The 142,719-nt window shown below is 42.8% G+C and overlaps 8 protein-coding genes and 1 pseudogene across 10 annotated transcripts; 3 read left to right on the top strand and 6 right to left on the bottom strand.

Moving 5' to 3' along the window:
* Positions 1-7,365: 7,365 nt before the first annotated feature.
* gipr (gastric inhibitory polypeptide receptor) lies at positions 7,366-19,476 on the top strand (the record flags this gene model as incomplete). The annotated part of the gene is made up of 14 exons (XM_030744202.1): positions 7,366-7,380; positions 8,968-9,064; positions 9,492-9,599; positions 12,991-13,112; positions 13,340-13,443; positions 14,286-14,439; positions 14,983-15,142; positions 15,298-15,358; positions 15,791-15,860; positions 17,138-17,226; positions 17,808-17,946; positions 18,068-18,109; positions 18,796-18,888; positions 19,300-19,476. Coding segments are annotated over exons 1-14 (1,431 nt in total), but the record flags the coding sequence as incomplete, so codon positions are not given.
* A 1,727-nt stretch (positions 19,477-21,203) lies between these two features.
* Positions 21,204-27,532, bottom strand: LOC115790636 (THAP domain-containing protein 5-like). The gene is made up of 5 exons (XM_030744494.1): positions 27,328-27,532; positions 23,991-24,174; positions 22,665-23,473; positions 22,389-22,575; positions 21,204-22,259 (listed from the first exon to the last, which is right to left on the bottom strand). The coding sequence occupies exons 1-5, from the start codon at positions 27,399-27,401 to the stop codon at positions 22,140-22,142; spliced, it is 1,374 nt and encodes a 457-aa protein (XP_030600354.1). The 5' UTR covers positions 27,402-27,532; the 3' UTR covers positions 21,204-22,139.
* Positions 27,533-30,513: 2,981 nt separating this feature from the next.
* ppp5c (protein phosphatase 5, catalytic subunit) lies at positions 30,514-38,200 on the bottom strand. Its single transcript, XM_030744037.1, has 13 exons — positions 38,104-38,200; positions 35,640-35,881; positions 34,899-35,046; positions 34,608-34,729; positions 34,449-34,514; positions 34,210-34,308; positions 33,947-34,052; positions 33,322-33,464; positions 32,855-32,942; positions 32,710-32,750; positions 32,418-32,596; positions 32,247-32,328; positions 30,514-31,664 (listed from the first exon to the last, which is right to left on the bottom strand). Exons 1-13 carry the CDS (start codon positions 38,198-38,200, stop codon positions 31,602-31,604), a joined length of 1,476 nt encoding a protein of 491 aa, XP_030599897.1. The 3' UTR covers positions 30,514-31,601.
* A 13,503-nt stretch (positions 38,201-51,703) lies between these two features.
* tgfb1a (transforming growth factor, beta 1a) lies at positions 51,704-61,881 on the bottom strand. Its single transcript, XM_030743830.1, has 6 exons — positions 59,865-61,881; positions 54,793-55,077; positions 54,465-54,693; positions 53,891-54,041; positions 52,817-52,927; positions 51,704-52,729 (listed from the first exon to the last, which is right to left on the bottom strand). Exons 1-6 carry the CDS (start codon positions 60,187-60,189, stop codon positions 52,682-52,684), a joined length of 1,149 nt encoding a protein of 382 aa, XP_030599690.1. The 5' UTR covers positions 60,190-61,881; the 3' UTR covers positions 51,704-52,681.
* A 2,982-nt stretch (positions 61,882-64,863) lies between these two features.
* LOC115790158 (cyclin-dependent kinase-like 1) lies at positions 64,864-69,782 on the top strand. 3 transcript variants are annotated; one of them, XM_030743834.1, is made up of 10 exons: positions 64,864-64,921; positions 65,644-65,833; positions 66,146-66,267; positions 67,150-67,222; positions 67,961-68,051; positions 68,372-68,572; positions 68,969-69,051; positions 69,136-69,192; positions 69,353-69,505; positions 69,657-69,782. In XM_030743834.1, exons 2-10 carry the CDS (start codon positions 65,666-65,668, stop codon positions 69,750-69,752), a joined length of 1,044 nt encoding a protein of 347 aa, XP_030599694.1. In that variant the 5' UTR covers positions 64,864-64,921; positions 65,644-65,665; the 3' UTR covers positions 69,753-69,782. The 3 variants fall into 3 exon arrangements, with proteins under 3 accessions (XP_030599694.1, XP_030599691.1, XP_030599693.1); XM_030743831.1 differs by lacking the exon at positions 64,864-64,921 and adding an exon at positions 65,041-65,185; XM_030743833.1 differs by lacking the exon at positions 64,864-64,921 and adding an exon at positions 65,193-65,366.
* Positions 69,783-72,427: 2,645 nt separating this feature from the next.
* Positions 72,428-76,421, bottom strand: LOC115790360 (cytochrome P450 2F2-like; annotated as a pseudogene).
* Positions 76,422-77,253: 832 nt separating this feature from the next.
* LOC115790539 (cytochrome P450 2G1-like) lies at positions 77,254-88,692 on the bottom strand. The gene is given in 9 exon segments (XM_030744336.1): positions 77,254-77,719; positions 77,849-77,990; positions 78,103-78,290; positions 78,478-78,619; positions 78,809-78,985; positions 79,176-79,336; positions 85,080-85,229; positions 88,178-88,340; positions 88,484-88,692. Coding segments are annotated over 9 exon segments (1,494 nt in total). The 5' UTR covers positions 88,673-88,692; the 3' UTR covers positions 77,254-77,537.
* A 9,859-nt stretch (positions 88,693-98,551) lies between these two features.
* On the bottom strand, positions 98,552-104,138 carry LOC115790527 (cytochrome P450 2F3-like). Its single transcript, XM_030744323.1, has 9 exons — positions 103,814-104,138; positions 103,490-103,652; positions 103,213-103,362; positions 100,804-100,964; positions 100,434-100,610; positions 99,980-100,121; positions 99,668-99,855; positions 99,426-99,567; positions 98,552-99,308 (listed from the first exon to the last, which is right to left on the bottom strand). Exons 1-9 carry the CDS (start codon positions 103,982-103,984, stop codon positions 99,127-99,129), a joined length of 1,476 nt encoding a protein of 491 aa, XP_030600183.1. The 5' UTR covers positions 103,985-104,138; the 3' UTR covers positions 98,552-99,126.
* Positions 104,139-132,177: 28,039 nt separating this feature from the next.
* Positions 132,178-140,751, top strand: LOC115790958 (interferon-inducible GTPase 5-like). The gene is made up of 4 exons (XM_030744997.1): positions 132,178-132,336; positions 138,921-139,038; positions 139,468-140,012; positions 140,119-140,751. The coding sequence occupies exons 3-4, from the start codon at positions 139,475-139,477 to the stop codon at positions 140,745-140,747; spliced, it is 1,167 nt and encodes a 388-aa protein (XP_030600857.1). The 5' UTR covers positions 132,178-132,336; positions 138,921-139,038; positions 139,468-139,474; the 3' UTR covers positions 140,748-140,751.
* Positions 140,752-142,719: the final 1,968 nt, after the last annotated feature.

Raw genomic sequence — 142,719 nt, 5'->3', positions numbered from 1 at the left:
CAGCGGCGGCGGCGACGACGAGGAGGAGTCACTGGAGGCCGACCGCGCTCCCAGCGGCGGCGGCGACGACGAGGAGGAGTCACTGGAGGCCGACCGCGCTCCCAGCGGCGGCGGCGACGACGAGGAGGAGTCACTGGAGGCCGACCGCGCTCCCAGCGGCGGCGGCGACGAGGAGGGGTCACTGGAGGCCGACCGCGCCTCCCAGCGGCGGCGGCGACGAGGAGGGGTCACTGGAGGCCGACCGCGGGGCATGCGGCGGCGGTGACGGGGAGCAGACACTGGAGGCCGACCGCGGGGCATGCGGCGGCGGAGAAGGGCGACCCGGGCTCTGGTGGGGAACCCTCGGGTGACGTGGAGCGCTCGGACTGAGCAGAGACCCCCACCGGCTCGGACTGAGCGGGACCCCCTGGCTCGGAGCGCTCGGACTGAGCGGAGACCCCCATCGGCTCGGACTGAGCGGGACCCTCGTGCGCGGAGCGCTCGGACTGAGCGGGACCCTCTGGCGCGGAGCGCTCGGACTGAGCGGAGACCCCCATCGGCTCGGACTGAGCGGGACCCTCTGGCGCGGAGCGCTCGGACTGAGCGGAGACCCCCATCGGCTCGGACTGAGCGGGACCTCTGGCGCGGAGCGCTCGGACTGAGCGGAGACCCCCATCGGCTCGGACTGAGCGGGACCCTCTGGCGCGGAGCGCTCGACTGAGCGGGACCCCCTGGCGCGGAGCGCTCGGACTGAGCGGGACCCCCTGGCTCGGACTGAGCGGAGACCCCCATCGGCTCGGACTGAGCGGGACCCTCTGGCACGGAGCGCTCGGACTGAGCGGGACCCCCTGGCTCGGACTGAGCGGAGACCCCCATCGGCTCGGACTGAGCTGAGCCCATGGGCTGAACGGGGCCTACATAGTGAGGCACCGGATGCGTAGGCTGGGACCGCGGAACAGGGCACACTGCTGCTTTATTGAGCAGCAGGGGCTGCTCGGGGAATAGCCGAGGTGCAGGGGACTGCGTGGAAGCAGGCCGGGAGACGACTGGCCGCGTGGAAGCAGGCCGGGAGACGACTGGCCGCGTGGAAGCAGGCCGGGAGACGACTGGCCGCGTGGAAGCAGGCCGGGAGACGGACTGGCCGCGTGGAAGCAGGCCGGGAGCGAGAGAGATCTGGCTGCGTGGAAACAGACCGAGAGCTAGGGAGATCTGGCTGCGTGGAAACAGACCGAGAGCTAGGGAGATCTGGCTGCGTGGAAACAGACCGAGAGCTAGGGAGATCTGGCTGCGTGGAAACAGACCGAGAGCTAGGGAGATCTGGCTGCGTGGAAACAGACCGAGAGCTAGGGAGATCTGGCTGCGTGGAAACAGACCGAGAGCTAGGGAGATCTGGCTGCGTGGAAACAGACCGAGAGCTAGGGAGATCTGGCTGCGTGGAAACAGACCGAGAGCTAGGGAGATCTGGCTGCGTGGAAACAGACCGAGAGCTAGGGAGATCTGGCTGCGTGGAAACAGACCGAGAGCTAGCTAACACTGGGGCCTGAGAGGGAGCTGACACAACTGAGCTACAGAAGGAGCAGGAGCTGAGGGAAACTGGGACCAAAACCGAAGGAACTAAGACAGGGGCTGAGGGAACTGACTGAGAGGGCACTGAAACAGCTGACACTGGGGACCGAGGAAGAGTTACTGGAGCTAGAGCTGACTGAGGGCGAGGGGGAGCGACTGGAGCTAGAGCGACTGAGGGCGAGGGAGGAGCGACTGGAGCTAGAGCTGACTGAGGGCGAGGGAGAGCGACTGGAGCTAGAGCTGACTGAGGGCGAGGGAGAGCTGCTGGCTGCGTGGGAGCAGACTGAGGGAGAGCCGACTGCGTGGAGACTGACTGAGAGCTAGAGAGAGCTGACTGCGTGGAGACAGACTGAGAGCTAGGGAGAGCTGAGGCTGAGGGAGCTGATGCGGGAGAGCTGGCTCTGGGGAAGGTGAAGCGGGGAGAGCTACAGAGGCTGACTGAGACTGAGCGGTGGCTGGAGCGACAGCTGACTGAGACTGGGAGGTGGCTGGAGCGACAGCTGACTGAGACTGGGAGGTGGCTGGAGCGACAGCTGACTGAGACTGGGAGGTGGCTGGAGCGACAGCTGACTGAGACTGGGAGGTGGCTGGAGCGACAGCTGACTGAGACTGGGAGGTGGCTGGAGCGACAGCTGACTGAGACTGGGAGGTGGCTGGAGCTACAGCTGACTGAGAGACAGGCTGAAGAGGCACTGTGGACGACACTGAAAACTGCTGTGAAGGCTTGGACCTGGCTGCCCCCACCCGCGGAACAGGAGCGGGCGCAGAGGTCAGCCCGTCCGTGGCTGCCTCCCCCGCGGAACAGGAACGGGCGCAGAGGTCAGCCCGTCCGTGGCTGCCTCCCCCCGCGAAACAGGAACGGGCGCAGAGGTCAGCCCGTCCGTGGCTGCCTCCCCCGCGAAACAGGAACGGGCGCAGAGGTCAGCCCGTCCGTGGTTGCCCCCACCCGCGAAACAGGAACGGGTGCAGAGAGCTTCACAGAGGCTGGCGGAACCTGGGGCTCTGGAGACGAGCTGGCATCACAGCAGACAGGGGCGAGCGCGACCGGGGGGGAGCGTGACGATGCCGGGTGCGCTGCTCTTCCTCCGCTTTCTGTTGGAGTGGGAGGCACGATTCTCTGCATCCAGAATGTCCACTAGCAGAGGAGAATCAATGATTTCTACATCTTGCGGCAGCCAACAGAGGTCGGGCTGCGCGACGGTGGAGTGGGAAAAAGTCTCATCACTTGCCGCAATATTCTCTAGCCCGGTGGTACTCACGGAGGTGGTGGCCTGTGCGTGAAGCGGTGACAATGTCCGCGGCGTTATACCGCTCGGGTCTTGGGGAGAGGTGAGTGGAATGGAAGATGGCAGGGCCGGAGAGCAAGGCAGTGCCGGTGGCGATGAGGGGCCATGGAGAGGAGGAGACGAGGATAAGCCGTCTGGCTGCAGGAGAGGTGCATTAGTGATGGCTTGAAGAAAAAATTCGAGTCCCTGCCCTGGACTGGGCGGCCAATATTGTGCAGTTCATATTGTAGGTTCTTTCGGAGCATGATTATTGAATGGGCAAGTGAAGCGGTGTCAGGATGGGTGAGGAGCCAGGTGGAGGACGAAATAAGTCCACAACAGAAAGCTAATTGTATTAACCGGTGGTGACTGGTGGGGGCCTGAACAATTCTCTCGGAGAAATCCTTGAGCTCCTGGATCTTCTCTTCTTGCTCAGAGAGGGTCCTTATATCTGCGGGGGTCCATAGTTTGGTCGCGTCGTTCTGTCATGGCCGGGGAGGAAACGGACGAGGAAGGACTCACATGAAGGACTCCAGAAGCAAACATAACTAAAAAGGGGATTTATTACAACGGGGAAACACAAAAATACAAAAACCTTGGAAGGGAGGCACAGGGAGACGAAGGGCAGGCGCAGGGAACACGGGAACACAGGAACACAGGAACACACGGACACACAACGTCAACGACGCGACAGAGAACAAATGAAAACTGAGGGCTTAAATACACAATGGGTAATCAGGGCAAGAGGAAACAGCAGGGAACAACAGGTGAGGCAAATGAAACTAATTACACAGGGGAAGCAAAGCTAAACACAAAGCACAAGGAAATCACATTGGCAAAATAAAACAGGAAGTGATAAACCAAGGAACACGCAGACAAGTCACAACACTGGGAACATGACAAACATACAGGGAGGACAAACTCAGGAAATAAACTATTAACACAAAACGCTGGGCCAACGGCCCAGGACATGACAGTTTTGCAGCATTTGAACCTGAGCAGAGAGGACAGCCCTGTGCACTTCAGATTTCATCATCAGTAAACACTAGTGACTTTCCCTCCTCGGCGGGTATACATGCTCATGTCGTGACATTGCCTCTACCATGTTTGACAGATGATGTGGTATGCTTCAGACCATGAGCTGTTTCTCTCCCTGCTCCCTCTCCTTTTTTCCTGGTGAACTCTAATCTGTCCTTCTTGTTCTTGAGTGTAACCAGTGGTTTGCCCCTTATTGTAAACTTTGTATTTCAATTCATGAAGATATCTCTTAATGACAGCATTTGACAAGTCTTAAAGTTGATTTTCTTTTAACCTAATGGTGGCCTCCTTCACTGGTCTTCATAACTCTTCAGACCCGACAATCTTACTATTGCAAATTCTAGTGAAAAGCTCTCAAACATCTGATCTACCTAATTTTTCATGGAATAAAAGAGAACAGAACTCATGTGGCTGTGAATCTGCTCGACAGTCTATTATCCAATGGCTGTAATTCTGAAGCAATTAATCCAACAGTTTTATTACATCCTGTAAATTAAAGCTGCACTTCACTGACATCATGATTGCTTGGTTTGAAATCCAGTGTGATGTTGTCACTTAATTACTTAAAGAAGCTTCTGATGTTTCAGTCTTCAACCCTTGTCTCATACAATCATTTTTCATACTGAGGCGAATGATGATCATTTAGACCTTGTTAAACAAAAGGCTCAGCCCAGTGCAAAAGGCTTTTCATCATTATGAGACCGTTCAGACAAATGGAGACAGAGGCATTAAGGAAGCCTTGAGTGCAGTGTAATCAGTCAGTATGAGATACTTGACTGAGCAAGAGTTTCAGTGAGAGGACGACGAGGGTAAAAGGAGAGAAGCATCCACTGTAGAGATGCAGTGCGGTCAGGGTGAACTGCTGTTTCAGGATATCGTGGTGAGTCCTGCTGTTCTTCATGTTTTACAAATCTAACATGTTATTGAAAAGCTTTTTCTCCATGTCTCTCTTATGAGTGAGCACTGCATTTAAAATATGATTTTTAGTGACTGTGCAGCTGGTGAATGTGTTCATCAAGCAGCTAAACATCCTGTTAATCACACCAAATATGGTTATTGATTAGCACTACATGGTTCATAATATGCAAACAGTTCTCCTTTTCTTTCCTCACTGTCTTAGTTATGTCATCTTGTATCATTTATACTTGTGATTAATTTAAAAATATTCCAAGTGGCTCTTGTAGCGTCAAGATAGTTTAAGCTTTGGGGGGAAAAAAGAGAGAGATGGACGTTTCTCATAATGAAATGGAAATGTCAATGTTTTGTTATATCCTAGTTTGTTTTGGTGTTTATTATTCATCTTAGTTTCCTGTCTTGTTAGTTTTGGTTTAGTTCTTTTTGTTCCTGTCTCCCCTGCATCTGTCCTGTGTCTGTGTGTTTGCTGTGTTACTTTGATAGTCCTGTGTTCCTGATGCCTGATGTGTTTAGTTTTGCTTCTCCTCGTCTCGTCTGGTTAATTACGTTCAGCTTTGCCCCTCACCTGTTACCTGTTCCCTGATTACCTAGTGTGTGTATTTAAGTGCTCAGTCTGTGTCTGTTCCTTGTTGTGTTGTGTGTGTTTCCTCTGCTATGTGTCACTCTGCCCACTTGTTTTTTTTTTTAGTTCTGGCTCCTGTCCACTAGTGATGAGAAAACGAAGCTTTTGTGAAGCGCTGACCAATTGTTTCGAAAATAGGTTCATTACTCGAAGCTTCAATTATAGCGCCCTCTGCTGGAAAAGTGCAATGTTTTCAATTATACACCTGCACGCACACACTCACACACCTCAATGATCTGAAGCATCTTTGCATTGTTTGAGGCGCACACGTTATGACCAAATATCATGATATCAGGTTCTATTTACAGATAAAGATGGATGAATGTGTGTGTTGTGTTATTGAGCAGAGTGCTGGGAAAACATGGCATTAACTGGGTGTGCCTGTGTAACTACCGCCTTAGCGTTAATCTTGATACGACAGCGTCCGTCATCACGTTGAAAGGACTTTAATTCATAACTCAGCAGTAACTGTTGGTCATAACAACGCTAAAACTGTGCGAGTGTGAACCTGACTGACTGTCTCGCTCCTTCTCTCGTAACCAGCGAATCACCTGAACCAGTCACGTGATTCAGTCCGAGCCCGAAGCAGCAACTGCTTATGTCATATGTCACGTGATTTTTTTCGCTCTGAAGCAAGCTTCGAAGCAGTGGTTCTCTGGAGATGTAAGCCCGGGGTTCGAAGCACGTATCGAAGCTTCGGTTTCACACTCTCATCATTAGTGCACAGCTCTATTCAATCATCATCTCTCCATAAACCACCTTTCATTTACATCTACCTGCTCCTGCCATTCAGCACATCATGACAGAAAAAGCACACTGCAGTGTCAGTGTATGAGAACAGAAAGGATCAGTGTTTATTTTAAGAGAGCGGTAAAGAATTTATTTATTTATTAGTTACATTTATTGTGCAGATTTTTGGTAAAGAGCTTCATTTTCATTTTAAGACTCCTGGGAATCTGGAAAGGCCTTACATCATAACTTCGCTGCCACATTTGGAACTTACCGTATTTTTCGGGCTATAAGGCACACTTAAAATCCTTAAATTTCCTCAAAAATCAGCAGTGCGCCTTATGTATGAATTCTTGTTGTGCTTACTGACCTTGAAACAATTTTATGTGGTACACTGTGCTCAAAAATCTGTCAATGTTTTAGTGCGACTTTGGTAAGGGACATTTAATAAATATCGACATTTTCCAGAGCGTACAAAGCGTGCAACAGGGGGGAGGGGGTAACACCCAGCGTACGCTTTTCAAATAGTTGAGCGCTGCCGTCTGACCGCCGATGACCGAAGAATCCACACCGCTGCACCACTGCGTGGTCTGCAGCGATATTTCCTCCAGTCTGTCAGATCAGTTCAAAGGCCTCATTGAATTCTGTAAAATAGTCCATCATCGATTCACAAAATGACTCTACTGACGATATTAGACAGGAACAAGCTGTGAGTGCAGCGCAGCAGGTGTGGAAAGCAGCCAAAGCTGCCGGAGATAAATTCAACAAGAAGCATTGTTCCAAAAACAGAAACTGTACACAGTAAACTGCAGAAAACTATGATGGATTTTATTCTACATGTTCCGGCCTGTTTCCATCTATGCTGGCACAGATATTTGTGCGTAATCTGGCGGCCGGCGCTGTTGCCAACTTTCGTGTAACAAAACTCGCTGTCGGCTGTCTCAAAAGTTGCTAAAGGACGAATCGAGGTCCGGGGGGGTGTGTGTGCTGTCCCCCTCGGTGCCAAAGAGAGGTCCGGGAGATACTACAGCGTATGACGGGACCCAGTACGAGCGCTGTATGTACACAAAACACGGTGACAGCGGAGTTTTCAGGTTTCCGGTGTTGAGTCAAAAAGGGATTTACTTTTTTTTTTTGCTTATATCGATAAATATACAGGTGCGCAGGATTTATGAAGGCCTTATATATAAAATGAAGAAATGACTTGTTCTTATCCTCATTAATAAAGAATATATTGCAGCATCTGTCAAGATGTTGAAGAAGATGGTGAGAGATTGCCAGCAAAAGTTGCCCTTTTATTACCAATTAAATGGTTGCTGTGTGCTGCAACCAAAACAAAACAGTAACAACCAGACTGACTCAGATAATGACAGAGGGAACCCGACATGCTTGATGCTGAAATCGCCCAACTGTTCAACTCAGACACTGAAGATGAGGAATTTGATGGATTTGTGGAAGATGAATGATTTAAAATTATTTTTCTGTATTTGTTACAACTGAACAATATTCTGAGTTATTGTGAATGAGTTGAATAAAGTTCGACTTACCTGATGCTTTTGTTTCGCTCTGCATATGTTTTATCATGCGCATTATAACCCGGTGTACCTTATGGTCCGAAAAATACGGTATATTATGAACAAGTTCACCTCATATCACTAAGTTTGCTCTACATCGTACATAAAGATAAATCTTGGAAACAATCTGAGGCTGTAGCTCTGGAGATCAGATTATTTTAGATACCGAGCATGTTCCTGTTTTCATAGACCAACACTGACAGTGTGTTGTGGACTCCTCAGTTCTCTAATGCAAACACAACCATGACGTTGACCGTTATGAAGGTTGTAACAGGCTACACGATGTGATATTTTCAGAGGAGACATTTAAAGCATCTTTTTTATGTATGAGTTTTTATCAGTGACTTAGTTAAATATGAAATTGTCCACAGCTGGTCTGCACACAGCTTCCATTCATTAGATTTTTGGATGCAAATCAAACATTAAGTCATTTATATTTAAAAATCTTTAATGGAGGAAAAAATGCTGTTTTGTGTATTTTCAGACAGTGTGAATGAACACAGTTCACAGTTGACTTACTGATGACCGCTTGGTGACCTCTTCTGCCACCCTGATGAAGGCTTCTCACGTATTCATCACCCTCTTCCTCCTCTACAGGACTGTGGTACAGTAGAGAATTTTTATTGCAGCAGCAAAGAGCAAATGATACCTGAAAACATTGTTCTGCCAACTTCTTACAGAAGTGCATGAAGAACTGCCTCTTTGCAAAAAAATAAAAAATAACCCAGAAATGTCTTTGAGTATGTGGTCAAATATTTGACATTTATATGGCAAGTATTCACCAAACACCATAATTTTCTTCCTTTTCCATCTCAGCCGATTTAGTTTCTGTGACTGTTTCCTTCTAGGCCGTACCAGTGATTACCAGTGATTACCAGTGATTACCGGTAGCGCCGGCAAAACGGCTGCACGACCTCAGACACCTGTCCCCCCTGTTTGTTTCTGTTTGGATGGGTGTTCTGGAACGCAAATATCGTTATATGTTTACATATAACGACAATAAAGTCTTCTTCTTGAACTAACAAAGATATAAGCACTGGTCTAACAGCAAAATACTGTTAGACATCTTCAATCAACATGTAGTTTAACTGCAGTTTCCTCAAAAGTGTTCACTTATGTAAGGCCAAAATATTATCACGTGTTTACTTTTATATCTTTTTAGAGATTTTGGAAAACCAAGGCCATTTCTGTCAGCCCAGCCTGGTTTAAGGGTTAAAATTGGAATTAAGCTTAACTGGCTGCATCTTACTTTGGGTCATTTGTGTGCATGTGTGTATAGAGTGTGTCAGGGAGGACTGCTCAGGAAATGATGAAGAAATGGAGCCACTACAAAAAAGAATGTCTGCTCAGGATGCATGCAGAGCCCAGTCCCAAAGGTAATCCACATACATGCTCATTCATACTAATTTCATTAATGCTAACATAAATACAGGAATTAGATTTAAATATAGCTCTGTAATTTAGATTAAATCAAGAACCGTGGCTGAAGTTTTATAGAATATTCATCTACTTCAGCGACTGCTTTAAAATATATATATATATGGGCGCCTGGGTGGCTTAGTGGTGAAGCCGGCGACCACATACATATGCCGCGTTGCGGTGCGGGTTCGCGTCCCGGCCTGTCGCCAATTTACCCGCGTGTCTTCCCCTGTATCTTTCCCCCATTTCCTGTCTCTCTCCACTGCTAGCAAAAGCTGCTGTGGCCAAAAATGCAAAAAAAAAAACCAAACAAACAAACAAACAAACAAACAAACAAACAAAATATATATATATATATATATATATTGTGACTCTTCTCTCCAGAATTGGTGTGCAATCGTATGTTTGACGGTTATGCTTGTTGGCCAGATGGACGACCCAACTCAACTGTCAAGGTGCCCTGCCCCTGGTACCTAGCTTGGTACAACCAAGGTGTATACACACACACACACACACACACAGAGTTCAAGTTTTTGTGCAAAGGCACATTTTGCCTCTGTCCACGACCACAGTGAGTCTTAAATCAAACAATCAAGATGTGGCTGAAGTGCAAACATTCAATTTTAATTCAAAGAGTTTAATAAAAGTACTTTAACTGTTTAGGAACTGCAGACATTTTTATACACAGTCCCCATTTTCAGAAGCCTCCACCAAAAAAAGTTCCCTTGTTACTTCACAACAGATAAAAGATCTGGTGTTGATTTTAAGTGCTGGACTTGCATTCAAGGATTCTTTATTGTCATTCGCATCACATTTACATGCAGTGGAACAAAATTTCCATGGAATTCACTACAATTCTCAATATGAGGTCCAAAGAGTTTAGTGAAGGTGGCCATCATTAGTCTGTGTGGCCCAATCCACACAAAACAAAAAGAGTGCGCGTATATAGCAGCTGGACGGCGTAGTAGCATTACTGTCTACTAGGTCCGAATCCTAGCCAAGGCATGCATCCAGTAAGGGTCCCCAGGCTCCTGTTTTCCTCCTCTACTTTCTCAGGTTTCTGCTGCCTGAGGTACTCACTAAGCACATGTTCCTTTGTGGCCATCTTCCTGATGTATTCATGGATCTTTGTTGTTTAGGACAGTGGTTCTGACACTCACTAGTCCTCGGCCTCCTTCCTTCTGCTTAGCGTACAGTCTCAGGGTGCTGGATTTGGGGTGAAACCATCCATGCATGGTAAGGAGCTTTCTCATCTTGGCCAGCTTATTAGCCCAGCAGGGAATCAGACAGCTGGCAGGATGTAGGGGTTGATTGCCCGGATCTTGTCTTTCCCATTCAGCTGACTCTCCGGGACTCGCTTCACTCTCTGCAGGTACTTGGAGGTTGCAGCTTACTAAAGTCGCATTTCCATACGGGACGACTCGGCACGGGTCGACTCGGTCAACACAACTCGGCACGGTCGTGTTGTGTTTCCATTGCAACTGAGGACCACCACAGTGTGGGTGGAGTCGATATAGCAGCGCGGGCAGTACTCTCATGACGTGACTCGTGTGCGGCTCAAAACACAATACAACAATAGATGAGATAGAGGCAAGCTAACAGCTAATGCCAGTTTAATATCATCATCATGCATAAGTCCCCCATACAATGTTTTAATGGATGAAGGTTATCATTGTTAAGTATAACCCTATACCCCCGAACATAATTGGCTCAGTGTACTTCAAAAGAGCCGCCGTTTGTGGACGTATGGCAACAATTACCGTAATAACACCGCAGTAATACTCTATGTTGGCTGCGAAGTGCAGTTTCTCAGCTTTCAGAAACTGAATTTTTCCGATAGGACAAACGGTCACTTGGTAATTCAAAGTTCCTTTGATCAGCCCTCCTGCCGGCTCTGTGCTAACCAGCTGGTAGGGGCAGGTAATGGTGCTTCAGCGGTGATCGCCCGGCAGTATAGGGTTATAATATGTATGCTGTGTGAGCATTTCAGATGGCTCTCATGTTGCAAACCTACTGCTGCAAACTGTCGGTCTGGGGATTCAAACGGTGCTTTGTGCCTCCAGTTTCTTGCTGTCGGGTTTTAAAAATGGCAGGCTTGATTTTGGTGAAGGAGTCGCTCTCATGACTCCGATAGTGACGACACTCCCTGGCCAATCAGTGGCATGCTGTCCTCCACGTATCGCTCAGACCCTCGGGTGAGTGGGTACGAAAAAGGACCGGCAAACTTGTACCAGTTACTAATGGAAACGCCGTCAAACCGCGGCGAGTCGAGGCGACCCGTGCCGAGTCGTCCCGTATGGAAATGCGGCTCTAATGGCCTCTTTATCTTTCACTTTATCTTTGCCTGTGGGATTCTGTCTTCATTGTGTGCAGTGTTGCCTTCAGGTAGTGCAATCCTCTCAGTTCTGACTACATTCCCTCTCTTTGTTACCATCCAACTACACTTCTCCAGTCCGAATGACATTCCAGTGTTATTGCTGTAGATCAGGGGTGGGCAAACTACGGCCCGTGGGCCACACCCAGTCCGTTGGTCTTTTTAATCCGGCCTGCCAAAGATTTCTACAGAATTCCCCAAATCAGTTTATATCATAATTATGACTGATATTGAAGATTCTGAGAATTGCTATAACAAAACTAACACCAGAATTTGATGCACTGGCAAAAACAACACTGTTCCCACTAAAAGTAAACGTAAGTATTAACACTGTAACACAATGTTTGATATGTATGCATCTGGCGCTGGCCCGGCCCATCTGTCAAATTTCAAAAAGTCATTGTGGCCCCAGAGACAAAACGTTTGCCCACCCCAGCTGTAGATCAACCAGGGTGTGCATCCAGCCAGGGTCCCCAGGCTAGACCCCCGTGCTAACCAAGCCTACCTTGGAATATGAGCGAGAGATACATGACTGAAGCCATACCTGCTCAGATATTTCCCAGATTAACAAGGTCCACATCAGGTGTTGATGAACCAGGGCAAGCTGATGATAAGTGGGCTACTGGAACTAGAAGGATACGGCATAAATGGACACGAGATGAGAACCGGGAACTGTTGGAATGCTACTACACATATAATCCCAGTGAAAGTGGTTACATGAAGAAGATGAGGGACCTATGGATTCTCCGACACCCGACATCGAAACTGACATCGAAACGACTTGTAGCTCAGCTCGTAGCTCAGTATATGTAACTGGACAGATGAAGATTAACTTGTAGACAAAGAGAGAAACTGCTCATGATCCAAAGCATATCACATTATTTGTCAAATATGGTGGAGGCATTGTTAGAGCATGAGCATGTATCGGCTCAGATTCAGACAAATGCTGCAAAACTGACTGGACAACCTTCACAGTGCAAAAGGATACTGATTCAAAGCATACTGCAAAAGCAACCCAACAGTTTTCCAAGACAAAGAAATGCAGTATTCTTCAATGGCCAAGTCAGTCACCTGATCTCAACCCAGCAGAACAGGATTCTAATTTATGAACTATAAAACTGAATGCAGCATCTAGAGGTAGGAAACACCATTTGGTGATGTCCATGGGTTCCAGACTTTAGGCATTCATTGATTGCAACAGATTTTTATCCAAGTATTAAAAATAATTATTCAATTTAAAATTATGCTAGTTTGTCCAATTAATTTGAGCCTCTGAAAAATGGGGGATTATGTATAAAAATGTCTGTAATTCCTAACTTTAACGAAAGCTTAAAGTTTGCACTTCAGTCACATGTTGATCGTTTGATTTAAGCTCTGCTGTGGTGGTACACAGAGGACAAAAAAGTGTCATTATCCAAAAACCTATGGATCTAACATTATATACACACAGATAAAGTCATTGATTTGATCACAGGCATGTGTTTCAGCCTCTGCTGTCTTTTCCTGTAGTGCTCGGTGGCTTTGTACTGCGTGAATGTGGCCCTGATGGCAAATGGGCCACCAGAAACTCAAGTCACACCTGGAGGAACCATTATCAGTGTGATGCTGATCACAGCCAACAGGAAGCTCAGGTACACAAGTTTAAAATTAATTGCAAATCAAAAAGTGTTTGTGCTCTCATGTATTTATCCTTTTTCTTACCAAATGCTAGAAAATCGGTAAATCTGAATTATAAATAACTATTTAAAAAAAAAAAAGATTGATTTAGTAAAATGAACTTCACATACATTGCTGATGTTGCCACCAATTTCAGTATTTAGTAGGTTCTCTTGTGTTTTTGGTGTATTTTGTGCAGGAGAAGCAGATGATGATTTTAGCCTGCTTCAGAGTCATGTACACAGTGTGTTACTGTCTTAGTCTGGTCAGCCTCTGTGTGGCTCTGATTATTCTCCTCTTCTTCAGGTGGGTAATCTGTGTCCTACTCTTCCTCTTTGTATCTATCTAAACATACTTTCTTCTCTTTATTAAAAAAACATTCTTTAGCTAGAGCTGTGTAGCTTTTCAGAGAGGAAGAAGTTAAAACAAATGTCCTCTGTGAATCTCCACCTTATTGTGGGGGTGGGATTTGTGTGTCCCAGCGATCTCAGGAGCTATGCAAATACTCTGCTCGGGATAGGGTTACCAGGCCTGGGGAGGGAGCTCGAGGGAGAGCATCTGGTGGCTGGGCATTAGCCCGTGGTGCCCAACTGGGCACAGCCCAAAGAGGAGACATGGGCCCGCCCTCCTGTAGGCCCACCACCGAAGAGTACACAGAAGGCATCGTAGGGTTCGGGCGTAGAATAGAGCTACACATCCACATCGAAAGGAGCCCGTTGAGGCGGTTCGGGCATCTGATTAGGATGCCTCCTGGGCACCTCTTGGGTGAGGTGTTCCGGGCATGTCCTACCAGGAGGAGGCCGCGGGGCAGACCCAGGACACTCTGGAGAGATTATATCTCTCAGCTGGCCTGGGAAGGTCTCGGTGTTCCCCCTGGATGAGCTGGAGGAGGTGACTGGGGAGAGGGAGGTCTAGGCTTCTCTGCTTAGGTTGCGGTCTCCGTGACCCGGCCCCGGATAAGCAGATGGATGGATGGATGGTGTAAAATACCACCTTGATAAGCACCCATGAAACATGGGGTAGATATGAGATTAACTTAGTGTTTAACACAAGGTGAAAAATGTTACCCTCTGTTTGTCACATGTTTAGCAGACTGACTGTGTTGTTTTGATGAGTTTAACATCATTTGTCCTTCGTGATGCTTGCAGTAAGCTCCGCTGTACCAGAAACTACATCCACAGCAACTTGTTTGCATCGTTCATCCTGCGAGCTCTGTCCATCCTGACTAGAGATGCTCTGCTGAGTAAAACCCACCCGGAGTTCAGACACAGCAGAGATGTCTCTGAAGTGCTCAGTGAACAGGTTAGGACTCAAATGCAGAGAGAAGAGGGAAAAAATATAGAAAACTGTCATTTTAAACATATTATTTCAGTGATACTAGCATATACAGTGGGTACAGAAAGTATTCAGACCCCTTTAAATTTTTCATTCTTTGTTTCATTGCAGCCATTTGCTAAAACCAAAAAAGTTCATTTTATTTCTCATTAATGTTCACTCAGCACCCCATCTTCACAGAAAAAAACAGAAATGTAGAAATTTTTGCAAATTTATTAAAAAAGAAAAACTGAAATATCACATGGTCGTAAGTATTCAGACCCTTTTACTTATGCAAGTCAGCTGATAGCAATACTAAGTGATTATTAATTACTAAGTAATTATTAATTTGATTGATTAAAACTTGTGGAAATGTTGCATCATTTAAATCAAAGTGTTTACTGCCCTGGCAGTTTTGTAAAGACTGGAGACTGGCCAGGGACATTAAGTACATTAATAAATATTTAAAGAAAGATGGAAAACTAATGGAAAACTTTTTTATCTCCTCCTGTAAATACACTTACACATTAGGGATTGTCCAGCTGCCGTGTGGCCCAGGTACTAATGCAGTACTGTGTGGGAGCCAACTACTACTGGCTTCTGGTGGAAGGCCTGTATCTGCACAACTTGCTTGCACTCGTGGCGTTCTCTGAAAACCGCTTTTTCTGTGGATATCTACTCATTGGGTGGGGTAAGCATAAGACAACCAACACAAGGTGCCACACACAACACAAAGGAAAGGAAGTAGTTAAAGCCAAATAACAAATGGGTCACATTATGTGTATATTGACTAGATCCATCTGCTGTTGTGAACTTTCTGTACTTAGCTGTGTATCATTGTTTCAGGCACCCCAGTGTTATTTGTTATCCCCTGGACTGTTGTACGTTGCCTGCATGAAAACACAAGGTGAACTTTTAGTTTGACTTCTATAATAATTCTTGTGCTGACAGTGTGTTACTATCATGCAGCTTTTTGTATTTTTTTCTCTTAACTACGCTCTGCATCATAACTTTACTAATATCAGCAAAGCTGGGTCTGTGGTGCCTGTTCGCTTCACTCATGTATTAAAACACAGTTATGTTAATTTATCATGTTATTCTTTTTATCTTTATAACATCACTTTATATAGTCATATGGCAAAAACACTTGCTTATAAACATGTATACAGTATGATCATTGTAGTAAGAAAATGTATTCATCAGATTTAACATAATTTTTGGTTTTAGTGTAATAAAGTCTTGATGTAGCAATTTAACAGTATATATTATTACAGTGCATGAAGTCACTTGAGAAAATAAACTTTGCTTTATATCTTTATGCAACATGTATTTTTTTCAGGTGTTGGGAGATAAATGAAAACATGGCTTACTGGTATATAATCCGCACCCCCATCCTCATGGCCGTAATGGTAATAGACCTCCAACCTTGATTTTAAATGTCATCCATCCATCCATCCATCCATCCATCCATCCATCCATCCATCCTCTTCTGCTTATCTAGGGTGATGTTGAGGGGCAGCAGCCTAAGTAGAGAAAGCCTAGACCTCCCTCTCCCCATCCACCTCCTCCAGCCTATCTGGAGGACACCGAAGTGTTCCCAGGCCAGCCAAGAGATGATCTCTCCAGTATGTCCTGGGTCTGGCTCTTTTTGATGTGGAGGAGCAGTGGCTCTACTCTAAGCCCCTCTCAAACTACTGTACTCTTCACCCTATCTCTAAGGGAGAGGCCAGCCACCCTTCAGACGAAGCTCTGCTGCTTGTATCCGTGATCTTGCTCATTCGTTCACTGCCCAAAGCTCATGACTATAGGTGAGGCAAGGCACATAGTTCAACCAGTAAATTGACAGTTTTGGACCAGTACAACGTTTGCATCACTGCAGTAGCAGCCCCAATCCATCTGTCAATCTCCCACTCCCCCCTTCCTTCACTCGTGAACAAGGCCCTGAGATACTTAAACTCAACTCATCCCAGATCTGAAGTGGGCATTCCAACCTTTGCCAGCTGAGGACCATGTCCTCAGACTTAGAGGTGTTACTTCTCATACCGGTTGCTTCACACTTGGCTGCAAACTGCTCCAGTGCGAGCTGGAGGCCACCACCTGATGAAGCCAACAGGACCGCATCATCTGCAAAAAGCAGAGATGAGACATGTTCCACTTGGCTTTTTGGTGCCCATCAGGCACTGCCAAAGTCCCAATAGGCCTCCTTGTTTAGCTCGATGGCTCCCTTTGTCTCCGGTGTCCACCATTTGGTTCAGGTATTACCACCATGACAGGCACCAACCACATTGCCTCGCTCATCAAACTAGAGACGCCTGGACACAAATGTTTTGTGGGCCCTTGAACTGGGAAGAGTTAATTGGAAGGTCGGGTTGGGTTTCCCAAGGAAAACTGATCCTGGATGAGGGGCCAGAGGAAGAACAATCCAGACAACTCCTATGAGAGAAAGACCAAGGGAACAGTTTACCCTGCCCGGGATAGTTTACTTATCTAAAATAAACTAATAATAATAGTAGACTGGAGCCTGGATGGTCACACCTAATGTAGAGGATAATATTAACAATTTTTATCATAAGCTGCATACATTAATTCAGTGATTAATTAACTTATTCTATACACTTATTTTACTCCCTGTTGGTAACAGTAAAATCATGCTAACTGGTCTCTTTCTCTCACTTTATCTCTTCAGGTGAACTTCTTCATCTTTATTCGCATCATTCTGATCCTCATATCCAAACTGAAAGCCCATCAGATGAGATACACTGACTATAAATTTAGGTATGTCGATAAGAAGAAAGTAATATTCATTGACACTGAAAAGGAGGAAAAAATACAAAAAAAATATTTTTCCTCTCTATTACACCCCCCACTTAAGAAAACTGGTTTTTGCAGTAAGCAATGTGGTAATTAAAAGCAAATCAGCTTTCCAGTGAAGTTACATTAATAGAACGATGGGAAAAGGCCAAAGTAACATGAGTGGAGGTGCCCTCATCTCCTTGATATCTCCACACAGATACAGTGTCTAATGTCTGACCTAAAGTGACAGAGGCAGAGAGACGGCTTACATTAACTCCAAAGTTAACAGCACACGTACAAACAGTACCTCAGTGTGTGACAGTGATTTAAGAATCCAGAGAAGACGTGTAAGGAAACTCTGTTATATCTCCTGATAGAACCTCGGCCAGCATCACACACACTAATTGTTATCAAGCAGAAAGAACCTGGTTTCAGAGACTGCTGCTCAACTGGAAAGTGGTTGTTCAAAAAATAAGCAAAGCATTTGTTCTGCTTAAGCGTCTTCAATGATAAACACATGATAAAACTTCTAAACACCATCAAATCAGTTTCTTTCTCTTCAGACTCACCAAATCCACGTTGACCCTGATCCCTCTGCTGGGGATCCACGAACTGGTGTTTGCTGTGTCGACAAACGTGCAAACCGAGGGAGTCTTCCGCAATGTCAACCTCTTCTTCCAGCTCTTCTTTAACTCTTCTCAGGTATATTCAGGACTCAGAATATCCACCTAGCCTGATAATATTTACGATCATAAGAATATTTCTAGATAAAAACAGCACAAAACACTGTTAAATGTCCTTTTTTTTTTTAAACTCCTCACAGGGTTTCCTGGTAGCCGTCCTGTACTGCTTTGTCAACAAGGAGGTATGTAGCATGCCATTTGATGGACAAAAGGAAAGTCCTCATAATATAAATCATGATATTTTTGGATGGAGAGTCAGTGTAATGTTAGAGCAGGCTTTGCTTCAGGTCAGTGCAAGAGTTATAGTTAGCTGAATTAAACAGTACCAGCCTCCTTCTCCCCCTCCTCCAGCTCATCTGATGGAACACCGAGGTGTTTCCAGGCCATCCGAGAGATTTAATATAAGCGTGTCCTGGGTCTGCCCCGGGACCTCGTCCCGGTAGGATATGCACAGAAAACCTCACCCAAGAGGCGTTCCGGGCATCAACGCCTCTTGGGTGAGGTTTCATCAACTGGCTCCTTTGGATGTGGAGGAGCAGCAGCTCTACTTTGAGCCCTGAATGGCTGCACTCCTCACCTTATCTCTAAGGGAGAGGCCAGCCGCCAAAGTTATTTTATAATTAAAGTTAGTTTAATTAACAGTTTAAGAATTTAAGGCATGTGCCAATTCTAGTAATGTTCTCAGTCTTCAGCAGCAGGTATGGTGTGTTGGTTATTCACTTTGTATCTCCAACACTCTGTTGTCTCTTTGCAGTGTTTAGTCTCTTGATTTTCTTAGTTCATAATCCAGGGTTGCTAAATGCAGTTATCATTATTACCCTATTGCAACCTTCTTTTCCTCCCCCAAGTACTCATCTTTTGCTTGCAGGTGCAAACAGAAATAAAGAAAACATGGCAGAGGTGGAAGCTGGGACTGACTGACTTAGATGAACTGAGGAACACTGGCAGCAACACCCCACAGGTGGGTGTTAGCCCGGCTGGGGCCCTAAGCAAAGACACGTCATTAGGTTTGATTAAACAGAATTAGCAACAGGAGTGAGTGTGGTCAGACGTCCCCTTAGGAAGATAAGGTCTCTCCTACTGTCACTGTACTTTGGCACTGCTGTAGTTTAATTTTAGCAGCTGTTTATCATTGATTGCCTGGACCTTCTTTCTATAAATTTTAATAGGCTGATGTTGCGTCACACTTGGTTATGTGAAATCTGCTAGTATCTGAAAATAATACAAAAGTTTACAAAGTCAAATAAATGCTAAATTATTCTCATATCTGTTTTGCCATAAAAAATGAATATTTGTTCATTTGTTCATTAACATAAATGATAATAAAATAAATGATTTTTATTTTAGTTTTTGTGTTTCTGTTTTTATGCAGGCTCCTGTCAGCATGCCTCCATCTTCCCAGTGTCACCATCTGTCTCTTTACCAGCCACCCGCCCGCTGCCCAGAGGTCAACGACCTTTCTTCCATCCCCCACACCCCTCCTCCTCCTCCTCCTCTTCCTCAGGTTCCCATTCCTCACTCCTACACCCAGCAGCAGGACAAGATGGGAAACAAACAGCTGAAAAGCTACTGGTGACAGAGGAGGAGAGGATGAGGAGAAATCATGTGAAATGTATTGCTGAACAATTCAAAGTGATCTTAAGATTTAAAAAAATATATATATGTGTAAAAATATCAGTGATCAGCATGTCTACTGAAGTCACTCTTGGACAAAGGTAAAGCAGTCACGGTGGTGGTTTTCAGAATCACACAGATGAACTGATGATGTCCTCAGTGGCAGAAGTCGATAAAGTTTCTAAAGAAGCTTTCTCTGTCTCTGAGCCCTTTATTACAGGAAGAGAAAAAAGTGTCACTTTGTGGATAATTAGATTTCCTGCTGCATAAACCAGCCAGGACTAATTTTCTCCTATTTTATTCACACACAGGAAATAATAAAGATTTCTTTTATCACTCCTGAAATTATTTTGTATTCAAGCATGGAGATGTGCCAGTCATTTTTTTAAATGAACAATATCATTTTACTGTAAATTGTGTGTTACCATAGTTGTATCATAATTCTCCACGCAGCCATCTGAGTGAACTTGGTGTGTTGTAAGTTATTATCATTCTAACTCATTCCTCTCCCCACAGAACACGTTTATTCATTTCCAGCTCAAATAAAGAAAAAAACTCATTTTACAAATGAAAGCAATTATGCAAAACGAATATTAAAAACAAGAATAACTGCATAAAAATATTACTCTGGTAATGAAAGTAAAACTTGTCCGCAGAGTCATTAGATTTAAAACCGAATGTCTGAGTCTTACCTGAACTGCTTATTAAATCCATCCATCCGCTTAGAACGTGGAGGTCAGATGGTGGATTCAAACCCACGACCTTCTTGCTGCGAGGCAATAAAATAGAGTAGAATGCCTTTATTTGTCATTCTACAGAACGTACAGTGAGACTGGAATCAGTGCTAACCGCCGCACCACCGTGCTGCCCGTATTAAATCTATACTGTATTCAAACCCTGTTTCAGAAATGCGGTTTAAAGTGACAGACTGAACTGTACAGACGCCCACCTCTCCCCTCAGACACCCTTCTCTCTCTCTCTGTCTCACTTCATCAGCTTTACTTTTACTAAAATGCTTCCTGATAACCTGCTGACTCACATTTTTTCTCACTCATGATCAGGATGCTTCAAACACCCTCTTTTCTCTCCTGAAAGGGAACTTCTAAAACAAAATGGATAATTTTGACAGTTGCCTCTGCTACCATCTAGTGACAGACACAGAAACCACACTATAAGGGGGAAATCCTACACTGTGAAATCAGGCTTTACTCAACAATAGTGCCGATTTTGCTGAGACAGTCGAGAACCATCTCACATCTTGATAATATACAGAACTTATAGCTTTGCTGAATAAAACCTGTAATAAGGCAGTTTCCCTTTTAGTACTGTGTTAATTTCCATGGACAAAACAAAACTACTTAATATTTAAATTATGCTCTTTTTTTAATACCAATAAAACAAATGCAGAAAAAACTACTGGGCCAGCTTACTAACTGCACTCAACAATAAAGTGGTAAACACATGAACTATAAACTTCCCTTTATGAGCCTTCACCTGAAATGTAAGGTGTGGTGAGATCACACCCCCCCCCCCCCCCTTCTCAAATTGAACATCTTAGTCTCCCCCCCCCCAATACAAACACACACACACACAGAAAAGACCTGCAGGTGGAGGAGGCGATGCAATGTGCATTTAAAAGAAAAATGAGCCATTCTTGTCTGAAAGCAACATTTTTAATGATGTCAGTGTTTGTGATTTAAGGCCTGCTTTTAATAAAAGTCACAATATGGCGTAACAAGACATACCTTTTTAAAGGACACACAAACAGTGAAGGGCAGGAAGTGTGAGCACTGGAACTGTAATACCTACCACGACCTGTTTGACTGAGAACCTGCACCAACTAGCTGTAGAGTCCTCACCTCAGTTTGCATATCTCAGCTGTGTATTGAGCCTCTTTTAGACGTTGAAGGAAAAACACTGAGCAAGCATTTTGGGACCTCAGGCATTTTGGGACCTCAGGCATCCTTCAATAAGGTGCAGTGAATTTAACCTCTGGGTCAAAGGTCGGAGGACAGAGGAGACAGTAGATACAAATGAATAAGAAAAGCCTTTTGGATCAAATCACTGTGCGGTGGTTTTCTCAGTGATACTTGGAAATACGAGCAAACTTCCACGAAGCAAACCTGCAGTCCTGAACACAGGGTGTGCCCTCTGTGCTGACTCGTGCTCTGTTCCAGCCTGCCTCTCAGTGATTATGTCACAGTTGTGTCAACACCGCCTCATAAAGCTGCACTTCAGTGGCTGAATAATCTTTGTTTTTCAAATAAATATATAAATTCATAGCAAAGCCGAAGCAGAAGCCTAAAGTTGAATTAAATGCACATTACCACAAACCAAAGCAAGTCAAAACCGGTTGATGGAATAACATGTAAAAACACACTGAGCACTGTCCCAGTATTCATCCATGTTTGTGGAGAGCTTGCAGCAGATGGACTGACCCGCTGTCACATTTCATACACAGATTTTTTTTGGATCAGAGACAAAACTGGAAAGAACTAAATTAGGGAGCATTTTGTTTTCAACAGCTGAAGCCCGTCACTCATTTTTTTGGCACGGTGAGCAGCACAGACACACAAACTGTCCGCGCTCAGTCAGGCCTCACAGCTTTGCCTCTGTATCAATCAGTGGTGTGTACAAGTAAGCAGCATCATCCTCCTCATAGATGATGGTCACAGTCTCACCAGCATCAGACTCGGCTCCACTCGTCTGTATGTAAGCCTGAGAAACAACGAGACAACAAATACAAAGACACAGAGTCATATTTCTAATTAGTGCATAATAATACAGTCAAATGGAAGCTAAATGACCTCAAACAGAAGACAACTACAGCCGACAATCTGAGCTTACCCTCTCCAGCAGCTGCAGCCGCTCTTCATTCAGCAGATTGCTCTGTCTCAGCTGGCTGACCGTGTTCTCCAGTCCGAGAAGCTTCTCCAGGTGTCGGCGATGCCGCTGCTGCAGCACTTTCACCTTTTTCTGTAGCTCAGACACAATCGCCTCCAGCTGCTCCTTACTCAAACTGTTCTTGTGGTAGCTGAGGAAGTAACAAAAACTGTGATACAATCAGGGAGTACAAGAAAAAGCTGAAAAAAAAAGGCATTTCAGACAAGCATCAGAACGCACCAGTGCTCTTCCAGCTGGTGATCTGGCTCTGTTTCATCATCCTCCGACTTGCCTTCATCTCCCTCTCCTCCTTCACAATCCAGTCTTTCCATAGTGAGGACCAGGGATGTGGGGGAAGGTGCTGCGTGTTTGGACACTATAGGCAGAGTGGATGTGATGGGTGTGGAGCTCAGGGCGGATGAAAGTACCGTTTCTGGGGAAAAGGTGAACTGGGTAAAAGTGTCTTTGGGCAAAACATTCGGTATCGTCTCGAAGTAGGCGATGACTTGAGTTTCATGGCTATTGTGATCATCTGAGAACAACTCTGTGGTGCAAATCGCATCTTCAACCCCACTCAAGGCCACGGCTTCATCTGTGCTGCCGAGTGTGGAGTCGTTCACTACCAGCCCGTGTCCCTGAGTTAAAATCGCAGCAGTTATTTCGCTCATAAGCTCATCTTGCCCTTCGCCAGCAGGACATTCAGACATAACCACCACCTCTGTCTGCTCTCCGTTGTCGCTCAGATCATCTATTGTGTGGAAAAGAGTTAAAGGGAAGTTTACCCCCATTTCTAATCTGTCTATTGCTGCCGGTGAGTCCAGTTCTGTCTCGAGAGAGCAGTCAGAGTCTCCAATATCACTCAGTTCCACCAAGCTGGTTTCTTCTTGTTGCGATGGGTTGACAGCAATCTGATACAGATGCACAGCGTGCACTGCGCTCTGCACGTCTGCAGCGTCAAAAACCACGTCACCTGACACCGCCACGCTCCGAGTACAGTTAGCTCGAAGACGCTTCGGTTTCTTCTCCGTGTCGTCTGTGGCTTTCCGTTTCTAAAAAGATTCACCAAGAAGCAACAAAACAGGGTTAAAAGTTTAGTTTATCAAACACAATTCAACCCTTCTTACAGGCTGCTGAGCAACAGACGCACAGGTCTGTTACACAAACACACAGGTCTGTTACACAAACACACAGGGTGAACTTCACGAACTTTAAGATGACGATGGAGAGCTGTAAACGCCTTTTTTCACTGTGGTGAGGCTCTGGCATAAAAAGGAAGCACACGTAACAAAAAACTGCAACTTCCAGGTTACATAAAGGGAACACAAACTTATTTGCTTTGCACCTTTCAACAGTAACACCTGACCTGGCCTCTGACACAAGTGTTAGCCTGATGAACAAAACTAAAATGCTTAGAATAAAATCCACAAAGAGGACTGAAACTTTCCACTGTTTAAAAAAGGAATCTCGTACTCAAACCAGCTCAAGGCCTCAGCGCTCAGCAAAGTAACAGGCAGTACGGTGCAGCACTAAAAACTAATGGTAAGACTTTGTTTCTTTTTGCGTTACCTCAGCCTGTTGGAAGACGGTGGGCACAGCGTCTCGCTCGAGGTAGCGGATCCCCCATCGCACTTTGAAACACGAAGGCGCAAAATGTTCGTGGCAAATATACTGGTGCCGAGAGGGAGTCCAGTTCTCACGCCCCATGTTCCTCAGCCACTGCTGCAGCCTGACCGGGTCCTGGAGAGGGAACCTAGAGAACAACAATTACAGATGTGGAACCCTGATAATACTTCCTTCAAGTTAAATACAGTCAAAATTAATATGGAACGAAATCAGCTTCCTAAAACTCAGTTTACGTTGTGCTCGTTCCAGCGATTTCACAGTACATCTATGAACATAAAGCCGTCCTACTCTGCTGAAAGTCAGTGCATCTGATCTGATCGGGTAACTGACCGACTCTGTGGACTCATCACATTTTGGCTTGCTTTCACTCACTACGTCCTGCAGCAGCAGCTGGTGGTGCAGCTGTATTCATATTTGCAATTATAAACATGATGAACATAGTAGGTTTTAAGTCATTAGTGTTGTTTAATGCTAGGTGTTAAATCTTCAGAGAATTTGCTGGATGGTGTTTTAGGCGTTATCTGGTAAAGTGAGCGATCCTGCTTGGTGCAATCTTTCCTCTAGTTTCTGGAAGGGAGGTGTTTGCAGGATAAAGCCAACATTCCTCGAGCATTCCTGTGAATACTGCATTATTTTATCTTTTTGGTGCTTGTAAGACTGAGCGGTACTGACGTCTTTGACTTCATCTGGTTTAAATGTAGTTATAATTTAGTATGACATGCACACTACACAGTAACCTGAGTGCACTGATCATTGCTTTGGTTCTACATTTGGAACTCCTTTTTCTAACTGACTAACTAAAGCAGAATTACGCCTTTGTAATGCTGATGAAGTGTAACTTCTCTCAGTGTGCAGTAATTATCAGGCTATATAACATTTATAGATTAGTTATCCGACTCTGACAGTGGGCTGTGTCCAGTTAGACTTACACTGAATGGCTGTTTCCAGTATTTTGTGTGAGGTAGAGAAAACTTTACCCACAACCTTTTAAATTATACAGCCAAAAACAGAAAAAGCCAATATTCCTAAAGTACTCTCATTATTACAGGATTTTTTTTAAGTTTATTGAATTTTTTTATCTTTTTAAATAATCTTAAATTAGTTGTATGTTATGCTGATCAGTGGGTGGATCAGTCCAAATATCAACAGTTTGGATACCAGCGCTGGTATTGGTGTTGGATCGATACTAGTGAGATGGGGTCGATACTTTTATTTGTTTCTCTCCTCTAAGTTCACCATGTTGCTCCCGTTTCAAACAGCGGACATGTCTGTGCAAACGCTGCTCTTCTACTGCAAGCACACTTTGCTCCACCCCCTCCTCCACTCTGTTTTGTTATTGCACACTCGTGTACAGCGAGCGCAGTCAGACGTGTGTGAGCTGCAGTGTGTGAGGAAGAGGAGCGCTGAGAGAAGGAAAGTCTCTACTGTGGCAACACAATTCATATGAACTTTCATAAACTGGGAAAAACTGAACTTCATTCCCAGAACAAGCAGCAAAAGGAACTAAATGAGGAAGGACGGAAATCCCTGAGACTGACCCAGACCCCCCAGCACAGAAACAGTGGCCACAGGTAGAGACCTTCCAGTACAGCTGCTCAATAATGGAGAAAAAAAAAATCAGTCATCCCAATTATTTGACACGATTGCTCATTAATTTTGCACTTACTGCACTTAAAGAACAGTGAATACTTTGAAATCTAGTGCACTTCTGCAATCTCTTGAAAATAAATACTAAATTAAAAATAAAATACAACATTATAAATAAAATATAACATAAATACATTATAAATTATAAAACAAATAATAAATGAATAGAAAAATAAAAGCAGTTATCATGACTAATAATACTAAGAAGAAATAGGACTAAGTTATTTAGACCAAATAAATTAGTGCACTGACACAACATACTGAATGAATTCAAAATTTATATTCAATTCATTCCAGTCAGTAACTAAATCCAAGAACATGGAGGCTGACCTATGACGGCAAACAAAAAACATGTTCAGCTTCAGACTAAATCAGAATTATTCAGGCCAACACAGCAGATACTGGTTATACTGGTAGGGCTGCTTAAATAGCCTCTAGGATTTTAGTCAGAAAGACCAGCCTGTTTCCACGATCAGGTTTTAGAGATGAGCACAAACACAACACGCTGTTAGCAAAGCCCGTGGCAGCCTCCTGAGTCCCGTGCTGCCACAGATTCCTTCAGTCCTTGGACGTTTGTCAGAAATCCCTCAGTGCTGCTGACGTCATCTCAGTTGACACTAGTGTTGTCCAAGGGCACAACACAGGGCAGAAGTGTGTGTGTGTGTGTGTGTGTGTGTGTGTGTGTGTGTGTGTGTGTGTGTGTGTGTGTGCACAAAATAAGTGTAATATTAATTTGAGATTTTTTTGTTGATTACACCATTTTTGTGATTGTTTCAAACTAAAACTCGATTAACTGCACAGCCCTACCTTCCAGAGGGGCAAAGAATATCCAGGTAGCTCATATAGTACTGATGATGTTTCAGCCATGACTCGTGATCTTCAGCATTTGTTAATGTTAATTTTCAGAGTTCTTGGTCATCATAGTTTTTACTTTCACAAACTGATGACCTTTTATTTAGACAGCACAGTCCTTTCTAGGTAAGCACATTTACACTTCACTTGAAATCCAGTTTCAAAACAGGTACAAAACAAACTGTGAGGTGTTTTGTTACATGAACAAACAGCGGAAAGCAAAAGTCCTCATTTAGCTGCCACTGAAACCTATTCGGACTGAACATAAATCATGACACGCTGCTCTCTCCACGCATTAAAGGAGTTAAAATATCGGTATCAGTGATACCGGCCGTGTATTTACTTGGTGCCAGATTTCGCAGTATCGGCCTCCGCACGATCATCCTGCGCGCAGCCGTAACGTCCATCAGCTTAAAGATTAGGATGACACATCAGCATTTCTGCCTCCCTGTTATTCGACACACTTCAGCCTCAGTATCACTCACTGGCCTGCTTCAGAGCCCCAAACCAGGCAGTGTTGGTTTGGGGCTCAAGATTAAAATCTTGAACCCGGACTTTTCTGTCTTGACTAACCCGAGGCTGTCTCAAAGTCAAAACTAGAAGACACGAACTTAGCGAACCTTTATAACGCGTCTCCTGCGCGGATATTTCCGACCTGCAGCGGTTAATTCCAGCCAGTAAAAACGGCTCTGGGAAAGCCTGACAGGAAAAAGTTTCTACCTGTACGCCTGAGCAGCGAGCTCAGCTGGCCTGCTAACACCGTTTGAAATCCGCTGCTCACCTGTAGAAGCTCTTCTTGTCGCTGCCGCTCCCGGAGTCATTCCTGCAGTTTGGGGCCGAACAGTATTTTGGCATCTCGCGCCGCTGCGGTGGCTGCTGCTGTCTCCGCGTCCCGCTGGGCTCATAACAAGGTGAAACTGGTCCCTGAAACTCGTGCTGTGTTGTAAACTCGTGGCGCCACGGTGACGAACGATGATCAGCTGTTGGAGACCGTGACGTCAAATGAGTGCGACCGCCACGCCCACAGGAAACAGATGGTTTTGTTTGCGAACAGTTTTGTTTCACGAAATGTGCTCTGGCAACATTTGATTGGGGTCATTTTGTTAGTGTTGTGCCAAAAAGTGATTGACAGTGTTTCTGTGTGTGTGTGTGTTTTTTTATGTGTAATGTCTTTATGGGTAAACAGACTGTAATCAACAGGTTTATGAAGGGCTTCTATATAAAATGAAGAAATGACCTGATATCTTTATGACTGTGTTATTGTATATTAAAATCAATCCAGTCCTTTTTGGCCACTTCGAATATCTTTGTACACGTGATGTCATATTTGTTGTGATTTCTGCTTCCCTCTTTGCCAGAACTCTGAAAAAATGACAGTTTTTACCCTGATGAATAAAGAATATATAAAAGTCACTTTACCAAATGTTTATTGCTGTTCTATCTCGTGGCAGGAGTGTTGCTTCTCGGTCAAAATGACTTGATATCATTCATTACAGATATATATATATATATATATATATATATATACTTTGTTTCTACCCCACTCTGCATTTAATCATTAGTTATTATTAATCTCTGGCTCTCTTCCACAGCGTGTCTTTTGTCCTGTCTCTCTCCCCTCAGCCCCAGCCGGTCACAGCATGACCCCCCCTCCCTGAGCCTGGTTCTGTTTAAAGGGAGTTTTTCCTTCCCACTGTCGCCAGTGCTGCTCATAGGGGGTCGTTTTGACTGTTGGGTTTTCTTTGTATTATTGTAGGGTCTTTATCATCTTGTTGGTGCAAAAATACAGTTTTTAGTCAAGTCAGTTTATTTATGAGCACATTTAAAATAAAAACAGAAACACAAAGCTCAAGATTTAGTCTGGTTTAAATGCAAAGGAATAAAATGAATAAACTGGTTTTGAAGCTGTTGAGTGTTTGTGAAGGTTTAATTTGAAGCTGTTCTAAAGTTTAGGGGCAGCAAAGGCCCGATGTTCTCCATGCTTTAATCTGCTTCTCGGTACAACCAGAAGCATCTTGTCAGCTGACGTCAGCTGGGACTGTGCATAGTTACAAGGTAAGGAGGTGCTAACCCATTTCATGACTTGAAAACAAACAAAAAAATCTTTAAATCAATTTTAAAGCGCACTGACATCCAGAACAATGAAGCCAAAACGAGGGAAACTTGTCAGTCAGGAGTCGAGAGCAGAGCCTGGCTGAGTCCAAAATAGATGCTTTTACAGTAACCAGGTCTGAAGGCACAAAAGGAGAGAAAGGGCTCTGCCTCTGCTGAAGAACCTGGCTCTAACAACAGTATTTATCTGTCAAATTTGAAGCTGTTGTCAAAATTAACCCCCAATTTTTTTTTTTTGCAAAGGGTCACGTGAGGGTCACGGGGTCTGAATACACCACTTCTGTTTTTTGCTTATTTGGGCTCAAGAAGTTTAAAACCATCCACGATTTTATGTCCACGATTTTATGTTGACTAAACATAAAAGATTAGATTTGTGAATCATCTGCACAACAGTGAAATTGGTGGGTGGGGAGCATAGTGGGCTTGACCACTTCAGGTGGACTCAGCGTGGTCAGAAACAGCAGAAGATTCTGGGGGAGCAGAAGGATCACAGGCAAAGTTTTTATTGACCAGATATCAGCAAACTGGTCAACAAAAACTGTATGAAATTTTCACATGTAGCTGGAGTCTGTGGAGGGAAAGTGGAGGGTAAGAGACTGATACCAGTGTTAATGGTGATAAATAAAACGTGAGGTCTGTGACAATTATGTGAAATAATGTCTGATCAGTGCTGAGTTCCTGCTGCTCTAACAGCATCATAATGAAACAGAGCTTCCTGTAACACATCAAAGGAGATCTGGAGTTTATCTTTTATCCTTCTGTGAGCCCGGGTGACATCATTTAACTAGTGATGTCTGTCAAACTGTTATCTTTGGCATTTTTCATAGATTAAACTGAAGAAATGGGAACAAACTGATTTTCAACCAGCTGCTGGTAACAAAGTGTCAAAAGCTAAAATTTAAAATTGGTAATATCTCCAAATTTGTTTTTTGCTGCTCAAGCATTAGATCTGGTTCTTATACTTTCATCAATTGAATGACACTCCCTGCCATATATGTATATATGTATGGAGTCTGTGATGGTGGTGGGTGAGAGGAGGATGTTATCAAAGCTGACCTCCATCATGGACCCCCCCCCCCCCCCATCAGCCTCTGCATGAGAGTGTGGGTGAGCTGAGCAGCTCCTTCAGTCAGACTGAAACATCCTCGCTGCAGGAAGGAGCACTTTCACAGCTGTTAGACTGTACATGATGTCATCATGATGTCATGAATCACTGGACACTTTACCTCCACTGCCATCATTTTATCCTTACATTACATATACACTTTATTTATTACGCTCTCACCCATATAATGCATACCGTGTATGCTGTGTTCCTTACCAGCTACAAATGTATATGTTTTCATATCTGTATATAGTGTTTTGATGTGTGTGTGTATATGTGTATAGTTTTTCTATTTTAGTTCATTTTTTTTTACTCATCCTTTACATTTTTCTCTGTACTGAGCTGCTGTAACGCGCAAATTTCCCCGTCATGGGATCATTAAAGTTTTATCTTATCTTGAATTCAGAAACAAAAGGACCAATTTTATTTTTTATTTTTTGAAGAAAATAGAGAAATGTTTAAAATTTCTTCACTCCAAAACAAAACAGCTGTCAAGACTCTGAACATACGGGAACTGTGGAACATCATGGAGTGAACCTGCTGCTTTCTCCTTTTCCCTTCACTAACACAACACGTTCGACTGCAGGAGCTTCTTTGTTACCTTTGCTGTGTCTACACAATCTGACAGTTTGTTGAAGAAAAAAAAATCTGATAATTGTGAAAAAGAAAGAAAAAAAAAAAAAAAAAGATCCAGGTAAGATTTTTACAGGTAGTCGAAGCTGCGAACATTTAGCCGACATAAATAAAGATATAGGCATGTTTCTAAAATCACTGGACTGGCTTTTTTATTCAATATTTTTCTCCAAACATTACACGGAATCTTTCAATGATACAGTATATATACATACACATCAGTGTATCTCTTTATCTAAAAAGTTGAGGGCCACTGGACAATGCAGCTGTGCGTTTCAAGACAGGATTGCATTCTGGACGTTTGTGTACTGAAGAAATTCACATACGGGGTTAATAGGTCACCGGTAATCGAACACGTATTGGAGACTAGAGTGTCGACAGTGCTTTACAAGCTAGTTTGGAGAGAGCGGACAGTGCGGGAGCCGCTGGGTCAGTGGCACAATGACGACCGAGGAGATGAACACGTGGAGAGCAGCAGCATCTTCCTCACTGGGAAGCAGTGCACATGACTGAACCAGCTAAATACACCACTAATGGCAAACAGCACCTTTCAGAGTGTACCCAGAGAATCAACCTCTTTTTTTTTTTGTCTTTTTAGACTGGAATCATACACGTAATCAGATTTTGGATTTGTGAAAAATAAAACTAAACTGACATACTGTAGAGTGGTATGAGGAACACTGATAAACATGCTGCTTTTCAACCAGTTTACAAAGCTCTAATCTCTGTGTATGCAGGCCAACAGTACACAACGCTGGGTTTCAGAGTCACAAGGTGCGCCTTGCAAAAACTGAACAATCATTTTCATTACAGATCTTTGGTAAATACCAGCTATATGATGCCATCTGATGAGCTCACATATTTAAAAACGAAGCAGCTTGAAGGAAACTCGTCAGAAATTGTCGTGGTTGTTTCTGAACCCACTGACGGAAACATGAGCAGGCAAAGGAACAACAGAAACCATAATTTTTCAGTTTTAGCCGGTAATGTGAAGGAGTATATCCAGGTCTGGTCTAAGTGATCTCTTCCCATCCGAACTACACCTCACACTTTCTGCGTACAACTAGCTGAACTTTGTTGGGGAGAGGGATCCCTTAGGCTAAGCATGAACAACAGCATGTCCGAGCACCGGAGGGAACGAGGTGGCGGGGATGGTTCGGATCCGACGGGAGGTCATCGGTGTCACAGACGGGTCAGACTGGCCTCTACATCATCCCCAACTGCATTAGCGTGTTGGCGTACGCCATGGGCTTGACATTCGGATGAGGCTGTAAAAGAGGAGATGAGAACTGGATTCAGATTTACAAGATTTTTTGAAAGTCTCAAGTTAACTCCCCCCGAACACTCAGACCTGCAGCAGCTTCATGTTTTCATTTTTAGCCCAGCTGGTTAGGATAAAGTTCAACCCCACTGCTTAATAAATAGTCAGATTTGTTTTACTGCTAAATGATGAACAAATGTCACTGTAACATTGTGCACCGAGCTAACCACATATTCAGCATTGTTGATGCACTTGGTTAAAATATCCCAATCTTAACTGATGGAATATCAGTGCTCTTTATTCAATCCCAAAGTACTTTTAAGCTGTTTTTCTACTGCAGTTTTCTACTAAAAGTAACAGTGACTGCTTGTTTTGTGCACGGTGCCGTCTGAAATATGTCTTCCTTCTCTAACACGACACTCGTCTCTGTTAATTAGGGACCCTGAAGTGATTCAACTCACCGACTGAACCTCAACGTGTACTTTAACAGTTTACCCCTCTTCTAGAAGAGATTGCCTTCGCTTCTATATTTATAAAATAACTTACTTTATAAATATGAATATTAAACTCAAGATCACATGACACTGACCACAGCTGTGAACTGGTGAAATTCTGGTTTGAGGTCTGATCCCCTGAGGTGGATATATGCTCCCTTGTTTCCCATCTGATCACTGAGAAAAGGCAGAATACAACAGTTAAAATGAACCACTACTGTGACAGTTCACTCAGTTAGCGTCCGTTAGCTAACACAACTGCTTACCAGTAGTTGGGTGCTGAGAACACGGTGATGCACTTCCCTGAGTGAGTGACCTCGTAACCCTCAGCTTTGACCTCATGACTACGCACGATGAAATCCAGCTTGTTCTGGTCCAGGAAGCGCTCCGTCACATCGGGCCCGAACTGACAGCTCACTCCTCGCTTGCTGATCGACCGGCCGTTCTGTCACAGAGAGAAACAGACAAAATATGAAACTGCTACTGACACAAACACAATCCAGATCTGTGGGAAGCACTTTGTTATGCTTCAGTGTAACCCTGTGAGTAAGGACTGACCTGTGGCTGTGGATCTGACCACAGGAGGTCGCACATGGGACCTGTGAAAGAGTGGGAGAAGGTGTCATATCATACCTGTCGCCCCTTCTAAAGGTTACTTCTTATAGCGGTTTATACTGATAATGAATCAGGAGTCTGGTCCTACCTGAGTCTGGAGGCTGTCTGTTCCTGTCAATTTTCCTTAGGTCATCCAGCGTGACGCCGTCTTCACTGAACAGTCCACCGTGCATGACCTGAGATGCAGAGTTTAATCAGGGATGAGACATGAAAGCCCCGAGCAAAAAGGTTTAAAGATCCTAAATAACAGCAGCAGAAAGTTATCGTATATATTTAAATTTGAAGATCCACACTATTTAAAAATTAATAATTTCTGAAGAAAAACAGAAGCAAAAATGGCTGTGTGTGAACTGTATCATCAATCTGAAGGGTGGAAAAAAAAAATGAAGCACTTAACATAATCTCACTCACTTCTGAATCATTCAAAAACACCCGATCATTTTAAATCAACTTTGAAATGAATGAAAACCAGAAGAATTGAGCTCAGAGCCCGACTTCTACCAAAAACACAACTAAATTCATCTCCGTCATTCAGCTCACACGGCCAGCGCTCACCAGTACTTTATTGTTGATACACTGTGCGAGAGGAAGCCACTGGAAGACCTCGCTGAAAAGCTGAAACATCTGGGCTGTGTACTTGGCTTTGACCTCCCCTTCAAATCCATACATCTGGTTCATGTTGTCTGTCTCATGGTTACCTGCAGATTTAAAAGTGGTTACTGCAGCTTGTACAGGACTCTTATTTTGATAAGTCAGTATGAAGTATGTAACTTAACTGTGGAAGAGAAAATGACCAGTAAATGACTGAGTGTTGCGCTTTACGAGTACTTTTTGCAATTACCCTCTGCAGAATTTAACAAACTTTCACCACCAGGGGGAAGCATTTCACCCCTATTTTTCGCCACACTGCCGTTATAAACGAGAAGATACTCTCAGCGTCTTCCACTCTTAAATAGAGCTTACATCATCTTATGGTGCAAATTTGACAACTTTAGTTGAACATGAAGTTGTTTCTTCATATTTTATTGATGGCTTCAGTTAATTTGGAAAGATTTTAAAAGACTGTTAAATCACATGAGCTTACATTAGATACCTACAGACATGTAGTTAGCATGACCCACAATATGACACGTGACAGCAGCCTGTGATCCATGCACAGGCTCACTCTGAGCGCGCTCACCTCTAAGCAAGTGGAAGCTGCTGGGGTAGAGCAGCTTGAAGCCAAAAAGGGTGAGAATGACCTCAACAGAGAAAGAGCCACGATCCACAAAGTCGCCATTGAACAGCTGAATGATGTGGTTAAGCACTATGACGCACACGTTCTGGATTTGCGGTACCTGACTGCTGCCGTTTTAGACACAGAGAAGTACTGCAATGAACACAAATTTAAAAACTGATGTGTGTGTGTGTGTGTGTGTGTGTGTGGGCAAAAACAAAGGATACATAAGGGTTGGTGTCAGACGGTAAGCCGTTCAAGCTGAAGATGTTGAGGAGATCGTAGTACTGGCCGTGGGTGTCCCCACAAATAGTTATTTTTTCTGTCTGTGACAAAGATAAACACAACACCTTTAACTGAGGTCAAACAACTTTATCAGATGGTTATGAACAATAATCTACCAGCTGCACTCCAAACATGAAGCATAAATAACTTCACTAATGAGGATCTGAAGAAAAATCCTCACCTCTTTTAACGTGATTTCAACAAGACTTGGTAGTTTTGATAGAACATCTTTAACTTGCACCAAAATCTGGAAAAAATAAACCCAACACAGTTTAATTAGAGGCACAGATATGTTTCCATGAGTGAGTTCACTGTGTGTCATATGAACGAACAGGTTTACCTGGTAAGCACACTTTCTGTGCAGTTTCTTCTGATCTTTGAACCAGTCCATCATCTCTTTCATGAACTTCAACGTGACCTTCCCGTCTTCGAGTTTGGGCCCTGCATAGTCGTCCTCAATCGCTGCACAGTCAACAATGATATGGTCACATGATCACGCCCTCCACCGCAGTGCATTTGAATAGCTTGTGTTCTTGTTTTACACGCGAACAGTACGTGTTAATTTAAGCAAAGCACGTTATGGCATTTAACAACCATGCTGTGTATTCTTCTAATGAGAAAGCAAACTTACTCATGTTTTCAATGTCCAGAGAGTCAACAACGGATTTTTTTGTCTCGTCGCTGGCAATGGCTCTCTCAAAGGCCTTCTGCTTCACAATCTTGTTACATTCTTGATACTTCATCCTCGCATCCTTGTCATTCGGTCGAACCCTCACTACCTTTTATCAGGACAGAGGAAAGAAATGAAATAAAGAGCCTGGTTAATCATTAGCTGGCATTAGAGCAGACACAGGTACAGGGTCTGTGTGCAGCAGCAGAGCAGATGATACAAATGAAGCACATAAAGGATCAAACCACTCAATCATCCTAAGTAAGATGGACAATCACGTCAGTCGTATGACGTTCTGCCGCATACTTTTTAAGACTTCTATACATTTAAACCCAGCCCCAACCCTTCTTTGCTTCATAACACTCAAAAATCATGGTTTATGATCTGGTTTGTGCAATAAACCAGAGACTAAATCTGAGCTTTAGAGAGCCAAAGCACTATCACATTATATTACTAATTAAGAGAAAAGCACAAACCACATTAACCTTGGTATGAGAGCCTTCAAACTGGATCTAACTGGCATCATGACTGGATTACAGGATAATCCCCACTTCGTGCTTTTAAGGCAACACAAAGAGCCTAACTCGTGCTGACAGGGCAACAGATGGAAGTGGAGAGCTCCGCCCTTTAAGGAAGTCTGGGTTCTGCCCGGCAGCTGAAACGATGCCTCTCCTAATGATTAAAGACTCCATTACTTCTTACCGTCTCGTAGTCCTTAAGTGCAGCTTTAAATTTGCCCAGTGCCATGTTGGAGGTGGCACGGCGGTAATATCCCTTAATGTAGTTTTTGTCTATCTCCAGGGCCTTTGTGGCATCCGCCAGGGCATAACCGTAGCACTCTGTGCGCAGGTATGCCAGACTTCGGTTGCTGTAGTAGATGGCATTGGATGGATTGAGCTCCAAGGCTTCTGTGTAGTACTTGATGGCATTTTCATAGTCTTTATCTGCAGAACAAACAGTCACACATTTTAGGTTTATTAGCTTTCACTTTTATTAAGTACATACTGTTCCAAAGGATTTTGTAGCAATTTCATTATTATTGAAATTATTAAATTGATTGTTTAATTCAGTATTTATTGTATTAATATTGGGTGTATGATGTGGTTTATAGAAAAGTTATAGGAATGCAGAGATTGTTTATTTCAATCTCCATAATCCAGTCTGTAAATCCACAAACCACGTTTACCTTTATCACAGCATTCAAACAAACAAACAAACAAACAAACAAACAGCATTGGGGCTCATGTTCTCACATTTTCATGAAACAATATTTCAGTTCCAAGCCACAGAAACATTTTCTGTGCACAATTTTGCTCTGAGACAGAGGAATTTATCCTCTGATCCCAAACACCGTAAAGAGATTATTTCACCACCATGATACACGGTGTACTTCTTCCTAGGGCTGTTCAATTATAGCACAAATAATAATCATGTTTCTTTTGGCCAATACTATAATCATGAACAACACAATAACCTCTTTGAACCGCTTACATAACACGTGTTTGGAGAACTTGTTACAAGAATTGTTTTTATTGTGTCGCATCAAACTCCTTGAAACTAAAATGTTTCAAGTGTTTCAGAGACTACATAACACTATTTAACACAATTTAACACTATTTAACAGTATTTAACAGATGATATCCTTTAGGGTTTTCCTGCACACACATAAAAGACAAGGAGACTTTATCTTTTCATTAAGTGAAGCTTCATGTACTAAATGGGCAGAAATCCCATGAAAACACAAAGACTTGTGTAAAGTAAAATAACAGACTCTCAGACACAAACTTTATCCAGACCAGCTGTTTACAGTGAGTAGTCACTTCCTCTTTCTGAGCTACAAAAAAACCGAGATGTAAATATTTACCTCGAGGAAGGTTATGTTTTCTGCTGCGTTTGTCTGTTTGTTAGCACGATAACTCAGAAAATTAGGAACAGATTTTGATGAAATTCCTGGAGCTGCTGGGGGTGGTACCAGGAACAACTCATTAAATCTTGGTGGTGGTTCGGGTCACGATCTGGATCCAGGATTTTGTAAAAGGATTCTTTAGTGGGCTGGGTATGCGCTCTATTGAGTGCACTTCTAGTTTATAAATTAAATACTGTTTATGAACAAATATTGTCGCCTAAACTAATCTGTGTGATAAATGGTGTGATATATACACCAAAGAAAACAACACTGCCAGTTCTACATGACAGCCTGACACCAGGAAGAAATACGTCTCACATTAGGAAGGGTAATGTGACGACTACAACCTCTGGGAGTAAATGTCTCACATCATTTTATAAGTTATCAATCAGAAAACGACCATCCCGCCCATCATATAACAGACAGCCTTCCCTCTGCACCTGCTCTGACTCATCACAGCATCAGCCCACAGATGCCGCTGTAGTTTCCCAATTAGCTGGCGACACACACACACACACACACACACACACACACGCACGCAGGTCGCGGGCCTGAAACATTCTGGGTGATGCATTTAATACAAAATGTGAGTTCATCCGCATGCATCACACTTTACCGCTGTGTCCAAGCTGAATGATAATCATACACATTTATCTGAGCATTTTGAAATCTAATCACAGCGCAGGTTGTGTAACACACACCTTCACTTTCGTTATCTATACGTTTCGAACAGGTCACAACGTGACTACCTCGCAGTCACTTGAACTCTGACTGCATGTCAAATAACCGGATAAGAGTGATGTTATTCTGAGCATTAAGTAACTGCTGTCATGAGTTGGGGAAGCTCTGCGTCGCTGCTCTTTCTGCCTCAGCAGTCGCAGGCTCACAGAAAATTCTAGGAGTTTGAACTGAAGCTCACTTTAAACCACATGGCGACTAAATACTAACAAATCAGCGCCTGATGAACACGCTGCAGGGCCACGAACCCCACGACCCTGACGGAGTGGATAATCTGAGGAAGCCGGAGGTTTAATATACACGGCATGTGTTAGCATCGGCGCTGTCGGTGCCGCGGATCCCAATGAATGGGGCTCACAGTTAGCATGCTCCCTGAGCAACGCTAGCTTAGCTTCATATTCGCGACCGGCTTTGCTTGAGCTGCACGGCGGCACAACCACGCCGCTTCTGATTAACGGTCACAGCGTCAAATAATAAAAAGTGCTGAAAAAAGCCAGTGACTTGACAGGTCGTAGAAATTACCTTTAAAGTACTTATTCGCCTTCTCCTTGAGTAGCTCGGCATCATTACCTCCCTCCGCCATCTTCTTCTCACTGCCGTTTTCCGATATGTGCGCCATTGGCATGAACTGTCGTAAAGGTCGCAAAGTCCGTTTTTTGCCATTAGTCATGTTGGAAGTAAACTTGCTGCCTGACATTACGAAAAATGCTGTTTAATGTAATCAGTGAGTACTGTAAAAAAACGTTTTATTACTGGAAAACACGGGCACGTGTAGAAGGACAACGTCTACAGTATGTGGGGGAAACAATTCTCCATTTACACTTTCAATAAAATACATTTAAATCATTATGGCTCTTATGTTTTTATGTCTTAGGTAAAACAGGACATGAAACTGTGAGATAGATGTTTTTCTCCAAAAAGGAGTGTCGTAAAACCTAAAAATACACTCTCCCTGCTCTCCAAAACGGTAATTAAAGATTTATCCTACATTTATTATAGATTAATGTCAGCCAGGCTATTTCTACGTTCAAAATTGATATGTAGTTCAAAATTTGTTCTAGACACCTATTATGAGGGGATTCTCAGCTCGGACCCGGACCATACTCTGAAGGTATAGAACATGAATAAGAGTTAAAGACAAGAAAGTAAAAAAATAGGTCTTTAAGTTTTCACATCACTGTGGTTAATGAAAGCATGAAGTGTTAAGGTTTCTGCGCCTGAGAGATAAAGTGCATGTTTTGTTAGTCTACAGTTTGTGTTTCAGTGTCTTTTGGTGTCCTGCCACTAAACTGTTAAAGTTTTTGTGTAGTTGAGGTTCAGATGGGCGACAAATTAAAGGAAAAAAAAATCCCTCTTTAATGCTTTTCCTCCTCAGCGGGGCTTAAAGTGGGATTTTACAGGAAGCGTCAGAGAAGAATCACCTGGTAATGGCTTGTTTTGTCACCTCGAGTCGATTTTTGTTTGCGTACAGCCTGTGATCAGCTGACATGTCCTGCTGCTCCAATATTCACTGCCCTTTGTGTACTTAATGAGATAAGCAGATGTATCGTGAGCTGTCACAGCTTCTTTCCATCCCTTAGACACTTATGAAAGGTAGAACCCACTGAGTGACACTGATCATCATCATCATCATCATCTTAAATTTAAATAATAAATAAATAAATGAAAAAACAAGTCCGAAACGAATGAGGACGTTACACTTTAAATATAAAATTTCACTTGCTGAACAGTCCTCATCTCTCCTCTTTCTCTGAGAGTCTTTTTTCTCTCCCTGGGAAATACTCCCTGCGTTTAGCGAGCAGACACGTTTTGTGACAAACTGCACAGACACAGTTTGTGTGATCGTTGAGCTCTTTGAAAAGCTGCATTATAATTTACTTGCCCTTCTGTGAGGGGCATCCATACTGTAGGGGTTACTGTCCACACCTGAACTTAGAAGGGGCTGTCACCGTAGATCAGCTCAAAGTTGCAGTGAGGGATGATGGGAATGGTCTCTTCCACGTGTCGGTGTTGCGTAGTAGTTTGTGTTTGTGTGTTTGTGTATCTAAGCTGTGCATCAGAGTGTGAAACATTATTTAGATTTGAGTTCTCTGAGTTGATCAGCCAACAGGGGTCAGTAAACACCTTCGCACGCATACACATAAAAGCAGTTTGGTTTGTAGGCACTCTTTAAGACTCATGTGAGGTTAACCAGAAAAAAATTTAAGATGGTGAGTAATTTGTTTCAAAAGAATCATTAGTGAAAGACTGGCTTAATGATTCATGCGGGTGGACAATTTTCCCTGGCTTGTCTGGAATAATTGCTTTAAATACCTTGTCTTTAAATCTGTACCTGACTGAGCCACAAAGAAAGCCCCGTTTAGTGAAATGTTGGCTCAGGTCGCCTCGGTCACAGTTGTTTTTGTTGATCTTACAGATGCCTCCAGGCTGGGCGTCACTGCTGGTGAGGAGATACAGGCGCAGGTGTACTGCTCCACAGCTTTATCCAGCACATGGCTTCTGACACACCTCAGCCTCATGTAATTGTTTTGTAAAGTGTGACACACACTTGAACAGAAACAGCTTTCCTTTGCCAGTAGCCCTGTCTGTAGGCCCTCAGTGCTGCAGGTCAGCGCAGTCTGTGACTTCTGACCTTTGTACCAGAGCGTCAGTCCGTTCAGACGCAGGTTTGTGGTTTGCTCTGTTTGGGTTTTGGTTGGTTAGGGTTAGAAGTTCATCAGAACTTGTTGAAGAAAAGCATGTGACACAGAGTATACAACCCAGTCCAGTCTGTTGCCCTGACTCACAAGCGTCATGCGTCCGTGAAAAGTAAGAGGCCAAACACTCGGGTGACTCACGGTCCACGACCTCTGTCATCCACTTACTAACCTCAGAGTGTGAGTTCACTTTCTCTTAGCGAGCTTACCAATGACTCGTCTGCTTTTCTGAGCCATAGCCTGTCTAGGTTGGTGATGGTTTTACTAGTAGCGCTTGAGGGATGGAAAAAATAATATTACAAAAACCACGACGAGATTGACTGAGAACGATGTGACGTTAGAGCCTCAGCCACACATGAGAGTAAACGCAGACAGTGAGTGGGAGAGACGGTGTGGGAGGGAGAAAGGTACAGAAAGTCTGGCTTGGTGGGAGGGGGGGGGAGAGGGAAATTGCTGTCCTCTTGGGTGCATGGGCGTTTTGGGTGGTGTGAGTGTGTGTGTGGGGGGGGGTCCTGAGAAAGTTAAAACAAACACAAACGGAGGAGCACAGAGATATACGAGCAACCGAAGACAGATACCGATGAAGGTCAGCGGGGATGTGAGTGACATTCCTGGGCCACAAGCCAATGAATGATGAGGGCTCAGAGTGTGGAGTATATTGTTACATAGGCTTGTTCCAGACCTTCTTAGTATTTATTGTTTTGTAGCACATAAGACCATTACGTAGTGAGTGTGTGGGAACCCCCCCCCCCCTTTGACTCTTTTACTCCACCCCTTTAACCATCTTATCAGGCCTGGCCAGAATTATGTAGAAGTTAAAGCGTTTCTTCTGCTCCACTCTGTCCAAATAATTCACTAATGAGCGCTCGACTTCAGGGAGGCTGTGGGGGGGGGGGGTCACGTTTATTTGAACCATATGTTTTTCTAGTAGGCAGGACGCAGGACTTTGAGCCAAATTAAAGATAAATTGTGAAAAAAAAAAACCTCATGAGCGTCAGCCACCCTCTCAGTTCTCATTTCCGCCGGTCTTGCATGTGCTTAGTTTAGACATTTGCTTCAACTGTAACCTGCTGTTTTTTTCTGGCAGCGTGTGAGTCATGAATTGCAGGGATTGCCCACATTATACAGCAGCGTTACAAAGTCTCCTGTTGATCGGTGGAGCCATCAGCGAGTGTGTAAACCAGCATCCCAAAATGACATAGTGCACGTTCACTTTGTGCCTCGGGAATGGCGTCGGAAATTTTATGTAAATGGAAAAGAAACGTGATGCATACATGCTTAGAAAAATGGCTGCTGCTTTACCTTTCCACATTAAAACCTCCTCTGTTTCCCTCCTGTGTGTCTTGGACCTGTCACCGGGGTGGTTAGGGTGGAGACTGGAGCAGGGTATAGAAAGCTTCAGTGTTTATGTTTTGTTGAGCGCCTGTTTGCATTTCTTGCAGTGCATAAAATAAGAATCTTACCTTTACTCTTTGCAGTAAAATGAGCTGCAGTCTGAATGCTTAAACGAGCCTCTGAATGCACGCTGATGAGAGTTTGGGGCTTGTTTGGTTTCATAATTTGATTTTTAAGTATGAAGTCATTCAAAAAGCAAAAGCTTCCTGTAAAATAAGTGATATGCAAACACTAAACACAGAGATGTGAAACCACAGCAGCTGAGTTTTCCTCTGTGCTTGATTATAATGTTTAAAATAGCTCGACAGGCTGTTGCAGAAGCTTTTTGTTTGTTTGTTTTTAAGTTTTAATCATTTTCTGATGTTTGAACAAAGAAAAATCAATACTTTATCCCGCAAAATAAAAACTTGGCCACAAAAACAGGAAATTGAAAGCAGAATAAATGGAAACTTTTGGCCGTCATAATTCCGTCTATTTTATCTCCACACTCCCATTAAAAACAGCTGCGTTATAGGTTTAATGTCAGATTCTCCTGCAGAACAAATGACAACATACTTTCCAATAAAACAAGCAGTTTTGACCCATGAAACTAATACACTACGGTCAGGCGCATTAGCCACTGAAACCGCTGCTCCATACCTGAGTGTGAGCCCACACACAGCCTGAGCGCGGTCACTTCTTTATGGTGGAAATGTGCAGCAGAGTCTGGGAAGCCTTGTTTTTAATGGCTCACGCTCAGCGACCCCCCCGTTTGACTGGCACCACAGCCTTGTTAAAGGAAATCTGGCAAATGGCTGACTAAACAGATAATTAGAATAAATAAAAACAAATTGCACGAGGAAGTGAAAGCAGCCCAGATTCCTTGAAAATGAGATAAAGATGAAAAACAATCTCACAGAATGAACTCAGCTTTTGGCACGAGCCGGGCCTCTTTTGGCTATATCTCTGGATATTATGATAATTAACCACTTTGTGTGTTTCCTACTCCTTTTTTTTCCTCTCTTCATTGGTTTTCCATGTCTTTATTTTATTGGTCAGGATTGTTCCTTTCCGTTGTCCTTATGTCTTCATCCCGATTCCCTTCAAACTCACCCGTTCCCCTTCACGTCCGATTTTGCCGTCGTCCCCTCATTTATATGCTCTCTGTGTGCCCTTCTTTCTGTCTCTTTTTCTCATTGTGAGTGTTTGATGTGTGCTGGGCACGAGAACAAGGGATCGGATACACACCCCAAACAGGAAATGAGAAATTCAAGCAAATGGGCCGCTGTCTGTGTCTCAGAGAGAAAGTCAGAAGCTCATCTGGAGGAATCCAGATAGATGGAGCACAGCAGACGGTGTAGGATGTGAAATAGACGCGCTGAATCAACATGCTGTGAATGTTTGAGGTGAAAAGTTCATTACACTCTGTATGTGGCCACGAAGAAAGAGAGAGGAGGAACATCTTCAGCAAAAAAGTATTTATAGATAGTGACCACCCATGACGCTGCTCTGCATCATCCTGTGATATCAGCCAAGTTTTGATGTAGCAACACACAATCTTACCTCATTCTCCACCTTTTTAGAGTCCATTACCAGGTAAAAGGGGCAAAGCAAAGCAGTATCAAAGTCTGTGACGGACCCACAGCTCGCATCTGGACAGCAAACTTGAAGCACTTGAGCTCATAAAACAATAAAGAGCCCGAGGGTTATCTATCAGAGAGAGGGTGACACGTAAGCCGAGCAGCTGTGTGACCCGCTGCAGCCCTCTGAGCCGGCTCTGCGGTCGCTGTTTTCACGCTAGTTAACGGTAGCGACGACATGTTGTGGCGACTAGTTTATTTTATATTGCAGGCTGCGCTCCTACTGTTTATGAGCAATGGATGATTGAACACAGCACACATGGTCAGGCTTTCCCACAGAAAGGAGCCGGCATCACGAGTGACTCAGGATGTCTGGGTACACACATTCTGGCCATTAGATGACTACGGGACTTAAAAGGAAAGGAAGACTTCAACAGGGCTCTGCAGACAAGGTGGAAAGAGAGACGGGGTGTTGAGAAATCCACCCCAGACTTCTTCTAATGTGGCCCGATTGTCTCGAGAGGCGTGAATAACACTAACAAACAAGCAGAGGAGCAGATTCAAAACAAGCTGTAAATATCTGTCAGGAGCAGCATTATAGTGTACACAGAGATGTTTTAAGTCACTAATTAGACACGATAACTTTGCAGTGTCAATACCAGCTGTGAAGCACAAATACAGACTGAGAAACCCTGCACAGTGTCTGAAAATATCCAGTCACACATGAGCAGGCCATCCAGGATGTTGTGGGGGAGAATTTCCTCTTCCTGTTGCTCTTACTGTTGGACTTTCCTGTCAGTTAGTATTGACTACTGACAGCACATTGGGAACCTTCCAGGCTCATCCCTTAACCTTTTCAGTCTCTCTAGGGAGTACGATTTGTTACCGTAAAGTATTAGTTTACATCCTGAGCTCTTGGGTGGCCAGGCAGAGGAGGCAGCATAGATCTGGGTGCTTTTTGGACCAGGTGGCCCCTTGTACCTATTTGCAGTGCAGACCAGCGGGTATATCTGAAAGAAAATGAGGACCACACTCAGCGGTGAAGTCACACGTGTTCATGGTGGTGTGAGCCAAAAATCAACCACAGATACCACCTTCCAACTTCTCACTGGACTTTCGTAGAATGAATCAGAGCTTTCTCTTTACCATCAAAAAGTTTGTCCCAAATACTACTGTGGAAGGTCTGGTGTGTGTGAGCCTTTATGATTCAGCAGTGCCGGAGGGGCTGGACTGTGGTGCTGATGCTAAGATAGACTGGTTTGAATTAGTGCCTTCTTTCCAAGTCTGGGTCCTGTTATACCTGTCTGACACAGTTCTTTGTTTCCTCGTTGTGTGTTGAGCGCATGTGTGTGTGAGAGGCTGTTGGCCAAACTTTTTTTTGTTTGCTGCCTTTAAGAGGAGGAAGCGTGGTTATTACAGGCTTAGAAGAAAAGACTAAACCAAAGGAAGGAGAACACAGTAAAAAGCAATGTTTGAAAAAAACTTCACTTAAAATAAAAGCAGGAAACCCACATTATCAAAAATCTTTTATAAATCTATTTAAAGAAAGAAAATTTATCTGAAAATCTTAGACCAGCTTTCCTGTATTTTTAAGTGGTCTTCAGGAACAGTTCTCCAGGCTTCTTGAAGGACAGTCTTTGGATGTTTCTGCCTTTTGCTCCGTTCTCTGTCAGGATGATCCCACACTGCTTCAGTAATGCTGAGGTCTGGGCTCGGGGAGGCCCATCCATGGCTGATGGTGCTCCATTTTTCTCTCCAGGTATGATTTTATTGCATTGGCAGTGTGTTTGTGTCTGCCAATCAAATGCTTTCCTGATGGTACTGCACGATGGATCAAAATCTTCTCTGCATTCATTCATGTGTCAGTTTTGACCAGCTGAAATGATGGCCTACCACCGTTGTACCCCTGATCTAGTCTGTACATATTGATGACAGTTTGAACCAAAGATTTCTAATTTGGATTCATCTCACTATAAAGTTGCCACTGATTGTCAGTCAGGTTCTTGTGTAATGTGGCAGACCTCGGCCTTTTCTCCCTGTTTCTCTTCCTTAAAAATGGCTTCTTGACTGAGACCATTTCTGATGAGGCTCTAGTGGACAGTAGATGGCTCAACTCAAAGTCGGGTCTTTGCTGGATTTGACTTTCAGATACTGTTTTTCAGGCCTGACACTTCTCCTTTTGCCCTGCACTTGTCTAGTTTCCTAAAATTTAGGGACACACTGTATACCATGCTGAGACATGCTGAGTTTTTCTTTTTTATTAATAGCTTTATGGAAATCCCCCTGTTAGTTGTGTTAGTTGTGTGCTCTGATTGCTAGTGCCTAAAGATACACTTTAAAATGGGTTCTTTGTTAAGTTGTCTGTTGTGTGTAGGAACAACACTGGTTCATCCCTCAATTTAGGTGCCTTTTTTATGCTTGAATGATTCACAGGTCAGTGTTACATGGCTTAACAAACAAAACAGACATTCCTTTGAAAGTGACCAGAAAAATAAAGACCAGCCAAAGTCCAGAGAGAAACTCAGAAAGACTTTCAGACCTTCAGACGACCTGCAGACCAATTAGAAGAAAGCCCGGCTCTTTGACAGCAAAATATAAAGAAATGAGCAGAAATATCTGAGTCAAAATGTTTCCATGAAAGAACGTTAAAGAGCAGTAAAGTTTAAAAGTACTCTGTCTTGTCCTTTTCAGGTGTAGCTTTGACATGTGAGCATATATACATTTTGCAGATCTAGATATGAGCGTGTGCATGAATAAGTCATGGTGAATGAATATTACCATTGCGTGCGAGAGCACATTGATTGGGAGGAAAGTGAGGAAGGTTTGCGTAAACCACAAGTAATTTCTGCTCGCTACTGAAGTGCCCCAATCACAGGAAATGGGTGTTTTTAGAAATGACTCAGCTAGCTTTGACCTCCGCCTCCCCCCGGCTCCCTAACACATCCACCCTCTCCTTTAGGGCTGCTTTAATTAGAAAAGCAACTCGTTTGTTTTTCTTTGTCTCAACACCCAGTTTTCCCCTCTCTCTTTCTCTGCCTTTTAAAAATGAGCGCATCCCAAGTTTGATGATGACTCACAGCTTTTTCCTCCACCCAGTGCTCTCATGCACTCTCCATCTCTGTGTAATTCAGTTGGCCTAGATTCTAGATTTTGCCTTCAGTTCAGGGATGCGAGGGAACAGCTGTCACGCAGATGTGTGCCCTCATCTTACCTGCTCAGGTGTGTTCAATCCGCAGAGCTCAGCGCTTCCTCAAACTCACAGTCCAACTTTGTTAATGTCATACTGGAAACGTTTATGTATTTACCAAGCCTGTGTTGCTCAAGGCTAACACACACACACACACACACACACACACACACACACACACACACACATTTGTGCATCCCATCTACTTACACGTACACAAACACTCACATGTTGCTTCAAAGGATAGCGTGTCATAAACAGTGGTACTGGGAAGGAGGAATGTGTTGTTCATTGGGGAGTTCAGAGCTGGTGGGGAGAGAAAGGAGGGGTGGGAGCATGCTGACCGATGTCCCTCTGAGTAAAGGCAATGGAGGAACAGGCTGCCAAGGTTTTCTCTCTGCTGTCATAACCTTTGCACCCATCAGTACAGCTGAGAGCTCCACTGACACATGAGGCCACAGATCACGGCTGACTAATCTAAAACAGACGCTGTGCAGAGCTAACCTTGAAAACCTCACACCTCCCGAACTGCCCATTTATCCAATAAGAAGAGTCGTGTTACCTTTAACCCAAATTTGTGTGTGCGCATGTTCACGGGATGAGATTTCTTTCTGTCCGCTGTTTAACGCCAGCGTGTGATTTGTGAGTTCAGTCACACCTCACTTAATTGGAGTCAGCAGCCTTGCCCTGGCTTTACTGTGTGTGTGTGTGTGTGTGTGTGTGTGTGTGTGTAATAGTGCATGAATGAACTTAAGTTTACTCCACTGTTTTGGGTCACAGCTTCAGTTCTTGGCTGCTCCAAAATCAATAATGTTTTACTGCGCACAGTTCTGTCTTTATAGTGACTGTTTTGTCCAACCAAACGTTGGTCATAATGCAAAAAGGTAAAAAAAAAAATCACCTGTAATTTTATTTAAAAACCAGATCAGAAGACTTGAGCTATTCAGTGAATGAACTGAGCTAGTGGCTCGTGGGAAAAGTGTCACTCAGAGTGGAAAAACCCTCTGAACACAGTGACCAAAACGGTGCTTTGCTTTCAGTCATCCTTTGTTCCAACAAGTGCAGCCAGCCGTTTTTACCTAAATAAAATGATTGCAGTACATATGCCACTTGACTAGTAAAGCAAACATCTTGCAAAAGAGCTGGATATTTATACAGCAGATGGTGGAGAACAATGCAGAACTAGCAGAAGAGCGAGTGTGAGCGCTGCATAATTGTTGGAAATAAACATTTAGACCATACCAACAACATCTGGTCATCAGCTTGTTTGAGAATTATTCCTTTCCCAAGTAACCAAAACAAAAACAAATCATATACAATTAAAATTACTGCTGTGGTCAGATTTTACGAGCCAGCAGATTATCTCGATCCAGATTAGAAGAGTTCAGTTTTTGTAGACCCAAAGCCCCAGAAAGATGTTCAGAGTTTTTCAATTATAAAACCACTGAATGACAGTAACTCGTCAGGGGAATTAAGCTTCCCTCAAATACCATCCCTCACCAGTTCTTCTCCCCTTCTGCCGTCACCATCATCCACTGGGACGTGTTCCTCAGCGGGGACTGGGAGATTAAACTGTTATTTAGAGCCTGCCTCTCCTCTGGGTGTAGATCCTGCTTGGACATTGTTGTTTTTTCAGAGCCCTGAGCCAGGTCCTCTCTGTTTATTACCCAGGGACATGGTAGCTGTTTATAGCAGCATATCTGTCTCTGTTTGTCCAGGGACACACACACACACACACACACACACACACACATAGAGAAAGAGAGAGGGAGAGAGAGAGAGAAGGAAGGAAGGAAGGAAACGGAGGGGCGGTGCCATGAGAAGGAGCCAGTCCAGCGATGTAATTGGTACCCTTCCTTTTTTAGAAAACATTTCTTACTTACTGAGCTGAGGTCCAGCAAATGAGTCAGGGCCCAGCATGCTTCATTACCACATTCACTGTCATATGGTTTATCAGACTTTCCCTTTGTACACTCCACTTTGAAGAGGTTTTTTTGTTTCTCCTCACTCTTTGATCCTCAGAAGTTAAAGCTATGACACCAGCTCCTGGCTATTTACATGACAAAGGAGCTCAGGAACCATCTGGTGAAGTGGAAATGAACTGCTCTCATTTGAAGATATTTGTCCGACCTCAGTTCCTTTTTACTTTGCTGACATCAGTGTGAAGCCTTTTGGGTAAAAAAGCCAGAGAGAACACGTGTGTGGTATTTTATTCTCTCTCTGTCCCTCATTCGCTCACTCGTCTCTCTTCTTCCCCTATCGCTTGCTTTGTGATTGCAGGTGATAACACAAATTTTTCAGGGACTCTTCAAAGAGCTGGCAGGGGCTAACACAAGGATTAGAAGGAAAAGAAAGAAAAGAAGAAGCGAAGCAAGAGATATGGAGACACGGTCGGCTGCCTCAGACTGTGATAAGCATCTGCTGCAGGTGTGAAGGAGAGGCAGTAAAGGCTTGACAGGTGGAGAGAGAAGAAGCTGTCAGCTCATGTCTAACATTTTCCAGCGAGCATGTCAAAACTCCTGTAGATCTGTACGCACGGGTACGCTTCTGAGGGCTCACGATTCAAAATTAAATTTATATGTATCGGAACCTTTTATTTAATTATAATTTAGGTCCATCAGAAATGTAAAAGTCAATTACAGTTATTTCAAATCCTGTAGACCTAAAGTAGACCTAAAAGGAAGCAAAATCATATGAAGCACAAAAGAAAGAAAGATCACATTTAAGGAGCAGAAAAGAAAAAAGGAGTACAAAGATGTACAAAACAGAAGTCAGTACTCAGGTAAACTTGTTGTATCAGTAGAGATGGTGATGTAATTACCCAGTGACGTCCTAAATTAAATCACCCTTGTCTCAAACTGAGGGGGGGGGGGGAGTCTCGTATCAAACCAAAAAAAAAGATTTTTTTTGAAAACTTCACATTGCAAAACTTTGTCTTTAAGCACTAAAGCATGTTTATTGATGTTTGTGTATTTGTGTGTTTGCACACAGTTTCAGCACCTGGAGCAACAATGGATTTGAGCAGCTGTGTGTGTGTGAGGCAGAGCTGAGCAGCAGCAGGACATCGGGCTCTGTTATTAAGGTCGCAGCGAGCTCCGCCTGAGTCCACGGGAATTATACCAGCCCGCTTCCCTGCTCCACGTTTTAATGAACAGTTGTGGTGGAAGATTGGTGGACGTATAATCGCACATTTCGTACAATAAGACGGAACCCAAAATACCATTTCAAGACCAGCGGCACGATGTATCGGCTCACATGGAGCACGATCGTTTTTTGATTATGAACTTGGATCAGCAGCACACAGACAGATAAAAGAGGGTTAAACAAAGCACATGGATGCAATTAAAGGGGCAGTTGTGTAAAAATTGATGAATAGCAACAACAAAACAATTTTCTTGTTACTCATGCAGTTGTATAAACGCTGCAGTTGTAAAAGAACACCTGCTTGACCCTGAAAAGCTGCAGCCATCTGTCTTACGTCTTCTCTGTTGTGTTGAATCGTGCTTAATTCAAGCCTTTATTTTTCTTCGGATGGACCGTGCTCTGGGATGTGCTTCATTTTTAGCAGGACGTGTCAGCAGTTTAATTCAGTCCCATAAAAAAGGGGCCTGAGAGGAAGCAGCTGCTTAGAAATGAACATCACTTGGAGAGGACGGGGCTACTTAGGTTTAACCTCCCTCTGGGGCCGTTCCATTAACAGCAAAGATTGATTTACTGGATGAGTCTCTTGACATCCATACCCTTTGTTCCATCATCACAGGGGAAAGTGAATAAACAAGACTGAAGTTCAAGCAGTTTTAGAGTGTAGCATTTAATGATCTTGCCTCCTCCTCCGTCAGAACCTGGGTTCTCCTTGTTCAAGTTGGGCAATGATCCTGTTTCCTTGGCGAAAAAACCCCCATTAACATTCCAATTACATTTCCCCTATCACGACAACACGGTACACATTGTACTTTGGCAAGATTAGAACCTGGCAACAGATCACTCAGAATCATTTTGAGAGGTGAGACCAAAGAGGACTCATTTATTTTGATGGTGTTTCATTATACTTTGTTTAGCTGCCTCTCCAAACAGGCGCTTTGTGTGTTCTTTCATTGGGGGAAAATTGCTGGGCCTTCTCTGCGTAACATGACCAGCCTTGGAACAAGATAGCACTGATCGCTGTCACTTTGTGAACAGCACGAGCATCCCCCACACCAGCCACCAGCACAAAGCTTATGTAAGGCATTTGATGTTGGTGTGCTCGAGCTGTGTCTGTGTGTCAGTGGGTTCAGTGTTTTTGTGTGTATGTGCGCAGTATGTGTGTTTAATTTTCCATGTAGTCACTGCCCTTAAGTCTGGGACTTACCAACGGGTCTGGACCTGCTCTCCTCATTCCCAGTTCAGCCTCATGGGCTGACAGTAATCCCTTGAGTACAGAGTGAGAGGGGTGGAGCTGGGAGGGTGGGGGTGGGGGGGGGTGCACAGAGATCATATAAAAACCTGGAATGGCATCCATCCCTTCAGGTAAAGGCAATGCCAATAAGAGGACAGCGTGTCTGGGCAGTCTTTGCTGTCGGTGAAGTCGAGCGGGACTCGCTGCTCTTCTTCGGTCAGCCTGCAGTTGTTCTGAGTAAACGGGCATCCAGCGGTTGACCAGAAATAGTCCACACGCACCTGGCATGCTCCACGCTTTTCCAATGGTCCATCTGTCTCCCGACTCTGGAAAGCCATTGTACGCAATGTGCACAATGTGGGTTTAAAAAAATTCGATAAAAGACATCAAAAAAGAGAAGTGGTCGCATACTGAAGCGTGGGAGGAAAAGGAGGTGCGAGGGGAGTGGTTCCTGCCTGAGAATGTTCAACAACAGCCCTGAACTTCAACCTGCTATGACTATGAACTGCAGTCATAGTTTTATATGAGCCAGAGTTACGTTTTAACCTTATTTTTTACCTCATGCTGCTCTGCACAAGTTTTAACATGTTTATCGAAGGCAGCGCTCTGTGTGTGAAGGATGATGAAATGCTTGCCTACATCACTCTAGGTGTGTTTTAGTTTGTGCTTTCGTAAAAGCATCTCCCAATTAAAACACGCACATACACATACATGCACCGACAAGTACAATACAAACACGCGCGCGCACACCTACACAACACAACTCTGTCAAGTGGAAACATCTCATGTGCTTTATTTTGCTCATAAAGTCTTCCACGAGATAATTTAACATGTTTATTTGATTTTTTTTTGTAATATTTACAAATGGACATTTTAAAAGTAAGTGCACTATAAAAACATAGAAAGCTGATTTAACGTGATGGTTTTATTCCTAATGAAAATCATACAAACCAGATCAACTCTTGAGTTATGGAAAAAAATTATATTTTAGATGAAAGTTAAAATCCTCGTGAAATTAAAATCAATAATTTACCACGATTTAAAAAAAAGAGTCTGAATGGCTTTCATACCAACACTACCACCACTACCATACACAACGTGTATGCTGGTAAATTCCCAGAGCGACAAAAACATGATGTCATCACTGTCACTACTGCTGATATGGCCCTTGGCTTTGACATTCAGTTCTGAACATTATGAACACAAACATACTGATAAAAGACGCTTTAGAAGTCACACGAAGGAACAAAGTAGAATTAATGGAGAGTCCCTGCTGGATGAAAGTCCTGCCGTTCAGTCAACAGGGAATTTCCCCGGTTGGACCGTCCCCGGGTTTTTTTCTGTCCTTCTGCCATCTGAAAAACACCTGCAGCATTATCTTTGAGGAAAACCGCAACAGCCGTGGCTTTCCACATGGAATTTAGCACCTTTCACTGTGACCTCTCTCAGAAGATGATGTGGCCAACTGAAATGTCCCACGTTTAATTCCTCCCTCATGGTTCATTGTGGTCCTCATGCTTTTTTTGTCCAACGTTCTTTCCCCTTACAGCAAACTGACATACTTTTGTATCTGCAGTATTACTGCTTTACAGAACTGTCCATGCAACAAATAAATTAAAGACAGACATTTTATTATTGCAAGGAAATTGTATATATATATATATGTATATAAAAAAACTATGATCTTTAATATCTAAAGAAAAGGAGTCTGTGGGTTGATGTGCAACAGAATTGATAACTGAAGGCTTGCAGGAGAAAGGCTGGCAGTCCTGATGCCTCCAATTTATCTCGAGTTCTCTGTCACATGTTCTTCTCTGTAGCCTCAAACGCAGCTTCTTCCATCCCTCTGTGTTTGAGAGCAGACACAGCGGAGTGTCCTCTTGTAGTTTTAACTACACTTGCAGGACGTCACAATCATATTGGACAGCTGCTCCACCTGAAAGAGGACAATAAGAGCGATGTGAGAAATTATCTCCAAAAATGTTCTGCCAACATTTGGCCTCAGAGGCTGCAGTATAGATACCTTGTGTTTCCTGCCCACGAAGTAGATGATTGGCAGTGGCTCGAGTGTTTGTGGTGTACAGCAGGGCTGGGCAGAAGCTCCTGGATTATGATGTTTATACAGAGCCAAAATCTGTAGGCGACATGGATGAGAATTTCACCACCAAGAACACGTGCGCCAAAATCTTCTTTGCTAAAATCTTCATATAAACCACAAAGTGTTGCTGCAATACTGTTGCCCAGTGTTACACATGTTTGTAAATAAAGAAAAATCCTGACTGATTATGAGGAGTAGTAAATGCTTCAAATGATATTTAGCTTTTTAAACGAGTGAAGATCCAAGACAAACAATGGCTGCATTTTCAGACGTCGCTGAAACAAAATCTTAGTCGTCGCTTCAGCGAGTCGGTGTCTGTCAGCCCTAACCGCATCGGACAGGAATACCAAACAGGAGGCAAAAAGAAGCTGCTCGTCACAGCAGGTAGCCCTGCTGACCTTCCTGATGCAACCCGCAAGGCATTTGTGTCTGCTCCGGGTCTCGAACCAGGGAGCTTTCATGTGTTATGAAAATGTGTAAACCATTACACCATGAATACCAAACATTAGGCATTGTTTTACTGACTTCAGAATCAGAGCTTCATGAAACTAATACAGTTACTTGTGAGGGGGATTCAAATGTCTGCACCAGAATTTTTCATGATCTGTTCACTTCAGATGTTTCAGTCCACATCATGGTGGCCCAACCAACCAACAGACTCTTCCTACACAAGTGTTGCTACTGTAGCAAAATGCTAAATTATTTGAAATAGGCCTGTAAGTATTGAATTAGGAATGAGTATGTCAGCATATGAATATCACATTGTAATTTTTCTCATCGTCAATGAGTCCTGTAGTCTGCATCATGAACTATAATTAGAATTGCCCGCATGCAGTTTTATGCATGCAATTTCCTAATGCTGTGAACCTGTTCACCCATATGGCAATAAAAACCTTCTGATTCTGATTCTGATTCTGATTATGCCTGTGCATTTCTGACCCACGGACTGTAGTTAGAAAATATGATTACTTCATCATTGTTAGCATATGGACACTATACCTGAGAATATTTGTTTTCAGCATCCCAGATATAGGTGCAGGACCCCATGCAGTAGTTGGCGTAGTAGCCAGTTGGCTCATGGATCCACTTCCAGCCTAGATCTTTCCTGAAGTCAATGTACAGTTTCTTCAAACAGCAGTTGTGTGATTGGCTGCATAAGAGGAAACAGTGTTAAGAAGTGAGACGAGGTGGTGCAAAGATGTTTAGTGCATAGATACTGTAGAGGGTTCATGTCACTTTTAAAGCTGTAGCATTGATTTAATATAAAAACACATCCAGCGTCAGCACACAGCGTTACGCTCCATTTCACCCTATGGTGGGACCTCGCATGCATACTCCACCTTGTGCGTAAATGAGGGGGACAGTGTAAAGTGGTTCATCTATCTCTCATAAAGCACTTTAAAACTGCAGTCCATTTATCATCCAGCCTCCTAAAGGACCACAGAATTACAGCGTGGATAAACAGGGATGGCTGATGTTTGTTGTTTCTGTATCTCTGAAACTGCTCGTGGTTTACTGGGTCGCTGCTGCAGCTTTAAAGCTCTGACAAAGTACAGTGGAGTAATGTGCTTACGTGGAGCAGCTGTCTGTCGTGTCAGGGGAGCGTTTCTTGCGCGAGTGGGAGGGGCGGGTGACATTTTGAGGGATAGATGTGGTCAGGATGTAGGGTGGCTGCTGCACCAGCTTCGCCATTTCTCCGATGTCTCCTCTCTTGGTCGAAATCCCAGAGATGGAGAATTTTAATGTATTGTCACTACTGCCGCATTCACAGTACCGCCGAAGTTCAAACTTCTGTTCATTGCCTAATAACAGAAAAAAAAATAAAAATCATGAAATGTTATCAGGAAATGAAATGAAATTGCACATGGGCTGAATTTCATACAAAGAAATGCTTATCTCACTATTTGACTGGAGCCAGCTCTGCAGGGGTTCGGTCACATCAAACGACAGCCATTTGTCCTTCAACTTGTTTGTGATGAAGCGAGAAGCATGGTAATGCATCGCCGTCCCGTTGCTGTAGTAGAGCTCCACTCGCTGCTCTAACTGAATCTTGGGCTCCTTGATGAGCATCCGCAGCTCCGCGCTGGTGAGCAGCTGGGAATCCCCGATGCTGTTCCTGATCTCAGAGATGTCGAAGGACATCGAGATGGCTGTGAGCTCGTAGGCAGAGTCTGTGTCATTGTTTTCTGCGTGATGTAAAAAGGGGCAATTATGATTTACGGACAAACAACCCACGTAAGTGCATCTTATAGTCTTTCAGTGCAACCTTGTCCGTAAAGAAGGGGAATTAATTTGGTGGCAGATGTTCTTTAAAGTTAGTTATTATGTATTTTTTTTTAGTATATTAGAATTTCTTATTTTATTGAAAATTGTAAAGACAGTTATAAAATGTGGGGCAGTCTAAATGTTGGATCGTGTCTCAGCAAAACTTACAACTTCCCAAATATCCCTGCACGTCTGTCTCAGCAACTCTACATCTTTAAAGTTGGCCTGTGTGTGGCTGGAGACCCGAGCAGGTGAACTTGAGGCTGTTCAGATAAGCGGTTCTCTTTATTTTGTTCTCTGCTGTCCATGTTTCCACTACAGCGACTGCTGCTGCTCCACTCTGTGTGCTGGGGAGGGGCACACATACACACACGCAAGAGGCCTGCTTCTTTGGCTATCTTTGTAAGGAAGCCACCACAACTGTGTCAAGCGACGTGATAAAACTCTTGGTCTAAAACTAAACTGGTTCTCACAAATAGAGATGGACTTTATGATTTCATTTTGTGGTGATTATTGTCTGCGGTTTCCTGTGACAGGTAACCTCGTTTTTACTTGAATGTGCAGTTCTCAAGAAAGCCTGGAGCCTATCCCAGCTGCCATAGGGCGAGAGGCAGGGTACACCTGGACAGGTCACCAGCCTGTCGCACGGCCAACACAGAGAGACAGACGGCCATTCACACTCACAATCACACCTATGGGCAATTTCGAATCACCAGTAAACCTAACACCACTAACTGCAGCTCTTTGGACTGTGGGAGGAAGCCAGAGTACCCGGAGAGAACCCACACAGACACGGGGAGAACATGCAAACTCCACACAGAGAGGCCTGATGGTGGATTTGAACCTGTGAGGTAACCACTGTGCTGCCCACTCACTCCTAGAGCTTATTTGGTAAATAGTCTTTAGTGTAATATGTGTAAACACAAGGAAGGAAGTATGATTTTTAAAGGAACGACTGGGCATTGTAAAGGTAGAATTAGTGGACATGTGGCTCAAAAACATCGGGTCTCTAATTCTTAGCTTCATATCACTGTGTTCTTTTTATGAATAACGTGTATGAAAAGCCTCTTTCATGAATGCTTTTACGCATTAATCAAATAGAATTGCTAAGTTCGTCGTGTTACTCAATAATCATGACTGCAGCCAAACACTCATCTGTCCCAGCTGCTGCTAAAGTTGACCACGGTGAGTATTTCTTTCTCTTACGGTTTTGCTACTCATGCGTGCAACTTTAATTCCCGAGTCGGCCCGTACCATGACAGCAAGAAGATACCTACAGAGCCTGATAAAAGACAGAGCCAGGCTACTGGAGGCTTTAACATCGTAAATCTATCCATGTTACATTACAGCAGATTAAGTCGAACAGTGACGTGCAAAGATAAGCACGGGAAGGCCGACGGTCGAGAGTGAAGTGCTGTAGAAAGCAAGTGAGAGGCTCAGAGAGGGGACTGTAACTATAAAAAAAAATGCTAAGAAACGGCAGAGTGAAGAACACACTCGTGTGAATATAACTCACAGTTGTGAGGGGTGAAAGGGTGTGAGTGGGGGTGTGGAGAAACTGGAGATGTGTATCAATGGAGCGCAAGGTCTGGCCCGAGCCCAAACCCTCTACTCTGCCTCAGCCTGCCAAAGCGAGGGTTCTCTGCTCTCAAGTCCGGGAATTACTCTCTGGCAGGAATTGCAATCCAGCCTCGCATACTTGCGCTGCATACTCAGCACAGGCTATACCAGGATACTCCGTGTCACGGCTGCTCGTGTATCATCTACCATCTGCATTGTAGCCGAGGTAGTGTTTCACCTCTCGTAGCGAGGCTGAACTGAAACTGAAAAGAACTGATGTGGAGTGTAACGGGAAATGAGATGACAGTTTACTGGTACCACCCAGAACAGTCAAATATTGGGTTAGAAGCATATGAATGGAAACATAGACCACGACAACAGCAGCAGTATGTGAAGTGGGATTAGTGTGCCAGGCAAAAGCATGCACGGAAACTCACAGTCTTATTCTAGCCTGAGAAAAGTGAGATAAATATGTTAAGGGTTAGAGAAGTGTTTGCAAAACAGGAAATTAAGTCACTTCCCCTCAGAAGCATATTGGCTGCAGTACCATAATTACGTCGAAGCTTTATCTTCACTTCTACTTTCTAATTAACAGAGTTTGCATTGTCTCCATGCTCCGCTCGCTGAAACAGTTATGTGATTTAAATCAATCCACATCTTGAGTATAAAGTGTAAGATATCAACTTCATGCTCAGCTGAAAAAAAAAAGTGCCTCTCTTCTGGATGGGGTAAAGATAGCATCCTGGCCTGCATACTGATGTGGGTGTGGGGGGATTTATGTGTTGAATCAAGGCCTATCCACAGGTAAGCCGGGGACAGCTGTTGTGACAGGTTGAGAGACAGCTCTATAATTACCAGTAGGAGGAACCAGATTCCAGCAACTGGCTAAATATCGGCCTCCTTCCCTCTCAGCCCCACCTTCCCACAGCCCACTCATCGATGTCCTGTTTCCCCACTTCACCCTGTTTCACACTTGCTTTGGTCCCCTGTTGCAACTCCTCTCTCACACAGCTTTAACTTCATTTACTTGTAACTACAATAATTACTGGTGAACTCATTCTGTCCCAGAATAACACAGAGCGGCTGGTTTCCAAATGAGAAGTGTAAATGACATGATCTACATTTGGACCAAAATTCCTTTAAATATGAGAAGTGAGCTTGTGTGGGCTTTAAGGGAGAGATGTGACTGTTACACAGCAAAAGGAATTTAGCCTAATCCACCACACAATTACCATGATGAAGACTAAACCTATTATACTCTAAAACGCTCTGCACACAAATATGCTTCCCCGTAGGCTGTTGTTGGGTACTGGGGAAGTGTGAATTGCCCAGTAAAAATGAAATGAAGGAAAGTTTTGTTAATGGAAATTTTTTTTTTTTTTTTTTTAAAGTTTGTTGATATTCTGTTTTAGTCTTTATCCTCTTACTGGCAACCGAAAAGCAGAAGCTGGAGCCTGAAGTGCAAAACAGTTCTTGATGGGCCTTAATATTTTTCTTTATACATCTGGCATTCTCCTTTTTTAGTGTGCGGAGGCTCAACGTGGCTCCACGGCGTGATGGTTTACTCATTCGCCTAACAAGCGAACCTCCAGGACCGGACCGGCAAGATTGCTAGTTCGATCCCAGGAGGAGACACAAATCCCGTGTGTCTCCTCCAGCATAAAAATCTGCCAAATCAATACCTGGTGTGGTGACCCCTGGTGAGTAAGGCAGCAGCTGAAAGTAGCTGCTGCCTTATTAGAAGCTGACTCAAAGCAGTTCTCTGAAGCTAAGACAGTGGACGGGTGTTTTGTGGCATTCCAGATCTGTAGGAAACACATGCTCCCCATGGGCACCGCTTACACCGGACCTGAGTCACTCAAGATCTCAGTGGCCATCGGCCTGTCTTCCTTCCTGTTAAGCTGCCCTGTCACAAACACACTGCAAACACAGTGATATAATAAGCTCAGGAAACCCTGCAGAGAGAGGAGTGCAAAGGAAAGACGTGAGAGAGAGAGATTTGGATGACTGTGGTTAAACATACATGCTGAAAATAGTGAGGGGGGGGGCAGAAATGATGGAGAACAAGTGACAGGTTAAGCAAGGGAGAAGCCAGTGCTCAAGTTACAGGAAAATCCCAATCCCCGAGGGTCAAAGTGAGAGAGAACGAAGAGAAAACGAAAGAGAAAAACAGCGAGCGAGGGTGAATTCATGCCTCTTCCTATCGCTTTTCTACTTTTCATCCTGCTCTTTGGTTCTTATCTAAGCACAACTCAATTTTGCTCTTCGTTTTGAAAGTTTCTTTGTTCTCTCGTTGGAGCGCGATCCATCCACTAAAGTCTTTTGTTTGAAGTGCTGCATAAAAGGGGCACAGTGTGGATGGCTGCCTGACAGGGTGAAGAGCACAGAGAACAATGGAGCACAGAAACAAAACCAGAAAATATGTTTATCGTAACAGTTTGGGAGTCATTAGACGATTACAGCCAGAAAACATTTGGCTGAACAAACATCATGAGCGGCGTTGCCAAACAGCACTAATAAAGCAGTAAAAATGCCATGGATATCATGTAAGCAACACATGGCATCAGACCAGATGCAGCACACAGCTCTGCTAACTTGTAACGCCTGTGATCTCTGAACCCCTGAAGCTGCCTGAGGATGTTTGGTGTAGATCATAAGGGGTACATGTGTTGAAGGAATTTATGGACAAGATTGGAGCTGACACCAGCCATTAGGCATATAGGGATTACTTGGGGCTGTAACCTCAAACCTCTGGCCAGCACTATGTGTAATATTGGCTTTGATCCACAAAATTCCTCAAACTGTCACTGTTTCTTTGACACTGTATATTTAGTGGTTTCTAATTCAAAGGGAAATTGTTAGTAATGCTGCTGTTAGTCCTCAGTTAGCAGAGGGATTAACAGCAGTGTTTAATGCGAGAGCTGGACATTAACTACTTTTCAAAGTGGGAAAGTATCAGTGCAATGTTAGTGTTCACCTCGAATTATGTGACTCAACTGCTTGTAAATGTAGCGGCATGAATAACAGTCATTACTTGACATTCAGCTATAGTTAAGCCACCAACAATTACCCCCTTTCTTAATACTGGATCAGGGTTCACAAGGATTGATGATTTATGTACTGCTCCTGAGGGCAGTCTCATACTCACTGGTCATGTTGAACTTGTTCAGCACCTTGGCAAAGTACTCCTCCTCCTCTTGTTCTAGGGACATGTCTTTCTGACCCATAACCTGCAGATCGGTCAGCATCTCTCTGGTGCTGTTGTAGAGCGATAGCAAGTTGGCAGGAATGTTTTTCTTCTCCCCGGCTTCAGCTGGCGCCTTTTCCAAACGCAGTTTGCTGAGGATCTGGCTCCTAATGGCCTCGATGCGTTTTTTCTTCACCATCTCGAAGTCCACGGTGTTACATGTAGACAGACTTGTTACATTGTCCACCATGTACACAACCATCAGCATCAAGAGCCACAATTTCATGTTGACAACCTGACTGTGCAGTCGCTTGTGTTCTTTGGAAATTCTCCTCCAACTTTTCTTTCAGTGCCTTCCTCCAACTGGGGATCCTTTGGGAACAGTGAATCACCCTGTGGAGAGGTGTCACTGACGCAAGGTGTTTACACACGACAGAACAATTACAGCAGTGTGGAGAGTCCTGAAAAGTCACAAACACAGCTGTCACTGCTGCTGTGAAAAGTACCTAACACTGGTGCCTTATTTGCATAAAGGCAGGTGGAGAGAATCCCACTGAGCAGACAGACATCCAGCCTCTGACTCAGCCCCACAGGTAAGCAGTGACGTCCCAGACTGTGAAGTGAGCTCAGAACAGAGCTGTCAAATGCTAAAAGAGCCCACGCGCACAGGCAGACGGTCCCTACAACACCTACGGGTCCAAAACAAACCCATCAAGGATTCAGACCAATTTGTGACTGATATAATAATATCTATATATTATATTACTATAGAAACTGAATCCTGCCTCTGTCGGAGCACATATATACCCCTCCACGTGTCGGCTCAGTCTCTCATTACACGACCCCAGAGGCAACCTGAGTGAACGTGGACAGAGCAGCAGGGTGCTCAGCAAAATGAAGACGAATGTTGGCAGAGACCAGCTGACTAGCTCCCGGAGTCTAACCTGGCACCACTTTCTTGTTGGTGTTTGACCATCGGGGTCTCTTCGCAGATTATCCTGGACTTTGGTTTAATGACACGTATTCTGTAATAAAGGGAAAATACCAATAATAGCCTGTGCTTAAGGAGTTTGAAAATAGCCTTCCTATTTTTTTAGTTGGGTTTTTTTTTTTTTTTGGTTTTTCCTTTTTTAGGTTTGGTCAGATGACCTCAGCCTTCCCTTAAAGCTGTCAGAGGCTTCCAGTCAGCCCTGAGCTGATCAGATATCAGTGGTGAAAAGAGAGAAATTGTTGTCAAAACGTACTTTGCCAGCTTATTCAACACCAGTCACAAACCTACGCGTGCCCCTACAGAAAAACATTTGACAGACATGTACTGCTCTCGGCTCTGACTACCTCTTTTTACCAGTAACAGCATGTGATCTGTGTACAGCTGCACTACACCAGAAATTGCTTTCAACGCCTCTGTCTCATGCCCACTTCACAGACAGAGCAGCTGTCTCTCTATCCGTCTCTTCACTCTCAAACATGATAATGGGACCGTGTGCGCTCTCTGGGTTCCACTTGTGAGTTTAAACGACTCAAGCAGGCCTGCTATCGGAAGATTAAAATGTCAGTGTCAATGAAACAGTGTCCTCCGGCAACAGAGTTTAAGTTTGACACACCTTCTTTAAACGATCGTCTCTAAATGATGATGTGCCATCCAGACCCAGCAGCAGTAAGAACAGCAGCAGCAGGAGTAACAGTCCCTCTCAGCGTGTGCTGTTTTGGTAACTGGACTGCAGTCTCGTCTCTGTCCTCTCTTCCCTCTATCCATCCATTGGTATCACCTCGTTATTTCCCTCTACAGTTTCTTCACACCTTCCTCCTTCGATGCTCTGCTGACGAGACTCCCTCTGCTTCACTCTGCCTCTCTGCTCGTGCTCTTTCTCTCTCTCCTCTTGCTTGTCAGAGCTTGCTGGTGACAAAGTGATTTGTGGGAGCTCAGATAACTTCTTTTGCCTCGCTCTGCCTCTTTCTCTCTCCCCCTCTAGCTCTTCTCTTTCTCTTGTTCCTGTTACTCTATTAGAGCGAGGAGCTCTCCGCCCAGGAAATGAGGGTAACGGCCGCAGTGTAAAACATCTGCTGTTTAACTTCTGTCCACATCAGGAAGCCAGTAACTGAACATGCTTAATAACTGACTTTAGAGGCATTAGCTCTGTCACACTGCGATGTCTGCCACTGAGGCACTGATGACATGTCAGCAAGTCTCTCGCTATATGGGCTCCACATTTACCTGGTGGATACAAAGGTGTGTGCCAAAACATGCCAGAGAACTGAGCCACTTGAAACACGCTGGTTTAAAAATAGAAAAGTGAATTTGAGAGGACAGAGGGCCAACCAGGCACTGCCCCGTGTCTGGGTGCTTTTTAGAGGTTAGATTGTGTATTTTCAAAAGAAGGGCTAGACTCAAACAAACCGGTGATGATTTCAAGCTTTTTGTCTTGGTCTGATGGAGGTTCCAACAGAGAAGTAAAGATAGCAAACTGTCATTCCACAGTGTGCATGCCTGGAATTTTTAAAGGTTTTCCCAAATGTGTTTCCTGTCTGTTATGAAGAATAAGCTGTTCATCACAGACTGATAATAAACAGTGACATTCAACATTAGGGAAAGTCAGGGCAAAAATCCCCTTAGATTCCAGCAGTAATGTAACAGGGGCTGTTCTGGTGTCAGCTTCTCTGTGGCTCTGATTACTTTTAATCATAAGAAGGTGAGAAAAACATTTAAAAAAAAAAGGCTTTCAAATGTCAACAACCATTACTGGACGTCAGGCAGCCACAGCATCAGAAGCATATACTGTCTGTGCATGGACACCGGTACCGGCTTCGAACCTTCGTGGGCCGGACTTGTGCCGAATCAGATGGTAGTGTGGAAAATGGGGCCAGAACCTTTGGGTCTTGGCTGTGTTGTTGATCTATTTTTGAGTAAGTCTTTGCAGTGTGGCAGAGTGTGTTGCTCTGCTCGGGGGGGGGGGGGGCTGGGCGTGCCTTTGCCGCTGCATCAGTGTTTAGGTTGGTATACGTCACAGTAAAATTCACGTGAATGCTCGGACCCAAAGTTTCTCTGCACTATAAACAGATTATCCTTTTAATGTTACTGTGTGTGGTTTTAATGTTGTGATCTATGTAATTTGTGTTGTGATGTGTAAGTTTTGATTGGCATGCACTGCCACCCGGTGGACGAAGGTGGTACGCTGGCTGTAGAAGTGACTGTTCTTGGTGATAAGTGTGGGGTTATGGACCCCGAGTCTACTATTTCAAATGAGTATTTTTTGTCCTCTATGAGAACTGTGCATTACAAATGCATACTGCTGTTTGAACAGCGGCGTAGACGAGACAAACAAAGGTCAGTGCATTGTGAAAATTACAAGAGAAAAATAATCTCACACACAGACACAGTCTTGAGAGGCAGACCTAATAAACACTCACAGTCCAGAAGATGTGTGGTTGAAGACAAATGAAGCAGATTAACTGTTTTTAATGGCTGGGAAGTCCTTTTATCCCTTTATTCCCTTAACCGGAAATATATTCTGGAATTAAATTAAGAATCAGCGCGGGCCGAGTGTTCCAGGAAACCCCTGAACGCCGTGCTGAAGTTTGTAGTCAGAAGTCAGTAGCAACGCATTCATCTCTTACTGACGCCGCACAACCAACACGTCTGACCAGTCTGCCATGGGGCATTTCATACCTGTCACCACAGAGCCCGGATGGCAGCACCTCAAGGTGTTTCTGTGTCTCTGAGCACAAGAGTGCAACGCAGACTGTTTTTGCTGAATGATTCTTTGTGTGATGCTGCTAAAGATCCCACACAGCTGTGGCAAACACTGCAGTCTCTGAAGGAGGGGGAAATATTCACAGTCAACAGAGAGAACAGATAGTCTATAAATCATGTTACCACATCAGATGTTGTAGGCTCTTACAACAGTCTTTCCAGCTGCTGACAGTGTTGAGAACTGGCACGAGGCTTGCTCTGGGACTTGGTTTGGATAACAGCTTTTATTCTCAAGGCTGAGGTCCACATTTCCTAACCTGAAAGTTTTAAAATAGATCATGTTGTAGATACTATGCGTGACGGGTCATTCGTTTTAGCAGTTATATCACCGGCCATATTGTAGTACTGGGTTCGATCCTCTTTTACTTTGTCTTATTTCTTCATGGGACACATTCAACAAGGTGCTGGAAACATTCCTCACAGATGCTGGTCCATGACAGCATCACGCAGCTGCTGCACATTTGTCGGCTGCACATCCACGATCTCCCATTCTGTGTCATGGTGGTCATAAATGGATGGACATGGTTTAGGTTCATACCTGAGCTACACTCAGGCAGACTGTGGTGTTTAAATGATGCTCAGTTGGTACTAAGGGGTGTAAAGCATGCCAAGGAAATATCTCCCACACCGTTACATCTCCACCAGCAGCCTGAATCATTGATATAAGGCGGGATGTATCCACGCTTTAATGTTGATCACACCAAATTGTGACCCAACTATCTGAGTATTGCAGCAGAAATCGAGGCTCATGAGACTGGGGCAATGTTTTTCCAAAGTTGTATCATCCATGTGCAGCAAACTGTAGCCTCAGTTTCCTGTTCTTAGCCTACAGGAGTGGCCCTAGGTGTGGTCTTCTGTAGCCCACCTGCTTCACGGTTCGAGGCGTTGTGCATTGGGAGTCGCTCTTCTGCATACCTTGGTTGGAACAAGTGGTTATTTGAGTTACTGTTGCCTTGCCCAGAGAACTGTAGCCCGCTGGATAGTTTCTCTTTTTCAGACCGTTCTCTGTAAACCGGGGATGGCTCTGCGGGATCAATCCAAGAGATTACCAGTTTCTGAAATACTCCGACCAGCTCGTCTGGCACCAACAGCCGTGGCATGTTCACCTTTCTTCCCCATTTTGATGCTCGGTTTGAACTTCAGCAGGTCGTCTCGACCATGTCCACAGTCCTACCATGTGATTGGCTGACATTTACTTTAATCGGGTGTGCCTAATGAAGTGAGCCGTGAGTGGAGTCGTGCCTGAGCTCTGTATAATCAGGCTGAGGTGTTTAGAAGTTGTATTGTTTGTCTTATTTGTTGTGTGTTTCTGTGACGTTGTGTTTTGTATCTTCAGCATGCAGCAAATTTTACTGTAACATAAATTTGAATTGCGCCGCTTCCTCAGCTCCTTCGCTTATTGTCGCCGGTCTCCATGGTTACAGCGAAAGTGCATTGACGTGCGCGTTTTAAGGTGCGCAGGCAGCTTTGTGAATTGGTGCCCTGCGTTTGGACCGCATTTCAGCTTTTTTTTCTGCGCGTTTTGCAGCAGGTAAGGTCAACGGTGCTGTTATAGAGCCGTTATTTCTGTGTCCGAGGCGTCGCTTTAAAATGAAAGCGGATTCAAATGAACTTGCGCTGAGTTACGGGTCTGAGCTGAGAGGAATAATAGCTGCAGGGGGTTACCAAGGTGGTGACGACGCACCGGGCGATGAAATAGTGACAGAGAGAAGGTGCGAGTCCTCCTTGGTGTGACACTAATACATTTAAGAGCAGAAATGACTGAAACAGCTGTGCTGTGTAGCTTTGCGCGCTTTCGGTGGACTCACTGCTGACCCGTTAGAAACGTTTAGGTCTCTGTGAGTTCATCTTCATCTTCATCTTCTGGACTGTGGATTTCATTGAGTGCACCTTTCACAAATATCCTCATCAATGAAAGACTGCAGCAAAGACTGATGACGTAGAGCAGTGATACTTTAAATAAAGTGGGAAACATTTGCTTTTTGACAGGTGAAGCCTGTCAGCTGCCATAATGGAGAAGTATGAAAAGCTGGCCAAAATTGGTGAGGGTTCCTACGGTGTGGTGTTCAAGTGCAGGCACAGAGAGACCGGCCAGATAGTCGCCATCAAAAAGTTTGTGGAGTCTGAAGACGACCCAGTTATTAAGAAGATTGCACTGCGAGAAATACGCATGCTGAAGGTGAGGAGACGTTAGTTAGTTAAGTTTGTCTACATCTCACACACCACAGGAGGACAGCTGAGCACACACACACACACACACACACACACACTGGCTCATGCTGGTTGTATGATCTTGATGTTAAGAATGTGTTGTGCACAAATACCAGTACATAAATACAACATTGGGAGGTGGAAGAAAATATCACTTTTTTAGAGTGTGCCATCAGAGGCAGGTCAGAGCCCCTGTAGGATCAATTTAACAAAAACAAAATGCATTTTTCACAACTGTGATGCTCTCACACAGGGTGTGTGTTGTGTGTTGGTCTTGCAGCAACTCAAACATGTGAATTTGGTCAACCTGCTGGAGGTGTTCAGGAGGAAGAGGCGGCTCCACTTAGTGTTTGAGTTCTGTGAGCAGACAGTCCTGAATGAGCTGGACAAACACCCTCGAGGGTAAGTCAGAGGCAACACAGTAACAACATGCAACAAAGGGACATTCCAAATATCTGTTCACGCTTTTGGATTATTGATTACATTTGTTCTGTAGATACTGAAGGGTCACATGCTGGGAAAATCAAATCATCGTTCACTTCTGCCTTCAGACGTCTCACTTATTAGAATGAATGATGACTGTGCGGTGATGATATGTAATGTTATATGCCTACATTACTTTGGCTTTAAACTTGTTGTTTATAATTCCTTAACTGTGTTCACTGGGCATTTTTCTTATATTTTGATGCTCCAACCTTTACTTTGGTAACGTCACTGCATGAATAAGGAACTGAGATTTAAAGTCAAATAGTTTGCCGTAGCGATGACCGGATCTACATTTATTCATGTTTAGTGTTTCTTAGAAGAGAGTGACAGATAAAAGGAACCAATTAGAAAGAGGGAGCAGGACTGTCGCCAAGAAATTCCACTGATACAAACTGTTCTCAGCAGAACGAGGGTGTCATCAAATAAAGGCTCAAAGTATCTGAGGGAAAAATAACTCTGTCTTTGCTCCACGCTTTGCTTTGCGAGGGATTCGAGCCAAGATTTCGTTTTAGCCTTAGTCGTGTGAAGTCACATAAACCACAGTGGCTCTCTGTCGTCTTACCGTTTTCCTTTTCCCCTCGAGACAGCGTGGCAGAAACTTTAGCTGGTCTTGAAAACAAAGGCACCACTGCTGGTAGAGACGGGCCTAGGGTTACCCGGGTGACAGCGGGGCTGAGAGGAACACCGCTTCTTTCATTGAAATGTCTGGAATGACAGAGGAGGACAGCGTGATTCGTAAATAGGTTGTGTTTTGTTCCTTGTGCAGTCAATATTGCCTTTGTCTCTTGTTCTTTGAAGGGTACCTGAGGCTCAGCTGAAAAGCATAATGTGGCAGACTCTGCAGGCTGTCAACTTCTGCCACAAACACAGCGTCAGTATATTTTTAATCTGGTACTGATCTGTTTTGGTTTGTAAAACAGCAACAAAGATCATCCATCCATCCATTACTCCACTTACAGGATAAGCATAACTAAAATATCTGAATTAGCATATTTCTTTTTTTTACAGCGACATTTTTATCTGTTCTTACCTGTCATGCTGCTTTTAGTCACAGGATTCTGCTTAATTTTGTACCTAAATCTAACTCCTAACTACATAAGCACTTTTTAGATGCATCATTGCAGTAAATATGATATTTCATTTTATCTTTATTAGTCATTTTTAATGGCCCCAACCTGCTTACTACAGCTGTTCACAGCAGTGCTTGAAATGTGTTTGTTACACTTTGTAGTAGGATAATAAGTAACCAGTTAAAGATCCTTTTCAGTACAAAGTGTCAGTCTGTAAAAGCAGGTGGTGCCTGTGGGGAGGGGAGGGGGATTATCGCTCCCTCTCAGATCTACTCTAGCTTGTCTGAAATACAATTATTATACACATATCATGCATGCTCAGTATGTGAAGCAGTCCCAATGGGAAGCATAAATAAAAGCAAACTTTTTTTCTTGTAGTATTAAGTAAAAGAACGGTGGCAGTTTCTGATCTCTTGCTCTCGTTCTTCTCCATTCATTTTTAATTTGCTAGCCTAAACAAAAGCGTGGGCCTGTGTCTGTCACAGAGAGGCTGTATATCATGTTGCCTAAATCCCTGATCCCACCTGTGTGTCTCACAGTGCATTCACCGTGATGTAAAGCCAGAGAACATCCTCCTCACCAAAACCGGAGTCATCAAGCTGTGTGACTTTGGCTTCGCCCGCATTCTGAGTAGGTCATCCAAAGAGCGTTGATGTGTCTCTAATGACTTATTTAACACAGACCCTATATCAGCTCCTGCTGAAAGACTCCTCGCTTTCAGAGTCCCAGTGAGCGCGTTTCACAGTGCCATTTGGCCAGTTAGCGAGTCTCTCTTTACCCGTCCTGCCTAAGGTTTCAGGGTCATGTTGCTATACATTAACATGTAATCTTTCAGCATGTCTTGTAATCTCTTCCTCAACAATGTACATGTTATTTAGTGTAAATTATTCAGTATGTTAATGTTTACGTGTGCAAGCTGTCACCATCTGTATGTGTGTTGGTACGCTCAGCGGGACCGGAGGATGAGTACACAGACTACGTAGCGACCCGCTGGTACCGGGCTCCCGAGCTGCTGGTCGGGGACACTCAGTACGGGCCTCCTGTCGACGTGTGGGCTGTGGGCTGCGTCTTTGCCGAGCTGCTCAACGGGAACCCGCTTTGGCCCGGGAAGTCTGACGTTGACCAGCTCTACCTCATCAGGAAAACTCTGGGTAGAGTGAAGAGCAGCTTAGGACACTGATGACACTGCATGTGTCTTCTGTCAGACAGTCTGGCAGTTTGTTTTCACTGGAGAAACTCCACCAGATCGCTCAATATGAGAAATGTCTCTGCTTTTTTGGTTGCTTGGCATTTTTCACAGCAGTATTATGTTATTACAACCACTGCAAGCAAATTACTGTTTTGTGTGGACTGAAGCAGACAGGTTCAGGTGCGCACACACCCTGAAACAACAAGAAGCGTTAGCAAACGTGCCTGCTGTCCTTCTGCTGCAGCAGCTTTCTGCAGTTTTGTGTGACATGAACTGTTCAGCATTTTCTTAAAGTTTCTTCAGACCTTACATTTACCACAGTTTCCACCATTTTTAATAATCAAATTTCTGACCTTAGGTGACCTGATCCCCCATCACCAGCAGGTCTTCCACTCCAATGTTTTCTTCAGTGGAGTTAGCATTCCTGAGCCTGACACAGTGGTATGGAAACTATTAAAACTGAAGCCATGTCTGTGATGACAGTAAACTGAGTTAAATTCCTTTCTTTTTTTCCCTGTGCCACAGGAACCTTTGGAAAAGCGCTTCCCTGGCGCGTCTCCTCATGCCCTTCAGGTTATGAAGGTATATTTATGGTTACCAAAGTCTGATACACCAACATGATTGATGTTACTGGGAAATTAATCACAGACTCACAATATTTAACAAAATCAGTGTCCAATGTGAAATATATTTATCAAGGGGAAAAAAGCCTTTGCTCCATGCTAAGTCTCTGTGCTAACAGTCATGCCTGGTGATGGACCCTTCGCTGCGCCTGTCCTGTGAAGAGCTGCTGGAGCTGCCTTACTTCCAGGAGGAAGGAGGAGCCAACTGGGGCCGGGAGGGGGAACGCCCAGGAAGACGACATGACAGAGGCTCCCGCCGCAGACAGGCAGGGGTTAGTGTGACACACAGTGGTTTACCAGTGTAAGAACATGATCCAAACCCCAAACAGACCGCACACACTGCTACAGCTACAAACTGGTGAGTGTAACTCCACACAGCCTGACGGGGCATCATCGTAACTCCCTCCTTCTTTCTCTCTCCAGGCTCAGTACCTGCCTCAGTTACCAAACAGTAACATCTCACCTGCGCCAGACGTCAAGAAACAAGTGAAGCAAAAGTATCACCTGCCCAACATTTAATGAATAAATTCATCTAGTGAAATGTGTAAATGATGGAGTGATGCGATGCTTCGTGCTGCCATTTAAAGGAGCTCATTTTGAAGACACATTCTTCTTTTTCATGTTGTTTGTATATATATATATATATATATATATATATACAGAGGTGGCAAAAGTACTGACATTCTGTACTTAAGTAGAAGTACAAGTACTTATGTTAAAAAAATACTTTAGTAAAAGTTGAAGTACTGGTTCAACTTCTCTACTTAAGTAAAAGTAAAAAAGTACAGGCTCTGAAATGTACTCAAAGTAAGAAAGTAAAAGTAGTTCTTTGGAGGATGTTTCTACCTGCTATTTTTGTGTAAAACAAACCGAACCTCATTATATATTATTGTAATAATATAAAATAGTACATGAGAATACAAATGTTATTCCAATCTAAATTTTAATTCTAATGAATGCACTCAGCTTGAATCACAAACTGTTAAAGGGAATTTAAACACAGCTCTGTTCTCTGTGTCCTCCATAGTAGAGGGTGACTGTGCCTCCACCTAAACACCAACATGAGGATACTCAGGGGTTACAGTGGGATTCAGAAGGTGGAGGAACCCTAAGATCAGCTGTAGTGGCTCTGCATGGGGAGAAGAACCACAACTTTCTATTGTAGCTGCAGTAAATGATGTTGGTGTGCAGGCTGTGATCAGCTGACCTGCTGCTGCTGCTCTGAGGTTTACTGCTCTGTGTGGATGAACTGAACTCACAAAGATGTAACCCAGTATTTCACAGCTCTCTGAGCTGATCTCCATCCCCTACACTGACAGCATACAGGCTGTAGAAATGTTGGATTCAGTGAATGAATCTCAGCATCAGCAGCTTTGATTCAGACTCATCTCTGCTGCACTGATGTAACCTGTAACTCTGACCATGAACACAGCCTCTGTGCACCAACACAGAGCTTTACTGTAAATACAGTACAACAAACTAACCTCTTTATTAAACACTAAACTGCAGCATTTTCATAGAATCTTTGAATTACACAAAGTCAGCATACTTCAGTTTATTTTCCAGTCCTTACCTTTAATTCTAGCCTCTCTTCTTCCTCTCCTGTCCTCTTTCTCCATCTCTGAGTGAACCTCTCTCTCTTTGCTCTCCCTGAAATACAGCAGCTCTTCTTTTAGCTAGCAGACACACTGTGTGACAAACTGCACACACTTTGTGTGTTTGCTGATATTTGTTGAGCATTTAGAAACGTTGCATTTACCTGCCACACGTTACTTCCTTCATGCTCGCTCCTCTTCAGTAGTGCTAGCTAAGCTGTTTATGTGCCGCAGCGCAACTTACGGACTCGGTCCGGCCCGCTGTGACCCCTGATTATAGCGCTATAAATGAGACATTAATTATATGGGTTTGTGTATTTAATCCCTTTGTACGAGATAAGCCCCGATGATGGAGGATACACCAGTACGATTGTCTCTTATATGTTATTATTCCTCCATTTAGGCTCAGATCGCTTTATGTTTGAAGGCGCACTGACCGGAAATGCAAACTTCTCTCTGACGTTAAAAAGTAACGAGTCTGTTTGAAATGTAAGAAGTAGAAAGTACAGATACTTGTGTAAAAATGTAGGGAGTAAAAGTAAAAAGTAGTCAGAAAAATAAATACTTAAGTAAAGTACAGATACCTGAAAAATCTACTTAAGTACAGTAATGAAGTATTTGTACTTCGTTACTTCCCACCTCTGTATATATATATTACCATATATAAGATGAATAAATGCACAGATTTGGTAAACATTGTTAATGTTATGAACTAAGAAACCAATATTTAATATTTTACATTAGCCTGACACATGGCTTGACTGATCACCTGACCTCAAACTTACAGATTGAACTGCTGGTGAGAATCACCCACTAAGCCCCTGACAGTGGGTGCTGTGGACTAACAGGCTTACTGTACCCAGCAGCACCACAAGCTTCAAGTTTTTCTGGAGTTTAAAGCTCTTCACACACGATTATTATTCTCATTCATCAATGAATTGATTTAATATGCAGTTCTTGTCATGTTGTATGACAAGAACATATCACACCAAACAAGACTGTAAACAAGCTGACCTAGAATTTACACAGAGAAGTGTAACAGCCAGTATGTATACATTTGAAAATTTGTATTAAAAATAAGCTTTTTAAAATTCTCAAATGTAAATGTCTTATATGGAACCAGTCAGAGGGACAAACTCAGGAAATGTTAGATCACTGATCTGCTGTGTGAAATGATCCAGTCTTTAAAGGTTGGAAGCTTGGAAGCTCTGCCTGGGCTTTAAATCAGCATTGCTACTGAGGTGTTGCAGTAATTATGCATCTGCAAAGCCGCTGCACTCAGGGCCACTGGGGCAAGAATATGTGAAATGCTGCAGAAGTGACACCAGCAAGAGGAAAATCTCTGTGCGAGTGAGATACTCTCCAACACAAGATCTTTTTCTTGAAAACAGGCCAATGAGAAAAAGAATCTGTCTCACAAGGAAAAAATATTGTTTTTTATAACTCTTGTGCTCAAAATTCTTATAAAGAATTAATACCTCAGGAAAGAGCACAAAAAAAATCTGCTACTGAAGTCGATCCAGTGAACAGCACATTTGAAGCACAGAAGGACGTGTGCTTCGTTACCTGCAGAGAAGGGCAGAAACGCAGGGTTTGTCTTTAAGCTCCCACTGTGGACCACGGAGCGGCCCACTGTTTTCCATCTTTTAGCACAGAGTGCAGCAAGGGAATAATTAGTGTATCCTGCTGAGAAAGGACATTCGGTCAGCTGGGATGTTTCGTATCTGGGAACATTCTGCATCAACGGCACTAAAATCAAAACACCTTGGGAATTATGTAACCCCTGAAAGTGCGTAGTGCAGAATACTCAAGGGGATAATATCTGCAAAACGCTGTGAAGGCGAGAGACTTCTTCTCTTCCATACAAGGGCAACGCTGCCCGACCACAGTGTCAGTTTCCTGCTGCAGTCTCTCCAGAATGAGGAAAACATCACCATTTAATTAGTGCAGAAACAACTGGATAATCAGCATCAAATCAGCACAAATATCAGAAGAGTTTGATTTGTTTAGTTTAGTCTCTGGAGTGCATTAGAATTAACATGAATTACCAATCATGATGTAATTCAGTTTGAAGTTTTATTCATCAGAGCACGTGTGCAGAATTTCATCGGTTTCTGATGCCCAACTTGTATTTTGGGGTATTTGATCGTAACACTTAATGCATATCTGATAGCTGAGCTGATGGTTTCAGTTCCTGCCAGCTAAAGATTCAGCACTGTTGACACCAAGTTGTCATAGTGGAACTCATCTGTGGGAAGGTGCTTTTCCTGAAAGGGAAAATATAACAAGACAGCCTGCAGGATTACAGTGAAAGGTTTTACACTTGTAGGGAAACATTAAAACACCAGAATAGTTTTATAAAACATCTGCCTCAGTGTAAACGTGCAGTTATCCACAATAAATGAAAGAAACCAAAGTGAGTTCATTTGCACAGGTTTAGTCTGGTTATAAACTCGAGTTCTGCCACACCTGATTGAGTCTGGTGAGGAAGCAGTCGCTGTGATCTCTGGGTGCGCTCGGGTCCAGCGTGTCCTCATGTTCTTAATAATGTTCATGTTCTCATAATAAACTCTCTCGTCTCTTCAAGTCTGGCAAACGCTTTGTGATGTGGATCTGGCAACCGCTCCATCACCCGTGGGGAGATGCTACAGAGCTGTGATGAGAATTTAAAAAGACAATGTGTGCAACATTTTAGTTACTTAAAAATTCTGTTCATTCAGAAACTGTTGAAACTATTGTGAGCAGCCCTGTTTAATCACGGTTTTACCGAAGCCAAGAGCTCACAGCATGAGCCTAACCCTAACACAGCTCCGTCTCACAATGTGTGTAACAAGAACACATTAACCCGTGTGACAACTACACAAACCTGCATCAGTGCTGAAAGCCAGGCACATCTCTGAGGCAGAGCCAATATCAAATCAGAATCATGCAGTCAAGCCATAAACACAATAAGCTGATTCTCAGCATCACTAATGAAAACTGGGTGAGACTCAGTGCTGAAGAACTTCTATCTCACATCAGTTTGTAACTGACTCATAAAACCGGTCACTTTATGCTGTAATTTCCTGCTGTTGAGTTATATATTGCAGCATTCACCTGTGACACATAGATACATTAATTACTGCTTTAATGCCCACAGAGCAGCTGGTGTGCACAGTCAGCTGTTTTTAAGGACTTGCTCTAAATACTTAAGATCTAAACTGATCACCCACCTGCTGCCAATTTCAAGGTGTCTGAAATTATCTGCAGAACATGCAGGAAGTGTTTATCATCATAACCGAAGTGCTGAACAAACACCGAACTGCAGCTCACGTTGGACTCGGTGCAGCTCAGGAAGAAGGTCGGCTTAAAGGGTTCGGCTAAAAAGAGAGAAATTCCTCAATATGACCCATAAAACATAAAGCAGTCAGTATTCTAGCATCCATTACTCTGACAATTTCTTATTATTATTATCAAACAGAACTTACAATTTACTGATATCAGCTGGGAAATTATGCAAGCACATCACGAGATATGACACTAAAATATTTTGTGTGACAAGTTTTAAGATCATGTAAAAATAAGCAACGTAAGGCAGCATACAGCTGTTTACAACCCCCCATAAATGAGCCAAACACACAAGACAACAGCAGTCGTTTTTGCACAAGCTTCACCAACGATTGATATTTTTATGCAGGCCATCAGGTGACTGCTCTCCTCCTGGATCCACTCTTCCACCCCCTCACGTCCCAGCCCAAAGTCTCTCAGAGCTGTCAGGGTGAACCTTCATAGCTGTTTGCCAGCGCTGTCCATTACTAATTACCAAACCTGTTAAAATGGCATAAATAAAGAATATTTAGAATAAATGTGGCCTTCACAAACAAAAGAAACAGTGTCGGAGCTACGTGAGAATAACACATTAAGGTTTGAGCGATTAAAAATAAAGTCATATTTTTCTGTTTTAATGAGAGCTTCTGTTTACTTAAAAGCTCAATTTTATGACCAATAAGGACCCCCTGATCATTTTAATACAGCATCTCCGTGTTTCAAAGCTGCCATAAAATAAAAGCAAGCAAGGTGATAAATGCTCTTTTGGAATTATGAAATGTGTGATTCATTTAGACAAAAAGAGCTGATTGATTGATTTTTAATTACTTGGAGACTTTTTGGACACAGTGGTCTTGTTAATTCTTGTTTTCTCTCAATTTCTGAGAATCACCTTGTTGTCAAGTGAGTCGTCACTGGATGAGTCATGACAGCGAGTGAAGTTTGAAGCGTTTAAGACTGCAGAAAGCACAGCAAGTACCCTCTCTGCAGCTGAAATGCATCATAAAAAGAGACTACAGCTGTTTGTGCTGCTTGCCAGGCGTGGCCAACCTTTTGCCTCTATTTGCTGTTGAGCAACAAGGACAAAATTAATTCCGTCCCAATGAAAACACTCTCAGCCCTCTGGCGGTATTTGCATCTGTGCCAATCAGCATTTCATAGCTGATTGGCGTGAGGCCATTAACCCCGCCCCCCCCCCGCCCCACCCAAATCAACTCTGCACAGAGTGACATAGATGCAGAAAAACAGCCCCACGCTGCAGGGAAATGTCTCAGTGTCAGAAACATTTAGAAAGTAAGGCTTTGTTTAGCCTCAACTCTGACACATTATCTGCTTTATTATGAAAAGGTTTGACAAAAACAAATGAAAGACTCTGTGGTTTGTGGACTTACAGTTTTTGTTGTTTAATAAAGCAATGTATAAAAAATTAATACAGCACAAACAAAACTGATTAAACTACAGCATTCAACAGTTGGCACATGACAGCAGAGCTCCAGAGGCAGTGATCCCAAAGCTTCTCCTTACATTTGATGCTTTGTGAGCTCTTTGTCAGTCCGTGTGCTTCCAGTCATGTCAGCAAAGATGATTTTGTTGTATTAAATATTCATAAAAATAAGATTTAAATGACACAAGAACAAGAAATGATTAAAAACACCAGTAAAACTGTGAGAGGAAGGAAGGAGTCCAGACTGAGCACAGTCTGCAGCTCGTACCTCAAACCAGCAGGTTTAGTGTTAGGGAATATCTAAGGTTAACTACTGAATGGATCATGAACCATACCTTTAAATGAGAGGAAGTGAGGCCTGCTGATCAAACATACAGTACTCTAACAGAAAGCCTTTAACTGCAGACATGCTGCTGCAGCAGCACGACGATGCAAAATTTCTTCATGGTCAAAACCAGACATGAAGGTTCAAATAGTAAAATAAAGCAGTGTTTGGTTAACTGTGTCTAAAGTGCATTCAGGTACGACCAGCAAAGCTCCACATTAATGACCTTTGAGTCCATTACCTTTGGAAGAAGACAAACATCCTTTCACTCATTTTTTCCCCCTCAATTTCTGCTCACTGTCGAGCTCCTGTCACAGGTATTTGTAAGATTTGTGTCATTTAGAGTATTACTGCAGGATGCTCAGGTACAGGCTGTGAGTACCACGAACACACAGCAAGCTGCAAATCATTTTAACAGCGTGCTGCGATCAGTTTCAAATTGTTATTATTGAGTTCAGTTCTGCCATGTTTTAAAAGCTTTGAGCACTTACAGCATAGATCTGAGCCTTGTGTAACATGTCATAATGTTACCTACAGTGTGTGTTTACTTGGCTGTCTGGCTCAGAGGTTGCTCTGTGGAAACCTTTTTAAAGCCCTTCAATCATTAACGTTGATGTTATAACCATTAAATGTAAAGCATTTTTTTTACTTGAATACACTGATTCACTCTTTTACATTTAACTATTTATTCCAACTAAATCTCCTTTTTGGCACCTATTAGGTTTTAGTGCTTCAGCAGGTTCTGTGGTGTTTCCTTTAAATCCTCAGAAACAGGAGTAAAGAGTCCGGGCACAGACACGAGCTACACAATCCAGCAACCTTTTCACTCTCTCTGCATTAGTTTCATGCTTTTTGTTGTTGTGTTTGTTGTTTTGCTACAAAAACAAAATAAGTCATTAGCTTCAGGATTTTGCTAAACACACTGCAGACTCCCAAAGAGCCTGAATGTGTTATATTCCAGTATGTGATCATATGGGCCTGATTTTTTCATGTTTTACTTCACATAAAAATACCATATTTCACCATATTTTAAATGCAAAAAAAGGCACAAACTGCTGCTGCTGCAAAAAATTCACCACAATGCATGAATTAAAGCTTCCTGGAAAATCCTGCAGACCTCCCACTTAATGTTTCCCCACCGGGGATCAAATGAAACATAAATATACGATTGTGTTCATTTTGCAGGGGTTAATATTAAAAGCAAACAAAGAAACAAATATACAATATTACTCAAAATAATATTTAAATGATTTATGACAACACATTTAATATTTACAACAGATGTTCTGCACACAGGTGTGTGTTTAAAAACTACCATTGCTCTTTCAAGAGGTTTTTCAGAATTATGCCTTTATTTAAAAAAAATTCAAAGAGTTACATATTTGTTCTTCAGGAAAACAACTTGAAAAATTAACACAACAGAAACAAAAACTGTTTATATAAAATAGAGCTAACAAAGACAAAAAGGCAGCCTTACAGGCAGCTCACAATCAGGATTTAAGGTCTTCCATTCTGCACCAGCAATCATTAATTGTACATTGAATCAACCACATTAACGCAACACAGCGTGTTGTAGAGATCCTCGTTAGTCACAGCGATTCAAAGTGACGTCAGACTGGATGAAGCGTGTCCTCTTAGCGTGCCGTGGCGATGATCTGGTAACTTCGAGGCAAATTGGCAAAGCTGCTGAACTCTGGAATCAGGTTTATGCTGTCAGGACCTTCAGCACAGGAAAAGGTGAATTTCTGCAGCAGCGAGACCAAAATGATAAAAAGCTCCATACGAGCCAGAGCCTCACCAACACAGGCCCTCTTCCCTGTAAAGAGACAGTCACTCAGCACGCTATGATAAAACACAATTACTTATTAACACAATGCATGACACAAAATCGTGTCAATGCGCACGATAACTGGTGATTTATGAACTGTGTCAGGACTGCGTTTACCTGCAGCGAATGGCATGAATGCAGGATTTTTCTTAAAGTTGCCGTTATGGTCCAGGAAGTGCTGGGGATTGAAGGAATTGGGGGTGGCCCATTGCTTTTCCTCTTTCAGCACAGAGTGCAAAAAGGGAAGGATCACAGTGTCCTGCTCAGAACAAATCTCCTGTTAGTCTAATATTGTGCAATCCATTCAATATTTCCTGATTTAACCCTCAGTAGTCTTTCTGACACGTATGATATCTTAGAAGTGGGGATACCTTTGGGATCGTATAACCCCTGAAGGATATGTCACTCAGTGCGTAGTGAGGGAGGCTGAAGGGGACAATGTCAAGAAAACGCTGCACCTCATGGATGACAGCATCTGAAAAGGGGAGGGACTTCCTGTCCTCCATGCTGGGATATCGGCCTTTTCCGATCACAGTGTCGATCTCTTGCTGCATTTTCTCTGGAGAAGGGAGAGCCAAAAACTATCATTACCACTCTGATCTGTTTTCTGCTAAGCTGCAGGTCCACCATCAGCCTTATTCCTATTCATAATGTATTTATGGCTTTTAAAGCAAGATGATTATCCCTTGTGTGTGTGTGTGTGTGTGTGTGTGTGTGTGTGTGTGTGTGTGTGTGTGTGTACCTACCCTGTATGCTGGGGTATTAGATCAGCACGTTGAGAGCATATCTCAGGGTGGAGCTGGTGGTCTCTGTTCCAGCGAAAAACAGGTTTATTACTGTAGAGACCAAGTTTTCATAGCTGAACTCACTTGCAGGAAGGTCCTTTTCCTAAGAGGACAAAGTGGGAATGTTACTGTAAGAATTACAACAGAGCCTAAATGTAAAATACTGAATACATTTTCAGGTATCAGTTTATTTATCCAAATATAGTTTGGGTAAATAAACTCTTTTATTCTGGGAGTAACATATATTTATGTTTAAATGTTTAAAGCAGCTGATCCTCAAACACTTCCCAACCTGATTCATTCTGATGAGGAAGCAGTCGATGTAGTCTCGGGGGGAGCTGGGGTCCAATGTCTCTTTGTGCTCCTGGATTTTGGTCTTGATAAACTCTCTGGCCTCATTTATCTGGGCGAAAACGGTGTGGTGGTAGCCGGGAAGACGCTCCACGAGCCAGGGAAAGATGTTGTACATCTGCAGGAGGGAAGCACACAACACACTTTGGCTTTGTCTGTTTGGAGGTAATAATGCAGAACTATGCAATCAGTATGTTTGTGTTGTCTTTTCCTATATGTTAAATTTGTTAAATGCTCTCTTAATATATAAACACAACATATGAAAACCCATTTATATTCAGCCTCTGACTTTCTGACTATCCACGGACCTGGCCAGCAGGACTGCTGTTGAAGCGTACAGTATCAGATATGATGCCCAGGAGGCGCAGGAACTGCTTGTCTTCATAACTGAAGTGTTCCCCAAACACCAGGCAGCAGACCACATTTGACACGGAGCTGCTCAACAAAAACGTGGGGTCGAAGGGCGTACCTGCAGGAAAGACAAAGACAGTTGGACATACATGACAAAGCTGCAAATTAAAAAGACCATTTTATCAAATGTACAAACATTTTGGACAATGACGTTCAAACTTTGCTCGAGTTTGAACATTTTCAGTTTCAAAGCTGTCTCATTATTTCTATATTAAATCTTTATTCAAACAGACCCAACAGATCATTTCGATCATAGTTTCTTTAAGAAGAAAGACTTCAGAACAAGAAAAAGGTTCTAACTGATCGTGACGTGAAGATTCAGCAGGAAGTCATCCATCTGCGTTCCTGGACTTTTGGGCTGCTATTCTTTTCTCTCTGTCATCATCAGTCCGGTTCAGTGATTTTATTTCCCACTGTCTGCGAGGCAATCAGTCTCTGCTCCTCAGTCCTTTCCTGTCTTCCTGCCTTTCAGAGCCCCCCCCCCCAGCCACGTCCTCCCCATCTCCATTTCATCCTGGTTGCTCATCCAAGTGTCCGCCTGCTTCATCATTACCGCCAGCATCTACAGTCACAGGTCTTATGCTACTTCTTGCCATTGTTGAATTTCCATATAATACCTCATTATATTTCAGTGCTGACCATCAAGCCAAATTCATGAGTATTTGTAAGACACAGAGTGTGTGTGTGTGTGTGTGTGTGTGTGTGTGTGTGTGTGTGTGTGTGTGTGTGTCATTTAAAGCACTAATAGCAGGATGGTCAGGCAGAGGTGGAGAATACCATGCACCAGCATGTCCTAATAGCACGTCCTATGTACCCCACGGTGAAGGGCTAAAACAAAGAGTCAGACAAACACACACCTACAGCCAGCTCAGAATGAACAAAGCATGAGTGTTAGTTTATAAATCATTAAACTAAAGTATTGCTTGACATGGATAAATTGAGCCTTTCCAGGTGCAACCATCGTGTCCCAGTGAATCAAGGTTGTGAACGAAGCTTTAGCACGTTTGCACACACAGCTTGAGAGACTCAAGCAGCGACTGAGGGCCCTACAAAGCAACATGAGATATTGTGCAGTAGTACTTTATTACATTCAATTCAATTCAATTCAATTTTATTTATATAGCGCCAAATCACAACAAACTGTCGCCTCAAGGCGCTTTGTATTGTGGGTAAAGACCCTACAATAATACAGAGAAAACCCAACAGTCAAAACGACCCCCTATGAGCAAGCACTTGGCGACAGTGGAAAGGAAAAACTCCCTTTTAACAGGAAGAAACCTCCAGCAGAACCAGGCTCAGGGAGGGGCAGTCATCTGCCGCGACCGGTTGGGCTGAGGGAAGAGAACTGTGGAAGAGAGCCAGAGATTAATATCAATTAATGATTAAATGCAGAGTGGAGTATAAACAAAGTAAATAAGGTGAATGAGAAACAGTGCATTATGTGAACCCCCCCAGCAGACTAGGCCTATAGCAGCATAACTAAGGGATGGTTCAGGGTCACCTGATCCAGCCCTAACTATAAGCTTTATCATAAAGGAAAGTTTTAAGCCTAATCTTAAAAATAGAGAGGGTGTCTGTCTCCCGAATCCAAGCTGGAAGCTGGTTCCACAGAAGAGGGGCCTGAAAGCTGAAAGCTCTGCCTCCCATTCTACTCTTAAGTATCCTAGGAACCACAAGTAAGCCAGCAGTCTGAGAGCGAAGTGCTCTGTTGGGGTGATATGGTACTATGAGGTCTTTGAGATAAGATGGTGCCTGATTATTCAAGACCTTGTATGTGAGGAGAAGAATTTTAAATTCTATTCTAGATTTAACAGGGAGCCAATGAAGAGAAGCCAATATGGGAGAAATATGCTCTCTCTTTCTAGTCCCTGTCAGTACTCTAGCTGCAGCATTTTGGATCAGCTGAAGGCTTTTCAGAAAGCTTTTAGGACAGCCTGATAATAATGAATTACAATAATCCAGCCTAGAAGTAATAAATGCATGAATGAGCTTTTCAGCATCACTCTGAGAAAGGATGTTTCTAATTTTAGAAATATTGCGCAAATGCAAAAAAGCGGTCCTACATATTTGTTTAATATGTGCATTGAAGGACATATCCTGGTCAAAAATGACTCCAAGATTTCTCACAGTGTTACTGGAGGCCAAAGTAATGCCATCCAGAGTAAGTATCTGGTTAGACACCGTGTTTCTAAGATTTGTGGGGCCGAGAACAAGAATTTCAGTTTTATCTGAATTTAGAAGCAGGAAATTAGAGGTCATCCAGGCCTTAATATCTTTAAGACATTCCTGCAGTTTAACTAATTGATGTGTGTCATCTGGCTTCATTGATAGGTAAAGCTGAGTATCATCTGCATAACAATGAAAATTGATGCAGTGCTTTCTAATAATACTGCCTAAGGGAAGCATGTATAATGTAAATAAAATTGGTCCTAGCACAGAACCCTGTGGAACTCCATAATTAACCTTACTGTCTGAAGAAGACTCCCCATTTACATGAACAAATTGGAGTCTATGAGATAAATATGATTCAAACCACTGCAGTGCAGTACCTTTAATACCTATAGCAAGCTCTAATCTCTGTAATAAAATGTTATGGTCAACAGTATCAAAAGCTGCACTGAGGTCCAACAGGACAAGAACAGAGATGAGTCCACTGTCAGAGGCTCTAAGAAGATCATTTGTAACCTTCACTAATGCTGTTTCTGTACTGTGATGAATTCTGAAACCTGACTGAAACTCTTCAAATAAACCGTTCCTCTGCAGATGATCAGTTAGCTGTTTTACAACTACTCTTTCAAGAATCTTTGAGAGAAAAGGAAGGTTGGAGATTGGCCTATAATTAGCTAAGACAGCTGGGTCAAGTGATGGCTTTTTAAGCAGAGGTTTAATTACAGCCACCTTGAAGGTCTGTGGTACATAGCCAACTAATAAAGACTGATTGATCATTTTTAAGATTGAAGCATCAATAATTGGAAAGACTTCTTTGAACAGTCTAGTAGGAATGGGATCTAACAAACATGTTGCTGGTTTGGAGGAAGTAACTATTGAAGTTAACTCTGAAAGATCAACTGGAGCAAAAGAGTCTAAACAAATACCAGCAGTGCTGAAAGCAGCCGAACATGAAGAATAATCTTTGAGATGGTTATGAATAATTTTTTCTCGAATGTCTAAAATTTTATTTGTAAAGAAATCCATGAAGTCACTACTAGTTAACGTGAAAGGAATACTCGGCTCTACAGAGCTCTGACTCTTTGTCAGCCTGGCTACAGTGCTGAAAACAAACCTGGGGTTGTTCTTATTTTCTTCAATTAATGATGAATAGTAAGATGTCCTAGCTTTACGGAGGGCTTTTTTATAGAGCAACAAACTCTTTTTCCAGGCTAAATGAGCATCTTCTAATTTAGTGAGACGCCATTCCCTCTCCAGCTTTCGGGTTATCTGCTTTAAGCTGTGCGTTTGTGAATTATACCACGGAGTCAGGCACTTCTGATTTGAAGCTTTCCTTTTCAGAGGAGCCACAGTATCCAAAGTTATACGCAGTGAGGATGTAAAACTATTGACGAGATAATCAACCTCACTGGGAGCAGAGTTTAGGTAGCTGCTCTGCACTGTGTTGGCACATGGCACTGAAGAGCATAACAATGAAGGAATTAGATCCTTAAACTTAGTTACAGCACTTTCGGAAAGACTTCTACTGTAATTAAACTTATTCCCCACTGCTGTGTAATCCATTAAAGTAAATGTAAATGTTACTAAGAAATGATCAGACAGGAGGGGGCTTTCAGGGAATACTGTTAAGTCTTCAGTTTCTATGCCATATGTTAGGACAAGATCCAGAGTATGATTAAAGTGGTGGGTGGGCTCCTTTACATTTTGAGAGAAGCCAATTGAATCTAACAATAGATTAAATGCAGTGTTGAGGCTGTCATTCTCAGCATCTACATGGATGTTGAAATCACCCACTATAATTATTTTATCTGAACTGAGCACTAAATCAGATAAAAAGTCTGAGAAATCAGACAGAAACTCTGAGTAAGGACCAGGTGGACGATAGATAATAACAAATAAAACATGTTTTTGATTTTCCCAATTAGGATGGACAAGACTAAGAGTCAGGCTTTCAAAAGAATGAAAACTTTGTCTGGGTCTCTGATTAATTAATAAGCTGGAATTGAAGATTGCAGCTAATCCTCCTCCTCGACCTGTACTTCGAGCATTCTGACAGTTACTGTGACTCGGGGGTGTTGATTCATTTAAACTAACATATTCATCCTGCTGTAACCAGGTTTCTGTAAGGCAGAATAAATCAATACGTTGATCAATTATTAAATCATTTACTAATAGGGACTTGGAAGAGAGAGACCTAATGTTTAACAATCCACATTTAATTGTTTTATTCTTTGGTGCAGTTGATGAAGCTGTATTATTTATTGTTTTTGAATTTTTATGCTTAAATAGTTTTTTGCTGATTTTAGCTTTGGTTTTTGGTGGTCTGGGAGCAGGCACCGACTCTATGGGGATGGGGTTTTGGGGGGATGGCAGGAGGAGAGAAGCTGCAGAGAGGCGTGTAAGACTGCAACTCTGCTTCCTGGTCTCAACCCTGGGTAGTCAGTTTTTAGGAGGGTTAATAAATTTGGCCAGATTTCTAGAAATGAGAGCTGCTCCATCCAAAGTGGGATGGATGCCGTCTCTCCTAACAAGACCAGGTTTTCCCCAGAAACTTTGCCAATTATCTATGAAGCCCACGTCGTTTTTTGGACACCACTCAGACAGCCAGCGATTCAAGGAGAACATGCGGCTAAACATGTCGCTCCTGGTCTGATTGGGGAGGGGCCCAGAGAAAACTACAGAGTCCGACATCGTTCTTGCAAAGTTACACACCGAGTCAATATTAATTTTAGTGACCTCCGATTGGCGTAACCGGGTGTCATTACTGCCGACGTGAATAACGATCTTACCAAATCTACGATTAGCCTTAGCCAGCAGTTTCAAATTTCCATGAATGTCGCCTGCTCTGGCCCCTGGAAGACATTTGACTATGGTCGCCGGTGTCTCTAGCTTCACGTTTCTCAAAACAGAGTCACCAATAACCAGAGTTTGTTCCTCGGCGGGTGTGTCGCCGAGTGGAGAAAAACGGTTAGAGACGTGAATAGGTTGGTGGTGTACCCGGGGCTTCTGCTTAGGACTACGCTTCCTCCTCACCGTCACCCAGCTGGCCTGTTTTCCCTGCTGCTCGGGATCTGCTGGGGGGGAGCTAACGGCGGCTAAGCTACCATGGTCCGCACCCGCTACAGGGGCCTGGCTAGATGTAGGATTTTCCAGGGTGCGGAGCCGAGTCTCCAGTTCAGAAAGCCTGGCCCCCAGAGCTACAAACAGACTACATTTATTACAAGTACCGTTACTGCTAAAGGAGGCCGAGGAGTAACTAAGCATGTGACACCCAGAGCAGGAAAGTGCAGGAGAGACAGGAGAAGAAGCCATGCTGGTAGTGAGTCGGCTAAGGGCTAAGCTACTAGCTAAGCTAAGCTAGCGAATTTCTAAAAACAAATAAAGTGAGTAATGTGAATACAGGTGATTCAGCAAAGAGTATGCTATTTAAAGTAGGTGAAGATTACACTAAAATATGTTATTATCCAGATAAATCTAGTTATACAGATATAACAGCTAACAGACAGCAAAACACTGTGCTCCGAAACAGGAACAGGAAGTGATACAATACCGCAGTGAGAGCCTGTGTGAAATACCCTGTGTGAAATCCACCCTGTGTGAAATACACGCCCACACAACAGCTGCAAACACACCTTTGAATGTATGGATCTGAGCCCTCATGTTTCCGCTCACTTCTTGGATCCATTCTTCCATCCCCTTGCGTCCCATCCCAAAGTCTCTGAGGGTTGTCAGCGTGAAACGTCGCAGCTGACGCCAACGCTCCCCATTACTGATGCCTAAACCTGACAAATAGAATAGAATAGAATCGAATGCCTTTATTGTCATTATACAGGATGTACAATGAGATTGGAGGCCCACTCCTGTTCAGTGTCATGCAAAATACAGCCAAACTTTCTAAAATATAAAATAGAACTTCTAAAAATATACAGAAAATAAAATGTATAAAAATATATAGATTCTAAAAAATAAAATAAGTATATACATATAATAATGAAGATAGTGAGTGTTGCACTAAATGGTAAATAGACTAGTTCTTATATAGCGCTTTTCTACTCAGTATGAGCACTCAAAGCGCTTATACAACCTGTTTACATTCACCCATGCACTCCCATTCATACAAGCACTTCCATTTTTACGAAGCTAAGTGCTTTTAATTAACTAACATTCACACGCATACATACTCCGACAGAACGGTCGGAGAGTAACGTGGGGTTAAGTATCTTGCCCAAGGATACATTGGCATGTAGCCTAGAGTAGCCAGGATTCGAACCGCTGACCTTCCGATCAGTAGGTGACCTGCTCTACCTACTGAGCTACAGCCACCCCGAGCCACTAGTGAATGAATACTGGATATTACACAATATAGGAGTGATAGACATTGTTCAGTATGAATAATATAATATTGCACAGTTACAGTGGGTGAGTGTGTGAGTTCAGGGTGGTGATTGCTCTGGTGAAGAAACTGTTCCTGAGTCTGTTTGTTCTGGCTTTGATGCTCCTGTAGCTCCTGCCAGAGGGCAGCAGGTCAAACAGGTTAATGACCTGTTGGGCACGGGGATGACTGTGGCTGTTCTTGGGGGGGGGGGGGGGTGCTCCACTGCTTGGGCCAGGGAGAGGGTGAAAATCCTGGTGAGAATCAGGGTGAGCTGGTGGGCACACGCTCTGATCACCTTGCCAGGAACTCCGTCTGGTCCAGCAGCCGTCCTGGGGTTCACTGCCAAGAGCACGCGCCGTACCTGGACAGTGAGTGGGGTGCAGCCTAGTGGGTCGCAACATTTATGATAAATTTGTGGTCACTTAAAGTTTGTCCCAAGTTTTTGTCATTTTTATAAAAAAAAAAAAAAAAAAGCAATAAAATCATGAAACTCCATGATTAGTTACATTCCTGAGAGTTTTTGGGGGTTTTTTCCTCTTTAGGTAAAAACGTCCCCAGGGTTCACAAAGAGAGTCCCTGCAGCAAGAACAGTTCTGCACTTTAAAGCTGCTGCTGTCGGGTCACAACATGGTGACAATTTTAACAAACGTGTAAAAAACACACATATTTTTATCAACGTCACATACTGCAGCTTTAAGTGACATTAAGTTCTCATCTTATTCAGCTCGTTAGTGCACACACAAACAGATCAGGTGCTACTGTCCTGTGGTAGATCATACAGTGTATCATTTAATAGGTTAATTGTGCAATAACTTGTGCACAAGTTCAGTTTCATTGCACTTTGTTATATATTTGCATGTAATGTAGCCTTATTTAACAGCACTTTATATGCAACAATATTTCGCAATAAAGTCTTCATTGCTTTTAAAAAAGTATTTAATTTTATGTATGGCTAATTGCTTTCTCGATCACCCCTTTACAAAAAATAAAAAATAACATGTGAGTCAGGGCCACGTTGGTCATGGTCCTGAGAAGCCGTGGCGGGGGTTCCTTATTTTCACCTGTGACGGGTGGCAGCCCTCGGGAAAACCCGGATGTTTTTACTGACAGTCACATGCAGCCTGGTGGCTGCACGCTAGCGCGGGGGGTCTGCGGGTTAAGCCAGGTCTCTGTGATGATCATTACACAACAGTCACTAACATAGCGAATTCCAGCCAGCTGAAACTCTAGGTTGTCCGTTTTATGTACCATGGATCAGGCGTTGGACAGATACAGGCTCGGCAGGGCGGGCCTGTGTGGTTGGCGTTAGCTTCAGCGTAAGGCCGGACATGCAGCCCCGATATGTCTGTGTAGATTCTCAGTTATCCAGGTCATAATAGTCTCTGGAGCTTGAAAAAGGCGACTGGACTTCTTTTTGTTTCTTGAAGACGTTTCACCTCTCATCCGAAAGGCTTCTTCAGTTCTCAACCAAAAGGTGGAGAGACCCAGGTATTTAAACCCCTGTGGGCGTAGTCCCCTGGAGGTGGTTATGACCCTCTATTGATCATGTGTGTGAACACATGTGCCCAGGTGTGAAGGGGGCGTGGGTCATATTTAATCAGTGGTTTCAGTTGAAACCAATTTAGGACTCCGCTCCATTGTTTCCTGTGGCCTATTGAGGTCACTGGAACAAAGGTGTGAATGGGGGTTGAGACGTCTGGGAAGGGAGCTCAGGACAGCACTGTAAGCGGGGTAAAGTTGGTGACGTAATCCACCTCCTCTGTTCAATGATGGTTGTTCACAGTGGACATAGATGGCTTCTTTCACTCCTCTTTCAAACCATCTGTTTTCCCTGTCCAAAATGTGAACATTGGCATCCTCAAAAGAGTGCCCTTTTTCCTTCAGATGCAGATGTACTGCTGAATCTTGTCCTGTCGAGGTGGCTCTTCTATGTTGTGCCATTCGTTTGTGAAGAGGCTGTTTGGCCCCGATACTGCTTCCTCTCCCTCCGCCGCGGGCGGCGCCTTCCAGACCCGATAACAATCCACGGAGCACCCGGCGGTCTCGCTATGTCGTCTGGGATGTTACGATTGCATTGAAAATCGCTCGATGCTGATATCTTGTGCCAGTAGTCAATGTCCACAAGATCCTGGCGTGTGTAGCAGTTGTTCGCGGAGACAAACGCACAAAAACTGACAAATAGGAAACACAAAAAAAGAGCACCGAACGGAAGTGCGTCTGTGCCACAAATAAAACGTCAAAACTTTAACACAAACTAGCGTTAGAAAAGGGTTTGTTTTCGTGCGGTCATGCCAAAGAAGTCATAAAATCTCTTATGTGCTGGAAAGTTGACAGATCTGAAGTGTCTTGTGTTACCGTAGCCCTGGGTAGCTTTGAACAGAAACGGCACGGGCATCCTGCCGGTGAAGTCATCAGCCTGATCCACCAGGGCCTGCTTCACAGCATCGAATCCCACCAGCACTACTGTCCGCTGCCAGCCCAGGTGCAGGGTCATTACAGGACCATAGGTTTCACTGAACTGAAACAGACACCATTTGTTAAATAGTCAGCTGCAGTTACAATTCAAATGCAACAGCTGAGCTCTTAAGTTACAGAACTTGCTGCTAAAAATGTGAAAAAATTTTTTTTTAAAAAGCTAAACAAATTTGTTTCCAAACTCGCCTTAAGGATGCTTTTAAAAGGTACATTTTTGTCTATTTGTGGCAGGTTTCCTAGCAGAGGAAATGGAGTGGGACCTGGAGGCAGGCGATGCTTCCTTCCTTTGACCCTAAACAGCCAGAGCAGAGCTAAGATCAGCCCTGCTAAGATCACTGTTGCACAAAAATCCATAATGCTGTATGAGCTTCGCATTCTTGTCCGCTTTTATACTTTGGTTATCTCTGTGACTGGCTCCTGTCCTTAGTTAATAGTTAACAGGGAGTTGGGAGGAGCACTGCAGTGGGACACACATAACCAGTGTGCTGTTGTGATCCTGCTGAGCATTGCCAAAAAAACTGTTGCGACATCAAGATCAAAAATGTAAACCAGCAGCTCGTAGCTCTCGCGCAAGCTTTAACTGGTTTTTACAAATTCAGTAAAGCGGCTGAGTTCATGTCATTAACTTCTGGAAGCTCAGCTTGCTGAAATGTATTTACTGTACTGCATGGATTCCTGTGACAGAACAATAGAAACTGCTGCACCCTGAACATAAAAAGCAAATTACTATTAATGTGTTGTTGGTGTTTCATGTTTATTCAAATGATAATTTTTGATAATGTTTATGCAACATCATCAAACCAGTTTGACAAGCTCAGCATGAATCTGTCGTCCATAAAGTAGGCATGGCGAATTCAGAAATTTCCTAGATTTTAAAAAAAGGACAAAAGTGGAATAAAGTGTTCTTAAGCTTCTTAAATACAGTCAGCAATCATACAGACATGCTTGCAGATGCAGAGAGTGGGTGAGGGAGGCTGAGAGGAAGAGACTGCTGCACAGTCTGCTGCACTGCACCACAATGATGCCAAGCTTCTTTAAGTTAATCATTTATTCTGACCTTTTAGCAGTTTTTCTCCCTTATTTAGTTCAACCTTTGCTCTAAATTAAAATAACTTAAAACACTGGGAATCAGTGACGGCTGTGTCATTGGCATTCTGAATAGATGCCCACGCTGATGACAACACTTTCCTTTGATGCTCCTAATTAGCTCATGTTGTTAAAGTGTCAAACTGTCCTGACCATCTCTGAGAGTGCTCGCAATGCTGTCCTACTGAAATTAGACACAGGAGACAATATCATTGTAGTTTGTACTGTCACACATTCAGCCAATAGAAATACGTTCTAAAGTTGGTAAGTAGAAAATATTTAAGCATCTTTCCAGCTGTTCAGTCTCTTCTACATCAGTGTACAGATATTATACAGATAAATGTGGGCAATAATGTCAATTAGACAAACAAAATATAATCCAAACCCTGTGAACAAGGACAACAATCTTCCATGATCACAGACTAAAAGACATCGCTCATTTGGCAGTCTCTACTGCTCTCTGCTGGATTCAAGAATTAACCCACCAACTGCTCTGACTCCTGTTTTCACACTTACATGCTATCTGAAATAGCACAAGTATATAAATATATGATATAAAACAGGATCTGTTTCTAACACAAATACACTCTTATATCATTGCACTGAAAACATTAACACTGTAACTGCTTGGCTGTAATACCAAGGTAGCACGCATGGTATGCTACTCACTGCTTAATTAACCAGGGCAATAAAACAATGCCTAAACCAGTAACATCTGTGAGGACAGTCTGCAGGACCTCTGCAGTTACTGCCTGGGCTCGGAAAGTTGTCTCTGGGGCTTGCTACAAGGCGTGAACCTCCCTCCCAGCAGCTACCAAAGTGGAGGAAACTTGATGGGCTGAAACAGAATCTCCCCAGGAGGAAGATGTGCCTGCAGGTCAGGCTACAGGGCATTCAAAACTTCCTTTAGGTTTCTCTCCCCACATCTGAAGTTAATACCTTGATAAGAAAGCAACTGAACTGGGTTTCCTCTGTGACTCATCAGCATGCCATAAGAAAGGACACTGTGGTCCACCGTGGCAGAGGTCCAGTGGAACTGCTCCAATAGTGATGCATTTAACTGTGAGTACTGATTGCTTCTCATTTCTACGACACACTTTAAAAGTAAAAGGACCAAAACAGTCTACACCTGTGGAATAAAATGGAGGCTGGTGAAGACAGTCTCATAAGTGTCGTAGGTGGAGCATAGAACACGTGGAGGCAAATGGTAACTGAAAGCAAGCCGTTTATTAACATACCAGCGACAGCAGTAATAGAGTAGACTGGGAAACACCAGGGTGAGGAAACACGAACGCAGACAATCTGATAAAGGACAAGTGAAGACTGAGACAATAAAGGAAACAGCTGTGGAGACACCTTTGGTTACCCAGGGTGGAATTAGTCCTCTAACTTAGGACTAACTCACACGGAAGCTTGTCTCTACATTATCCTAGTCCTGTGTGCTGACTCTCTGCATGCAAACACAAATTAATTAAAAATTATGCACAAATATTTGTGGTTCTAAATATCCATTTCCTTACCCACGTATCCAGTTCAGGGTCAGTGGTGCTGGAGCGCGTCCAGCTGTCACAGGACAAAAGGCACACAAAACTTTGATGAAGTCGTCTGAAGGTGTTCTATCAAAATCCTGGTTTGGTATTAAATATAATGCCTCAAGATGCTTCATTTCACCAAAAGAAGACAAAATCTAGGAATCCAGCTGTGTTAATATTGTGCTCATTTTTTGGAGCAAAACATCACACAGTGTTAATCCTGTCTTACCAAAGACAACACCAGAAAGCATAACAACCATAATGGTTTAAATATATTTTATTGAAAGTGGAAATTGTAATAACATTGTTGAAAATGCTGGGATTGTTCGTATAATCAATAAAACCGTTAAACGCTGTCCTGCTTTATCATAAAAAATCCCAACTACCATCAACATTAGTTAATATTTAGAACACAAAACTTGGTTTTTGATTGATTTTTGCAAACTAGTCTGCATGTCCTGGACTCTGGGTTTAGAGTTTTGTATTTGTTGCAGATAGCAGATATTTTCTGTTTGGCTTCTTTATGATTACATTCTCAGGCTGTCTTAGTTTTAGATTTATTACCTTTTGCAATTAAGTTTTTGCTTGCAGTTTATATTTAATTTATTTAATTATTTTATTTCTTTGAGTATCAGTTTGTTCTGTATCTGGTCAAGTCTCCATCTTTGTGTCTCAGTAACGAGTTCCACCTGTGTTAAAAGCTTTACTGAACATACAAACAACCAAACCAAAGCAGATATTTATCAAAATTCACAGCATGACAGTAACACAGGTTGAGGAGATATAATGTACATTTATATACATGATGAAAAAAAAAAGAAGCTCAACTTGCATAAAGCAATAACAAAGTAAAAAGGGTCAGAGCAAACAGTCATAATAAATCAAAGTAATGAGAATAATATATCAGTTAATTCTGTCATGAAATAACAAGAGACAAGAAATAACAAATACTGCTATAGTGGAGCTGGTCAGGTGCCAGAACTAAAATACAAACACTAAGGAGCAGAAGACACACAGCGTGGTTCACAATGACACCACAAAGGACTAGGGAAAAGCACAAACTATATACACAGGGGATAATGAGGGAACAGGCAACAGGTGTGGAGCACAGCTGTGGGAAATCATAACAGGTGGGAACAGGAAGTAAAACTAAACAACGCTAGAGACAAGGACTGTCAAAGTAAAACAGGAAACAATGGAGTCCTGAGACAGAGATGCAGATGTGACACAACACTGGGAATAAAACTTAATACAAAACACACGAGGCACGAGACATGACACAGAGGGACAAACCTGACACTGGACCACAGAACAAAGGGAAACATGAATTCAATATAAATAACTATAACTAATAACAGGTTGGTCAGTCTGGTCTTACGCTCTCGAGTGACTGCTCTATCTACCAGTAGTTGGTGTTTTGCTCCTCCATGTGTTCCTGCCAATTCCTTTCTGAGCCCCGCTCATGTATTGAGCCATGTGCCTGCTCATCTTAGCAGCTGTGATGCCTGACAGGAGTTTCCATGTTGTACTGATGGAACTGGTCCCTTTTGGGGATCCTCTGGGATCAGGACCATCCGGCCTTCGGTCAGCCATTCTGGGGCTGTCTTCACCTTTAGCAGCTGGTTCATTTGTGCTGCCAGGCGCTCATGGAGTGCAGTTAGCTTCTTTAGCCAGTAGGTGTGAATCATGTCAGTCCTGTCATGTCTGTCCTGGATGTCTGCCACTGTGATGGTTACTGGAGTCTGTTCAGGGAGGGTGCTGTGGTCTGCTCTTAGATCCACTAGCCACTGAGCATTGGTGCTGTGTAACACACCTTTCTCCCATATGCTCTTCCATTATTGCTCCATCTCCAGCCTTGGTGGGGGTGCTATTCTCATATTGTTCCCCTCCACTGAGAGTACACCTTGGATAGCCTTTTAGTTGTCTGCTCCAATTTGAAGTCTTCAAGAATATGTAGGTTACATTTTAGGGGTCTCCATGTTCATTTTTGGGTGCAAATTAAAACCCAGTTAAAACCATAGTTACCAGCAAATCAGCGGGTTGAGCAGGTTCCGATGCAGGCTGTTTATTAGACACCTCAGCTGCACACAAATAGTTAAAAAGACACCGACGGTAGCGTAGTGAAGACTGAGACACACACAGAGTAACAGAAAAGAAGAAAGAACCTGTTGACCGTGCCCCGGTCCTCGTCACTCCCTCTGACCGAGGAGAGGAGATTAAGTATGAGTCCGAATAAAATCAAACTGTCCAAATGATCCATGGCAAAGAGCAAGCTCTGCTGCATGAAGTTCTAGTACTTAGAAATATACAAACACAAAAGCAAAAGACAAAAAAGCAAGAAGCCCTCCTGGGAGGTTGTGCCTTAGTAGTTGCTGGAAAAACGGACTACATGGACAAAGACTATCGCTACATCTTCTCTTCTCCTTCCTTTCTTCTTCTAAGCCTGGTATTTATACTCTTCGTCTTCCTTTGTCTAAGATTTTGTGCTGAGTCTGCACTTTTGGAGACATAATCCTCCGCCATATTCGGCATAAACATCACGGAGCGTACACTAGCCAAACACTGGAGAGAGTTTAGGGCCAAATTTGCCTAAGGGCTGGATGTGAGGACAGATTTACACTTTTCTGGTGTCCTCAAGATGAACCAGATGAGGGCATTCTAACAAACTGCTGAGCGAGGCATGAATTTGAATTAGGCAAGAAGTTCATCACTGGGCCACAGCAGACAGTCCAATACAGGTGGCAGCAACTCTGTGAGTGGGGTAAGAGTGCCTGCTTGGCTACAGCAGGCAGCTGCGTAAAGGTCGCAGACGCCTCGAGTCCTCCTACTACTTTTAGACACACAGTATACATTTTATTTCAGTGTAAAAAGCAGTTTAGTTGCAAATAAACAGAAGTAGGAATAATAACTTTAAATATCAGCACTGGGGTGATAAAAATATTCCAACAAATATAGTGCCTAACCCGACTGGGAAAAATTTAGATTTCAGAGGAGCGGGTTTATCCACTTATTGTAAATTCTTGGCATGTACTAAAGGTTGAATTTCAAACAAAATTCTTCACATGGTAAAATATGACAAAGGTCATTCATAAAATGTGATAGTGCCCACACACCTTTGGAAAACAGACTCTCCATATATAGTTATTTTCTATTAATAAGAACATATCTATTGTTCCATACTGGTGTATTACTTGGTGTGAAATTGTGTTTATAAAACGATTTCTAGTAGAGAAGAACCTGTTAATGTTTGATAGGTAACCTATTACCTATTACCTATCAGTCACAGCATAATAAAAAGTCTATCCTCCAAAGGTTTCAAATATTAAATCAGGAATGATGAACCAAAATGACTGTTTATTATTGAAAAAAATTACTTTAACCATTTCAACTTTAAGACCCCATTCATGACACCAAAATCAATCATGTCATATGTTCATTCCTAATATAATGACGTTTATTTTTCCTCACAAAATTGAAATTAAACAGGTTATGGTGTTCTTTTGTGTTTTCTTTCTAAATGACTAAACTAAGATTAAACTCATTCTTTTCTCCAGCTCTGACTCTAACAAAGGCACCCTGAGCTGTTTGAGCAGGTCCTCCAGTTTGAATCAGATGAGTTAAAGCAGCGACTTATTTCCCAGAGCAGATCACATCCATCCCTCCATCCCTCCATCCATCCATCCATCCATCCATCCCTCCATCCATCCATCCATCCATCCATCCATCCATCCATCCATCCAGATCACTTCCATACTGTTTTTTTCTTTCTACCAACTAATTATTGTATGGTTTTAACTTTACAATATAAAACACCTTGAGATGATGTTTGTTGTGATTTGGCACTATATAAATAAAATTACATTGAATTATATTTCCAAAAATGTATAGTAGCTATTCTAATCTCATATTTAATAAATTCCCATTTGTTAATGTCATCCTCTATTGAATCATCAGTTTCAACATCCTGAATAATTTCTCTAATCATATTGCAGTATTTATCATTATCCAATACATATGTATTAATATTCAATTTTTGCCATTTTTGCTGGTGACTCTGAGTTTTGTGTGAGAATTATGAATAGCGAGTTTTTGCTTTGTATATAGAAAATTGTAAATACTTACCCGCTGTATATATTGAGCACAGCAGCAGTGAAGCAGGAGTGAGAAACCATTTTTCTTGTTTATTGGTTAGGAGCGTAGGTTAGAGAATTGTCTTTTATTTGGTTAGGATGGGAAACATTACAGTCTGTTTTTGTTTTGGGAATGCTGACATCCAAAGCAAATAACCCCCCCCCCCCCCCCCCCCCCCCCCCCAGTTATTCTTTGTTGCTGGCCTTTGGGGCTGGATGGGATGGGGACTCGCCCCTCACGTTACGTTTAGGTTACTCCTAGGTCAGGGACGCTAACCATTATAAGGAACAGATGATCAGTTTTAATTACTGCTGTTCACCAGTGTCCATTTCTGTCAGTGCTCTGTGTCGCAACTTCTCCAAGATAATTGTTAAAACTCTTCCAGATCAATCTGAGCCATTGCTGAAGAGAATCTTGTTGCCCTACTGGTTGCTTTCAGAAGAAAGAGTTTCTTGCAGAAATACACAGTGAGAATTTTGCCCTTTACAAAATAAAATAAAATAAAATAGTGTTTTTTTAAACAATGTGTTTCAAGCCTCTAACATTCAACAAATCAAAAGAAATGTTATTATTTAAAATTTTTAAATAGAAAATGTATTGAAAACAAGAAATGGCTGGAAAAAATGATATATTTAAAAAAAACAAACAAATAGAAACAATCAGTAGATCGTTGAATTTCTGCATAGAGTAACACTGTTATACGTTCCATCACACGTTTTCTTTCTCTCTTTTTTAAAGCCTGTCATGTCTGGCAGATTTTGCGAGCAGAATTGTGATCCATCTCACATTTGCACCTTTCAAAAGAAACAAATGTTCATCCATCAGCTCCAATCCGGTGACCTTCAGTATACCCAGAATGACCACAGCAATAAGCCACTTTCCAGCTCTCTCAGTCTTGTCTTCGTGAGATTTTGATGTCTTGCTCTGTGCAGAAAGTGGAATCTTTGCTTTTTTTCCCCAAACGTCTTTTTTCACCTGAGCAATGAGAACGATGACATGACTGTGCTTTCTTCTCACTCTGTGCACAACATCTGCTGCATCCTCCAGCTTTGGCTCCACGTCCGGGACAATGTGCCTGAGAACTTGGATGACTTGTGTCCCTGTTTTTTCTTCCATGCCTTTAACCACCTCATTCTGTCTCTTGTTCCTTAAGCCTCATCCTAATGTCAACATTGTCTTTACTTTCACTGTGTTTCTCTTATTCTTTACCTTTGCCTTTGTGCTCTTTCACCTCTTCTGAGTTGAACTTGAAAGCCTTTGCTAGCGATCATGGCACTACTTTGCACCACTTGTTTCAGTTCAGCTAGCTTCCCATCCACCTTTTCCACCTTTACATGTGTAATACTCTGATGTACACTATCAACTTTCTGCTCAAACATTAAAATTGCTTTCATAATGTCTTTGAGAGATATATCATCACTCTCACCACTCTCAGTTGACTTGGCCTTCTTTTCCAAAGTTGTCTTCTTCAGAGATGCAGGTGCTGGATTGTCTCCACACGGTCTCATATTTATTGTAGTAACTTCCATTGCACAGTCGCGGTCTGTATCTTTGTCACTTCCTTTTCTGTCAACACAAAATGGAGTTTCTTGTTTCTTTCTGGACTCAACCTTAAGTCTATGTGGTTTTATGATGCTTGAGGTAGCCATTTTGGTGGTTTTGGTAAAAATGTATAATTATCCTAAAGTAAATTCTGGGACTTTTATGTGTAAGCTCCAAACAGTGCGTCATCACGTCCGCTGTCCACTAGCCGCCATTTCTGCAGGTCATGCACCTCTCGACTTTTGTAACCTGGCATGTTGTGCTGCTGCTGGGTCGAAGACATGACTCCACAATCGTGTCAGTTTTTAACTGTTGTTTTAATTATATATCAATACAGAAGCCCAGTTATTCACATATGACACAGAGGGAGATACTGTAACAGTTTGAAAACATGAGACTTTGTGGAAAAACTTTGGAAAAGAAAACTTGGCGATTTCTTTGCTTTTGGTTTCAACTTCTTCCCCTCCTGTAATAGTGCTGATGTGGAGGTATTATCTGAGTGGTGACACCTTTCAGGAATAAGGAGAATACTGCAGCAACTACATGGGCCATAATGGTGAGCATAAATGGACGTGACTGTATGATGACGTTACAGAGAGTGCACGAAGCGACCAGTGCGGCGGGTATACTGGCAGTTTCAAGAGTGGTCTCTCTGACTCCGCTGCCAGCCTCCACCTCAACCTCCAGAGAGGCCCGCTTCCAGGCTGGGCTCCTGAACTGCTCCATTGCTGCGGCCAACCCACAGAGCTCCTTCGTCTGCTACTGACCTCTTGGCCAGTTTTCAGAGCTGCACCGTCTTTGTTACTCCAATGGCTCCATGGCCAGGCCGACTATCTGAGTGATCCTTCCTGTTTGTTTGGTTCCTAGCTCTCAGTTAGTTTAAACGTATCTCAGAATAAATGAATTTTTAATTTGCTTTTTTGTTGTTGTTTTGTTTATTTTTGTTACATTGCAAGTGTGATTGTACTTGTAGGTTCAAATGTCATTTACTTGCCTTTGTATAGCACTTTTCATCATGCCCTAAAACAATGATTTTTGCTTAATTTTACTGCCACCGGTGGATCTAAAATCCATCTGAATAGATTAGAAGTGTCTCAGTGTAGAAAGTTGTGTATAAACTGTACAAAAGCACAAGATGTTAAAACATTTTGATATTGTTGTGTATTTTCTGTCACTTTAGGAAAAGTCACAATATTTTAGGCCAAGAAATAAGTAAGTATGTGTATATATGTGTGTGTATATATAAGTATATATATTTGTTTGTGTATATATGTGTGTGTGTGGGTGTACATACACACATGCACACTTTATCTTTATTTTATTTATTAGTTTCTTGTAGTCTTATTTGTACTCTGCACTACACTGTATCACTGCTGCTGTTCCTCCAAATCTAATCCAAGCCTATAGCAACGTACTTGTTCGAATGAGCATCTGTCTATTGCCCGATTTCCATTAGTATCTACTCAGCGCGGGTCGACTCGACTCGACTTGCCACTTGCCACTGCTCGCCACGGTTTTGTTTTGTTTCCATTGCAATTGAGGACTGCCTCGATGAGGGTGGAGTCGATATAGCAGTGCAGGCAGTAGTCTCTTGATGTAATTTGTATTTGGCTCAAAACACAACACAACAATGGATGAGATAGAGGCAAGCTAACACAGCTAATGCCAGTTTAATATCATCATCATACAATGTTTAAATGGATGAAGGTTATCATTGTTAAGTATAACCCTATACTGCCGAACATGTCATAATCGACTCAATGTATTTCAAAAGTGCCGCTGTTCACGTACCTCCAGCAACAATTACCGTAATAACCCTATGTTGGTTGTGAAGTGCAGTTTCTCAGCTTTCAGAAACCGTTTGAATTTTTCTGATAGGAAAAACAGTTGAGTAATTACAGTAATTCAGATTTCCTTTGATCAGCCGCCTCAGCTCTCGGTGTTAACCAGCTGTTCAGGGCTATTAGGGGCAGTATAGGGTTATGATATGCTGTGTGTGCGTGTCAGATGGCTCTCATGTTGCAGAACTACCACTGCAAACTGTCGGTCTGGGCATTCAACCTGTGCTTTGCGTGCCACCATTTTCTTTGTTGTCGGGTTTTAAAAATGGCACAGTTGACTCTGGTGAAGGAGTTGCTCTCATGACTCAACTAGTGACGACACTCCCTGGCCAATCAGTGGCATGCTGTCCTTCCGTGCCACGTTTTCGGGTCGCTTGGAACCCTGGCTGAATAAGTACTAAAAAGTATCTGGTACCTGGTACCAGGTACTAATGGAAACACCTTCAAACCGCGCTGAGTCGAGTCAAGTATTATTTATTTATTAGTTATTGATGTCAAAAGGGTCAAATTTGACCTACACGGTATGTGAAGCTTAAGGTTAGTAGAGATACTTGTTGCATAGAGAAAACAGTTCAATGCAGGAAACAAGAACTCATTAAACAAACAAACAAAAAAAAAAAATACGTGACTCAAAATTAGCATCTATTGTTTGGCATCAGTGAGATACTCGCAAACTAACTGTATCAGAGCATCTCTTTCAGCGTGGTGTGGCCATGATAGGGTACCTACGAGGCACATTAACAAAACTGCTGAACGCTGGAATGAGGTTTATACTGTCCGGGCCTTCAGCACAGGAAAAAGTGAAATCCTGCAGCAGTGAAACTATGAAGATAAAAAGCTCCATACGAGCCAGCGATTCACCAACACAGGCCCTCTTCCCTGTAAAAAGACACAATCACAATTGCTCGTCACTGTAAAGATTAAGATATTTAGCACAAAAAAACATCAACATGCACAATAACTGGTGATTTATCAACTGTGTCAGACTCTGTTTACCTGCAGAGAATGGCACGAATGCAGGATTTTTCTTAAAGTTGCCGTTTTTGTCCAGGAAGTGCTGGGGATTGAAAGACCTGGGCGTGGCCCATTGCTTTTCCTCTTTCAGCACAGAGTGCAACAAGGGAATAATCACAGTGTCCTGTTCAGAACAAATTCATTGGTACTGTTTTTAACATCATTCCCTGACATGATGCACAAAAGAAGTTGTAATACATATGATATCTTGGAAGTGAGAATACCTTTGGGATCGTATAACCCCTGAAGGATATGTCATTCAGTGCGTAGTGAGGGAGGCTGAAGGGGACAATGTCTAGAAAACGCTGCACCTCATGGATGACAGCATCTGAAAAGGGGAGGGACTTCCTGTCCTCCATGTTGGGACATCGCTCTTTTCCAATCACAGTGTCGATCTCTTGCTGCATTTTCTCTGGACAAAGGAGAGCAAAAACTATCATTACCACTCTGATCTGTTTTCTGCTAAGCTGCAGCATCATATTTATTCCTAACCATAATGTATTTAAAGCAAATTCAGTCTTGATTTATAAACCTACCCTGTATGTCGGGGTATTTGATCAGCACGTTGAGAGCATATCTTAGGGTTGAGCTGGTGGTCTGTGTTCCAGCCAGAAATATAGTCATTACTGTAGAGACCAAGTTATCATAGTGGAACTCAGTTGTGGGAAGGTCCTTTTCCTGAGACAAACAAAATGGCAAAAGTAATGCAAGCTGTAATTTTCCTTTACTTTGAGCTGTAAATTGTACAGCTTCAGGTGTCCCATTGAGCCGCGCCATTTTTACTTTGAGCAGCATGTGACAAATATTAACTTTGTTCAAATTTGTTTTTATTAAGAATATCAAATGTCCTCAAATGACATAATAATGGAAGCAATATCCAAATCAGGAATACAGTTAGCACTTAATATTGATTTGGTACATTAATAAACACAGTAGTGTTAAGAAATGGTTTTCAGTTTCCTTCCACAAGTTATCCTTACGTTTACCAACCTGATTGATTCGGATGAGGAAGGAGTCGATGTAGTCTCGTGGGATCCTGGGATCCAGTGTGTCTTTGTGTTCTTGGATCTTCTTCTTGATGAACTGTCTCACCTCTTCATACTCTTCAAAAACTTTGTGGTGGGGACTTGGAAGATGGTCCATGAGACGTGGAAAGAGGTTGTACATCTGTTGGAAAGAAGCATAGCGTCATACAGCTTTGTTACACGGCAATGATAATTCCTCCAATACGATTTGGGACAACTGTGGAATATACTCCTAAAATGTCTTAAAGATGTACAATGTATGAAAAACAAAATAAAACGTATTTGTATTTAATGCTCCATTCCCCTCTGACTGTCTGGCTCCCACTTTCAGTTACCTGACCCACAGGGCTGCTGTTAAGTTTTCCTATATGAGAAAGAATGGTAAGGAGGCGCAAGAACTGCTTGTCTTCATAGCTGAACCGCTGACCAAAAACCAGGCAGCAGATCACATTGGACACAGTGCAGCTCAATAAGAATGAAGGGTCAAATGGTGTACCTGGAAGAAAAGGGGAATCATCTGTCAAATTTACAAAGGATTTCGATTTAGTCATGACATTCCCAAACTTCAGTCTTTCCCACAAGCTTCCATTTAGTCTGCTGTTATCAAACTATTAAACTATTAAAAGTTAGGTCCTGCAAGTCAGTGCTTTAAAATGATCTTTTTGTGCAGAAACTTAGCGTATGTCTGTTGACACAATGTTTTGCAAAATACCTTTTTTCTGACATCAGACTTCAACAGGGGAGGCCAGTTCAGCACAGTAAATGTTCCATTCACTGTAATAGCTGATTAACTGGCCTGGATATTTTTCCCAAGACAGACCAACTTCAAAGCACTTCCTCAGAAACCTGTAGACGCCTCAGTTGTTTATGACTGAATATCTGTGGAGCACTTCTTATTTTCCACTATTGTTTTAATGTCTGTAATTTTCATAGGATTTATATTTTGTTGTAGGATGATGTGTCAGTGACTGTAACACTGCTCCTGTCTTTCTTAAGGGTATCCTCAAGGCAGACAGTTTGTACACTTGGGACACCTGGAGCTGTAGAATTGTGTGCAGTGATGTTGGGATGTGATCACTTGGGGTGAGAGGCAGGGTTATTATAGTTAACGAAAACGAACGAAATAACGAAAACTGAAATTGAAAAAATATTGTCGTTAACTGAAATAAATAAAAACTATAATTAAAAGGAAAAAACGATAACTAATTAAAACTGAATTGTGAGTTTACAAAACTAACTAAAACTAACTGAAATTATCGATAAACTGACTTTCATTTACTTGTTTGTTTTTTTTCTTTTTTAAGCCTTGTGGATTGATATGAAATCATTTTTTCCCCTCTCCGAGTTTAAGCTGGGAGCGCCACAGGACAACTGTGTGAGTGCGCATGTGCGTGCGCTCACCGCGCTGTAATGGCTGCGGTCTGCCGAGAAAGCGGCAGAGTCCCGTATGGAGGCTCTTTGAGTACAAGAGCACAGATAGAATCGAAAGTCTTGTTGTGGATGATGAAAAATGTGCGGAACATTTCTCAGTCAGGAAAAACCAGCAACATCAAAGTCCACCTCAAACTGTTGCGTCCTTGTGCGTTTCCGGCTACTTTATCAGTGAGAGAATAACAATCAGGAATAATAATCAAAGCATCAATATAAGGACTCACAACTGTCAGCAAATTCCTGGTAGGAGACTGCTGAAACTGTCAGGATGGACGTGAAGGAATGAAGAAAGTGAAAAAAAACAGGGACAAATATGTTTGCAGCCAAAAAACTGAGCACAAAGAGCGAAGACCAAAAAAGAAGTCCCAGCCTGCGCCGCATATAAAACACCTGCACACGACCACAAGGTAATTAACACACACAATCCAGCTACACAAGCGTAAATGTGGACATGAGGTCGGACACTTCCGTAGGTTGTGTACAAAGACCCTGCAAGTTTAATTAGCAGCATCTAACCAAGCTAGCTCCAAAAGAGAAGCAGCATCAGGTGGTGAGAACATCAGGATGCAGCTGGATTTGACCTTTGACTCCTTCAAAGAGTTTGTTTTTGTCAAACACCACATGTAGGTGTTGTTAATCTGCTGCACTGATGCTGAACTTTATTGTGGAGTTTATTGTAGAATTTATTGAGTTTGGGAGTTCATGTTTTTCTTTGTTTCTCCCTGTTGATGTTCATGTGTGTCCTTAATGTTACACACATTTAGCACGTAGTGCTTCTGTCTGTGAACAGCTGGTTGTTGAATATATTTCTTTAAACGGTATCTTTTGTGAAGTTTTCATTACACAATAGTCACTTTTGCGCCTTGAGTCTTGCACCTGATTAGGTATGAAAATACTAAAACTAATACTGAAACTAACTAAAACTAAGCATGAAACCAAAAATAAAAACTAATAAAAACGAGAAAAACCGCTCTGAAAACTAATTAAAACTAACTGAATTAGAGAAAAAAAAGTAAAAACTAACTAAAACTAAACTATAATGTAAAATCCAAAACTATTATAACCCTGGTGAGAGGTAAATTAAATGGTACCCCACACAGTGCTGCAACCCCTAGCTGTCCTCCCTATTCTTAAACCTGTTATTTAGCAGAACCAGTAGATGCTTTTGTCTTCATTTATCTGCATTTTGTTTTTATAGTTTATAAATAAAGGTATATAGGCTGTGCAGAGCAAACTTAGCTTGAAATATGCACAGGAGTCCCTTTTTCACATGAGCATCACGTGAAATGCCCACACAACAGCTGAAAACACACCTTTTAATGTATGCATGTGAGCCCTCAAATGTTTGCTTTCTTCTTGGATCCATTCTTCCATCCCCTTGCGTCCCATCCCAAAGTCTCTTAGGGTGGTCAGTGTAAAACGTCGCAGCAGGCGCCAGCGCTCCCCATTACTGCTCCCTATACCTGAAAGGTTAACCGTTTACCAAAGTCACGGAAGAGAAGCCACGCTGAGCCATGCAAGAATTAAAGCACTAGAAAAAAATCGCTTATGCCTTGACAAAGACAAGAGATCTGTAGGGTCTTGTGTTACCATAATTCTTGTTAGGGTTGTGCAGAAATGGAATTGGCGCTCTGCCTGTGAATTCATCTGTCTGGTCCACCAAGGCTTCTTTCACTGTATCATATCCTAGCAGAACTATTGTCCGCTGCCAGCCCAGGTATACTGTCATCACTGGCCCATAGGTTTCACTGAGCTAAAGAGATACAATTTCTAAGGTCTGTGCAAATGCCAACATGCTGCTAAAGTTAAATTCATTGTGTTTGAAGGAAGTGCTATGCTCCTCAGATTACAAGATAAATTACTGTACAACTTTAAAATGAACACAAATAATTCAAAATAAAAGTGTAAACTTACCTTAACAAAGCTTTTAAAAGGTGCAGTTTTGTCTATCTGGAGAAGGTTTCCTATGAGAGGAAGTGCAGTGGGTCCGGGAGGTAAACGCCCGGTCCTTTTGTTTTTTACATGAAACATCCACAACAGAGCTAAGATTAAACCTGCCAAGACTGCAGTTGCAGAAAATTCCATACTGCCCTATATATATTTTGTTATCTTAATCCTTATTATGGTGCTTATGGTTTGTCAAGAAATGGTTTCAAATTCAGGACTTAAAGGCGAGAAAACTAGCTAGCTCAGAAAGTACATCAGTCCAGACTCTAAACACTGACATGAAGTGCACAAAGTCAATAGGCAAACACTCTGGCAAAGACTGAAGGGACAGCAAGCGCTCATAATCTCTGTAATAGGTCACTGTGTGCTACATAGTTAAACATTCTTCTTAGTTAACCTTCAGTTTATTATGTTTTTCACAGGAAAACTTCTTTCACTTGATTTGGTTTTATGGACAACAACATGAAATATGTTTCCTGTTTTTCCTGAAGGTTGATGTTTAAAACAGTCAGGAATCACTTCGTGTTGCTCTGTTCTTCCAAACATTAACCTTTGTACACCGGTTTTGCTCATGTTTTGCTTTCATTGCAAAACCATGGGCAAGGGTTGTGAGGAATCTGAAGAAGAAAGTACCTGATGCCTGTGAAGCAGGAGAAGATAATAAGATGTCGGCAAAGCAATTTAACCTGTTTTCTTAGGAGATAGCAGATGTGAGGGTCAGGTTTGGGTGTTGAAGATCCAGAAAACTTGCAGGATTGCTGGAAAGGCAAATCAAACAGGCTCAGTGCTTTTGCACGGTGTCCTTAAGTAAGATTTTTCAGATGCTTATCAGACTGTGCCATAGAGGCAGCTGCCAAATGCTGTGCACAGAATTCCCACTAACACTAACCCCATTATAAGCTGTTTTAAAACAAAAATACTTCCAAAGTAGAACAAAAAGAAAGTTTTCACTGAACCCCATGATTCAATAACTTGCAGAACCTCTTTTAATAGCAATAACTTGAAGTCTCTCACCATTTTGTGAGAAACCGATAAACACATTAAGTCAGTTCATTGAAATTTTAGGGCATTTTATTACGCACAGCTCTCTTAAGGTCAGCATTTCAATTGGGCTGAGGTCTGGACGCTGACTGGGCCATTGCAACACCTTAATTATTTATTTATTTATTTTTGAGCCATTCTGTTGTAGATTTGCTCAATATATGCAGTTTATATTGTGGAGAGGACTGATTTATTAGTTAAAGATGACAGCGCACCAGTGATGTCAGTAACACGTAACTTAGCAACGCATTACTCTAATCTGACTACTTTTTCTCAGTAACGAGTAATCTATCGCCTTACTATTTCCAGTCCAGGAATCAGATTCAAGTTACTTATCCAAGTCACTGTGCATGACTATTTTTGTCATTTTCCTTAGTAAAAAGATATATCTTTGCTTTCCTCTTGCATCTCGGGGAGTGACGTCTGGCCGATGCGACAATGAAGTCCCTTTTTCAGCATGAGGACAATAACAGCACAGCGACACAAATGTATACAGTGGAGGGAGGAGAGAGATGCACGTTTTCTAGCTGGAAATACAGGCACTATTGTGAGTCTGTGTCAGCTAAAGATGACAACATCAAGGTTAGTTGTGCACTCTGCGCTGGCGACAAAGTGCTATCTAGCTACGTCACATTTGAAGAAATATTTGGAGTCACAGCACCAGTAAGTGGGGGAGAATTGAAGAAGTTGGTCGGACAGTATGTAGTAGACTCGCCCTCGTTTTGTGGTTGTCATTTTTATGTTGAGGCAGTCGGGGGTTCTGCTGATGTTGTGCCAAAAAGCAATTTTTGGTATTTGCCAGAAAATGATCGCCTGCATTTAAACAGCTGTAAATGACTTGTTGACCTATAATCTGTGAAACGTGTCAAAACATATCTCATGAATGATATCAGGTCATTTTGAGTGAGAAACAGCATTTCTATCACAAGGTAGAAACTGCACTCAGTTTTTAGCTAAAGTGACTTTTAGATATTCTTTTAGATATTCTTTTTTTTTTTATCAAGGTAAAAACTGTCATTGACATTAAAAATGTCTTTTTAAACAGAAATCTGGTTCAGAAGGCTGCAGAAGCTCTGGATTGATTATAATGTAGGTACAATAACACAGACTCCTAAAGATTGTTGAAAAACAGATTATTTTTTCATGTTATATATAAGCCCTTCATAAATCATGCTGACTGCACTCTCTTTACCAATATAAGCAAAGACATTACACATAAAAGCACACAGAAACATCAGGATCACTTTATGGCAGACAATCACTTTTTGGCACAACACTGGCAGCTGAATGTAGCTAATAAAATGACTTGTAATCTAACTTAGTTACTTTTAAAATTAAGTAATCAGTAAATTAACTAAGTAACTTTTTAAAGGAGTAATCAGTTATCGGATTACTTTTTCAAGATAACTGTACCATCACTGCAGAGCACACTGGTGCTGCAGCTCGTCTGCTCTCCTGTTTGGTGCTGTCTGCTGTTTCTGTGCGTTTTAGTACCATTTCCATGTCAGAGTCTAGCAGACTACCTGTAGTCATAAAGAGCTTTTTGATATTGACCATTTCTGAAGCTATTCAGACAGCACACAATATTGCCAAAGTCCTATTCCAAGATGCAGGTAGAACAGTGTAAAAACAAACTCTGAATTGATCAACTCTGAGATCGGCAACTCTGAATTTCCCGTTCCAGAACAGCTGATCAGAATTCAACCAACTCTTATTATGCTTAGTTAAGTTAAGCGCATGCGTGAGTAAGGAAAGAAATCCATCATCAATGGAGCTCCAATACCAGGATACACCATGGCAACGGGTAATTTTAATCTATATGAGCACGTGTCAGTGCTGACCATAATATTTATCTTAAGGAAAAGGAGGGAAGAGTAAAGTAATTTTAATCAGCTTGGTCTGGTCTGTCATCATCATAGAATAAAGGTTTGATGCAAAATTGGTGGGACTTCGCAATCTGTTCATCCCATCTCATGTTACCCATAACAGTCTGTGTTAACCAGGAATCATTCCCTTTTCAGACCTTAGTAGATTTGGGTGCCAAACAAAATGTACTAGATTGAGAACTTACTAGACAGTTATTGATTCCATCACCCCTTCTCACCATCCCCATACCCGCTTCTGCTTTAAATGGACATACATTTGATACCATAACTCATCAGACAGAGCCAGTCCATTTAGTTGTATCAGGAAACCGTTATGAACAAATGACCGTCCTTATCTTGTCTGCCCCCAACACCCCAGTCATCTTTGGATACTCCTGGTTTGAGATACATAACCCCCACATTAACTGGGCAGAAAAGAAGGTAGAAAGCTGCTGCTCGTTCTGCCTCACCAACTGTCTGAGATCTGCTGTCTGCTTACTTTAATCCAGCTACTTACACCCCAGACTTAACCTCAGTATACACAGAGTAACATGACCTTCACCAAGTATTCAGTAAGGAGAAAGCTCATTTGTTACCACCCCAAAGGCCATATGACTGTGCCATCGAGCACCCCTACTGTTGAGCCGTTTATGTGACCACTCACAACCAGAGAGGGAGGCCATGGAGAAATGGCAGCTGGGATTATTAGGCCATCCTCTTCTCTGGTAGGTCAAGTCAAGTCAAGTCAAGTCACGTCACATTTATTTATATAGTACATTTAACACAAGTGGGGGGTAGATGGGTATATGCAATCAAAAACAATGTAGATGGAACTGAAAAATACAAGGCACGATACGTAGCCAAAGGATACAGTCAGAAGATGGGTGTAGATTATGAGGAAACATTTTCTCCTACTGCTAACGTGACCAGTGTCAGGGTGTTGATGCAAAAGGCAGCGCAAGAAAACATGATTTTACATCAGATGGATGTTAAAACTGCCTACCTACATGCACCGGTAGATTATGAGATATACATGGAACAGCCAGAGGGTTATGAGGTGGAATCTGACACAGATAAAAGATTGTGTGCAAGTTGAAAAACTCACTGTATGGGCCTAAGCAATCAGGCAGAAACTGGAATAGGATGTTACATGAATATCTGAGTGAAAACAATTTTGTGCAGAATCCTGCTGACCATTGTGTTTACACAAGGGTGACAGAAAATGAGAAAGTGATCTTGATAATATGGGTGGATGACCTGCTTATTGCAGCCAGTGATGTGAAAGCATTGACTATTGTGAAGGAAATGCTCACAGCAAAGTTCAAAATGAAAGATTTGGGTAAACTGAAACATTTCATTGGTATAGATTTTGACCAGAGTGATGACTGTGTAAGAATGTCACAGAAAAAATATGTTGAAAGAATACTTACAAGGTTTGACATGCAAGATTGTAAAGCCAGAGTGACACCCTGTGAACAGAAAGTAAACTACACGGACGGTGCAGAAATGATGGACAATGTCAGGAAATATAGAGAGGCAGTGGGTAGCCTGCTTTATTTGGCTACATGTACAAGACCGGATTTGAGTTTTGTAGTAAGCAAACTGTCACAGTATTTCACTGAGCCAACTGAGGAACAATGGACTACAGTAAAACATGTACTGAGATACTTAAAGGGGACATCTGAGAAAGAACTGTGTTATAGAAAATGTGATGAGAAACTGAAGGTCCAAGCATACAGTGATGCAGATTGGGCAGCGGATCTAACTGACAGACGGAGCACAACTGGATATTGTGTAAGTCTGAATGAGAATGGTCCTTTGATCTCATGGAAAACCAAAAAGCAACCCACTGTTGCTTTATCTACCTGTGAAGCTGAGTACATGGCATTAGCTGCAACTGTGCAAGAGTGTCTGTACCTGCTGCAACTATTAGAAGGTATCGATGGACAGCAATATGCACCGTCTGAGGTTTATGAAGCTAACCAAGGTGCGATAGCATTGGCAAAGAATCCTGTTAGCAGACAGAGATGTAAGCACGTTGATATAAAGTATCAGTTTGTAAGGTCAACTGTGAATGAGGGAAAAATTATTTTGAGTTATTGTCCAACAGATGAGATGGTAGCAGATGTGATGACAAAACCTGCCACAAAAGTTAAGCTGGTTAAGTTTGAAAGGTTTATTTTTGGAGGTTGATTGTGTATCAGTGTGTACAGTGTAAGGAAAGAAACCTCATGTTTTTGTTATTTGAAAGAATGACAATGTGAGAGCAAGTGGGGGTGTTGGCAGATATGCTCTCAATTGTGCAAAAGGCATGTTTGTTTCCTGTTTTCTACAGACAAATTATTTGTGTTAAGTATTAATGTGGCAGAGGACGCCGACAGCCAATGAGGCGTGTTGTTTTTGACGTGTGGTATACACTGGTGGGCGTGAATAAAGTTTTCCCTCACGCGGGGAGTTGGTTCGAGTCTGGGAAACTGTTGGCTAATGTGTTTTTATTCAAACTTGTGCCTCACAATTTGTTTCTCTTAATTGAATTCCTTTTAGTTGAGGTTATTAGCATGGCATGAATACCACATAACATACAGGGTATATCACAGAAATAGTAATTAAAAATAAATTTTATTACTGGGTTATTATTTATTAGGGAGGGGCTTACCCAGGCCTGTCTTTATAAAGGCCAATGGGGGACAGATCTACCAGCCAATCACATGTGAGTGCTGAATTGTGATGGCATTTTTTTCATCCAATGACAGAGAAGCCACGTGGGTCTGTTACCGCTGCTTCGGCTTGAGGCGCTGCTATTCATATGTAAAGTAGAGACGTTAACACCTCCCGCGGGCCGGCTCCCCCGTCCCTTTACCCCCCGCTGATTCTGGTGGTACGTAAACGACCATATCTGTCTAAGGCGAACGAAAATGCGCTTCCCCGTATGCTGACGAAAGCTGCCGTTTACTAGCGGCGCCCGCGTCAGTATACGGGGACGAATATGCTTCTTTTCGTGCAGTGTCAGTTGTTATTTTTCCTGCAGTTCTTTGACCTTTGATCACTAATGTGTTTTAGTTCTTCGCTGAGACCTGTGACTGAGCGTGCTTAAGGCCTAACACTCCCCACATCGAAGAGATCTCCTGTTGATGACCCTCCTCCTGGTCTCAGACTTTACACAGAGGTCAGGGGTCAAGGAACTTACAGTTCACCTGTTCGTCTGAAGTTGGACCTTCTTACTGCGGGTCATGTGGAACCCAGGAGCCTTTTTCCTGAGTCTTTAGAGCCGTCAGTCTGTTCAGGAGAGCTTGGTATGATCTTGAACACCTCGATCTGCACCAGTTTCTTTATTGGTAGCTGGTCTCCTGCAGCCCCGGTGTTGTTGTTCAGGCTCCTGTTACAATGAAACTGAGAAATCTTTATTTTCTCCTAGTCTATATACCTCCTTTTGAGACAAACTCTGTTTATGTCTCAATGATTTACCTTAATTTAGCTTATTTATCTAAAGGGCATACTGATTTTTATATTATTAGCTTTTGGGATTTTTCCTTTAATGCTTGATTTAATATCAAATTGTTTAGACATTCAAAATTCAAATATTCTCTGCTTTTCTGTAAATCTTAGCTTTAAAGAAATCTACCAAATAAATGTAATAAATGTAAATGCACAAAAGTGTAAACCAGGTGATTTTATTTTATCCTACATTTTCATAAAGTTTTTAGTTCTCTATGTTTTGTTTTGTAACAGAGTGGCAGCTCAAGGTTTGGCACTTTGTTTTGCGTTTTTGATTCAACTGTGTGTCACAAAGTGTTCACACGTACTGATTTGTTTAACCTTTCTTCTTAAGGTTTCACTAAAACTGTGTTCCTCATGGAAACTTCTTGAAATTTAACAACAATTTAACATAATTTGTGGTGATCAAGGCATTTGTCTATTATACTGGCTTTTATTTTTGGAAAATCAATTAAGTTTAACTTTTCTCCACTAATTGTCTCTAATCTGATAGAGTCTGGGACCCACGAGCGTGCTCCCCTTTAAACTAAAAGAAATAAAATTTAAAGTGTAAAATTGAAATCAACAATCAAGACAATCAAGAAGAAATAATTAGATAAATAAATTATAAAAAAAAAATCTGCTTCTCAATGTTTCTAAGGGGTTTATGTCAATGCTTGCAATCAATGAGATAATTGTTCTATATATTTATGTATATATACGCATGTAGACATACAGGGGTTGGATAATGAAACTGAAACACCTGGTTTTAGACCACAATAATTTATTAGTATGGTGTAGGGCCTCCTTTTGCGGCCAATACTGCGTCAATTCGTCTTGGGAATGACATATACAAGTCCTGCACAGTGGTCAGAGGGATTTTAAGCCATTCTTCTTGCAGGATAGTGGTCAGGTCACGACGTGATGCTGGTGGAGGAAAACGTTTCCTGACTCGCTCCTCCAAAACACCTCAAAGTGGCTCAATAATATTTAGATCTGGTGACTGTGTAGGCCATGGGAGATGTTCAACTTCACTTTCATCAAACCAATCTTTCACCAGTCTTGCTGTGTGTATTGGTGCATTGTCATCCTGATACATGGCACCGCCTTCAGGATACAATGTTTGAACCATTGGATGCACATGGTCCTCCAGAATGGTTCGGTAGTCCTTGGCAGTGATGCGCCCATCTAGCACAAGTATTGGGCCAAGGGAATGCCATGATATGGCAGCCCAAACCATCACTGATCCACCCCCATGCTTCACTCTGGACATGCAACAGTCTGGGTGGTACGCTTTATTGGGGCTTCTCCACACCGTAACTCTCCCGGATGTGGGGAAAACAGTAAAGCTGGACTGGAAAACAGTAAAGCTGGACATGTGTTGTTCTCATCAGAGAACAACACATGTGTCACATTGTCCACAGCCCAAGATTTGTGCTCCTTGCACCATTTAAACCGACATTTGGCATTGGCACGAGTGACCAAAACATGAAAACATCGACTGCATGGATTATAATGTTTTATTGTTCTGCGCTTTATGCGTAATTTTTCATGATTTCTGCAAGCCCCTTGGAGGAAGGATATAGCGCTCTGGGGACATGTTGAATGCATGATCTGTAAGTGTAAATTCTCTGGTTTTATATGCAAAAAGAATTATTGCTCTATCGTGTGTGGTTGCAATTCGACCGGCATTTAAAAACAGTTACGCTATCGGGAGCAATCGGAGGACGGACAGGAGCGCCGGCGCTCCCGTCTGTAAGATTGAGTTAAATTCCTCCAACAATAACAGCTCCCACAAAGAGGTCATGTCCTCTGCTCTGCATGCAGCACACCATCGGTCAAACAACAGCTCTTTCTCTCACGCAAAATCCTGTCAGCTTTCGCAGCCCCCGGAAGCGCTGTCGATAAGCTTCGGGTACTAACTCATATATATTCAACACTGTATTTTTAACTTTGTCATAACACAGGCTATCCTCGACGGAAAGAGAAGCATACGCTTCCTGCGCCTTTCCCATCTACATCGACAATCTACACTGTAACAGAATAGCCCACACATCCCGTGGCCAGTGCAAAGCGTTTGCTATGCGCTCAAATGCCCCAAAATATGACTCCACTTCACTTTCCCGAAAAGGAGGTACCAAGGAAATATGTTTACTCACATTGAATGCGGTGGGGTTGGAGACAGAGTGAGTGCAGTCGCCAGAACTGTCACCCAGGCCTCTTTCCCACCAACAGGGTTCCGGAGCGGTAATTTGAACCGTTAGGCAGGTTTTCCACCACTGAAGCACTTGGTGCTCGGCCGAAAAACTGGTTCAATTCCGGCCCCGCAAGCTAGCTGGTCTGGAACCAGGAACCCGTGCCGAAAGCGGCAGAGGGGCGTGACTCTGCCGTCTCATCATCAAGTTTTCTACCATATTACATGTGTATTACATGAGAAAAGTGAAGCGATTTTCACAGCTGTGAATTAGGTTGGGCTCTAAGGCTGAACTTGCTGCTTTGTATCAGTTCATATCACAGATAAAAGGACACAAAGTGCGTACTTGTCGTCTTGCTCTAATCACTGTCTGTGTTTCCCTCTGTGCTGCACACAGATGCTGCAGTAGTTTGGTTTGGACCCTAAAACGTATTTGCAGCACAGAAAGGAGAGCGTGTTCTCCCACGTTTGTGACCTTTGGCTTCCGTGTCCAGACGAGGACCCGCCCACACTCATACGTAAAGGAGCGGTTCACAGAAACGCGGTGGGAACGCGGGCCCGTTCTTAAGCGTTTCACCGGTTCACTGGGATCAGCACAGGAGCTTGCTCCGGCTCCGGAACCTCGGCGGTGGGAAAGTAGCAACAGAGAGACGCACTGCAGTTCCAGTTCCCGCATCCGGAGCGCGGTGTCAGCTTCCAGCTTTTTTAATTCCAACTCCCTCTGTAGCTGAAATTCACGTTCCTCTTTCTCCTTCTCCATATGAAGGCGAGCCATGCGCAACTTTACACGGGCACTTAACCGTGTTCCCAGTGATGTCCCAGCTGAATCAGGGTCAAACCGGGGCAGGGTGACCGGCTTTTCCTCCACCCTGCCACTCCCTGCAGGCGTGGCAGCCAAGGGCGGCGGCTCGATCCCCTCCTCCGACAACGTCTCTTTAAAGACGAAAAACAGTGGGAAAAACCCCTGAAACGCCTACCCCCGACAGAGAAGTGTCTTCCCCACTCAGAGTCACCTCAAAAACAAGAAAGGAAAAATAACAAATGAGCGCTCGAAGGAAGAGCTTGCAGCTCAGCAGAGCGCTCCCCTAGTCTGGCTGAGGAAGCCACGCAAGGTCCCAACAACAACAACTATACACACACACACACACTCAGGCGACCCCCCCCCCCCCCACCACCACCACCTTTAGTGGAAGGGATCCCGGACGAGCCCCCACAAACCGTATGTTACATCCCGCGGGCCTAGGGGACAAGGGAGCAACATACGCTTCAAGAAAGGAACCAGAGAAAACCATAATTGTTCAAAAAAATTATTATTTTATTAGAAAAACCAAAAACGTCCAGAACACAAAACACTCCCCAAACTGGAGCCGAAAAACCTACAGATGAAGCCACTCAAAATGTTTGTCCGATCCGTGACGGGACCTTAGTTGGTCCGTGGCCGATTCGGGGCCGGAACGTGGCCGAAATTAAATCCCCCGCTCATGACGTAGCAGTTCAGCCACGGGTGGGAACGCCCCTAAGCAGCGTTTGGGAAAACTGGTGGTAATGTCTCCACCAGGAGGAGCAGTAATAGTGGAAGCGCTTTCACTTACAGCCCTGTGCTGTATTTAATTCATACATATTATATTTACTCATGGGTTCTATGAGTCTAACAGAATCATAATGTTAAACCTTTCTGTAAAACACTGATATAAATATTTGCTTGCTGCCAGTAAAGTAGAGGATGTAGACAGTGAACAGGATGACTAAATGTAAATGACAGCATGAAACATTTATTTAACGCACTGCTATTGTTTGTAAACAAAAAGAAAATCCAAAATGTAAACATGAATTGATTATTGCTGAGTTCTCTCAGTGAACGGCACATTTATACGACAGCGGAATTGCGCAACAATGATGTATGTGAGTGTGTAGTCTGCTCTAAAGAAATATGGCAGAAATATGTGGAGCTCTGTTCAAAACATTAAGGGTGAAGATTTAGTGAAACGCTACTTTAGGGGAGGGACCTAAAGCTTTGGCTGTTACATTTATGGGAATAATGCCTTGCTGGTGACGTGCTGGGTATTGTGCCAAAAAGTGATCGTCTGCCAAAAAGCTATTTCTGGTATTTACCAGAAAATTATTGCCTGTATTTAAACGGCTGTAAATGACTTGTTGACCAATAATCTGCTTTCCAAATTAACAGTCACAGCGGCAACGATCGCAGTCATGCCGCTGTGAAAGCGACCAAATGCAACAACAGCCACATGTTCCGCAACAGTGTCCAGCTGAATACTTCTGCATTTATTTATTTATAGGTACAAAAATTGCGTATGCTGACAGGTAGGAGAGAGTGAACAGGGCGTTAATGTTCGGTCTGAATAACAATAATCTGATGAATAAATAAATGAGCACACTAATTAAATGATTTCCTATCACCAGTTTTACAAATTATTTATAGACTGCACAATTTTAAAATGTAGTAGACTGCCTGCTACAAACCACTTTGTCTTTTTCTGTAAATTAAAATCGCGCTCTGAAAGCGGCGCTCAAAAGAGAGTGTCCGCACCTTTGGATAAAATAAATTAATACTGTGTATCTCTGGTAAATCGCTACAGTGATTTTAAGGGCAGAAACTACCTTTGCAGACAGTAAGAGAGCCCAGACTATCATTAGCATTACAGAGGATTCTTCTGTGGACGGAAATCTCCCTCTCTCCCACCACCACTGTGGACCGCTGACGCTCACCAGCTGAGTGCGGCAATTTCAAGAGACAGCATCTCTATGTTGTAATAGGCATATGGTTTAAGCATGCCTATTAAGACAGTGATAAGAAAGTGTACCGTCTTCGGAGTAAACAACAGAAAGTATTTATGACAGTAAAAACAGTCCAGTTTGTATTTAACTGACCACGTTTTTCCCGTTTTAATGCTTGTTGATTTGCACTATGATTTGCTCTGTGATGCAAATTACAGTGAAACCTTTTCAGCTCTCAGTGATCAAGTGTGAAATAAAACACTTCCTGCAGCCAGGAAGATCCCTGCCACCCCCATCTTTGTGTCTGTAGAAATTTCTGAGCGAACATGACCGATAAAAGTCGGTCATTGAACTTTTGGATGCATTCAGGAAAACTCCGACACTTTGACACTCAGACCATTCTTGTTAACTTGGGGCAGTAGTGAGAGCACGGACTCTACTCGGGAGAAACTCGCGGTTTCAACACCAAAAAATAAACCACCAAAAACTGAATGTCAACTTGGAACACCTTAAATTTACGGAATTCATAAAGTGTTCTAAGCTGGCTTTTATTGGTGGTCTTTGAACGTCCCGTTTTCCGGAAAGCACCATGAGCTTTGCTCTCAGTCACAACTCCCAGACCGTTTCCCTGCCCCCACCTCCATAAAGTTAGCCCTGGTCTAATTCACTTTAATTTCGTGGCTCAGTACTCCAAAATCTCGAATTTCTTTATATATTACAGGAAATAGGTGCAGCCATTTATTGAAACATATGAATGCAGTTTATAAGGTTCAACATGGAGCCTGAAAGTCAGTATGTGGTATGATCTCCTTTATTCTTCAGCACAGTCTGATCTCTCTGAGGCAGCTTTCTGTCATTTCTGAAGTAGTCTTCAGGAACAGTTCTCTAGGCTTCTTGAAGGTCATCTAAAGCTCTTCTTTGGATGTTTCTGCCTTTTGTTCCATTCACTGTCAGGACGCTCCCACACTGCTTCAGTTATGTTGAAGTCTGGGCTCTGAGGAGGCCAATCCATGACTGTTAGTTTCCCAATGTCAGTGTCAATTTTATTTCTTGAGTACATTTACAAACAACATTGTTCACCAAAGTGCTTTACAAGATCAACTACAAAGTAAGCAAGAAATTTCCATGGATGAATAAAATAGAATAAAACATGAACATAAAAAACAAGGAATAAAATTAAAATGATGCGATAAAACAAACTAAAACTAACACACTAAAACAAGAGACACCACAACATAAAACCTGATGGGACTCAAACTGAACTCAAATTTAAAGCCAAGGTAAAAAGGTGAGTTTTTAGACAGGATTTGAAAGACTGTACGGACTCTGCAGTATGAATATAAAGTGGCAAATTATTTCACAGTCTAGGGGCTGCGACTGCAAAAGCCCAAACCCCTCTATGTTTAAAATGAGACGTCAGTTGCACTAAGAGCGTCTGGTTAGATGAGCTCAGTGCTCTCTTGGGGTTATAAAGTTTGAGCAGCTTAGCCAAATAGCTGGGTGCCATTCAATTCACTGATAAAAACCAGTCTTTACAACTGTGTTCACTTGTTTCTCAAATTTAAATGAACTATCAAAAAACACTCCAAGGTTTCTGAAGCCAAGGAGCAGTAAGACGCAAGAGGGCCAAGGATATCAGTTAGCTCATCCACAGGGATACAACTTCCAAACACAATAGTTTCTGTCTTGGTTTCATTTAAAGTAAGAAAGTTCTGTGTTAACCAGTCTGTAACATCATGAAGACAGTTAAACAGAGGCTGCAGCGGGACAGAAACATCCAATTTAATGGGGAGATAAATTTGGATGTCATCTGCATAACAATGAAAGGGATAAATATCTCTCCCAAAGGCAGCATATAAAATGAAAAAACGACTGGACCCAAAATGGACCCCTGAGGCACACCACAACAAATATTGGCTGAGGAAGAGGAATATTCCCCCAGGGCTACAGAAAAAGACCTCTAAGACAGATAAGATCTGAACCATGACAAAACTGCGCCTTTGAGACCAACAACATGTTCAAGTGTCGACGAAAAAACATTGTGATCCATCGTGTCAAAGGCATTGTGTGTTTTTCTATCCAGGTATGCTTTTACTGCAGTGCCAGCATGTTTGAGACTTTTCTGTTCTGATAAAAGATTTTTAACAAGATCTCAGCACCAGTGGATGAAATGCAGCCCCAAACCACGAGAGAACCTATACTGTGTTTCACAAACAGCTGAAGACGCTCACTGTTGCACCTCACTCCTGATATCCCCCATATCGATTATAATTTGAACAAAGATTTCCAATTTGTGCTCATCACTCTATAAAACCCATTGTTAAGTGCTATTTTTGAGTAATTCATAGTTTATTTTTAAGATCCTTTTAAAAAAAATTCCAAAAAGCTGGATTCGTGAGCATCAATCAGTTTATCTTCAATACACATTTCTGAGAAGGCTGTCTGATGGGACAGCTGGGACAATACTGTCATGCAAATCAGGTTTGACACCAGGGAGCAGAAGTGGGAGGAAGCGGTGGGTGTTCATATTAATGCCCATGGCACATTATAAGCTACCTTTAGTAGGTAACTTATAAAATAATTTTATAATTGATAAAAGTGGAACTTCATACAGAACTTGTAACAGGAGACTGAAAAGGGAGAAAGCTTAGATTGCTCAGTGCAGCGCTACTTAAAAAAAAACAAAAAAAACCCTATTTATTTATTTACTTATTTATTAGATTCACAAAAATAATTTGATCCATAGAATGTTTGGTGATTTGCAGTGGAAAATGTGTGAAAGGTCATACTGACTAAAAATTTATTAATCTATTTTTTTTTTTAATTAATCTATTTTAGATTTTCCAAACTTGTTCCACCATTGGTTGCAGCTTTGTTTTAGACAGTGAAAATACTTCAGCATGAAATGTTAACAAAACATTTGTGAATCACAGAAGTCAAAGTTTTTGTGAAGAAAGCGCCATCTCTTGGTGACACTCTGCAATTGAGGGAAAGGGGTGTGGTCATGCTGGGAAGTAGATACGCCCAGAAGAAGGAGGGGGACTTCCAGCGGCAACTTTGAGTGGCTTCTACTGTATAAAGGGGAAAAACACGAAACAATCTCCCCAAATGGTAGACACCACTTATCTTATTAGGGGACCCAAAGAAAAGGAAAACATGTTGAGCACACTGGTACAACCACCCCTAAACCTCCAGAACCCCGGAGCACATCGGTGGTCAACCCACAGACACACGAATCTCCGCACTACAGACTGCTTCGCCACCACTATCACCTCTCTCCGGTGCCGCCTCCTATACCGCCTCCCTTTATCCTGCAGCCCTGATTAGGAGGAGACGCCCCTTCAGGAGAGAGAGAGACAAACAAACCGGCACGCAGCCGTAACACCCGCCTTACGGTATTTTGTCGTAAACCTGGTTTGCGGTGATTTGCTGTGAACATGCTTACGGTAAAATACTGGCAGCTGAGGTTGCCGGTACTTTTATTTTTTAATATATGTATGCAAATGTGTATGTATGCGTGTGTATATCTTTACATATTTACAAATACTCTTTTTCTTTTAATTATTGTAACTTTACTTGTTACTTCAATGGGTGTGTCCTGTATGTTAATAGAAGGGAGGGATGGGTGGGTTAGAGGGTGGTTACACTTAGGTATTTCTTTTTCCAAAAAAAAGGAAACTATGAGCATTGTTTTGGGGACATTTTCCCTATGCCTGTGTTTATGTATACTTTGAGATGTTTAAAGCTCAATAAAACATATAACAAAAAAAAAAAAAAAAAAAATGCCACTGCCCTCTCTCCCAGACATCTCCATACCTTCACAAGTGTGTCACCTGGACCAAACACCTTTCTACTCTTTATCCTCTTCATAGCTTCCAGATTTCATTGCTAAAAGTGTGGGGCTTCCAGGATGCCATGGCATCATAATGCTATACACACAACACATATTTAAATATGTGTAGTGTGTATGTGTCATGTCCTCTTCTGTACTTCATGATTCACTGTCCTCCATCTGTCTCTGTCATTTTCTTCATTCATGAGCTCCTCAAAGTACTCCTTCCACCCCCAACACACTTCAGTTGCATTAGTGCACTTTACAGTATATTGTAAATGGACTAGTTCTTATATAGCACTTTTCTACTCTGTTTTGAGCACTCAAAGCACTTATACAACATGTTTACATTTACCCCATTCACACAAGCACTTCCATGATTAACAAAGCTAAGTGCTTTTTATTATCTAACATTCACACTCCAATGGTTGAGTCGGAGAGCAACTTGGGGTTAAGTATCTTGCCCAAGGATACATTTGCATGCAGCCTGGAGTAGCCAGGAATTGAACCGCCAACCTTCTGATCAGTGGGTGACCTGCTCTAGCTCCTGAGCTACAGCCACCCCTGTAAAGTAAAGAACCTACAATAATTACAGAGAAAACCCAACAGTCCAAACGACCCCCTATGAGCAGCACTTGGTGACAGTGGGAAGGAAAAACTCCCTTTTAACAGGAAGAAACCTCCATCAGAACCAGGCTCAGGGAGGGGGGGTCATCCGGGGTGGCTGTGGCTCAGGAGATAGAGCAGGTCATCTAAATGGTAAATGGACTAGTTCTTATATAGCACTTTTCTACTCTAACCAAGCACTCAAAGCGCTTATACAACATGTTTACCTTCACACAGTCACATGCATTCATACTGCAATGCTCGGAGATTAGTGGGTGACCTGCTCAACCTCCTGAGCCACAGTCACCCCATCTACTTATTGGAAGGGCGGGTTCGTTCGTGGCTGCTCCAGTCTGTGTACCAAAGTGTCCTTGGGCAAGATACTAATCCCCAAGTTGCTCTCTGATGCAACCATCAGAGTCTGAATGTTAGATAGAAAGCACTTTGAAATAGAAAACAGTGCTTGTATGAATGGGTGTGTGTGAATGGATTAATGCAAACGTGTGGACAAGTGCTTTGAGTGCTCAGCTAGAGCAGAAAACTGCTATTTAAGAACTAGTCCATTTACTTTCTGTATAAGATGAAGTCCACCTGAGTGCAAGTATGATTTGTCCCACAGTCCAGTGAATCACTCATGTGTACATGAGGACAGAATATTAGAAACCCTGAATACAGGTGGATGATGGTGGAGCAATGGTATAAATCTTGAAAGTGCCTATTGAGGGAATGGATGCAGGTGAGCAGCCAATGGAAGAAGATCAGACGAAACTGTGACTGTGGTGTATAAAGGCACAGCGGGGGGATATTCAGGTTTTTTAGAGTTTGTTGGACATCTGCAATGAATCAGTGCAGCCTGGTGGAAGAAGCACTCTGTTCTTCAGAGACATGCTCCAACCTTTGTGCTGTATCTGTGCGGATAATAAACCCAAACACCTCAAAGATCTACTTGAAGACTAAAGCAGTGCTGACTGTTGTGGACTTTCCTCCACAGTCACCTGATCTCAACCCTTCTGAGCATTCATCTGATATTCATAAAACATTTGCAGAATTTAGTAGGCTTAGTCTTAGTAGGTGATTAGTAGGTGACCTGCTCTGCCTCCTGAGCTACAGCTGAAACTACATTCAAAGAGATGCAGAAGAGAAATATCTTCACTTGTGGTCAGGTGGAGGATAGTGTTTTTTTGATTCTTATTCATATTTCCAGATGGCCCTCAACCATCACTGCAAATGACAATTTTGAAATTACATAATTTTTAATATTAGGCCTGAATATTTCTTTCCAAATGGACAGAGGTAACACACACACACACACACACATCTTATGATGTCCCATCATCAAAGTGCACTGAAGAAGCTGCTTATTTCCAATTTCAAAATCAGCCACATAACCCCCCAACCATGTTAGATCCATGTTAGAACCATGTTAGATCACAAACAGATTTTAACACTGACAAACTCCTCAGGAAATAGTCTGCACCACAGCAGGGGTTATAGCTCTGAATGAAGGCTTTAAAGAGTTTGCTGAAGGAGCAGAGCTCAGAAACAGAAGAGCTCAGAGGACCCTGAGGTGCTACTTGAAGAAGAGGCCATCGTGGGCCATTTCCTCCTGTTTGAAATGTAAAAAGTGTCTGAAGGTTTGCAGTGATTTGGTTCTCTGGCTCATCTTTAAATTCTGGGACACATTTTCTGTCTCACATCATGTTTTGAAGCTCGTGGCAGCTTCTCTCTGCTTAAGGAAAAACTCATGAAGGAATACCAGCTGCTGGGATGAGGCATCACTGTGGAAGAACTCACTGTGGACCTTTGCACAGGTAACTCATCACAGCAAACCTCTGTGAAGACATTTAAATCCACCTGCTGGAGTTTCTCAGCTGCCACAGAGAGCTGCTTTCACTGCTTTCAAGATGGTACCATTTCCCTACAAATCCTGTCAGTTTGTGTTGCAGCCAAAACATGAGGAGAGGCTCTGTGATGTAAGGTTTACACTGAGAAGCAGAGGAAAAGTGATCTAAATCTAAACACATTATCAGTGATTGATGAAGAAGCTTTCCTTTACACTGTGTTTTTACATTTTCTGTAAGCATCAAAGATTTATTGTCATTAAAAAGTTTGATGTGCTGTGATGATGTTCCAGTTACTGTTTAAACTTCTGGATGCTTCGTGTGGTTTGCAGTATTTGTGTATTAGGACCATTCTACTGAACTGGTTCAAGTTCAGAGTTTGAATTTGCTAAAAATGTATTTTTGTTCTTTTTAATCAATTGTTGATCAGATATCTGCTGCTCTGGATCAAAGGGGCACATATTTAGTGACAGAACACTCAATGCTCATTTTGTATTTCAAACTATCTTCTAATAACTTTCCTCTCCCAAAGTTTGTCATAAATACACAGCAGAATTAAAGTCTCGAACATACTGAGATTTGTGTGGATGATACGAATATCTTTTGTTCAGTGAGAGTTTACAGCAGCATTTAGAAGTAATCTCAACAAAAATGAAGAAATTGAAACTGTGGTTTGATATTAACAAATTTTCATTTCATGGTCTAGAACTTCCAAAGTTTTATCACTATTACTTAGCCAATAGTCTGCAATATGTTTCCAAATGGATCAAATCAAGCTCCTCAGGCAGCCCATGGCTGAATCTAGAACAAGCACTCTGTAAGAAAGTAAAAATCTCTGACCTACCTTTCATTAGCTCCAGTATTAACCATCATAACTGCTTTAAAATCCTCAACATAAACACCTCTCTGACAGCCTGGTGGGAATTCTTCACTTATCCCATGGAAACTGACACCCATTTGGAACAATCCAGATATATGTCAGAAAAAGGAACTACTAAATTTTCCAGTGTGGTAAGAGAAAGGAATGCAGAATCTAGAACATGTTATTGGAGATAGAACCTTTATTTCATTTCAAGAACTTATTTCAAAATATAAATTTCTTGAACATCAGCAACTGAGCTCCATCATAGATCATCATAGTCTTTTGTCCTGTTTCTCTCCCCTCAGCAGATGACCCCCCCTCCCTGAGCCTGGTTCTGCTGGAGGTTTCTTCCTGTTAAAGGGAGTTTTTCCTTCCCACTGTCACCAAGTACTGCTCATAGGGGGTCGTTTGGACTGTTGGGTTTTCTCTGTAATTATTGTAGTGTCTTTACCTTACAGTAAGGTGATTGCTGTGATTTTGGGGTGGCAGTGGCTCAGGAGTAGGTCAGCTACTCACTGGAACATTAGTGGTTCGATTCCTGGCTGCTCCAGTCTGCATGCCAAAGTATCCTTGGACAAGAAACCCCAACTCTGAGCTGGCATGCTTTCCCTGCTGCTTGGGATCTGCTGAGGCAGAGCTAACCTGAACCCCAATTTGCTCTCTGATGCAACTGTCAGAGTGTGAATGTTAAATAGAAAGCACTTAGCTGTAGAAGGAAGTGCTTGTATGAATGGGTCATTTGGTGCTACCCAACTGAATTGCATGAACTGAGGCCTGTAGAGTCTCAGAGGGAGCTTTTGGCTTTGTTGCAGTTTCTCTGAGTGTTGCACAGTCTGAGCTTGGGGTGAATTTGCTGGGATGTTCACTCCTGGGAAAACTGTGACATTGTGTTAACACACTTGAATGCTCCCGACCTGTAAACTGCCCAAACTTCTGCTTTTATAGAGCTGCTCACGTTTGCTGATGCTTAGTTACCTCTTAATTCCTGTAGAACTTCTACAGGAATTAAGAGGTAATTCCTGGGTGGACTTTCACACACTGCTTCTGCACTTTGGCTTAGTTTTGATAAATAAATAATGATACAGTGGACTATATCATACTATATCACCGAAACAAAACAAAACCAGGCAGGGAGAAAAAAAAAAAAAAAATGGGGCACCAACAAAAGCAGGGGCACAAGGCCGGAGAGCTCCAATGTCCAAAACAGGGGTCCAAACGAGGAGAAGTTCAGGAGCTATAACAAAAAGAAAAGAGCGGCCAGGGGGAAAAACAGTCAACAGTTCAGGGGGCCGCCCAGGCCAAGGGGCCAAAAAGCAGAGTCCAAACCAGTCAGGCGGCCGACCGCAGTTCCAGCGGCGGCGACGAGGAGACGAGACTGAGGGCCGACCGCGCTCCCAGCGGCGGCGGCGAGGAGACGAGACTGAGGGCCGACCGCGCTCCCAGCGGCGGCGGCGAGGAGACGAGACTGAGGGCCGACCGCGCTCCAGGCGGCGGCGACGAGGAGACTGGGGGCCGACCGCGCTCCCGGCGGCGGCGGCGAGACGAGACTGAGGGCCGACCGCGCTCCCGGCGGCGGCGGCGAGACGAGACTGAGGGCCGACCGCGCTCCCGGCGGCGGCGGCGAGACGAGACTGAGGGCCGACCGCGCTCCCGGCGGCGACGAGACGAGACTGGGGGCCGACCGCGCTCCAGGCGGCGACGAGACGAGACTGGGGGCCGACCGCGCTCCAGGCGGCGACGAGACGAGACTGGGGGCCGACCGCGCTCCAGGCGGCGACGAGGAGACTGGGGGCCGACCGCGCTCCAGGCGGCGACGAGGAGACTGGGGGCCGACCGTGCTCCAGGCGGCGGCGGCGACGAGGAGACCAGACTGGGGGCAGACCGCGCTCCAGGCGGCGGCGGCGAGACGAGGCAGGAGGCTCGAACTGAGCCAGACGCTCAGACTGAGCGTGATCCTCTGGCTTCAGATGCGGCTCCGACTGAGCCGGACCCTTGGGCTGAACCCCTTGGGCTGAACGGGGCCTATAAGGCGAGGCTCCGGATGCGCAGGCTGGGCACACAGCTGCGTTATTGAGCAGCTGGGGCTGCTTGGGGGATTGTTTGGGTGACTGTGGTGGAGAGGGTGATGGTAACAAGGACTCTGACCGGCGCTCTGACTGAGAAGCTGCTGTAGCTAACGCTGAAGGCTGTGACTGAGGCTGTGGGGAAGCCACTGCTACCGCTGACTGAGGCTCTGACATGAGTGACTGGGGGGAAGCTGCTGCAGCTAACAGTAGGGGCATTGACTGGGGCTCTGGCCGGGAAACTAGGGGCTCAGAAACTGAGGGGACCAACGCTAGAGGGCTGACTGAAGCTGAAGGGTCTGAAACTGAAAAGGAGACAGGAACTAAAGGTTCGGAATTCGTGGACGCTGGAGCTAAAACTGAATGGGCAGAAGGAACCAAAGGAACTGAAGCTACGGGAGCTGGCACTAGGACAGGATCTGAGGGGACCGGAACCAAGGGGACTGTAGGGACTGAAGCTGAAGACGTGGAAGCAGGCCGGGAGACGACTGGCTGCGTGGAAGCAGGCCGGGAGACGACTGGCTGCGTGGAAGCAGGCCGGGAGACGACTGGCTGCGTGGAAGCAGGCCGGGAGACGACTGGCTGCGTGGAAGCAGGCCGGGAGACGACTGGCTGCGTGGAAGCAGGCCGGGAGACGACTGGCTGCGTGGGGACTGGGACCGAGGGAGCAAGGGCTGAAGGGACTGAGGCACCAGAGGTGGGAGCAGAGGAGGACATTAAGGGAACCTGAGAGGCTAAGGGGACCTGGGAGACTAAGGGGACAAAAACTGAAGGAACTGAGGATGAGAGAGCACAGGGGACCTGAGGGACCAAAGTTGAAGGGAACTGAGAGGCTAGAGGGACCGAAGCTGAGGCAGAGGGAGCACGAGCTAAGGGAACTGTCGTAGAAACTGACACTGGGGAAACCGGGACCGAGGAAGAGAAGGCTGAGGGGAATGAGGTGGCCGACAAAACCAAAGCAGAGGGAGCTAAAGAACCACCTGAGGGGCCTGAAGGGACAGAGGGCACTGAGGAGACTGAGGATGAGGGCACTGAGGAGACTGAGGATGAGGGCACTGAGGAGACTGAGGATGAGGGCACTGACACTGGGAGAGCTGCGAGAGCTGGCTGGGACTGAACACGGGCTGGAGCTATGGGGGCTGGAGGCGCTGCTGACTGAGAGGAAAACACAGGGGCTGGCTGAGACGGGAACGACTGGGGAGGAGCTGGAGCTACAGCTGACTGAGACCGTGGTTGAGGAGGCTCTGCTGCAGGCGGCGTGGACTGCTGAGGGATGGCTGATGCAGCGGCCGGCGGCTGTGGCTTGGGTGCAGGAGCGGGTGCAGGAGCATGTTGGTCTGGAGCCACTCCCACCAGAGGAAACAGAATGGATGCAGAGTGAGGCTTGGTGGTTGCTGCAGCAGACGAGGATTGAGAGTTTAGTGCTCTAATTTGTGCCTCCACCCGAACAGCAGAGGCCATCCAGCCGGCGATAGTGGGCGAGAGCAGCAAGCGTGGGTTAGCATCCAAAAGACCAAGCACAGCAGAAAAACCAACGGAAAAAGTCTTAGAATCTGAGCAGTTGTAAATCCGGGAGGAGATTCTGAAAAACCTGTGAACTTCCTGTCCAAGTTCTTTGTCCATAAAGATAGCAGCGTCTGCAGGATCAATCGGAGGGGACTCAGATTCAGATAGGTGTGGTGTGGCGGTATGCACAGTGGGGGTTACAGGGGCAGCTGCCAAAACAGAGTTATCGTTCAGTAATGCCAAAGGGCTATTTGAATTGGAAGCTGGCGTGGGTTCAATGTCCACAATTTCACTGTCCGTGTCAACGATGCCTTCCACCATGGCAGGCAGCCGAGTACTCACAGTGGCAGATGCAGGAGATGAGTCAGGATTTGGCAGCTTTGTTTTACTCCTGTGACGCCGAGGCTGATGATGTGCCGGCAAAGCGGGTCGTGAAGGAGATGTGGTGGGAAAAGGAGAGGCAGGTGGAGACGAGTCAGAGGTCTGGGAGAAACCGCCCAGCCTAATCCCTAAAGGCAGGGGCGGAGGTGGGGCAGCTGTTCCGAGCGGCTGCCGTCGTGCAGCTGGTGAACGGGGCTGTGGCTGCTGAGGTGGAGAGAGCGGCAAGCTCCGCAGCGGCGATCCTTTGTCCCAGCTAGGATCTCCCCCGGCGCGGTGAGAACTGCGGAGCTGTCTCTCATACTCGGGAGCCAGCCACGGCTTCCTCCTCACCACTTCCTGTAGGTGAGCTTGTACAGCTAGCTGCCGTTCACGTAGGTCAGAGTCCGCGGGGTCTGTGTAATGGTCGTGTTGTTCTGTCATGTCGGGCCGTGTGGCTGAAGCAGGGAGACCCCAAAACGCAGGACTCGGGGGTGATGAATTTAGTGGTTTTATTAACAGAAAGGTGATAACAAAACTGGGCTGAAGCCAGAACTAAACTGCAAGAAATGGATCACACGCACGACGGAGGCAAAACGACAACACGACAAAGAACAGAGGCAAACTGAGGGCTTAAATACACAGCAGGTAATCAGGGCAAGAGGAAACAGCAGGGAGCAACAGGTGAAGCAAATGAAATTAATAACAGGGGAAGCAAAACTAAACACAAAGCACAGGGAACACACGACTGCCAAAATAATACAGGAAGTGACTAACCAAGGTGCACACAGACATGGGGCAGAGACGCAGACTAGTCACAACACTAGGAATAAACTCAACATGAAAACACAGGAGGTCAGGGTTCAGACATCATGACAAAACAGACAAGACCATGGAGCAGGGGAAACAGGGACGAAGGGAACACACGTATCAGAACAACTGAAAAATAACAAAACTCATGGGAAAACAGAACTAAACACAAAATGCTGGGCAGACGGCCCAGGACCATGACACTGTGTGGTATGAAAGAAGCTGAGATCTTGCATAATGCAAATGTTTGGGTAATCTTCTGAATAAAGTGTCAGCCAGTTTGATTTTATTTATTTAGTTCAGGTGACTCATCCCTCTAGAGTTGCTTTTTGTGCTGCCTTTTATTTAAACCAACTAATAAAACTTTACAGTCACAAAAAAATCCAATGTTTTCTGTTTAGATGAGCCCTTTGTGGGGCAGGTAAATCAGGTAATCTTGCAGTGAATCATGCAGGGAGAATGTCCCCAGGCAACAAAGCAACGTGTGTTGCTTTGTTGATCAAACCATCAGAGGAGCTGTTTACAGTCAACAGGTGAGCCTGACAGAACGCGGCTTTGACTTTTCCTCCTTTTGAGGCTTTGTTCTGTGTGATGCTCTTACCGTCTCTGTACCCACTCAGTACGAGCAGCTGTTAAGGTCCCCAGAAATGATCAAAAATGCCTTAGGGTGCTGTGTCTGCAGCCTTGCTGTGACAGAGTGAATTCTCTCAAATGCAGTGGCTGCATCTGCATCACCCAGAGGGATGTAAACACAGACAGCAATCACATGACTAAACTGCCTTGGCAAATAATATAGCTGCAGGCTTACGGCTTACAGCTCCAGTTCCGGGCAACACAACACCGTCTGAAAGCTGAAGGCTCTGCCTCCCATTCTACTCTTAAGTATCCTAGGAACCACAAGTAAGCCAGCAGTCTGAGAGTGAAGTGCTCTGTTCGGGTGATATGGTACTATGAGGTCTTTGAGATAAGATGGGGCCTGATTATTCAAGACCTTGTAGGTGAGGAGAAGGATTTTAAATTCTATTCTAGATTTAACAGGGAGCCAATGAAGAGAAGCCAACATGGGAGAAATCTGCTCTCTCTTTCTAGTCCCTGTCAGTACTCTAGCTGCAGCATTTTGGATCAGCTGAAGGCTTTTCAGGGAGCTGATAATAATCAGAGGTGGGAAGTAACAAAGTACAAATACTTTGTTACTGTGCTTAAGTAGATTTTACAGGTATCTCAACTTTACTTCAACTTTTTACTTTTACTCTCTACATTTTTAAACAAATATCTGTACTTTCATTTTCATTTCTTATATTTTCAAAACAACCTCGTTACTTTATGTTTAACATGTTTCAGGAAAGTTTTTTATTTCCAGTTGTGGCCGACTTGGGTTATGGTGAGTGATCACTCCTTTTTTTTTGTTTCTCTCTCTCCGTTTACTTGCTCTCTACATGACGTCATACCACACCTGTGGTTGATTTGTAAAGTGGGGTCTCGTATGATAAAGGCATCCAGCTTGCGAGGTGGATTTATTCCTCTGTTTAGCCTAAGGGTGGAAGCAACAGAGCAGCCCGGTTGAATGGTGTGAATACGACAGTGTAGCTGCCGCATACAGGAGCCTTGACTTTTAGCGTGGTGGTATATCTGCAAACCTGCCTTTCCGGACTCCTGGGTTTCTAAAACATACCTGTTATCAGCACCCGTTGCAGTCAATACTACTGCTGTATGCTTCATGCATGCCAGCAGTGATTTCCCCCCGATCGCCAGTCTGCTGTTTTGCCTGCAGGGGATTGTTTTACCTGCAAGGACTGTTTTGCCAAACGAGGGTTGTCTTGACTAGCGAAATACTGTGTTATTGAAGGGTCTCTGTTCTGCCCTGAGAAAGATGTTGTGACGCCTCGCTAATTGATTTGCCTGGATTAAATATTTCGCCCCGGTTTGATACATCCTACGGGAATTGACGGTAATGTAGTGGTGGGCTTGAATCCAGCTTGGCGTCCTTTCTTTTTACTATTGTGGGTTTCTAAAACATTTAATCCCAGTGTGCGCGTGTGTGCTCATACTGGGCATTTTAGAATTGTTTTTTTATTATCGTTTACTTTTTACCAATTTGTTGTAAGGTGCTCATTTGTGCGATTGTCGCACCTCACTGTGTTTTTTTATTTTTGTGTTTATATTTTATTATTTCTGGTTTTTAGGTGTGATTGGAGCGTGACGAGCCAGTAGCAGTGTGGGCCCTTCTTGGTGGTGGGATTTTTGTCCAGTTTTGTGGTCACGATTGCTGTGCTGCACTTGCGGTGAGATTGTTGCGTGTATTGTCGTGATTATTCTCTTGTTTTTCTTTTAGTTGTGAAGGTCCCCTGCTACTGGTAAGTTTAGCTTGGCTTTTATTTTTTTTGGTTATTTATTTGTTTATTTTGAGGTTGCGTGAGCACCTACTGTTGTAGTTTTATTTCTGGTTTTATGGTTTTATGTGCTTATTTGTTAAATAAAGAAATTGTTAGTCCAGAACTATATCTCTGTCTCCGTGTATTTTCCTGTGCATACCTGTGCATATTTTAAGGTGTTTAATTTAATTTTATTCGATTAATCCTTTCTGGAGGGTGAAATTCCCTCCGGTGGCGTTGTCGCAGCAATTTATTAAGACACCAAAAAGAGGCCTGTGACCACACCGTCACACAGTCACTGCAAACTTCAAACCAACCTGAGCCTAAATATAGGAACAATAACACATGTGGGACAATTGAACCATCATATCCATCTCTCTTTGTGTTATTCAAAGGTTGCATGAAAATACTGCAGTTTAGTGCAGGATAAAGAGGTTAGCTTGCTGTACTGTGGTGAATTTACAGTAAAGCTCTGTGTTGGACTGGTGCACATGGCTGTGGTGTCCATGTTCATCGTTGCTGATGATGTTTAGATTCATTCATTGAATTAAACCTTTATACTAATGCTGTCAGTATAAAGATAGTATAAGCAGTATACTGTCAGTGTGGGGGATGGAAACCAGCCAAGATAGTTTTTGAAATACTGGGTTACATCTTGTTGAATTTGTGTAACTCCACAAAGAGCAGTAAATCTAAGAGCAGCAGCAGATGATCACAGCCTGACACAAAGAAAATCTACTGGTGCTCACAACAGAAATTATTGTGAGTAGTGATCCTTTTCCCAGTGCTGAGCCACTACAACCGATTTTGGGGTCCCCCCAACTGCTGAATCCCACTGTAACCCCTGATTATAGTAATTTTTCTGTTTAGGTGAGACAGAGTCACTCTCTACAATGTAGGCAACAGCAAATAGAGCTTTTTTATTTTTTACTCTCCTCATGTTCTACATAACAGTGTTCAAGCTGAATGCATTCATTAGAATTATAATTTAGATTGAAATGAAGTTTGTATTCTCGTGTAATAATGTTGTTTTATTATTACATTAATATAACATAGAAACATGGTAAACATTTAAACGTGGTAGAGATGTCCTCCAAAGAGTTACTTTTACTTTTGTACTTTGAGTACATTTTAGAGCCTTTACTTTTTCACTTTTACTAGAGAAAAGAAGTTGAATCAGTACTTGAACTTTTACCAGTGTTTTTTTACTCAAGTATCTGTACTTCTACTTAAGTGCAGAATGTCTGTACTTTTGCCACCTTTGATAATAATGAATTACAATAATCCAGCCTAGAGGTAAAAAAAAAATGCATGAATTTCAGCATCACTCTGAGAAAGGATGTTTCTAATTTTAGAAATCTTGCACAAATGCAAAAAAGCGGTCCTACATATTTGTCTAATATGTGGTTGTTATGTGGTTAATATGTGGTGTGTTTCTGGTCAAAAACATCTCCAAGATTTCTCACAGTGTTACTGGAGGCCAAAGTAATGCCATCCAGAGTAAGTATCTGGTTTGACACCATGTTTCTAAGATTTGTGGAGCCGAACACAAGAACTTCAGTTTGATCTGAATTTAAAAGCAGGAAATTAGAGGTCATCCAGGCCTTAATGTCTTTAAGACATTCCTGCAGTTTAACTAATTGATGTGCATCATCTGGCTTCATGGATAGATAAAGCTGTATTTCAGTAGGAGACACACTGGAAAACTGTCATGTCCATGACATTGAGGAGGGTAGGATAAGTATCACTGCATGCCATATCCAATCTAGAGGGCATAGGCTTTTTAAGAAATGTGTGATTTAGGGTGTTTGACCTGCTTTTGGACATGTTGGGCTTAATGCCATCCAGACTAAGTATCTGGTTAAACACCATGTTTGGTGTAAATAGAATTGGTCCCAGCACAGAACCCCATAATTAACCTTAGTGCAAATATGCTCCAACCTCTGCTTTGCATCTGTAGAGGACTTGTCCTGCAGCAGGGTGATGATCCATACACCACAAAACATTGAAAAATCATCCATGAACCACATTTTCCTTTCTTTCCTCAGTCACTTTTCTTCATTTCATCCTACATTAAAAGGAGGAAGTTACAATAAAAAAAACCTGTGCTCATAAGCAAAATTTATTCTGTTTTTCTTTGTGTTTGTGTCAGTGTTCAAAAATACTGTCACTGTTTGTGAGAAGTCCCTGAAGCAACAAAACACACTGCCGGCATTATTTTCTCATCACTGCTTTAGTAACCAACTATGAAACAACACAGAGACCAGGGAAACAAAAAGCAAATGAGATCAATGAGATAAGCCAGGTACATGAGACTGAAGTTCAGCTGATGTTTAGATAATTACCCCTCAGACAGTGTGCAGGTTATGTCTGGAGCCGATCCCAGCTGTCGTAGGGCAAGAGGTAGGACAGTTTGCCAGCCTGTGGCAGGGTTAACACAGAGAGTTAACACAGGCCTTTTAGAAAGGTTTTAACTGCTCTTTATGAATTCAGGCAGAACAATTTTGAACATGCACTTGTAAGAGACAGTGAATCTAAACCAAAGAATGTTCTGTGCTTTATCCCTTTAACTTGGGGAAGAAAATCATTTGACTTTCAAAGCAGGAGGGGAAGTTGGACCTGTGTTTGTTTTTAGACTTTACAGTCAAATCATTTCCAGGTACTCCGGTTTCCTCCCATGGTCCAACTGTAAACTGCCTGTAAAATTGAAAGTTGAAAGTCCCCTTCATATACAACCCACAGTCACATGTATTTCAGGTGGGACCAGTTCTCCACCCAGACAATAAACAGGAACTTTGGCTCAAACTTGACTGTCCTATACAACTGGAAGCAAAAACGTTTCACTCTCTAATCTATATTTAAGAAATAAATCAGGAATTTGCGGGAAAGTATCTTATGTGCTTCAGTCTCATCAGGAAGGAAGACACTCAAGTGAGTAATACTACTGCAATTGTTATATATTAATAAAGGAACCTTCTGTTACTGCTATTTCCTTTTTCATCAAATCTCCAGGGTATAATCAGTTCAAATCCTGTAAGTGTATTTTGTGTAATCAATTGTAAAATCAACTGTTTCTCAGTTTGTAGCATTGCCATGGAAGTTCCATTTGGTTTCTCTGAAAGTAATGAACATTTAAGGGGAATTAAAAAAAGAACAACAGAAGCCATGAAGAAGGAGCTGCACAGACCCGAAATTACTTACTTAGTCCTCTTTGTCCTTTTGGGACATAAGGGCGCTAACAGATTTAAAATAATACACTATTAAATGCTGACAGGATTGGAGAATGTGTCTGTGCTAAATATGTCATGGTCCCTGGGTCTTGGACCCAGAGTTTTGGATTTGTGGTCCGTGATTTGTTGTTTGGATGGAAAATATGATTTGTTTTCAAGTTTCCATTCAGCGTATCTACCCAGCGCAGCTCAACTCAACTTAGCGCGGTTTGAAGGTGTTTCCATTAGTACATGGTACCAGGTACTTTTTTAGTATTCACTCAGCCAGGGATCCTGTGCCTTTTGCTCCCTGCATGCTTGATTTACAAGTTTACCCCTCTTTGTATTTCCCTTCTCTCTTCTTCTGTTGGTTTCATCCTTGTATTGCTTATCTTCTGTCTCTGTATCAAGATTTTATGTCTTAGGTCTGGCATCTTATTTCCTTTCTTATTTTGATAGTCTCTCATCTGTTGTGTTTTGGATTTAGTTTTATTTTCCTTGTCTCATCTTCAGGAATTAGTTTCAGTTGTGCTCCTTGGTGTGTACAGATATAGGCAGTTGCCAGCAGCTCCCAGTTTATATATTGTTGCGCAATCTCACTGCTCTCTGAATGCACTGTTCACTGACAGAACCCAGCAATAATCAATTCACATTTAAATTTCAATACTACTTTTTGTTTTAAAACATTACCAGTGCTATCAAATAATTGTTTCATGCTTTCATGTTCAGCAATAACCAACCAGTGCAAGCAGTCTGTTCAGTGTGGACATCCTCTCCTTTACTGGCTGCAGGCAAATATATCAGTGTTTTACATAAAGGTTCAACATTATGATTCTGTTAGAGTTATAGAACCCCTGAGCGAATTTAAAATGTAAGAATATACAGTGTAGCAGGCTGTTAATAAACGTGCTTCAATTATCACTGCTTCTCCTGGTGGATGCACAAGACATTATCACCAGCTTTCCTAAATGGGTGTTACCATTCATAGTCATATTGCCCACGTCATAAGCATACCTGTCATGTTTTGCATTTAAAAATAAGGGAATTTTTCCACAGCCGAAAATAGAAATTGGAGGAGGAGGAGCCTACAATACAATACAGCTCCTCTTGTCACAGCAATGGTGTTTGACACAACAGAGCATGCAGACAATAATTTTGCTTGCTTAAGCTGCCAGATAAGACAGGTTAATTAAAAAAAAAAAAAAATGTTGGGAGAGAACAGGAATAAAAAGCTTTGGGTGGGCAGTGTGTCAGAGAGTTACTGAACTTAATCTGGATCAGGTCACCATTAGTCAGACTGTGCCATTGCCCACGGTCCCACCATGGATAATTTGATCCAGCCGCTGACTTCAAATTACTGGATAAGAAGGACAAGGACAGGGAATTTATTTTGAATCCACAAACAATTCAAAAATATATTGATCAATATAGTTATGTTCAGGTTTATACAGGTGCTTCAAATAAACACAGTCAACATTATACCATTCTTTGTACTGGAGTTTCAGGTTAAAGTGGGGAAAAGGGTCATTGACGGGTTGTTAGTTTACACAGGAGATATGCTTTCAATACTGTTGGTGGTTCAGTGGATTGAGGAGGTAAGGCCAATTAAGAGTAAATAATATGTTTGGACTCAAGTTCATCATTGGCCAGTTTGTGGCATGGTCATTTGGGCAGACATTTTAATAGAATCTCAGCAGACGCTGTATATGATCGCTATGATGGGCTTATGGTCAACTTCTTATGGGTGCCAGCACATTATGGAGTCAGCGGAAATGAAATGGCAGATAGCAAAGGAAGTTGGAAAAAGCCTGTCAGTTGCTCTGAGTGTTAGTTTTAGTTGGACTGAGACAAAGAGAATAATAAGGCAGAAAATGAAGGAGAGTTTCAAAAGCAATGGGAGGAATAAAGTAAAGGTCGACAGTTCTATAGAATTCAAAGGAAAGCGGGAGTGGAAGGAGTAGGAGAGAGGAGACGATCATATTGAGATAATGCACCATTTTGTTGTTTGTATGGATTGTGACACGTTTTGGACATAAAATTGATTTGGTTGCATTTGTTAACAGAGCTTAAATGTGGATATCTGCTTTACTTATGAAGTTGTGAGGTATCAAACATGCCAGAAAACTAAGGTGACATTTCAACTGGCCAACTGGAATTCAGTTTGATAGTATGAAGGTAAAATCCCGCTTGGCTTCATTAGATATACCAGTTACAATTCCAAAAAAAAAAATCAACTGATTCACATTTCAAATGACTAATTTCACACATCAAACATGAAATAACATATCTACAGATTTCTGGGGTGGGATCGTGTCCCACTGCTAAAGATCCAAACAATCCTCTGATCAGCTCCCTCAGAGATTCACTGTAGGTTTACAATGTCTTCTTTGTCTCTGAGTTTGAAAATGTGGCAGAGCAGCTTGAAGTAAAGAAGAAAGCTTTAAGATTATTCTCACAGTATAATATAAAATCCCATCTGACAATAGATCACTTATCAAAGTAGATTTATAGATTATAGCTTGAAGTCAGAGAAAATAGTGCAGTGATTTAAAATACTTTTTTCTGCTTCTGTTCAAGGATCATCATGGAGGATCTATTTGCTTCAGTTAAAAATGCTCTGGAGAACAATGACACTGCTGTCGCAGCTGCAAAAATTCACGAATATATAGAAAAACATGAAAATAGTTCACTAAATATTGCTATCACAGGAGAATGTGGTGCAGGTAAATCAACCTTTGTTAATGCCTTCAGAGGCCTAAAAGATGAAGATGAGGTAGGTGATGTCATAGAAACCATCTCAGAGGTTACATCATACCCCCATCCAAGCTATCCCAATGTTACTTTATGGGATCTTCCTGGAATTGGCAGCACTATGTATCCAGCTAATGAGTACCTGAAGCGTGTTAAATTTGAGAAGTTTGACTTCTTCATCATCATCTCAGCTAATCGCTTCAAAGAAAATGATGTGAAGCTTGTAAAAGAGATTCAAAAGATGAAGAAAAAGTTCTACTTTGTTCGCTCAAAGATCGACAACGACATCCGTGCTGCAGGAAGAAAGAAAGACTTCAATGAAGAGAAGAGTCTTACCCAAATGAGGGAAAACTGTGTTGAAGGCAAGTTTCTCTTAATATTTATATTCTTACAATATCCAGCCATTCTTTTCTGTTTATCCTATTCAGGGGGCAGCTGAACAGCTGTCATAGGGTGACAGGCAGGGTACACCCTGTACAGGTTGCCAGCCTGTTGCAGGGCCAACGCAGAGAGACAAACAAACCATCCACACTCACACCTATGGGCAACTTACAATCACCATTTAACCTAACCCCAGTACATGCATGTCTTTGAACTGTGGGAGGAAACTGGAGTACCCAAAGAAACCCACACAAACACGGGGAGAACATGCAAACTCCACACAGAGAGGTACAGGCCAAGGTGGATTTGAACCCAACAGTGCTAACCACCACACCACCTTCTGTAAGGGATGTTACACTATTAAAATAAAAATCCCAAAGACATATTGAATTCATGCTCATCTACATGTGAAACTAGAGATTCTGAATGTCTCATTCATTTAGTGTCTGAGTTGAGGTTTTATTGTGCCACAGTGAGAAATGGAGGATCATCTGTCAGCTCATTTTTAAGTATCAGAAAATGGTATAAAAATTAGCTTCAAGATCATAATCATAACCTCTGAAATTTTTTTCTGTATTTTCTTAACACAGGTCTTAAAGGACAAGGCATTGAGTCTCCACAGGTCTTCTTGGTTTCCAGCTTTGATCTCCGCTGTACCAGTGGAGATCTGCTACATCAGACTTTCAGTAGAGAACTTCCTGAACTCAGGAGGCATGCTCTGCTGTTGCCCGTGCAAAATATCAACCTGGAGATCATCAACAAAAAGAAAGAAGCTTTTCTGACTAAAATAAAATACTACACTCTTCTGTCTGCAGCTGTAGCAGCTGTTCCAGTTCCTGGAGTTTCTGCTGCTGTTGATATAGGCTTGATGATTACAGTTGTCAGAGAATTTATATTTGGGTTTGGTCTTGACAAGCCATCACTGATGAGACTTGCTGCCAGCTCGGGGGTGCCATATACTGATCTGTGTGCTGGCATCAAGTCATCATGGGCTGGAGTAGAAATAGACAGAAATCTCATCATCAAGATGTTAATCGGATTTACAGCTACAGCTGCATTATTGGCAGCAAAGGAACGATCACGATCCATTTCAAAATTTGGAATCCCAGCAGAAATGAGTTTCTCTTTTATCACCTCCTACAGCTGTCTGACATTTTTTCTTAACAGGTTTGTTGATGATGCTCAGAAGGTGTTTGAAAGAGCTCTGGGGTTAAAAACCCAGTAAAATAATGTGATACTTTTAAAACTGAAGTGTACTTAAGAGCATTTCTGTCTGAATGGCTGAAAAGAAAAAAAAGGTTTTGGAGCCCAAGTCAGAGATTAAATCTTAGGCATTACTGTAAACAGGCCATTCATGCTGGAAAATCCTCCAATCTGGCTTAATTCAAACAATTCTGCAAATAAGAGTTCTCCTAAATTCCTCCACAGTGCTGTAAAGACTCACTGCCAGTTATCACAAATACCTTATTGCAGTTCTAGCTGCCAAGGGTGGCTCAGCCAATTATCAGGTTCAGGGGTCAATAGCTTTCTCGCGTAATATCATCATTTAAAAACTTATTTTGAATTTACTCGAGTTATCTTTGTCTAATATTAAAATTTGTTTGATGATCTGAAACATATAAGTGTGACACTGAATTGCACTCTATAAAAATGCTTTGTCACAACAAATGCAGTTTCACTCTAACGAAGGAGTTAATTTGGAATTAATGAGGAGTGGAAATATTTTTCCTGTAAAACTGAGAAACTAATTCTGATTTCTGTGCACCAGAATAATAAAGACACAAGTTATGAAAAATTATATGTGGGAGTAGAGTTTTATTTAAATGTCTGTATTTTTTTATTTTATGCACACTTATTTGTCTTTCACAAATACAAATATCTGTGCAAGTTATTAAATTGTGAGCCTAAAGGTGATTGTCTTTAGCTTGAAATATCTCCTGCAGGCCATGAACTACAAAGTCCTTCTGTGAGAACACACAATCATTCAATCAATACAATCACTGACCATTCAAATTTATGAGTATTTTAGTCTACTGTGATTTTATTCATGTAGCTGAGAGAACAGTTACGTTGTTGAAGGGAAACTACAGTGAACTGAATATCAGAAAATGCAGTTTAAACCCAATCAAATGATTAAATTAGGATTAGGGATGAATTAACAAGTTCTGCTTGAGAAAAAGCATTTCATATAATCTGCACCCTACCACAGTTCAGTATAGTTTTCAAATTAATCTGACTCAAAGACATAGATTTGTCACTGACAACAAGCAAAAGCCTGCTAGTCCAAGAAACTCCACCCATAGTTGTCCTAATACATTTTTTCAGAGTTGCATAACAAGGATTTCTGAGTTTCCTGCCTCGAGTAGTGCCCAACCAAACTGAATCTTAGTAAAACTAGACTGGATGTACAAGTTTTAACTGACCTTGTTCACTACTGAAGTATATGTATGCACACACAGACACGGAGATTCAGTATGCATGCCCTCCTCTCTCTTTATTGTGCACAAAGCTAAGATTTTTACTTGATCACTGAAAATATATTTGAATACTTCAAACACTGGATATTAGGAGTGTAACAATTCTCCAAAAGCACAGTTAATACCTCAATTGTTGGGCCACAGTTTTTCTTGATACCTCAATATTTTTTAGAGACAATACAAGAAAGAAACAGGGAAACAATCTTATACCACAGACCTGGTCTCTTGATCATGACTGCATCATAAACATAAATAAACTCCATCATATTTCTGGTTCAGCTGTTGTGTGGATGATCTGCAAAACTACAGCTTTAACTGCTTTAGCTCCATGTTGGTCTCACCATATGGAAAGATAGAGCTGCACCGCTTGTGAAATGATGACTGTTATTTCAAAATGTTTTTGAATCTTTACTTAAAAGGTTAGGGGAACTTGAATGCTGAAGATGTGACAATTCATTTTATTTTAATTAATGGAGCAGGTGAGACAATACTGTATAACACACATTTAATCAGTTTTTCTTTTTCTTTTCTTACTGAGTGATTTACTCAAACAGTCAAGAGTTATGAAAACTCAAAATGTGTTGAATCAACATTTTTGAGTTTTCTGGGCCTTTAAAAAAAAAGAAAAAGAAAAGAAAAAAGAAAATTACAGTTAAATTGAATCTGATCCTCAACCCCATCACTGCCCCACCTACAGAGTTCAACAGAGACCAGTGCAAGTCTCCACCTGCAGACTGACCTCCACCAGCTCCATCCATCATCAGACTCACTGCTGCATACAGTTTTTATCATCGCTCCAGCAGCACAGCACACAGGTAAACCTCCAACACTGGATCCACCTCTCTACATTCTTCTGAGAATTTACATTCCCACAGATTCCAAACAGTAACATCTCCTTATCTGTTCAGCATAGTTATTCTTCCCTCTGTGCGTTCATTTTCTGTGAGTGTGCTGAGAGGACTTGGATGGTTTCAAGACTCATTTTTTGGGTTTTCTCTATAGCAGCAGAGGCAGAAGTCTAAGTCAGGACTTAGAGAGCAGGTGCTAAAATTCAGAGTTTAATGTTTGATCTCTTTGAGAGTTTGTCTTTGTTCTGAAAATGGAAAACAGAGGAGAAGAAACTTACAATTATTCTGACATCATGATATAAAATCAATTCTGACAGTAACTCAAAGTAGATACTGGATACAGTCTGCAGTCAGATAATAATTCAGTTATTTTAACAGCATTTTCTTCTATTTAAGGATCAGCATGGAGGCTCTGATTTCTGAAGTTAAAAATGATCTGAAGAACAATGACCCTGCTGCAGCAGTAGCAAGGGTTAAGGAACAGTCAAACCAACAACGTAATACTCCTCTAAACATTGCCATCACAGGAGAATCTGGTTCTGGTAAATCCACCTTTGTAAATGCCTTCAGAGGGATCAGTGATGAAGATGATGGAGCTGCTCCTACTAATATTGTTGAAGCCTCAAAGGAGCCTATACCATACTTCCATCCAGACTATCCCAATGTTAATGTGTGGGATCTTCCTGGAATTGGCACCACCAAGTTTCCAGCTAATGAGTACCTGAAGCATATTGGATTTGAGAAGTTTGACTTCTTCATCATCATCTCAGACACTCGCTTCAGAGAAAATGATGTGAAACTTGCTCAGGAGATTCAGAAGATGAAGAAAAAGTTCTACTTTGTTCGCTCAAAGATCGACAACGACATCCGTGCTGCAGGAAGAAAGAAAGACTTCAATGAAAAGACGACTCTTGATATAATCAGAAAGAGTTGTGATCAAGGTTAACATTTCTTTTAGTTAATACAAGAAATACTTTATCTAAAAACCTTGGGGGGGTTTTTGAGAGAAGTGTGGTTGCTTTATGTTGTGTATCTTTTATAACACAGATCTTCTGAAGCAAGGCATCAGCTCTCCACGGATCTTCCTGGTCTCCAGCTTTGAGCTCCACCTGTACGACTTCTCTCGCTTATATGAGACCTTAGGGAAGGACCTTCCTGAACACAAGAGAGATGCTCTGTTGTTTGCCACATCCAACATCAACCTGGAGATCATCAAGAAGAAGAAAGAAGCTTTTCAGTCTAAAATAAAATACTATGCCTCTCTGTCTGCATGTGTGGCAGCTATTCCACTTCCTGGAGTTTCTACTGCTTTTGATGTAGCCTTAATGGCGATAACTGCCAGAGATTATGTGCACGGATTTGGTCTTGATAAATCATCATTGCAAAGACTTTCTGCCAGAACACGTGTGCCATACCGTGATATGCTTGCTGTCACCATGTCACCACTGGTAGCTGGAGAAATAACTGAAGAGGTTATGCTGAAGATGCTGCCCCAGCTTGCAGGCATAACTGCACTTATGGCAATAGAAGAAGCAGTCAGATTGATTCCAATAATTGGAATAATAGCTTCAGCAGGCCTCTCTGGCATAGCAATCTATAATGTTCTGAATTATTTCCTTGACACACTTGCAAAGGATGCTCAGAGTGTCTTTGAAAGGTCTTTAACAGGACCTTAAAATGTTTGTGCTAATAAGTAAATGACAATGTGATTTAGTGTCACATTTAAAGTTGCAGTGCATGAAACAGCATTTAAATATTTTATTTTCACATTCAACTTAACCATTTGTATGAATGAATAAATATTATCTTAATCAAATCATTTAACTTGTCCAGCTGATCAGAGTATCAGAGGCCTCTGCAGGTCTCATTTCCTGTGATCAGAGCAGAAACAGCAGAGGAACTTCTCCCAGCGTCACACACTAAAACATTGCTCTTCATCAATACAGGAACAAATGTGATCTTATTATTCAGACAGAAACTGTGTACAGTGCAGACGAGCTGCTGCATTAATGTTATGAAGGTTTTTTCTAGTTGTTTATGTAATTAATGTAAACACTAAATTGTAATTTATTATTGTATATTATTTGATTTCATGTTATCATATTGTAGCTTCCAGAATAATAAGCACTTATTAATGCAGAGTGTGTGTTGTCATGTGATCAGAGGTGTGTAGGACACAAACTGCTCTGTGTTTGTGTCCTGTTGACTGCAGATTGTGATGAGTGTTCACAGTGGTCAACAAATACAGGTATGAACTGTAAAGTATATCGCCATCATTCCTGCCTGTTCTTAATAAAGTGTTCCTAATAAAACATTAGCATTTGTCACTATTCATCATTTGTTTTTAATCAAACAATAGATTCCACTCCAGCAGATAACACCCTGACTTATTAATCTGTACACATTTGGGGTGGACAGAATAACAGAAACCCTGTTGAACTCTCAGCTTTATTGGAACTAATTATTTAATAACCTGATGTGAGCAAAAAGTAACAGAAGTTCCTTCAACAGTTTCTCCAGTTGTCATAATTTATTTTGTGCCTGGATAGTACAAATCTATATGATCTAAGATAAAAGCAGTTCTTAGCTACAAAGTTACTCATCAGGGGTTTATTCAGTAAATCAACCTACAGCCATTGTTCACCTGTTAGAAAGATGACTGTCTTGATTTTAGCAGAACATTTGTGAATAAGCAGCACTGTGAGAACAATGAAACATGGCATCAGAGGGAAGTGAAAGAATGCTGGACTCTGATATAGCAGCATTTCAAAGCAGATGATGGGACACAAATGTCTGATTTACTGATGAATCCCAGTCAGAGAGCAGCAGCTGTAACAGGCAAACAGGAGAGAGTGATACAAGAAACAAGACAGGAACATGTAGGAGGCTCACAGACCAGTAACACAAAGAGAAAATGGAGCACAAAGACAGTCCAGAAACTGGTGGAGCAGTGGTATAAATCCTGAGAGGGCTGTTAGGGAAGTGGATGCTGGTGAGGATGGATATCAGCTCGCTAGGTTAACCCAGGCTTTCCCCGCGCGTTCATATGAAAGAGGCGGCGTTGGCAGTGTAGCAGAAAAGACATTTACAGTGCCTTGCGAAAGTAATCGGCCCCCTTGAACTTTTCAACCTTTTGCTTCAAACCTTTCAGGCTTCAAACATAGAGATATAAAAATTTTAATTTTTTGTGAAGAATCAACAACAAGTGGGACACAGTCGTGAAGTGGAATGAAATTTATTGGATGTGTCAAAAGTTTTTTAACAAATAAAAAACTGAAAAGTGGGGCGTGCAATATTATTCGGCCCCTTGCGTTAATATGTTGTAGCGCCACCTTTTGCTGCAATTACAGCTGCAAGTCGCTTGGGGTATGTCTCTATCAGTTTTGCACACCGAGAGACTGAAATTTTTGCTCATTCTTCCCTGCAAAACAGCTCGAGCTCAGTAAAGTTGGACGGAGAGCGATTGTAAACAGCAGTCTTCAGCTCTGTCCACAGATTCTCGATTGGATTCAGGTCTGGACTTTGACTTGGCCGTTCCAACTCCTGGATAAGTTTATTTGTGAACCATTCCATTGTAGATTTGGCTTCATGTTTTGGATCATTGTCTTGTTGGAAGATAAATCTCCGTCCCAGTCTCAGGTCTCTTGC

This window comes from Archocentrus centrarchus, chromosome 13, assembly GCF_007364275.1.
Source record: "Archocentrus centrarchus isolate MPI-CPG fArcCen1 chromosome 13, fArcCen1, whole genome shotgun sequence".
NCBI lineage: Eukaryota > Metazoa > Chordata > Actinopteri > Cichliformes > Cichlidae > Archocentrus > Archocentrus centrarchus.
This window is presented reverse-complemented; position numbering and strand designations above follow the sequence as displayed.

Bases quoted from the DNA above. Each gene is read 5' to 3' on its own strand.
- LOC115790636 (XM_030744494.1), bottom strand. From the start codon at position 27,401: ATGCCAAAATACTGTTCGGCCCCAAACTGCAGGAATGACTCCGGGAGC. The intron at 23,474-23,990 runs GTAACGCAAAAA...GAATCTTTTTAG, and splicing joins CCGTCTTCCAACAGGCTGAG to AAACGGAAAGCCACAGACGA. The intron at 22,576-22,664 runs GTGCGTTCTGAT...TTACTTCCTCAG, and splicing joins CACCAGCTGGAAGAGCACTG to CTACCACAAGAACAGTTTGA.
- LOC115790958 (XM_030744997.1), top strand. From the start codon at position 139,475: ATGGAGGCTCTGATTTCTGAAGTTAAAAATGATCTGAAGAACAATGAC. The intron at 140,013-140,118 runs GTTAACATTTCT...TTTATAACACAG, and splicing joins CAGAAAGAGTTGTGATCAAG to ATCTTCTGAAGCAAGGCATC.
- LOC115790158 (XM_030743834.1), top strand. From the start codon at position 65,666: ATGGAGAAGTATGAAAAGCTGGCCAAAATTGGTGAGGGTTCCTACGGT. The intron at 66,268-67,149 runs GTAAGTCAGAGG...TGTTCTTTGAAG, and splicing joins CTGGACAAACACCCTCGAGG to GGTACCTGAGGCTCAGCTGA. The intron at 68,573-68,968 runs GTAGAGTGAAGA...TTCTGACCTTAG, and splicing joins CCTCATCAGGAAAACTCTGG to GTGACCTGATCCCCCATCAC.
- ppp5c (XM_030744037.1), bottom strand. From the start codon at position 38,200: ATGGCGCACATATCGGAAAACGGCAGTGAGAAGAAGATGGCGGAGGGA. The intron at 34,053-34,209 runs GTATCCTTTGTT...CACATCATTCAG, and splicing joins CGTCTGACACCAACCCTTAT to CTGTTCAATGGCGACTTTGT. The intron at 31,665-32,246 runs GTCAGTGTCATG...CCTCTTTTACAG, and splicing joins TTCACCAGTTCACAGCTGTG to CCTCATCCGAATGTCAAGCC.
- tgfb1a (XM_030743830.1), bottom strand. From the start codon at position 60,189: ATGAAATTGTGGCTCTTGATGCTGATGGTTGTGTACATGGTGGACAAT. The intron at 55,078-59,864 runs GTGAGTATGAGA...TACATCACGCAG, and splicing joins GAACAAGTTCAACATGACCA to AAAACAATGACACAGACTCT. The intron at 54,694-54,792 runs GTGAGATAAGCA...TTCTGTTATTAG, and splicing joins GAGCTGGCTCCAGTCAAATA to GCAATGAACAGAAGTTTGAA.
- LOC115790527 (XM_030744323.1), bottom strand. From the start codon at position 103,984: ATGGAATTTTCTGCAACTGCAGTCTTGGCAGGTTTAATCTTAGCTCTG. The intron at 100,611-100,803 runs GTAACTGAAAGT...TCTTTCCAACAG, and splicing joins ACAGCAGCCCTGTGGGTCAG to ATGTACAACCTCTTTCCACG. The intron at 99,309-99,425 runs GTAAACAGAGTC...GTCTTTTTACAG, and splicing joins ATTCGTGCCATTCTCTGCAG to GGAAGAGGGCCTGTGTTGGT.